The sequence below is a fragment of the Hypanus sabinus genome, chromosome 10 (genome assembly GCF_030144855.1).
Source record: "Hypanus sabinus isolate sHypSab1 chromosome 10, sHypSab1.hap1, whole genome shotgun sequence".
NCBI lineage: Eukaryota > Metazoa > Chordata > Chondrichthyes > Myliobatiformes > Dasyatidae > Hypanus > Hypanus sabinus.
This window is the reverse complement of record NC_082715.1, coordinates 54,112,860-54,257,038: the sequence shown is the minus strand read 5'-3', so window position 1 is coordinate 54,257,038 and position 144,179 is coordinate 54,112,860.

Genomic DNA, 144,179 nt, shown 5'->3' with positions numbered 1-144,179 from the left:
GAAAGAAATATATAAATATGGTAGGTATGTTTCAGACATTAAGCATTATCATTGTATAAAGAGGATTAAATGGGATAGGGTTTGTGAAATGTGTTCGGGAAAGTTTTCTTGAACGGTTCACAGATGTCCCAGCTAGAGGGTGTGTGATACTTGACCTGCTGTTAGGGAATGAGACAGGGCAGGTGAGAGAAATTTGTGTAGGGGAACACTTAGCATTTCATGATCACAATGCCATTAGTTTCAAAGTAAATATGAAAAAAAGATAGATCTGCTCCGTGGGTTGAAATTCTAGACTGAAGAAAGAAAAAGATCTGGCAAGTGTGGATAGGGACATGCTGTTTTCTGGCAAAGGTGTACTTGATAAGTGGGAGGCCTGCAGAGCTCGAATGTGCCTGCCAGGTAACGATAACAGGTGTAGAGAAGCTTGGTTTTCAAGAGTCATTGAGGCCCCAGTTAATAAAAAAGGAGGTCATTGTAGGTATAGGCAAGAGGAAGAAATGATATGGAAGTTGTTGTAAGGTATTCCAAGGGTCTGGATAAAGAAGTAATTGGATAGACATGGACTGATTAAGGATAGTCAGCATGGCTTTGTACATGGTATGCTGTGTTTAATCAAACGTAAGCTAAATGCAATGGTGTTTCCAACATCGCGGCCTCTCTCCCAGATGAGCTAAATCTTTTTTACGCTCAATTCGATGTCGCCAACACTGAGCCCCCGAGGAGAGCTGCTGATGTGACCTGCAGCTTGGTCATCTCTGAGGCTGAAGTACACAAGTGTTTCCAACAGGTGGACAGTCACAAGGCTGCGGGACCGGATGGCATCCCAGGGCGGAGTCTCAGAGCGTGCGCGGCACAACTGGCAGGTGTGTTTACAGACATTTTTAATCTCTCCCTCTCCCAGTGTAGAGTGCACTCCTGCTTCAAAACATCCATTGTTCCTGTACTTAAAAAGACCAAGGTAACATGTCTCAATGACTGGCATCCTGTCACATTCAGCTCATTAATAAGCAAATGATTTGAGAGGCTGGTCAAGGATTACATCTGCAGCTCTCATCCACATTAGACCCGTTATAATTCACCTACTGACAAAAATGATCAACAGATAACATAATAGGCACTGCTCTACATACCGTCCTTACACATCTGGAGAAGAAGGATGTTTATGTGAGAATGCTGTTCTTGGACTACAGTTCAGCATTCAACACCATAATTCTCTCCGGGCTTGACCTGAATCTCAGAGACCTCAGCCTTCACTCCGCCTTGTGTAGCTGGGTTCTGGACTTCCTGCCAGATTGCCGGCAGTTGGTAAGAGTGGGCTCCCTCACCTCTGCCTCACTGACCCTGAACACCGGTGCCCCTCAGGGCTGTGTCCTAAGCCCCCTTCTTTACTCTCTGTATAACCATGACTACGTCGACACCCACAGCTCCAATCTGCTAATTACATTTGCAGATCATACTACATTGATTGAACTTATCTCAAATAATAACGAGGCAGACTACAGAGAAGAAGTCATCACCCTGACACAGTGGTGTCAAGAAAATAACCTTTCCCTCAATGGTACAAAAACAAAGGAGCTGGTTGTGGACTACAGGAGGAATGGAGACAAGCTAGCCCCTATTGACGTCAATGGACCTGGGGTTGCGAGGGTGAACAGCTTTAAGTTCCTTGGTATACACATCACCAAGGATCTCACGTGGTCTGTACATGTCGGCTGTGTGGTGAAAAGGGTAAACAGCACGTCTTTCACTTCAGATGGTTGAAGAAGTTTGATATGGGCCCCAAAATCCTAAGAATTACTATAGAGGCACCTTTGAGAGCATCCTGATTGGCTGCATCACCGGTTAGTATAGGAACTGTACTTCCCTCAATCACAGGACTCTGCAAAGACAGCCCAGCGCATCTGTAAATATGAACGTCTGACTATTCAGGAGATTTACAAAGACAAGTATGTAAAAAGGGCCCAAAGGATCACTGGGGACCTAGTCACTCCAACCACAAATTGTTCCAGCTGCTACCATCTGGAAAATAGTATCAGAGCTTAAAAGCCAGGACCAACAGACTCCAGGACAGCTTCTTCCACCAGGTCATCAGACTGATTAATTCATGCTGATACAATTGTATTTCTATGTTATATTGACTGTCCTGTAGTACACACTATTTATTATAAGTTACTATTATTGCACATTGAACACTTAGACGGAGACGTAACATGAAGATTTTTACTCCCCATGTATATGAAGAACTTAAGTAAAAAATTCAATTCAATTCAGTTCAATATAGATAGGGAGTTAGCAAGAAAATACATAAAGACAAAGTGGATTGAACTGTCTATGAGTATTGTCACAATTGTAGAGAAATGCTGCGATTTTAGAAATGAAGCAAATAAGTGAAGAAGAACAATTAATAATGGAACATTATATGCTATACAAATAGATTATTGATTGCTTCTCAGATTTGAGTCTCATTTTAATATTCTCATGTGCAGTCACTTTGAAAACTGATCTTGGAACATGCATTCTTGTCCTTAAGTTTCAAAATGCTTATATTTGAAAGGAACTCAAAGTTGACAGTTACAAGAAGGACACATTATGCTAATTATGTTCTTCTTTTCTTCTGCTTTGTGGTTCATAGCTGCAAGCAAGAGGACCGTCCTGTGCATTATTGCCTTAGCAGAACTCTTCCTCCAATGAGCCTTTTACACATCCTTCAGCTCCTCTGTAATAACAACCAGAGCATGTTCCATTGACCACATGCTGGTGAGTGAAACCTTTCCATATTAGGACAGCATCCAGTAATCATTTCACACTACAATGTCTCTTTACATTCCAGTAAAGTGGATCATGGGTAAAAACTCAGCAAAATAAAATTCTGCAGATGAAGGAAACCTGAAACAAAAATCAAAAAATTTGGCAGCACTCAACAGATTAGGCACCATTTATGGAGGGTAAAACCAGGTTATTAGTTCAAATCAATGAATTTTGGCTGCAGTAGTGTGGATTTTCAGAGCAAAAGGACTTTCCAGAAAAAGGCCTGGCAATTCTTTTCCATTTTCAAAGAAAATTAAATTAGCTATAACCAACAGAAAATGTGATTATTTATGAGCTAATTAGCTGACACCGTACACAATCTTACTGAGACTGCTGAGCCTCTGGCAATAATCTTTGCATAATCAATGGGGATGGGAGAGGTTCCGGAGGATTGGAGGGTTGGGGATATTGTTCCCTTATTCAAGAAAGAGAGTAGAGATAGCCCAGGAAATTATAGACCAGTGAGTCTTACTTCAGTGGTTGGTAAGTTGATGGAAAAGATCCTGAGGTGTAAGATTTAAGAACTTTTAGAGAGGCATAATATAATTAGGAATAGCCAACATGACTTTGTCAAAGCCAGGTCGTGCCTTATGAGCCTGATTGAATTTTTTGAGGATGAAACTAAACACATTGATGAAGGTAGAGCAGTAGATGTAGTGTACATGGATTTCAGCAAGGCATTTGATAAGGCATCCCATGTGAGGCTTATTGAGAAATTAAGGAGGCATGGGATCCAATGGAACATTGCTTTGCGGATCCAGAACTGGCTTGCCCACAGAAGGCAAAGAGTGGTTGTAGATGGGTCATATTCTGCCTGGAGGTCAATGACCAGTGGTGAGCCTCAGGGATCTCTTCTAGGACCCCTGCTCTTTGTGATTTTTATAAATGACCTGGATGAGGAAGTGGAGGGATGGGTTAGTTAACTTGCTGATGAAACAAAGGTTGGGAGTGTTGTGGATAGTGTGGAGGGCTGTCAGAGGTTACAGCGTGACATCAATAGGATGCAAAACTGAGCTGAGAAGTGGCAGATGGAGTTCAACCCAGATAAGTGTGAGGTGGTTCATATTGGTAGGTTAAATATGATGGCAGAATATAGTATTAATGGAAAGACTCTTGGCAGTGTGGAGGATCAGAGGGATCTTCAGGTCCAAGTCCATAGGACACTCAAAGTAGCTGCGCAGGCTGTGTGGTTGGGAAGGCAAACAGTGTATTGGCCTTCATTCACCATGGGATTGAGTTTCAGAGCCAAGAGGTAATGTTACAGCTAAATAGGGCCCTGATCAGACCCCACTTGGAGTACTGAGCTCAGTTCCAGTCACCTCACTCCAGGAAGGATGTGGAAACTATAGAAAGGGCACAGAGGAGAATTACAAGGATGTTGCCTGGATGGGGAGCATGCCTTATGAGAATAGGTTTAGTGAACTTGGCCTTTTCTCCTTGGAGCGGTGGAGAATGATAGAGGTGTATAAGATGATGAGAGGCATTGATCGTGTGGATAGTCAGAGGCTTTTCCCCAGGGCTGAAATGGCTAACTTGAGAGGGCACAATTTTAAGGTGCTTGGAAGTAGGTACAGAGGAGATCTCAGGGGTAAGCTTTTTAAGCAGTGTGTGGTGAGTGTGTGGATTGGGCTGCTGGTGATGGTGCTGGAGATGGATACAATAGGAACTTTTTAGAGATATGCACATGGAGCTTAGAAAAATAGAGGGCTATGGTTGGTCCTAGGTAATTTCTAAGGTAAGTACATGTTTGGCACATGTCCAAAGGGCCTGTATTGTGCTGTAGGTTTTCTGTGTTTCTAAGTGTAAAATGTTTATTGTGACCATTTAGATATATCATCATAATTTGGGATGGGGTGTATCTTTAAACATAAAGATAGTTCCATATGTTAAATGTGCTCTGAGGTGTAAAAAAGTCATTTCATTGAGAATTATTCTAAATGTAAATGATGGGTCCATGCTCTCCATGCCATTCCCTGTTTATACTACTATCATAGGGCAGGAAGTACAGAAGCCTAGGACCAGGAACAGTCATAACCCCACACCCATCAGTTTCTTGAACCAATGTGACTGGTTAAGTCTCAGTGTTATTTTTATTTGCAGTTTAACTTCTTTTGTGCATTGGTTGTTTGCAGTCTCTGCCTGTTTATATAACATTCTTTTCGTAAAATTGTCTTGTATTTCTTTTTTCATGTAAATGCCTGCAAGCAAATTATACTCTCAAGGTAGTGTGTAGTAAGATACATACTTTGATAATAAATTTACTTTGAACGTTGACTCTGATATCATGTATTAGTCATAGTGCTTGTTGTGACTGTGATCAAAGTCACCAGAGAAACACTGAAGCTAGTGAAATTGAAGTCTTTATTAATCACAACAAGCAAGCATTCTTATGGACACACTCTCAGTAGCATCCCGCAAGCTAAAAGTACATCACATTTTTATACCCTTTAGATCAATGGTAACTGTAGGTGATTCAATGCACACATAAAATGCTGGAGGAACTCAGCAGGCCAGGCAGCAACGATGGAAAAAAAGTACAGTCAACGTTTTAAGCCGAGACCCTTCAATAGGACTGGAGGAAAAAAAGATGAGGAGTAGATTTAAAAGTTGAGGAGTGGGAACGAGAAACACCAGGTGATTCAACACAGTTTCATGGAGTTCCGGAGTTCTTTGACACTATCTTATACTTGTAAACTGTTATTATTGCCCATGTTAGTTTAGTTTAGTGTTTTATTTTTTTTAATATATATTTTTTTTCACATATTTTTAATATTTTTTTTCTTTTTTAATGGTTATTTTTGTTTTTTTCATATAATCATGTGGACTTGATTGATTAAGCTATTTTCTTTTGTTGATGTTTAGTAGGATATTATTATCTTATTATCAATGTGATTTCAAGTCTATTGTATTCATAATTTACTTATTACTATGTTATTTTTTTTTGTGTATATATGAAAATCAATAAAAAGATTGAAAAAGAAAGAAAGAAAAGACAGTTTCAGTTGTTATAATGATATATTTTACTTCAATACCTTGCGCTGATAATACTTCCTTTGAATTGCATATCTCATGTGGGAGACACCTCTGAATGTTAAAACACCTTTGTAAGCTTCCCTGAATTTATTTGCAATGGTGCAAATTGCTTTAACCTTGGATTAAAACCTTATTCCTTGGATTGATACAGGGAGGGCAATTATCAAATCCCCATTGTTTTAAGGTTTGGTTGATGTATATGCAAGCATCTTGTGGTCACCTTTCTGTAACCATATCTCTTAGGCTAGTTCCACACTAGACAGGATAACTTTGAAAACGCCAGTTTTGCATAAAAACGATAGGCATCCACACTAGGCGTTTTTAAAAATATCTCTGTCCACATTGAACTGGATATTTCAGTGAATCTCCTCCTACTGCATATGCGCAGGACACATCTACCAAAAACAAGCGACATGTTTGGTGTTGAATCTTGCTGTGAAAGACGCTGTGTTTGTTCAGTTACAGATTAGAAAAACTTAAATGACGGGCAGCTGTTGGCTCTCAAGCAGGAGGTCTTAAAAGTAAAAAAAAACAAATACTGAAGTGTATGGAGGCAACCAACAGGGAGTTCACGGACTGTATGACCCGGCTGATGACGAACATTGAAAAACTGACTGACTCTGTTGCATTAATAAAGCACCTTGTTAAGTGTATAAAACATGTCTGCATCAGTGTTATCTTGTATTTCCATACAATGTTACATTAGGCTGTTACACATCTATTGTCAGAGAAGTACTTGAAGGTAAACCACCTTCATACAAGCAAGGACAGAAAACAGGGCAAAGTGAGTATACTTATTTATTCAGTAAGTTATGGGTCAAAGTATTTGGTGAGTACATTTCTAACTCTTCTGTCTTCAGTCTCATTGCTGTCTGTTCTGAAATTGTGAGGTTGCGCTCAAGAAAACAATGAAATGGCGTGCTGCCATCTGACAGCGTTTTCAGATTTCGCCAGTTACCCTGTCCACATGGATCTGCCCAAACAGCTTTTTCAAGATTACACACTCTGGACAGCATTTCTGAAAAGCTTCGGTTTTGGGGGACGAAAACGTCGTTTTAGTGTGGACGGAGGGTAAAAATGAAAAGGAAAAGCTTCGGTTACGGATTTATCTGGTGTAGCATGGACGTAGCCTTAGGTTGTGAACCAATGCAATTTACAATCCACATTAAGAACGGAAGACTGGTTCTTGTTTGAATTAATATCTGCTATATTCACACTCCAGAATATTCCCCAGCAGTAGTCACAAGTGCTAGAATGTAGATATTGGTGCATTAATTATATTTAGAGCACATTCTACATATTCTTGTTTATTTATTTGAATGTGGCTCACAAATTAACATATTTATAGAATTTTTTTGGAAAAATCTTATTGGGGATATTTGTACTTGTTATTACATAAAGCCACAATACCATTAGTAAATGTAGCCAATAAACCATGTATCCTTCTGCAATAAATATATACAAGTAATATAACAATAAAGCTCCATTCAAACATTGCCTGACATTTAATAAAATTAAGAACAGCGACCAACTCCACTGTCATTAAACATTTAGCACGGCTTTCAGTTTTTTGTTGATTGTGTGCAGGAGGATCCTCAATGAATATTTTGAATAAGTACATTGATTCCTTTATAGTGAAATTTTATTGCTGACAGTTGATTGATAATTACTTTATTTTTATGTATATAATGTCAATGATATTTTCCTGCTTTAACTACTATCGATGAACTCAATCTTCTCCTCGAGTATGAATTACTGATACTCATGAAGTTCAAGAGATCAGTGTGTGTGTGTGTGTGTGTGTGTTCTGTTTCCTTACTTAATAATGATTTGATAATAATCATGACTAATTGTATGAAACCCCTTCCCTGGTACTGAAAAGTTACTTTTACATTCATGGAGTTTCAAAATTTCACAAGTTACAAATTTATTTAGAAAGTGTGTATTATTTGATTTTTTGTTTCTGTTTTATCATATTGTTGACATTTTATCACAATTTATTTTGATTCTTGTGCACAATTTGCATGTCCTCAGTAAGAATTTGAATATTTTGACAATGAGGTATTTATATCAAAGGCCTAACTGTTCCTTGACTTGCTTACCAGAATAAATTGCATGCGTATTGATGCAACCACATATGGACAAGTGTATACAGAAATCTATATCTCCAGAACGGAAAATGCTGATTCTTTCAGAGGGAATGCAAAAAAAAAACTCATAAAACTAATTGAGTGAATGAGGGAAACATTCCAGGAAGAGAGATTCAACTGGATTGACTTGTATTTCCTAAATTTTATAGATGTTCCAGCTTCAGAGGGAATGCAAAGTAGGCTCACTGAACTAATTACAAGAATGAGAGCATCATTTCAGGAAGAGAAATTTAACAAGAATAACTTGTATTTCCTAAAGTTTAGAAGAGTAAAACTGAAAGGAAAGAATTGGAAGTTTATAAGATTGGATTATTTCAGGTCATAGATTCTGATGAAGAGTCTGATCTGAAACATTAACTGTTTCTTTTTCCACAAGTATATAGTACCTGACCTACTGAATGCTTCTGTCATTATTATTATTATTATTTTGATTTTGTGTCACACTCCTTCCATTTGCTGGTTTATATTTGATTTTCTAGGGTAACATATTCTATTTTAAACCTCCTCAACAGGTTCTGTGACCTTTAACTGTTTGTGTGAATACATCCTCAGATCCTGTGGCTTTTGGAATCTTTTAAAATTGTATCAGTTCCCCATCCATTCTCCTCCTACCAAAATATATTAGTTCCTTTCTTTTTATGATAAATATTGTCAGCCATGCTTTTTCTCATTTTGCAAGCCCTCCTACACTTCCTAGAAGCATGTTACAATCCATCCCATTAGGTACAGAATTTCCAAGTTCTGCATTTCCATCAATTGCAATCTTTTAAATGAAACCCATGAAGTCCAAGCAATTAATTGTGCTAAAATGGACATAAGCCCAATATTCATTAATACCTTTTTTGGTTTCCAAGCACAGTTCACCACACTTGATCATTCGAGAAAGTTACTCCTTTTTGATTTGATCTGGTTTCACATTCCTCAACCTTCCAGAGTCAACATTAAGTTTAATAATATCAAGTCATTACTGTTACGAATCCCGTAACTGGAGAACTTACCAGCAAAGATAGAGAGGTCCGTTGAAGTCTGATGTCACTATTTTCAAACGTTTTATTTATAAAGGGACACAAAAGTAGGGTTAATACATACATTCAGATAGTGGACATCGTCAACACTCAATCTAAAGCGCGGGTATAGTAATAATCATCATTAAGAAGTGAGCTCTGCTGTTGTCCGTTAATAGTTAATAGATTGTCCGTTGGAAATATAAAAGTCACTCAAAAAGTCTGCAGGCCTCAGCCCTTTGAAAATCTCTGGGTTTCACGTGGGGCGACCGAGAGAGAGAGATTGGGGGAGAAGAGAAAGAACATGCCGAGTCTTGATGAAGCTTCCGTGTTTTCCTCTCCCCGATGTTAGTTAAAAGCGGTTTTCTGTGATTCCTGCCACAAATTCCAATCCCGGAATCTAACGCACGTGGCTTCCTTCAGAATGGCTTCCCGCTGCTGCGGGATCACTCACTCGTGTCTTCTTGGTGCGTCTGAGGGGGCTGTCCCCCTGAGACTCTCCTTTATACTTCCTCACGGAGTCGCAGGTGTCAATCAGGTTGGGATGATGCAATCTCTCTCTCAATCAGCCCACCTTGCCCGAGGGCTTTTCACGTGGTCTCCATGAGACAATAGTCGCTGTCGTCTTATTCTGTATCCCGGGTGGGACGTGCAATTTGGCACATTTCTCTCTCTCTCTCTTTCCCACTGGGTCTACTGACCCCCCCCCCCCTTCGACGGGTGCTCTTGTGATTCTCACAAAGGAGGGGGCTGGGATCATAACATTACCAATTCACCCAATATACCAGGCAAGGGTTGTTGGTAATAAATCTGCAGTTCTTTTAGACACTGTCTTTCTCTGCTTATAACAATATCAGTTCTTTATACTCCTATTATCAAACTATCATCCCCTATCTCAGTACTTGATTAAAACTAGTTAAATATCCTTTAAAAATCTTGAACTGAAACTCAAAACTAGATGTACTGTTGACGGTGACTTATCTGCTGAAACCTCATGGCCTGTCTATCATCTACAAGGCACAAATCAAGAGTGCGATGGAATGAGTGCAGCTTCAAAGATTTTTAAGAAGCTCAGTATCATACAGGACTGAACACCTTGCCTCAAATTCTTCATTATAAATATTCATTCCCTCCACTAATGACACAAAAGAAAAAGCATTGCAGTTACTCACACAGGCTACTGCAACAGCATCTTCCAAATATGAGATCTCTATCACCAAAGAGGACAAGAGAGGAAGGTACATGGGAACACCAACACTTCTGTCTCACGCCATCCTGCCTAGGAAATATATCACTGATTCCTCATTGTAACTGGTTTATGTCCTGGAAATCCCTCCCAAGAGCAGTATGAGAGTGTCTTTATTAGAAAGACTACAGAGGTTCAAGAAAGTTGTTTATTACCTCATTCTCCAGGGGAGTAAGAAAAGAGCAATAAATATTTTTGAATCTGAAAACTGAATTTAAAAACCATTCTTTTTCTGTCTTTCACATTAGGTCAAAGACATGATAATTTTCTCTGCACGGATATTACCTGAGCATTCCCAATATTTCTGATTGATTAGAATTTCTGTTTTGAATACAAGGATCCAAAATTATAAGTATCATGAATTGTATCAGGAATCTAGCACTTTGTCATTGAAAAAACATTGATTTTTTTTTTGTTGTTGATATGAAGATCCAGTAAACATGACTATTAATTATGTCTGTTCTTGCTGCAGTCTGAAGTATCCCAGGAAACCAATGAGTTGCACAACAGCACAGAAAAGTGTCTTAGGATAACCCTAAAAGAATTAAGCAGTACCAATATTGTGTAGGCACCAAGAATGAAATGTTAGGAGAGAGACAATGATGCAACCAACCAAAATAGAGAAGAACGCATACATCTGCTGCCAGCCACACCACATCTGAGACTTAATTATATAATCTTGATGTTTAATTATCTTCATTTTCTCCTTTAACTAGGGGAGGCTCATGTAGGTTTAATAATTTAATCTCTTTAAATTGACTCTTTTATGAGAAATTTAACTTGCTACTTGATAGACTATAGTTTGGATGCAATATCCTTCACCTACCTCAGTTGATGCAATGTTATTTGTAAATGAGAGATCATCAATCTTTCTGCTCTTACCCACCCCAGCTCACATTGTCCCCATCACCTGACTGTGCCCTTCACTATATGGCTTAGTACACGTGCTCACAACCTATTCATGCAACAGAGCCACAATTTCACTTAAAGAATAGAGAAAAGAATCCCAGGAAAAAGCCTGGGGGTATGAACTTATTAAAATAAGACAGAAATAAAATAGGTAGAGAAAGGTGAAAAGAGACAAACAGATTAAGGAAATGACTATATGTGAGTGGCTCAGTGCAGTGGAACTGCTGTACCAGGTCTCCAGCAACCCAAGGTTCATCCCCACCTGCAGTAATTTACCTGCGGTGTTTACATGTTCTTGTGACTATGTGAGCTTCCTCTGCATGCTCTAGCTCTCTGGCAAAGAACGTGTGGGCTGTTAGGTTAATTGGCCACTGTAAAATTCTTCTATGTGTAAGTGAGGTTTAGAACCTGGGAGGAGTTGAGAAGAATACTGGGAGAATAAAGTGTCTTAGGATAGAATTAGTGTAAATGGGTGGTTGATGGTTGGTGTGGACTCAATGGGCCAAAATGCTTTGGTCCATATTATAACTCTCATTGACTCTAAGACATAAAGGGAAGAGGGAGAAGTGAGAAAGAAAGCAAAAGCAGAGGTGAGTAGTAGAACTGAAAGGAAACCAAGCAATGAAAGGTGGGAGACATTGGAATACAAATGAAGCACAGAGAATCAGATTGAATAAAAAGAGAGAAGACAAAAAATGGAACAAATCAGGACAGGTGAAGGAGCAAGAGGACAGGGACACCTAAAGGCAAATGGACAAAATTAAGAGAGGATGAAGTCACAGAATCGAAAGATGATAAAACATAGATAATTGAAAATGATAGTAAGAAGCAAGCCTGAAAGAACAAGAAACTCAGTGAATAAAAAAGCTGAAAATCATACCATCTGTCAATATCAGTATCTGAACACACCAAGAATTTTTTGATAGAGTCCCTGAAACCAAAGAATGGAGGAAAAGCAATAAGTATTCTTGAATTGCCATGGTTATGTCAGAGAACAAGAGCTCGTTGTAGGACAAAGTTTTGCAGGACCACGATAGTGACGCATCATCTTCCCTGATACACCATGATAATCTTTCAGGGCTTGTATTAGCAAGGGAAAATTCTTGCTTGATAAAACTTCAACATGACTTCAGTGAATGGTTCTGTATCCTTCACTATAACATGTAACTACTTTGCTGGAGGAGAATGATAAATGCAATTATCATAATCTATTTTGCAATCTGTGACTTGATTAATGTTTCTCAAGTGTTACTTTTCCCAATGATATAAAATTTTATTTTTGTCTGCGAAATAGCAAGTATTGTATTTAATGATGGTTTCAGTGGCATAACTAAAATATGTGTTGTAGCCTGTGGTCATGAATGACTACATATCCTGTTATGTGCATCATGTTGAGGGTGCCAGTTATTCCCCAGTAAATATCTATTGCAGAACATCTTGCATGATGAAACAATTGCCAGACAGATGGGAGTATTGTGTTATGAGTGATGAACAGACCTGATGGTCAATGGGGTGCAGAGTTAACCATTCCCAACCCCCAACCTGAGAACTACGAACTATTGCTGTTGCTATGCTGCTATTGTGAGACAGAGATAAAGCCCAGGTAAGAACATCTGCTACAGATAGGAGAGGGAGAGAGACTGTTGATTTACTGTATTTTGACTCTTCCTGGATTATTCACTTTCCACTACAAGGACTTTACTTTGCTCGTTAACATTCCTCGGGAGATAGCAGGAGTGGCCTGATTTGATAAACACGGTCATTCAGAGTTGATGGACAGTTGAGACCCCGTGAGTGGGGATAAAAGACAGGTCTGGAGAGACACCCTTCAGACACACCAGTGGACACTGACTTGAGTGTTGGGAACCCACAGAAAGGTGGGGGCTTCGGAGACCGAACCAGGAGATCGGTCAGCAAAGCTCACAGTGTTACAGCAGGGCTGGTGGGGACTTGTGTGTGCGTCCACTCATGCCCAAGTGACAAGTCCACCACAGAAGAATGGTCTAGCTGAAGAACAGAGGGGTCATAACTGAATGGACACAACAATATGACGGATTAAGAAAGCAAAGGAAGGTTTGGCTGCTGTAGCTGTTACATCTCGCTCTCTCTCCAACGATTTCAACACAACAACCATAGCTACTTCAGCATTTATGAACTGAACTCTATACTTTCCTATGACAATTCATTTACCCCTAGACATCGATAGAGCTTGTTTATTATCGATTATTATTATTCCTACACTTTTAGGTTTATTACTGCTAACTTGTTTTATATGTATATTTGCATTTTTGATATTGTATTGTGTAGTTTACTAATAAACACCTTTAGTTTGGTACCACCAGACTCCAACGGATTCTTCTTTCTCTGCTGGTCAGACACCCAGTTACGGGGTACGTAACAATTGTTAAAAGATTTATTTCAGATGGCAAGATTAATCTGATATGCTTAGCAACTGACAGCTAAACTTGAAATTGGTGACTGTTCAATTAATTAGGGGAGAGTGAAACTCATATCTAAGTTGCCTTTACTTTACAGACAATGTCAGGTTGGCCTCTGACATTCAAATTCACAGAAAGTAATTACACAGAAACCTCAAACTTGTCCACCTGAAGAGCTCTAATTGCTGTTCGTATGATAAGTTTTAAACAATAATTACCAATGATTTTCTCTGGGATGAACTTTAAACACCAAATGTTTTAAATTCTAAATTTTGATCCTCAATAAAAAAAAAGTAAAGCATTTTTTTTACAACAGTAACATATATATTTAACTTAGCTTAAATCCTAATATGGTTTCTAAAGAACATTTTTCAAGTTTTAAAGTGCATGTGTCATTTACATGCTATAGAATTATACAGTCCTGTAATTGACAATAGTCTCTCAGCAATATATGGACTAAGGGACCATTTTATTAGGTGTATCTTTGTGGTCTTCTGCTGCTATAGACCATCCATTTCAAGGTTCAACATGTTATGTATTCAGAGATACTCTTCTGCATACCACTGTTGTAATGTATAGTTATTTCAGTTACTGTTCTTTATCTCTGAGCTTGAACCATTCTGGCTATTCTCTTCTGATCTCTCTCATTAATGAGGTACCTTCACCAACAGAACTGTCACTCATTCAAAGTTTTTGTTTTTCGCACAATTCTCTGTAAACTCTAGAGACCATTGAATGTTAAAAACTCAGGTGATCAACAGTTTCTGGGATCCAGAGAGACACTAAAGTTGGTGATATAGAAGTCTTTATTCGTCATAACAGCAGGCATCATTCTGGAGACCCTATTGGTAGAGCCTCACAAACCCATAGGAACATCATATTTTTATACCTTAAGATAAAAAGGTAATAGTAGGTGATTCAATACCATTTCAATAGTTACAATGACATTGTTTACTTCAATATTTCGGATTGACAAATGGTTCCTTGGAGATACATTGCGGAAACACATTGTAATTGATAGGGTACCTCTGAAGGTCCAATTGCCTTTGGAAGAAACCAATTAACGCAAATAAACAAAAAACCTCTGTTGACAGAGAACTAGTCACGAGTCACCCAAAATTAATGTTGTCAGGCTGTCTCTGAGTACACAAATATGCTAAATACACAGAAATTATTGATCGCCTGTACTTTTGACCATGTTTGATATGTTAGGTGATAATATTTGTCTGGTCTGCCAGCTTGCACTCAAGTCACAATGGTGCAAATAACTGAGCCACATAGCCTGGTTTGGTGCAAGCCAATTAACACAAACCCATTGTCTTAATGTTTATTTGTTACATATGCAATCTCTAGGTCTGTAGGCCAGTTTAACTTCAATTTACTGCTTGCAATTTACAATGAGCACTGAAGGTTAATTGCAAGCGTCCTGGATTTATTTTACATTTACAATAAGAAATGAAAATGGACTCTTTTTTGTATCAATAGCTGGTATATCTAACGAACTCCAGAATACTTAATACAACTGTTGTGTGTGAAAATCCAAGGATATCAGCAGTTTCTGAGATACTCAAACCATCCATCTAGCTCCAACCATTACTCCATGGTCTAAATCACCTAGATCACATTTCATCTTCATTCTGATTTTTGTTCTAAACAACATATAAACCTCTTAATTATGTCTGCAGGCTTTTATGCATTGAGCTGCTGCCACATATTTGGATTATTGGGTATTTACATTCAAAGGCAGGTGTACCTTATAAAACGGCCAATAACTATAGTTTTCAAGTAGAGAGAAAGGAAATTGTCAGATTTTTAGATCAGTGGATGGGTATTTTGAAGCAAATTCTCATAGAAAAGTACACCGTAGAACACAGTTGTCCTGTTTACATTTAACTAATGCCAAATATAAACATTGCTATTACATTCTTCATGCCCAAGATGGTTTTTGGCTCTAAATGGATTACCTTAAACAACAATTTTGTTAATAACCTATATTACTGAAAAGTCTTTACATATTGACAACCTGAATATCAATTCCCCAGTCATCTCTTAGTAACCTCATGAGTGTAGGTGATTGAGTTCAAATTTGTACATATAATTCAAATGTAGCTATCACCCATTCAGTGCATTTTACTGAAGAAATTACCTTTCTTTTATTTGCTAATGTAGATCCTGTTTTCTACATTTTGAATGTTCCCTTCTGAATACATGGTCTTTGTTGCACAATAGGCTGTTTGACGTAAGCCTTATACACTGCCCCAGAAGATTAAAAATCCTGGAAGCAAGTACCACCCAGCATGCTCAAGAACAGCTTCTACCCCACTGTTATCAGATGTTTGAAAGGTCCTCTAGTACAATAAGTTGGACTCTTGACTTCACGATCTACCTCATTATGGCCTTGCACGTTATTTATTGACTGCACTGCACTTTCTATGGAACTGTAACACTTTATACTGCTTTCTGATTTTGTTTTTCCTTGTACTATCTTAATGCACTATTGTAATGAAATGATTTGCGTAAACAGCATACAAAACGATTATTTTTGCTGCATGTCTACACATGTGACAATAAGAAATCATTTTACCAATTAAAGAATTGAGCATATAATTAGTCTGAGAATGTTTTATTTTATAAATGCTCAGGCAATATTTAAAGATGATTTATCATCCAAACCCTGAGCCATCTCCACCCACCGCCCAGAATTGGGTGTGCGGATCTGGTGGACTGTGAGCATGGGGGGTGCTGGTTTAAATATCCTTACTCCTGTAAGATGGGCATTGTAAATCTTCTTTCACAACTTTACAGTGAGTTTCATTGCTCTCCAAAATTGACAGCAGGCCTTATAAGATATGTAGATGGATAATCAAACAAAATGATATTGATATTACTCCTTTCACACTGTGCGAAATAAAATGAAGCTGAAACCACAAGATATCTTTGAAATGCAGACATTAGCACAGTGACAAATTAATAACCTGCTTGTACAGAATGAGATCTCATAACCAATATTCACCAACAAACTGGTAGAATTCCAAAGCTCATTTGACAATTGCTGTGGGAATATTCACATTCATCTGAAAGATAAATGATGCTCATTTTCACATATCATGCAGAAGATAATGCCTATGATACAGTAGGTCTTCTCTGGTGTTGCACTAAGAGACAAAAATATATGACTACTCTGGCCTTCAGTATGATTTGAACCCTGAACCTATTTCACCTTTATTACAGTCTGCATTTCTGAATAGCAGGAAGGTCACCTGCTTTGAGATGAGAGAGTCCAAAATGATAATGCATTTGCTTTTGTTGGAAATGTTCCTGTTCAACATGTAACTGTTAACATCTCCCCCAGCCAGTATTCAGGATTTTTAGTTTTGTATTCACAGACTCAGAAGTCATGTATTAGCTGTGGTACCTTTCTCAATTGTTTTTCTTTTCAGTGGAGCTTCTTCCAACATAACTGTTAGAAAATGTTGCTTAATGGGTTGAACTTATCTGAATGTAATTCAAAGTATTGTTTTAATGTCAATAAGGATGTTCAAGATTTTCATGATGTTTTGATTACTTTTCAAAATTTTTGGAATCCCTTTATGTATGAATGTTAAAATCATTCAAAGTTCAAAGTAAATTAAATTATCAAAGTACATATATGTCACTATTATTTTCTTAGGCCATAAGACATAGGAGCAGAATTAGGTCATTCAGCCCATCGAGTCTGTTTCATGACTGTTCCCAGATACCACTCAACCCATTGTGGGCATGCTCAACAAATCTATAGAATAGTAACTATGACAGAATCAAATAACTAGGGACAAACTAGAGCTTTCAACCAGAGTGCAGAAGAAAACAAACAGTGCAAATGCAAAAAGAAGAAACAATAATATAAATCCATAAGCAATAAATATCGAGAACATGATAGAAAGGTTACATGCTATAGATTGCAGTGAGAGTAGTTCAAAAGAGCTGCATTTTTAAAAAAATTTGAAACAATTTTCTGCAGCCTACAGAACATCGATAATGATCACCAGGGCAATCTCGATTCTCTGAGAATCTGAGCATTTTGACAAATTTGACAAACCAGGTAAGTAAGGTAAAGCAACCTAACTGTTTATCAATGTTTTCCCTAAAGTTCTGTTTAAATTGTTCTGTCTCACTATCGCAAAGTTCAAAGTACACTTCTTATCATGTCAAGTCAAATCAAATCACTTTTTATTGCCATTTTGACCATAACTGCTGGTACAGTACACAGTAAAAACGAGACAATGTTTTTCAGGACCATGGTGCTATATGAAACAATACAAAAAACTACACTGAACCACGTAAAACAACACTAAAGCTACACTAGGCTACAGATCTACCCAGGACTGCATAAAGTGCACAAAACAGTGCAGGCATTACAATAAATAATAAACATGACATTAGGCACAGTAGAAGGCAGTAAGTTGGTGTCAGTCCAGACTCGGGGTATTGAGGAGTCTGATAGCTTGTGGGAAGAAACTGTTACATAGTCTGGTCGTGAGAGCCCGAATGCTTTGGTGCCTTTTCTCAGATGGCAGGGGGGAGAAGAGTTTGTATGAGGGATGCGTGGGGTCCTTCAAAATACTGTTTGCTTTGCGGATGCAGTGTGTGGTGTAAATGTCTGTAATGGTGGGAAGTAAGACCCTGATGATCTTCTCAGCTGATCTCATTATTCGTTGCAGGGTCTTGCGATCTGAGATGGTGGAATTTCCGAACCAAGCAGTGATGCAGCTGCTCAGGACGCTCTCAATACAACTCAAAGTATGTATATGTTACCATGTATAACCCTGAGATTCATTTTCTTGTGGGCATACTCAGCAAATCCAAGTACCAAGTACATCTTTGCAATTTAGATACATTTTTACATAGTAAGGGAATTAAGGGTTATGGGGAAAAGGCAGGTAGATGGAGTTGAGCTTATGGACAGATCAGCCATGATCTTATTGAATGGTGGAGCCGGATGGCCTACTCCTGCTCTTATTTCTTATGTTCTTATAATAGAATCTATGAAAGACTACACCTAACAGGGTAAGCAAACAAAAATAACAAACTGTGCAAATACAAAAAAGAGGAAAAAATAAAATAAAAATAATACATAAGCAATAAATATCAAGAGCATGAGTTGAAGAGTCCTTCAAAGTGAGTCCATAGTTTGTGGAAACATTTCAGTGATGGGGCAAGTGAAGCTGAATTAATTTATCCCCACTAGTTCAATAGCCTGATGGTTGAGGGGCAACAAATGTTCCTTAACCAACTAATGTGTGTCCCAAAGCTTCTGTACCTTCTTCCTGATGGCAGCAATGAGAGGAGGGCATGACCTGGCTGGTGCTTTCCTGTGACAGCACTCCGTGTAGATGTACTCAGTGGAGGGGAGAGCTTTGCCCATGGTAGACCGGGGGCGTATCTGTGGCCTTTTGTAGGATTTTCCGTTCAAGGAGGTTGTTTTTTCCATAACAGGCTCTGATGCAACCTGTCAGTATACTTTCCACTGCACATCTATAGAAACGCAATAGAATTAATGAAAAACAACAAAGAAATAAAGATGGACAAACAACAAATGTGCAAAAGATGACAAATTGTGCAAATACAAGGAAAAACCAATATCATTAATGATAAATAAATAATATTATGAATATGAGTTGTACAGTTCTTGAAAGTGAATCCTCATATGATAGCAAAATTACAGATCTATGCTGTGGTCCAATTGCAGAGGGTCAGCAACATTAATTTACTTAGTGTTGTCATTTCAGAGGATCTGTCCTGGGCCCAGCAACTAATCGCAATTGCAAAGAAAGCACGGCAATGACTCCACTCTCTTAGGAGTTTACAAAGATTCAGTATGATATCTAAAACTCGGTCTAACTTCTAAAGATGTGTATTGACTGGTTGATGACAGCCTGGTATGGAAACACCAATGCCATTGAATGGAAAATCTTACAAAACCAGTAGTCGATACAGCCCAGTCCATCATGGATAAAACCCTCCCCACTATTGAGCACATCTACACAAAGCGTTGTCACAACAAAACAGCATTCAGCATCAGGGACCCCCCCCCCCCACCCCAATCCAAAGCATGTTCTCTCCTCACTACTGCCATTAGAAAGAACTCACACCTCCAGGTTCAGAAACAGTTATTACCCCTCAACCATCAAGCTCTTGAACCAAAAATGATAACATCACTTGCTCCATCATTGAAATGTTCCCACAGCCTATGGACTCATTTTTAAAGACACCTCATCTCATGTTCTTGATATTTATTGTTTATTTATTTATTTATTTGTTGTTATTATTTCTTTTGTTTCGTATTTGCACAATTTGTTGTCTTTTGCACACTGGTTGAACGCTAATGTTTGTGCAGTCTTTCATTAATTCTATTATGTTTATTGTTCTGTTATGGATTTATTGAATATGCCTGCAGGAGAATGAATCTCAGGGTTATATATTGTGACATGTATGTTCTTCGATATAAATTTACTTTCGACTTTATTGTTTATATTTTGCTCATGTTTTTCAGGTTCTCATACAGGAAGCTATTCAGTGCATCAGATTTGACTATTTCCCTCACACCAACCCATCAGCATCCAATCCACCTACACCAGGGATAATTTAAGCTAACCCGGTAAGCTACCATTCAGCATATTACTGGGATCTGAGAAGGAACTAAACACCTAGCAGAAACCGGCACAATCTTAAGATGGTTGTCGGAAGGCTGCTTTGCTCCTGGGCTTGGGGTAATGTTTCTACACTGCAAAATCCAGTCTTTTGGGATGGCATGTCACTGGAAGAATCCCCACCCTGCTTGCCATTTTCCCATTTTCTGATGGATACTGACCCTGAGCCTCAGGCTTGCATGCTCACCCCTCTGTGAATACCCCTGCCCTTTCTCTTCCATCACTCTCTCCTTTCCAAGTTCTGTGTCTAGGATAGTGAATGAGATAGAGAGAGATAAAGAGAGAATGAGAGAGAGAGAGAGAACAGCACCAGACACTTTTGACTCATGCCAAGATACTGCGGCAGAGGGTTAATATTGTAGAATCCACTATTTCTGCAAGTTTGCAATTTAGGTAAGCATTCACTGCAGGATCAGTCAAAACTGTTCTATAAAACTTCTTCATTGATCTTAAATCCAAAAATGTGACATTTCACTGCACTAGGTATGAACTATTTACTTATAGCTAATACTTGGCAGCATGTGAAATGTAATTGAAAGTATGTATCTAAAGGCAAAGAGATTAGTTATTAGATAACTGTTCTCTTAGCCTTTAGATATCAGAAAGCAGCCAATGCCATCACTGATGATAAACCTTCCCTGTCTTCAGGTTCTAATTTTCCCTGATCAGCTTAACAGTAAAGTTCGTGTGAATTCCATTCACAAGTATAACATATCCATGCTGAAGCTATTCCAGACAAGGTCACTAAAAGTAAAATGATTTTAAAACTAATTTAAATGATTATGGTCTTTATCTAAACACCCAGCAGTCATGCTGCAAGCTCCTACTACATTTCAAACCTTTCTCTCCAGACCATCTGTAAATTACAGTATTGTCATTGTTGTTGTGTCTTCAGTTGTTCCACAGCCAGTACCTAGTCAACATGACATCTCCATGTCTGATCTCCAACATCTACTATGTAAACCAGTGGTCCAGTTCTTACAGCTATCCTACCGGGGGTCCACTTGTCTGTTCAGTAATCACGCTGTAGGAATTCCTGTCCAATCTCAAAGCTCTTTGCTGATTCACTTGGAAACTGGCTGACCTGTTTTTTTTGTACTTCCCACCTTGCTCCTGTGTGCAACAGTGCCTTCAATAGAAGCAGCAGTGTAGCAATGTTTGGGAGAAACCAGCGGTAGTAGTTTACAAGGCCCAAGTATGGCCTGAGTTGTGACATATTTTCTGGGTTGGGTGCCTGTAGTACTGCTTCAGTTTTCTCTTGTGACTTAACGAAGCAATGATTGTCAATGACATGTCCACAATATGCAATTTCATTCCTGAAAAACTCACCTTGCTCTCTCTTTCCATGCAAACCATACTTACCCAGCCTTTACCAAGGCTCTGGAGGTGATCCTCATCACTCTTGCCAGTCACAATGATTTCATGAGGTAACATTGTGTTCCTGGGATATCTTGGAGCACTTGGTTCATTGCTCTTTGCCAAATTTCTGGAGTTGATGCTCCGCCAAAGACAAGAGGCTAAAAAAGGAACAGTCCCTAGTGAGTGTTGATCCTGAGGAACCTCCTGCTTGCCTCTTCAACCTCCATTTGTAGATAATCACTCAATCTTTGAAAACTTCTCCCCGCCTGCCAAAGATACAAAAATGTTTTCTATTCATGGTGGGGGATACAGCACAGTATGCAACACTGGATTGATGCTCACCTTGAAATTCCCACAGATGCAGACAAACAGCTCCAGCCTTCCGTTTCTTCATCACCAGGACAATGGGCATGGCCCAATCTCTCCACTCCAACTTGGAGAGAATTCCAGATCCTTCCAAGCTCTGAAGTTTGTCATCCACTTTAGAATGTAGCATGTAAGGCATTGGACAGACTTTATTGAATCTTGGTGTTGCTGCTTCATTTAGTTCAATTCATTCATTCACTCCTTTGAGTTTACCAATCTTCTTCTCAAACACCGTTTAATTTGCCTTAAGCAGTTGTACCTGTTGATATCATACCTAGAGCTTTGATTGAGTGCCAGTCTAGCTGGATTTTTCTGAATCATTCACATCTGAAAAGTGTTGGCCCTCCACTATTTAATACATAAAACACTAACTGCTGTGTTTGACCTCCATGCATCACATTCATCTTTAGTTTGCCTTTGGGAGACACTTTTTCGCCTGGGTAGGTCTTCTCTAATGGTATCTTAGAAAACAGTCTGTTGTGTCAGCCTCTGGAATTACAGACAAAGCTGACCCTGTATCCATCTCCATTTTCGGTTGTACCCCAGAAACATCTATTGTGATCCAGATAATTTTGTGAGCTGCTTCAGTAATACTATGCAGCTTAGATCATTAGACATAGGAGCTGAATTAGGACATTTATACCATCAAGCCCACTCAGCCATTTCATCATGGCTGATCCTGGATCCCACTCAACCCCGTACACTTGCCCTCCCACCATATCTCTTGATGCCCCGACCAATCAGGAATCTATCAGCTTCAGCTTTAAATATATCCACAACCTTGGCCTCCATCGCCATCTGAGGCAGAGCATTCGACAGGTTAGCCCCACCTTGGCAAAAACAAAAGCTTCATACCTCTGTTCTAAAAGATCACCCCTTAATTTTGAGACTGTGCCATTTAGTTCTGGATACCCCCCATCATAGGAAGCATCCTCTCGACATCCGCCTTCACATTCAATAGGTTTCAGTGAGATCCCCATATATTCTTCTAAACTCCAGTGAGTACAAGCCCAAAGCTACCAGATGCTCTTCATATGTTAACACCTTCATTCCCAGCATCATCCTCATGAAACTCCTTGGGATTCTCTACAAAGCCAATCTTCCTTTCTAAGATAAGGGGCACAAAACTGTTGACAATACTCCAAGTGCAGCCTGAGTAGGATCTTATAAAGCCTCAGCATTATCTCCTTGCTTTTATATTCTATTCCCCTTGAAATAAATGCCAACATTGCATTTGCCTTCTTTGTCAGACTCAACCTTCTGGGAGTCTTGCGCAAGGGTCCCTAAGTCCCTCAACACCTCTGATATTTGAATGTTCTCCCCATTTAGATAATAGTCTGTACTATTGCTCCTTTTACCAAAATGCATTGTCATACATTTCCCAACACTGTATTCCATCAGCCACTTTTATTTGCCCATTCTTCCAGTCATGCTGCAATTGCACTACCTACCCCTCCACCTATTTTTGTATCATCCACAAACTTTGCCACAAAGCCATTAATTCTACTATCTAAATCATTGACAAAAAATGTGAAAAGAACAGTCCCAATACTGATCCCTGAGGAACACCATTATTTGCAGCCAATGAGAAAAGACCCCATTTATTCCCACTCGCTGCCTCCTGCCCATTCCTCTATCCATGTCAGTACATTTCCTGTAACACCATAGGATTTTATCTTGTTAAGCAGCCTCATCAAATGCCTTCTAAAAATCTAAGTAAGTGACATCCAGTGCCTCTCCTTTGTCTGCCTTGCTTGTTACTTCCTCAAAGAATTCAAATTGATTTGTTAGGTAAGTTTTCCCTTGACAGAAACCATACTGACTTTGACTTAATTTATCATTAGTCTCCAAGTACCCCGAAACCTTGCCCTTAAAATTTACTCCAACACTTTCCCAACCACTGAAGTTAGGCTAACTGGCCTATAATTTCCTCTCTTTGACCTTCCACCCTTCTTAAAGAGTGAAGTGACATTTGCACTTTTCCTGTCCTCCAGGACCATGAAAGAATCAAGTGATTCTTGAAAGGTCATGACCAATGCATCCATTATCTCTTCAGCAACCTCTCTCAGGACTCTGGGATGTAGTCCATCTGGCCTAGCTGACTTATCCACCTTAAGCCCTTTGAGTTTGCCAAGTACATTTTCCTTTGTTATAGCAATAGCACTCACTCCTGCTCCCTGACACTCATGGACCTCTATCATACAGCTAGTGTCTTCCACAGTAAAGACTGAAGCAAAGTACTTATTAAGTTCATCTGACATTTCATTGTCCCCCATTACTACAGCACCAGCATCATTTTCCAGTGGTCCAATACTAACTCTCACCTCCCTTTTACACTATATTTAATTAAAAAAAACTTTTAGTATCCTGCTTTATATTATCAGCTAGTTTTCCCTCATCTTTCATTTTTTCCCTTCTTACAGTTTTTTTTAGTTGCCTTTTGTTCGATTTTAAAAATGTCCCAATCATCCAACTTCTCAATCATGTTTGCTACCTCACATGCCCTTTCCTTAGCTTTAATGTAGTCCTTAACTCCCCTTGTCAGCCATAGTTGCCTACCTCTGTCATGTAAGAACTTTTTCTATGGGACATATCTATCCTGCAAGTTATAAACTATTCTTAGAAACTTCAGCCACCTCTGTTCTGCTATCATCCTTGCTAGTATCCCCTTCCAATTCACCTGGGCAAGCTCCTCTCTTATGCCTCTGTAATTCCCTTTATTCCACCACGATATGGTACTTGTTCTTCTCCCTTTCAATTTACAGTATGAATTCAACCACATTATGATTACTGCCTCCTAAGGACCCTTTATGTTAATCTAACTAATAAAATCAGGGTTATTAGATAGCACCCAATCTCAGATAGCCTTTCCCCAAGTAGGCTCAAGCACAAGCTTCTCTAAAAAGCCATTTCACAGGCATTCAACAAACTCCCTCTCTTGTGATTCAACACCAACTTGATTTTCCCAATCCCCTTGCATATTGAAGTCCCGCATTACAATTGTGTCATTACCCTTATTACATGCCCTTTCCAACTCCCCTTGAATTCTCAGCCCCACATCTTGGCTACTATTTGGAGGCCTATATATGATTCCCATAATGATTTTTTTAACCCTTGCAGTTTCTTAACTCCACCCACAAAGATTTGACATTCTCTGACCCTATGTCACCTCTTTCTAAAGATGTAATTCTCTCTCTTACCAATAAACCCACACCACCACCTTTGCCTTCCTGTCTGTTCTTTCTATACAAAGTATATCCTTTGATGTTAAGCTCTCAACTATGACCTTCTTTCAGCCACAACTCAGTGATGTCCTCAATGTCATACCGGCCAGTCTCTAGTTGCGCCACAAGCTCGTCCACCTTATTCTGAATGCTATGTGTATTTGAATAGAACACCTTCAGTCCTGCATTCTTCCCCCCTATGAATTTGCCTTTGTGGTACAACTGATCTCTTTTCTCTGTTTGTAGTTGTACCCAATCATTGGCATCCTTTTTTACATTCATATTACATATTACATCATCTACTTGTAAACCTGCTGGTTTATCCTCAGCTCTGTCATATTGGTTCCCTTCCCTCTGCCATGTTAACTTAAACCACTTCCAACAGGTCTAGTAAATCTGCCTGCAAAAATATTGGTTCCCCTCAGATTCAGTTGCAGCCCATCCCTTTTGTACAAGTCACAACTGCTCTAGAAGAGGTCCCAATGAATCAAACATCTAAATCCCTGCTCCCTGCTCCATATCTTCAGTCATGCATTTAACCACCACCTCATTCTAATCTTACACTCACTGTCACATGGCATAGGCAGAAATCTTGAGATTACTACCCTTGAGGTCCTGCTTCTCAGCTTCCTTCCTAACTCCGTGTACTCTTTTTTTTTGTGACCTTTCTTTTACTACCTATGTCATTGGTACCAACATATACCATGACTTCTGGCTGCTCACACTCCCTTTTCAGGATATTGTGGGCATCTTCAGAAACATTGTTGTCCTTGGCACCTGTGAGGCAAGCTGCCATCCAAGTTTCTTTTTTGCTTCTGCAGAGTCACCTATCTGTCCCCCTGAGTATAGAGTCCCCTTTCATTGCTACCACCCTCTTCAGTTTCCTATCCTTTTGAGCCACAGGGACAGACTCAGTGCCAGATGCATGGCCGCTGGTGCTTCTCCCTGATAGGTTGTCGTCCCTAACAATACTCAAAATGGCTTTTGTTGAGGGAGACGGCCACAGGGGCTTCTCCACTATCTGACATTCTCCCTTCCCTCTCCTGACAATCACCCATTAATCTGTCTCCTTTAGCCTTGGGTGACTACCCCCCTGTAGCTCCTGTCTATCACATGTTTCCCTAACAAACTGAAGGTCCTCGAGCTGCAGCTCCAGTTTCCTAGCATGGTCTCTAAGGAGCTGGATCTTGATGCGCTCAGTGCAGATGTTGCCATTGGGGAGGCTGGTAGTCCGGACGTCCCACATCTGATACGCTGAACAAAACACTAGCTCTGCAAGCGTACCTCCTATTTTCTCAAGAGTTAATTCAGAAAAAAAAAGAAATAAGGAATGAACTTTCCTCCTTACCTCTTCTCACCAGGTAGGAAGCACTTCATCAGACCTGCACAGGAAAAATTCTGTTGCATCTGTGCAGTACTCCAATCAATGACCCTGGACAGTTTTGGGCATGACAGCTCACCTTTGTCAGACTCTGTGTTGTCTGATTCTGTTTCACATCTGGTCATTTTATGCATTTGGTTAGTTTTATGTTTGAAAGTTTTCATTTGATTTGGTCTTTCTCTTTGGTATCCCATTCAGGGATATTTTGTGCATTTCACATTCTAACCTCTTTTTCTCTAGTTCTGCTGCAACCTTTGCTGCAGTCTCTAATAATATTGCAATAGTCAATGCCCATTCTAAGGTTGGGTCTTTTTCTGACAGAGTGTCTTTTGAATGTTTCAACTATGCATGCCACATACAAGCCTATCCCTTAAGGCATCAGAAAGTCCATCTCCAAAGTTGCAGTATTGGGAAAGTTTGCACAGTTCTGCAATGTATTCAGAAAGGTTTTCATCCATTAGTTGGTTCCTTTTGTAAAATCTAGATCTCTTAGCTAATACCAGTGGTTTAGGGCTCAAGTGACTTTGTAAAATTGTAACAATTTTGTCAAACATCTTGCATGCTGACTTTTCAGGTTTTTCAGGGGTTACTAAGTTATGTAAGAGACTGAATGTCCTAGGACTCATTAAGCTAAGAAGTGTGGGGCTTTCTTTTGCCCCTTCACATTACTGGTGTAACAATACAGTTCTACCCTCTTGATCTACGATTCCCAGTCTTCATTAGGACTATCAAATTCATCAACTTTCTCAAATGAAACTATCACCACATTATTTTCACTTTAACTTTGCTAGTTGCATGTCTTTCACTGAGTATTATACTGTACTCAGGTGTTTCTTTGTTAGTGTCCGTGGCCTACTCCGTACAGTTTAACTCTTTCGTCTTGCTGCTTCATCCCATAAGGGTCAGTGCACTTGGTGATATTCTCTGATATTTAGCTTCACACTCACCAGAATCAGGTTTATTATCACCAGCAAGTAACATGAAATTTGTTAACTTAGCCAATTTCTTGTGTCTAGACACAGCTACATATCAATTAAATAAAAGCACGCACACAGGTGAAGGGTTTCAGCCCAATACGTCAACAGTATTCTTTCCCTAGAGGCTGCCTGTCCTGCTGAGTTCCTCCAGCATTTTGTGTGTGTTGCTTGGATTTCCAGCATCTACAGATTTTCTTCTGTTCATGCTGGAGATGGCTTTAACTGGTGATTCACATGAGAGAGAGAGAGAGATGCACATGTACAGACAACAGGTCAATGCATAGTGCTGGTGGAGTCATTGCCCTAACAGAAATAGATCCACACATTACATTACAGTTCTCACTTAGTTAAGACTTTTGTCACAAGTCATTTTTATTGAAGTGTGAATTAATAAGGATAAGACAATTGTAATAAATCAGGGATACAAGTGAAGAAATAAAATTAAAAGCAGAAGAAATTAGTAATTAAAAATGACAAAAAATGCACTGGAAGATATTTTGAAAGGTTTAGAATCTATAAGTACCAAAGTTATTTTTAGCTTGTGTCAGACTCTGCTCAAGTTACACCTGGAGTGGTATACATATTTTAGTCTCTAACTATGGAAGAACAAAAAATTAGAACAGGTAGTAAAATATTTACAAGGACAGTACCAGACATAATAGAATTATTAAAATATATTAAATGTGTTGGGATAATTTCTTTCAGAAAATTAAAGACATAAAAATAAACATAGACAGAAGGATCCAGGGTGAGGGGTGACAAATTCAAAATAGTTGATATAACAACCAATTAGGAGACATTTCTTAAATCACAGTGGAGTTCCCTACTGGGGAAAGTGATTGAAAGTAATAATATATATTGGGGAAAGGATAAGCTGAACGGATGAGATGAGTTAAATGGACTGGAAAGAGATCTGTTAAGTATAGAAGCAAGTTAAGATTTATCACATCGCACAGTGTGTTTCAATGTTCCATATTCTATGGAAGTTTAACTAATTCCATGTATCCTAGTTTTTACAACACTAGAGGATTTCTCAGCATATATTTGAATCTGTTGCTTTAGAGCAAGAGATGATCTGCAGATGCTGGAAATCAAAGTAGCACATACAAAATGCTGGAGGAACTCAGCCGGCCAGGCAGCATCTATGGAAAAGAGTAAATAGTCAGCTTTTGGGCCCGAGACCCATTATCAGTCTGGATCAATGGTCTTGCCCCGAAACATCGACTGCTTACTTTTTTCCACAGATGGTGCCTGGCCTGCTGAGTTCCTCCAGCATCTTGTGTGTGTTACTGATGCTTTAAAGGTCTGATTGTCTTGATTGGTCAATAACTCCTTTGTAGATGGTGCATGGGATTGGAGTAATGGCAAATAATAAATTACAGGGACATTTTGCCAGGAGAGAGAAAAGAGTTTCTAGAACAGGAAATAAAAAGTGTCTTATCTCTGTCAACTATGTGAAACACAGCACCTTATGAAAATGTATGTTCATATAGCATGCAATTGCTTTGTGCAGTTCTCTCATACATATCCTTGTGGTAGGCGCACTTCGCAGGAAAACAGTTGTTGACAACGCCAAGCAGCAGGCTGGTAAAATATAGGCATGTTTGTGCACTTAAAAGGAATACTTTACCTGCCAAGATGCTAAGCATTCTCCATGCATAATGTTGCAAAATGTTTACAATGAAGTTCTATTGTAAGTAGTGTAGTATGTTATAAGCCCAGTCTAGAACACCTGCTAATTCGGTTTGCAAGTGGGCTAGTGTTATTTCATCCAGCTGTCTACTTCCAGGCTGCTCTATCGGCTCTGCTGATTGGAACTAACACTCCATCCCAAAGTTTATTCAGCCTTACTGTCTAATAGCATTAGTATATTCAATGTGATGCTTCCTGGTGGAGACACTTTCCACTTCATTATAGCGTGTCCTCTGGCATTATTGCTAAATGAACGTGTTGCATGGTGTTGCATTATCTGGTTTCTGCTGTGAGAGGAAGTGTCCTATTATCTAATCATATTAGAGTTGTATTTCCCTCCATTCATGCGCAAAGGGTGACACAATTAAGTTCTAAGGTGATGTTATCACTAGATCAGCTCACTGCACTGGGGATGCTCATCCCTAAGAAATAATTGTTTCAAAATTCCTTGATATGCTTCCATTCACTTGGGGTTATTCACTCCATTAAGCTATTAATGGCATTACTGAATGACTTGCTTTGGCAGTGCTACCCACTTGCATATTGCATAGGAACAATTTTATCTTGGATACAAAGTCAAAGTCAAAATAAAATTTATTATCAGAGTGCATACATGTCACCACATACAATCCTGAGATTCTTTTTTTCTGTGGGCATACTTAGCAAATCTATAGAACAGTAAGTGTAAGCATGAACAGTGGACAACAAACTGAAAATGCAGATATAAATAAATAACAATTAATAGTGAGCACAAAATAACAAAATAAAAGAATCCTTAAATAAGATGAGTGTAAGTATCCCGTTTGGTTCAAGAGCCTGATGCTTGAAGGGTGGTAATTGTTCTTGAACCTGGTGGTGAGAGTCCCGAGGTTCTTATACCTTCTACCTGATGGGAGTAGCAAGAAAAGAGCATGGTATGGTGGTGAAGATCTTTGATATTGGGTTCTGCTTTCCTACAGCAATGTTTCATGTAGACATGCTCAGTTTTACCCGTGATATACTAGGTTGAATCTTGCCAAAGGGTCTCAGCCTGAAACCTCTACTGTACTTTGTTCCATAGATGCAGCCTGGCCTGCTGAATTCCTCCAGAATTTTGTGTGTATTGCTTGAATTTCCAGCACATGTAGATGCTCTCTTGTCTGTGATTTGACCACTACGTTTTGTAGGATTTTCTACTCAATACCAGATCAAAATACAGCCTGCCTGTCAGTACACCTTCCACCACACACCTATAGAAGTTTGCCAAGGTTTTTGATGACATGCCAAATCTCCGCAGACTTCTGAGGAAGTGGAAGCGTTGTTGTGCTTTTTTCACAATTATAGTTATATGATGGGTCCAGGACAGGTCCTCTGAGATGGTGACACCCAGGAATTTAAAGTTACTGACTCTCTCCACCTCTGATCCTCTAATAAGGACTGACTCACAGACCTCTGGTTTCCCTCTCCTAAAGTCTACAATCAGTTCCTTGGTCTTGTTGAGATTGCATGAGAGATGGTTGTTATTACACCACTCAGCCAAATTTTCAATATCCCTCCTGTATGCTGGATACTAGTATCAAACATAAGAATGAGTATGACCCATTAGCTGTCCTCCCATTTGCACCAATTAACATCAAACAAAATATATGTCAGTAGATAATTATAACTGGCATTCATTTCTTGCACAGCTTTAGCATTGGTTGTCAAAGCAGTATTTCTCCTTTAGCATGTGGCTTCCCATTTATCTAGAACAGTGGTTCCCCATGTTTTTTGGGTTACCGCCTCCTTGTCTTCCAAGCAACATTCCCACAGCTCTCCTCTCCTTTTCTGGCCATTACAAAAAAAACTATAAAGAATTTTGATATACAATGCACAGTGAAAGAAAATAAGAAAAGCAAACTCAAAGCAGTGACAAATGATTACAAAAAATACTCAAATCTATTAAAAGCTACAAATACTAATACGCCTTTATTTAATTACAGTAAAAACTATTTTCATCAACCATTTTAGAGCATACATTAGTAATCCAGCTATTCATTACTTCATTACTTTTTCCCTTTTCAGTGAAATGAATGGACTTGATGCCGTGATTTCCAGTCAGATAGTGGCGTGCTCAGATGCATTGACCATTTCAGTTCCAATCAAAGGTGTGTTTGTTCATCTTGTACATTTTTTTTATGACTGCAATTTACTGCCGGATAATAAGAACATTAAATACTGCAGGACTATCTCATCAGCAAGTTGCTCGATAGCAATTGAGCTGGACTTACTGTATATCATTATTGTGTTGTCATCTAGACGTGTCGTGCATTGTTGGACGGTACACAGTGTGAATGATTGTTTTAGATGATTTTATCATTATTGATGGGACTCCCATACTGTAAAAGGACTAGATGCAATAGAGTTCATCAAATGAGTTTGAGAAAGTTTCCTTAATCAGTACACAGAAGTCCCAACAAGAGAGTATGTGATACTTGATCTGCTATCAGAGAATGAGACAGGGCAGGTGCCTGCAAGGGACTAAATTGGTTCTCTGAAAGATCGGAAGGGTAATCTATACCTGGAGCCAAAATAGATTCAAGATGAGGCAGCAAATTTGATTAAACATTAGCTTTGTGGGAGAAGCAAGAGAGTAGTAGTAGATGGCTGTCTCTCTGACTGAAGGTTTGTGATTAATAGAGTGCAGTGGGGATTGATGCTAGGTCCATTGTTGTTTATCATCTATATCTGTGATCTGCGTGATAATATGATTAAGTGGATCAGCAAACTAGTGGGTGACAAAAAAATTGGAGGTGTAGGGTACAGTGAGGAAGACTATCAATGCTTGCAGTAGGATATGTATCAACGAGGAAAATGGCAGATGGAATTTAATCCAGTCAAGTGTGAAGTGTTGCATGTCGGTAGGAACAAACAGGGTAGGTATTATACAGTGAATGGTTGGGCACTGAGGAGGAAGGTTGAACAAAGGGAACTGGAAATATAGCTCCATAATTCATTGAAAGTGCTGACACTGGTAGAAAGGGTTGTAAAGAAAGCTTTTGGCACACTGGCCTTCATAAATCAATGTATTGAGTACAGGAGATGGGATGTTATGTTGAAATTGTATAAGATATTGTGTGCGGTTTTGGTCACTTACCTACAGGAAAGATGTAAGTAAGTTTGAAAGAGTACAGAGAAAATTTACAGGGATGTTGCCAGATCTCGAGGACCTGAATTATAAAGAAACATTAAATAGGTTGGGACCTTATTCCTTGGAACGTAGAAGTTTGAAGGGAGATTTGATAGAGGTATACAAAATTATGAAAAATATAGATAGGGTAAATGCAAGCAGACTTTTCCATTGAGTTTGGATGGGAATACAATAGAGGTCACAGTTTAAGTGTGAAAGGTAAAATGACTAAAGGAAAAATGAAGAGAATCCTCTTCACTCAGAGACGTGTGAGAGTGTGGAATGAACTGCCATTGTAAGTGGTGCATGCGAGCATGATTTCAATGTTTAAGAGAAGTTGGGAAACGTGGATAGGAGGGGTATGGAGGGCTAAGATCTGAGTGCAGGTTGATGGCAGTAGGCAGCATAAATGGTTTGGCAAGGACATGAAGGGCCAAAGAGCTTGTCTCTGTGCTGTACTCTTCTATGACTCTATGCCTATTGTTTAAGCCCAACCTCTAACAATAAAGGGAAAGTTATGATCTTATCATAATTCATGCAAAAACTGAGTCTAGCTAAATATGCATAAAGTAGAGCAGCGATATTCTGGTTGAGCCAGTGTCTCGAGAAATGCTGTCAAGGCCATTTGAAAGTGTAGATTCTGGACCCTGGAGTTGCGGGGTAATATCACCCTTTTGGGGAACCACTGCTCTGGAGCATTTAGATATCAAAATAATTCTAATTTACTGTATGTATACAGATAAGCATTAGATAGTTACACTTACCAAATAAATTCTACAATCTAAATATTTTGAAAATATACCATGAAGTTCAAATTTAATTCATTCTGTGATAACTGTAAACCAAATAAAAATGAAAGAAACTACAACAGATTCTTACTTGATTAAACTTAATGTAGGAAAAATAGAGATGAAAGTACATACTAATTTACCCTGATAACTGTAGAGATTTTCAATTCGATTAAGAAAGAGCTGTGCTGAAAAGTTTCTATGATCTCAGATTATTTTAATTAATTATGTTGCTGAATGTTCTATTTTATGATGAAGCATTAACATGGAATCATAATTGAGCTTCATCCATATACTGGTAGAGTATTGATTTCCTGTTGACCCAAACTTGTAAAGCATCGCTTTTCAAATAATATGTGAAGTCTTCATTGTTCAGGTGACTTCTTTGCGTGGGCTGTAGACTTTAAAAGTAGGGGCAGCTGCAAAAGATCATTTCTTTCTTTTTAATAGTGGAAATTAGGTAATTTATTGTAATTCAATTCTTCTGTGTATGTGTAATTATAAACCGCTCAGGCATTTGTTTAGAGTTCTATGTTGTGTATAGTCCTCATAAACGATGCGGAGAATGGTTCTAGCAAACATTTACTGATAGTACCAACATATATGTCTAGGGAAACAGAATTATTTAGACATGATGCAATTGCTGTATGAAAGACAACACATAGTCCTATATTAAATCTATTGAATTTTTTCAATTTAATGTAAATAGACATGAAAATTGGAGGGACAGGATGACAGCTTTTATTTCACCACCATCTTAAACTACCATTTATGAATTTATTCTTAACAAAGGAATTCTCTTTGCTGCACAGTTTACCACAATCCGAAACAGTTTATAACTCAGTTTTTCAGGTCTGATGAAGGGATGCTCATCTGAAATGCTAACTCCAGCTCTTTTTGCAGCTTTTGCCTAATCTGCTTAGTTTTCTCTGTGTTTTTCATTTTCACTTTCAGTTCAGTTAATCTTATCCTATTGTATAAATCTAGAATGCTAAAACACCCTCTAATCATTACTAATTTATTACACAGACCTAGAAGCTTAATCTGCTGATAATGACTTCCATTTTAATTCATTCTATCACAGGCATTCCCTTTGTCCTGCTCATCTGTCCCCGCATCTTCTCTGCTTCTGAAAGCTACATTCATTTATCTCTTTCCCAGTTCTGTCAAAGGGTTGCAAACCTGAAATGTTGACAGTATTTTTCCCACAGATGCTGCCTGACCTGCTGGGATTTTCCAGATTTTTGGAGGATTTTTATGCATTATAAGCGATATCTAGTCACCCCTCCTTCATTTTACTGAGAACTGGCTTGCAACTCCTCTGCAAGGAATTGATAAACCTCCAAAGTCCTTAATGTATATTTTCATTTGACCAGAAAATGTATGCACAAACTTGAAATTACCCACATAACTGTGGCATTTTAATCTGCAAAATTGCCCCATGATGAATTATACCATCTCCTTGAATTTACATTGAGTTACCCCATGGAATTTTACTTCTCTCTATTCTACATCTATCAATTTCTATAACTAATCATGCCTGAAGATAATACTCTGTCAAAACATATACATACGCATATATTTTTGTTACTGCAATTTATTGAACAATCTTTTCTTCATAATGGTTGCTATATTTAGTATCATTCAATTCTACATGTGCAATGATGCAGTCAATTTGAGTTAGTGTAGTTCAGGGATATAAACAATAAGCCAGTTAAAAAAAATTAATATAATTCTACAGGGACAATCAGTTACCCATAATGAATGCAATATTCAGGCAGCAGAAATGAAGAAGATATACTTGGACAGAAGTCAATGACAGTACAACTGACTAAGCAGATTATATGCTAGCAGAAATCATTGTCGAGCAGTGTCAACAGTAAGCATACGCTATATATCTGGTAGTAGGACGTGTTGTAATCGCAACATTGTAATGTGTATCTCAAAGATAAAACTCCATTTAGCAAGCCTGTCAATTTCATTATGGGTAAGTTTCACAGTATAAATAGTCTCAGGTGATGATTTTCTAAATCAAATAATAAATACAACAAAACATGAGTCCCACCAGAAAATATTTTTTACTTACAAATATGAAATTTGAAGGTAATAAGATTGAAAGCAAATTGGCAATACTCAGAAAGGCACAAAACAATCAGACTTTTGATTTCCCTATAATATTACAATACATAATACTGAATATAGCAAAGAAAATGAGACATTAAAATTAGTCATTACTTTTTGAAATAAATTTGAAATTTAAGAATTGAGAAGCAATTGAAAAGCCATGGAAATGTCATATTTCTGACCTTTATAAAAGCTAATTATTAAGTTGCTACTTTTCTTCTTGGTTTCATTTTAAACGGAGACATTAATCTCCAAAGATTTTTCAATCTTTCAATAATTTAATTTATTCATATCAGTATAGTTATTCTCTGCTGAACATAGCAGCTGCAATCTTTATTACTCACATTGGCTTTGTACTCAGACATCTTCGCCACCACTTTGCAGGTGTTAGTTCAGAGTAATGTAACCCGGGTTAATTAAACCCAAAGGATGTGGTGTTAGAAAGCTCCACCTGTGCTAGATGGAGGCATAGCTGAGCTCGTCCATGGGGACTGTGCTTGGGGGTCTGTCTGTCTGCTCATGTCTTGGTTCTTGGGCATGGAGGCTTGACAGCTGGGTGAAACTGCACTGTCCATCAGCGGGTAATTCTAACTGCTGTACATGGGCTTTTCAACAGAACATGAATTCCAAATGACAGCTGAAATCACTCCTCAGTAAGATCAGGTAAGGTTTTTTTTTGGTGTAAGTTTGTGAATCAATTTTCCATGGATAGTCAACTATTTCATTCAACAAAACAAGAAACAAGACAGGGAGCCACTGAAGATCAAAGAACCAGTGCTGGAACAAAATATTTAATGAGATAGAGGATTTAGTATAGCTGGATGTATAAGTTATTTTCATTCAAAGGATCTGAATTTGATTTTCTGCAAGAACTGATTATTTTTGCAAAGTCTTTGTTAAGTTACTGAATGAGATTTTTTTTTGTTTAAAAGTTGTGATGTTGAAGAACTGCTGCGAAAGGAGTTAAACTGTATAGATATACTGTATCACACAAACATGAGGAAATCTGCAGATGCTGAAAATTCAAGCAACACACACAAAATGCTGGTGGAACACAGCAGGCCAGGCAGCATCTACAAGAAGAAGCACTGTCGATATTTCGGGCCGAGACCCTTCGTCAGGACTAACTGAAAGAAAAGGTAGTAAGGGATTTGAAAGTGGGAGGGGGAGGGGGAGATCCAAAATGATAGGAGAAGACGGGGGGGGAGGGGAAGGATGAAACTCGGAGCTGGAAAGTTGATTAGCAAAAGGAACACAGAAATGAAGAAGGGAGAGGATCATGGGACAGGAGGCCTAGGGAGAAAGAAAGGGGGAGGGGAGCACCAGAGGGAGATGGAGAACAGGCAAGGAGTGATTGTGAGAGGGACAGAGAGAGAAAAAAGAGAGCAGAGGAAAAGGGGGGGGGGGAGAGAGAGAGAGAGAGTGAGAGATAGATAGATAGATAAATAATAAATAAATAAATAAATAAATAGATAGATAGATAGATAGATAGATAGATAGATAGATAGAGAGATAAATGAATGAATTAATATATCAGGGATGGGGTAAGAAGGGGAGGAAGGGCATTAATGGAAGTTAGAGAAGTCAATGTTCATGCCATCAGGTTGAAGGCTACCCAAACAGAATATAAGGTGTTGTTTCTCCAACCTGAGTGTGGCTTCATCTTGACAGTAGAGGAGGCCATGGATAGACATATCAGAATGGGAATGGGATGTGGAATTAAAATGTGTGGCCACTGGGAGATCCTCCTTTCTCTGGCGGACCGAGCGTAGGTGTTCAGCAAAACGGTCTCCCAGTCTGCATCGGGTCTCACCAATACATAAAAGACCACACCAGCAGCACCGGACGCAGTATACCACACCGATAGACAGGTGAAGGATAAGTGCCAGGAGGGAGATTGGTGGGAAGGGATGGGGGGGTGGGGTGCAATGAATGGACAAGGGAGTTGCATAGAGAGCAATCCCTGCAGAAAGCAGAAAGCGGGGTAGGGAAAGATGTGCTTGGTAGTGGGATCCCATTGGAGGTGGTGGAAGTTATGGACAATTATACGCTGAACCCAGAGGCTAGTGGGGTGGTAGGTGAGGACAAGGGGAACCCTATCCCGAATGGGGTGGCGGCGGATGGGGTGAGGTCAGATGTGCGGGAAATGGGAAAGATGCATTTGACAGCAGAGTTGATGGTGGAGGAAGGGAAGCCCCTTTCTTTAATAAAGAAGGACATCCCCTTCATCCTGAAATGAAAAGCCTCATCCTGAGAGCAGATGCGGCGGAGACAGAGGGATTGTGAGAAGGGGATGGCATTTTTGCAATAGGCAGTGTGGGAAGAGGAATAGTCCAGGTAGCTGTGAGAGTCTGTAGGCTTATAGCAGATGTCAGTAGATAAGCCGTCTCCAGAGATGGAGACAGAAAGATCAAGAAAGATGAGGGAGGTGTCAGAAATGGACCAGGTAAATTTTAAGGCAGGGTGAAAGTTGGAGGCAAAGTTAATGAAGTCAACGAGCTCAGCATGCGTGCAGGAGGCAGCGCCAATGCTGTTGTCAATGTAACAAAGGAAAATTGGGGGACCGATACCCGTATGGGCTTGGAACATGGACTGTTACACAAAGCCAACAAAAAGGCAGGCATAGCTGGGACCCATATGGGTGCCCATGGCTAAACCTTTGGTTTGGAGGAAGTGGGAGGAGCCAATAGAGAAATTATTAAGTGTGAGGACTAATTCCGCTAAACGGAGGAGAGTGGTGGTAAAGGGGAACTGGTTAGGTCTGGAATCCAAAAAGAAGCAGAGAGCTTTGAGACCTTTCTGGTGGGGGATGGAGGTATATAGGGACTGGACATCCATGGTGAAAATAAGGCAATGGGGGCCAGGGAACAGTGTTGAGGTATGCAGAAATGAGTTCAGTGGGGCAAGACCAAGCTGAGACAATGGGTCTAACTGGACAGACAGGTTTGTGGATCTTGGGTAGGAGGTAGAAACAGGAAGTACGGGGTATGGAAACTATGATCGTTGGTGGCAGTGGATGGGAGATCCCCAGAGCTAATAAGGTTTGTGATGGTGTGTACAGTATACAGATATACTGTATACTGTAATTTTTGAATTTAAATTTCAATTTGTAGATATACTGAATTGAATCTGAAGTTAACGATATACTTAAGAATAGGAACTCAATTAGTTTTCTAACTAGGGATAAATAAAAAGAAAGGTTTAGTCTGTAAACCTTTAAATAGGGAATAACAGTAGATCTAATTAGTTAGAGAAATTGAAGTAATGAAGATTGTTATAACGAATTTCACTGATTCTAACTAAGCAAGAATTCTTTTGTTGATATGAAAGATTTGGAACTTAACAGAATGTTGGAATTTTGAATTGTTGTTACTCTTGTAAATATTTTGTATATCTTGTTTTTTTAATAAACAACACTTGTCTCCAGAAGTGTGTGCTTTCCATTCATTGCCTCCTTCTGATATCTCGAGCTTCTGATAACCTATTCGCATCTAGTGCTGTACTACGCAATTTGATTTTCTCATAAATTGTGCAGCTGCCAGACACACAAGATAAGACAAGCACTGCACTTGTGTTAAAATAATCAGCATTGATGGTGAGATCTCTAATTAGTATTTCAAATTCAAAATTTGAAATATGAAATTCAAAGAGTTAATTTTGAATAGTATATCTGAATAGAGGAAGAAATGGATTACCATTAACTGTGTGTCGCAATGGTCACAACATGCAGAATAAGACTGGAGATAAATGTATAAAGGGCTTACATTAATTGGGTCAAATATCAACCAATCATTGTGAGGCATTGCAAATTCTTGCATATTCCCCATATTAGTTACAATAAGAAAATATTAATATTCATATTAATTTTGAATAATAATTGTTTCTTAATTAAGGAATGAAGAAATATTTTGAAGCAATTTGATTCAAACCCATTTGTCCGAACAGAGCTATAAGCAGCAACTCGATTTGAAATTATATGTTTGAAATTTAATACATTATAAATTGGGAAAGACACCAAATATCTCATCAAAGAGATGGGTTTTAAGGAGAACATTAAAAGAAACATTAGAGAGAAGAGGCAGAGAGATGTTGAAAAAGAATTTAATGATTTGGGTCCTTGAGAGCTGAAGGCATGTATCAGTAATGAAATTCAGATGATCAAGAAGCCAGAAGGACTCATCGCACTCCACAATCAAAGATGTGTAGCAACAAAATTAGAATGGAGTTTTGTTAGGATGGATGAGTTTCCAGAGATAGAGCTGATACGCCATCAAAAGATATGAAATAGATTAGGTGACCTCAGAATAAACTCAGAATGCTGGTCTCCCAAATATTTAGTGGAGGAAATCTGTTCAGAATCAGAATCAGAATCAGGTTTATTATCACTGGCATGTGACGTGAAATTTATTAACTTAGCAGCAGCAGTTCAATGCAACACATAATCCAACACAGAGAGAGAGAAAAAATAAAACATAATAATAAATAAACAAGAAATCAATTACATATATTGAAAAGATTTTTAAAAAGTGCAAGAACAGAAAGACTGTATTAAAAAAAGTGAGGTAGTATCCAAAGCTTCAATGTCCATTTAGGAATTGGATGGCAGAGGGGAAGAATCTGTTCCTGAATCACTGAGTGTGTGCCTTCAGGCTTCTGTACCTCCTACCTGATGGTAACAGGGAGAAAAAGGCATGCCCTGGGTGCTGGAGATCTTTAGTAATGGATGCTGACTTTCTAAGACACTGCTCCCTAAAGATGTCTTGTCTACTTTGTAGGCTAGTGCCCAAGATGGAGCTGACTAGACTTACAACCTTCTGCAGCTTCGTTCAGTCCTGTGCAATAGCTCTTCCATACCAGACAGTGATGCAGTCTCTGAGAATGCTCTCCACAGTATGGCTTTTGATTGTATTTGTTGACATGCCAAATCTCTTCAAACCCCTAATAAAGTATAGCCATTGTTGTGCCTTCTTTATGACTACATTGGTAGTTGGAACCAGGTTCAATCCTCAGAGATCTTCACACCCAGGAACTTGAAACTGCTCACTCTGTCCACCTCTGATCCCTCTATGAGGATTGGTATAGAAACATAGATAATAGGTGCAGGAGTAGGCCATTCGGCCCTTCGAGCCTGCACAGCCTCCTTCGTGCTCCTTCGTCTTGCCCTTCCTGAAGTCCACAATCAGCTCTTTCGTCTTATTGATGTTGAGTGCCAGGTTGTTGCTGCAACACCACCCCACTAGTTAGCATACCTCAGTCCTGTACACCCTCTTGTCACCACCTGAGATTCTACCAACAATGGCTGTATCATCAGCAAGTTTGTAAATGGCATTTGAGCTATACCTAGTCACACAGTCATGCGTATACATAGAGCAGAGCAGTGGACTAAGCACACACCCCTGAGGTGCACCAGTGTTGATCGTCAGTGAGGAAGTTATGTTTTCACCATTCCGCACAGACTGTGGTCTTTCAGTTAGGAAGTTGAGGATCCAATTGTAGAGGGAGTACAGAGGTCCAGGTTCTGCAACTTCTTCAACTTCTTCCTACTTCTGGGGCACCTAGGCGCAACTCAAGTAGCAGCAGTACTCTCAATGGATACGATTAAATATTAAATCTATTCAACAATTCTACTTGAGGAAAAAGCAAATTCAGGCATATTACAAAAAATAAACCATATAACCATATAACTATATAACATTTACAGCACGGAAACAGGCCATCTCGGCCCTTCTAGTCCGTGCCGAACACCTACTCTCACCTAGTCCCACTGGCCCACATTCAGCCTATAACCCTCCATTCCTTTCCAGTCCATATACCTATCTAATTTTACTTTAAATGACAATACCGAACCTGCCTCTACCACTTCTACTGGAAGCTCGTTCCACACAGCTACCACTCTCTGAGTAAAGAAATTCCCTCTTGTGTTATCCTTAAACTTTTGTCCTCTTACTCTCAACTTATGTCCTCTTGTTTGAATCTCCCCTACTCTCAATGGAAAAAGCCTATCCATGTCAACTCTATCTATCCCCCTCATAATTTTAAATACCTCTATCAAGTCCCCCCTCAACCTTCTACACTCCAAAGAATAAAGACCTAACCTGTTCAGCCTTTCCCTGTAACTTAGGTGCTGAAACCCAGGTAACATTCTAGTAAATCTTCTCTGCACTCTCTCTATTTTGTTGACATCTTTCCTATAATTTGGTGACCAGAACTGTACACAATACTCCAAATTTGGTCTTACCAATGCCTTGTACAATTTTAACATTCCATCCCAACACCTATACTCAATGCTCTGATTTATAAAGGCCAGCATACCAAAAGCTTTCTTCACCACCCTATCCACAAGAGATTCTACCTTCAGGGAACTATGCACCATTATTCTTAGATGACTCTGTTCTACTGCATTCTTCAATGCCCTACCATTTACCATGTATGTCCTATTTGGATTATTCCTACCAAAATGTAGCATCTCATACTTATCAGCATTAAACTCCATCTGCCATCATTCAGCCCACTCTTCTAACTGGCCTAAGTCTCTCTGCAAGCTTTGAAAACCTACTTCATTATCCACAACATCACCTACCTTAGTATCATCTGCATACTTACTAATCCAATCAATCACCCCATCATCCAGATCATTAATGTGTATGACAAACAACATTGGACCCAGTACAGATCCCTAAGGCATACCACTAGTCACCGGCCTCCAAGTTATCCACCACTACTCTCTGGCATCTCCCATCCAGCCACTGTTGAATCCATTTTACTACTTCAATATTAATACCTAACAATTGAACCTTCCTAACTAACCTTCTGTGCGGAACCGTGTCAAAGGCCTTACTTTAAAGAGGATTAATTGGAGGTCGAGCAAAGTAGAGTCGATTATTATCAGCAATTGCATTGTGATGACACCATATTATGTTTTCCAAAGCTGTTGCTGAGAGATCAAGGAGAGATCAACAGAAGTATTGATTTGGATATGTGAAAAGAAGTTTCTCTGCCAGTGACTGAAGAGAATCTGGAAAATGCAATTCGATAGTGGAACAGCATTGAAGAGGTTAGGAAACTATGTCAAAGTATGCAGCAGGTAAAGAAGCAAAAGTGGATAGATTATCTTGACACAATCACATAATGCCTTTTTACTATGATTAAAACCATTTCAAAACAGGGACAGTGTTGACAAAGCAACTGATAGGATTCAAACAAGGAATCCTGGGAAAGATGAGCAACAATTTGGATGGCTACAACTTACTGGACACAGCACATAATGAACCAACAAATAACATATTCAGGTACATTAGTCAGAAAAGAAATAGATCTGAAAAGGGTTAACGTTTGCAAGCAAAATTAAATGTTCAAGAGGTTAAGTTCTTGGGCTTTAAATTTGTATCAGTTCCTGCAACGCTGCATAGGAAATGTTTCATTGTAACTCAGAAGAACTTTCTGATCAGAAATAAATCCTTCTCACAGCAAACTAATTCCTTTCAGCACATGTGGTAATTATCCTATCACAGACCTTTCCAGGCCCAGTCTACATGCTGAAGCAGGAGAATGACCACAAGTTCCGCTTTCTTTAAAGATGAAGCTGTAAGAAATCCCTTCTTGATCCCTAAAAGTAATCACACCAAACTCTAGGGTATTAATGCAACCTTATAATCCATAAATCCTCAACAAGTTAATAATGCAGCATTTGATCCTTCTGTGATTGCTTTTGGAAGATAAGAGGAATGTCTACAACATGATTATAAACGGTCTACAACACAATATTAATAGGCACTGAGATAAGCATAATACTGACTGGAAAGTGCAAAACAACAAAAAACAATCTCCCACTACAAACATCTTCATTTTCATCTTCTATTTTATTTTTCCCCCACAGTGCAATGATTTTTTTTCTTTGTGGTGTTTCTTTGGCAAGTTTTCTTTTTTCTTGCCTGGTAATGTGGGAACGTTCATCTTAGGGTAGGTTAAATATTCAGTACAACCCCCTTGAGGGCTGACGGGCCTTTGCTGTGTTGTAATGCTCTATATTCCATGTTCTAAATTTTCTCTGCACTCTTTCAAGTTTATTGATAACTTTTCTGTCGGTAGTTGATCAGAGCTGCACACAGTATTCTAAATTCACATTCACCAACATCTTGTATAACTTCAACATAACGTTCCAAATCCTGCACTCAAAGCACTTTCTGAGCTATTGGAGGATGAGTTGAAGCTGCACACTAGAGATCTGAAGTTATAATCTAAGTTATCATTTCAGTGTAGCAGAGAATAGTACCACACCTTTCATGAAATAAATGGACATTTGTTTGTTTAAGTTGTATAAAATGGATAAATTCTGCCTTCTTCTCCTTTCCTTTCCAGTCCTGATGAAGGGTATCGGCCCAAAATGTGAACTGTTTATTTTGCTCTGTAGATGCTACTTGATCTATTGAGTTCTTCCAGCATTTTGTGTGTGCTACTCTGCATCTGCAAAAACTCTCATAGTAATGAAGTATACAGATTCTTTTCTATGAGTTTATACAAACTGTGCATAAACACTGGAACAGGCCTGCTGAGGCCTGCTGAGGCTTTGCGGGCTGCTCTTTGTCTCTTGCTTAGTTTGGTAGTAACTTCAAGGGTTACAGATGATTGTGTAATGTACTGTACTGAACATTGATGAAGGTAGAGCAGTGGATGTAGTGTATATGGATTTCAGTAAGGCATTTGATAAAGCTCCCCATGCAAGGCTCATTCAGAAAGTAATAAGACATGGGATCCAAGGAGATCTTGTTTTGTGGATCCAGAACTGGCTTGACCACAGAAGGCAAAGGGTATTTGTAGGTGGTTCATATTCTGTATGGAGGATGGTGACCAGTGGTGCTCTACAGGGATCTGTTCTGGGACCCCTCTGTTTTGTAATTTTTATAAGTGACCTGGATGAGGAAGTGGAGGGATGCGTTAGTAAGTTTGCTGATAACACAAAGGTTGGGGGTGTTGTGGATAGTCTGGAGGATTGTCAAAGGTTACAGTGTAACATCAATAGGATGCCGAAATGCGCTGAGAAGTGGCAGATGGAGTTCAACCCAGGTGAGTGTGAAGTGGTTCTTTTCAGTAGGTAAAATTTGAAGACAGAACATAATATTAATGGTAAGATTCTTTGCAGTGTGGAGGATCAGCAAGATCTTGGGGTCTGTGCCTAAAGGATATTCAAAGCTGCTGCGCAGGTTGACAGTGTCGTTAAGAAGGCGTGTGGTGTGTTAGCCTTCATCAATTGTGGGACTGAATTCAAGAGCCATGAGGTAATGTTACAGCTATATAAGACCTTAGTTAGACCCCACTTAGAGTATTGTGTTCAGTTCTGGTCACTTCAGTACAGAAAGGATGTGGATACCATAGAGAGAGTGCACAGATTTTTCTAGGATGTTGCCTGGAATGAAGAGCATGCCTTACGAGAATAGGTTGAGTGAACTTGGCCTTTTCTCCTTGGAGTGACAGAGTATGAGAGGTGACCTGATAGAGGTGTATAAATCAATGAGAGGCATTGATTGCATGGATAGTCAGAGGCTTTTCCCCAGGGCTGAAATGGCTAACACAAGGGGGCATAGTTTTATGGTGCTTGGAAGTACGTACAAGAGAGATGTCAGAGGTAAGTTTTTCACACAGAGAGAGGTGGGTGCATGGAATCCACTGCCAGTGAAGGTGATAGAGGCAGATAGAGAATCTTAGATAGGTACGTGGAGCTTAGAAAAATAGAGGGCTGCGCGGTAGGGAAATTCTAGCAGTTTCTAGAGTAGGTTTCATGGTCTGCACAACATCGTGGGCTGAAGGGTCTGTAATGTGCTGTAGATTTTTTTGTTTCTATGTTTTGAACTCTTCACTAGCTTTCCATTAGCAAAACTGGCCTTCCTTTAGTGTAAGTGCTGGTTGGTACAGCACATGACTGGGATCCTAGTGCTCTGAAGATAGCCTCCTCATCTTTTCTTGATCTGCTCAGACACTGAAATCAGTGCTTCATTGGTCTTTATGTCCTCTAACACAAGTTTCTGTGCTGAGTAGTGCATTATTCATTATATTCTATGCACTAGTATGACTCTGTGCGAACTGCAATTTTAGGAAATATATTTTGCTTCCAAAGATGTTCTGCAGATGAGGGACACAAGGCCATGGAAGTTTAGAATGAAAACATTATGGTGGCTGCCAATTTCTTTGCATTTATATATTGTTTCATGCAACTGGAATTACAGATGACCACTGCTTTCCTTAAGTAACTGACAGCCTTTCTTAGTAATCAATGCAGTCAATCTTGGCATCTTCTATAGGTCACGAACTCCACCGAAACTTATGCACTGGATAATGAATCGATGTGATATAACTGCTTTCTCCATTTTCCTGCTGCTTCAGCAGCAATGTCTATAGCTACACTGAATGATAACTGTCCTGATTGTCCCCAATCCCATGCTGCCTCAATCAACTGTGGCATCTTCATCACACATTTTGCATTGTTGGGTAATCTTTTCTGCCACACAGTCACATTCACCTCAGATTTATATGCTATCTCTTCTTGTTCTCCGTAATGGTGGCATGGAAATTGATACAAAAGGTAAGCTGGATATCTGATTCAAAGTCCGGTTGAGATTAAGATTTGGTGGTCTGAAAACAATAATGAGGGGAGAAAGTAATTTCATGCATAGCTATAGGGCATAGCTGAGAATTGAATCATCCTCCAGATATAAAGTGTTCAGTATATAGTGTATTTATAACACAAGGAATGTTAGATTATAAGATCCATAGGTATATTCTACAGATGCTATAGCTTGTCTCACTGCTTTAGGGCAGGTGACTCAGTCAGCTGTGTAATAAAGCTGAGATAAAGAAAAGTTCAATAAATCTGTTTATGAACAGTTTCCGAGGACAAGGAAATAATTTATACACAAGAACATTTACAGTCTTTTTGTGGACTCCTTTTATTCTGACCTAAGCAAATGCATGGGTCATTTAACACTGTGATTAGATTCAGTGATTTCCTGTTATTGGACAAGTCAACTATGACAGCACTCATTTCTGGAGCTGGTCTTTTGGAAATGTCAAACTGCTTTTTGCTCTTCTCTGTTGCTGATGGATCATCTTTGTACTTTGTACCTTTGCTTAAGATTGGCTGCACGTTCAATTGAATCTTCTTTTTAACCTTCAGAATTCTCAACTTTGGCTTATTTTCCTTCGAAACATTGAGAGAATTGTTCTGGAAAACTAACCACGGTTACTAAGAATATAATTACTACAGAATGTACATTGTGGAAACATCACGAATTTCTTAACAATCAAATCAAACTATTACAATTCATAAATTAACATTTCCTATGTTGTTAAATTGTTCAGCTTCATAGGTGACAGGGATTTCCTATATAGTCTGTATAATGAGCATCCTGACTGGTTGCATTGCAGCTTGGTATGGAGACCCAAATGTATGGGAATTGAGACTCAACCAGCTCTATCATGGGCATAACCCTCCCATCATTGATGAAATCTTCATGAGGAGGTGCCTCAAGAAGATGACATTCCACACCCTCATCATCTGGGAACACCCTCCTCTTGTTACTACCATTGGGGAGGAGGTACATGATCTTGAGAACCCACACTCAGGCTCAGCTTCTTCTTCACCACCAGATTTCTGAATGGTCCATAAACATTACCTCAATATTTTGTTTTTGTACTGTGTTTTCTGTAATTTACAGTATTTTTATGTCTTTGCTGCCAATAAGTAATAAACTCCCTGTCATATAAGTCAATGATAATAAATCTAATTCTGATAAATTTGACTTTGGAATCAGGTTCAGTCACAGACTTCTCTAAATTGGTTAATGTTAAACTCACAGTCTCTTCAGAAAGGAGAGGGAAAAAATCAGCACCTAAATTTACTGGTTACTTGAATGAGTACAAGAGCACACACGATTATGGTGGTCCTTGCAAATGAATATTGTCAGGCAATCATTGCATATGATTAGATATAAAGAGGGATTACTTGGACAGTGTTAAAGGATTGATGGCACCTAAGAAATCTCATAAACCACTGTGTGTTGCAATTCTTCAAAGCAGAAAAGAAAAAAACTAGGGAAGAAATTCATGGCTGCTTAAGGTGGCTGTCTAGTTTCAACTTTCTCACTATTTCCTAAGTTAATATCTGGAATAAACACAGAAAACTTAATTCAAACCATGTCACAAAAGTAAATCTAACAAGCTGCTTTGCTGTATTGACTGTTCTGTCCTTTGTCATCTCGTCAATACAGTATTACAAACTGATGCATTCACTTATGAAGCAAAGTCTCTTGATATTACAGTTTAGTATGCTGGTAGTGCTTTACTTAGAGTATCAAGTCAGCTCCCTAGAAGGTGTACAATTCTTTCTGCCTGTTTTCCCCTTATAAGCTGCTGTCAGATAAACCAATACAGAGATGCAGGACTATATTCATTGTAAACTCATATTCAAGAAATGGCTCTTTAAGCCACTTTTCAAAAAGATAGAATTTTATGCAAAATATTGAAGATAACAAATACCACATTTTTTTTAAAGTAAAACGTGACAAAAACCACTCCACAGAACATGTTGACCAATGCCATTAAAACGTAAATCAGTCTGGTAGCATCTACAGAAGGCAATCATCAGTCTTAAGTCCTGCAAAAGATGTCAATTGCACTGCAACACAAAAGGCCAAAGCCAACCACCCAGCTGAAAAGGGATAACCATGGAAACAAATTTCAAGGGCAAAAAAAATGATTATGCATATAATCCAACTCCGTCAACAACAAGTTTGTCCTCTGAGGTTGGTCTGGATCTGAATAATAGCCATGTCATTTTCTGTCTAGGAACATTTTATAATTTAGTTCTAATTTGAAAATTATGTAAGATGCAAATCAGATGCACTAACCTACGTCGTTGACCTTCTGAGCTCCTGTTGTTCAAAGATCTGTAAATTACAATTCTTTTCTAGCACAGTTCAACACTAACAGCCCACTTGCTCAATAACCAGCTGGATGCCACAAGTTCACCAAGTTGATTCCAGAGATGAGGGGGTTAGACCATGAGAAGAGATCGAGTCGCCTGGGGCTGTATTCGCTGGGATTCAGAAAAATGAGAGGCGATCTTATAGAAACATATAAAATTATGAATAGGATAGATAATATAGAGGCAAGAAAATTGCTTCCATTGATAGGTGAGACTAGAACTAAGGGACATAGCTTCAGGATTTAGGGAAGTAGATTTAGGATGGAGATGAGGAGAAACTGCTTTTCCAGAGAGTGGTGAATCTGTGGAATTCTCTGCCCAATGAAGCAGAGGAGGCTACCTCAGTAAATATACTTAAAACAAGATTGGATAGATTTTTTACATAGTAGGGGAATTAAGTGTTTATGGGGAAAGGGCTGGTAGGTGGAGATGAGTCCATGGCCAGATCAGCAATGATCTTATTGAATGGCAAAGCAGGTTCAACTGGCCAGCTGGCCTACTCCTGCTCCTATTTTTTATGTTCTTATGTAAGTCCAATAAGCAATGAAGACATCAGGGCCTCAGATATTATAGTTACCCACCAGTTGAAAGACTGCAATAAACTATCAGACAATCTGCAGTAACAAAGACAAAGTGCTGGAGGAACTCAGCCGGTCAGGCAGCATTTATGAAGAGGAATAGAGTCAACATTTTGGGCTGTGATGTTTTATCAGGACAGGAAAGGAAGGGGGAAGAAGGCAGAATCGGAAGGACTGGAATGGAGTAGGAGTACAAGCTAGAAGGTGATTGATAAATCCAGATGAAGGGGAAGGTAGGTAGATGGGCAGGGGAGGGGAGTGATAAAGTGAGAAGCTGGGAGGTGACATGTGGAAAAGGTAGAAGAAGGTATCTGTTAGGACAGAAGAGTGGACCACGGGAAAAGACGAAAGAGAGGACACCAAAGGGGATGATAGGCAGGTGAGGAGAAGGGAAGGAGTAATCTGCATTAGCAGTGAACCAATGGATTCACAGACAGAAGGAGGTTCGCACAGGTCGGGGAAAAGAGTTTTAAAAAAGGAGCGATTTGCAGGGCTTGGAGCATTACCGGCAGACCAATTGACTTGTGATTCATTAGCAAGCGCAAATAAACGTAAATAAAGGTAAGGCAGGGTCAGAGCAGAGTGTCCATTGTGTGAGTGGACCAGTGTAGGAGTGGGAACTTGAGACTTTGGCGGGGAGGCACAGGTAAGTAGCAGGCAAGGCTTTTGTAATATTTAAATAAAAAGTCACTAAATTACAACTAATTAAATAATGTAGTGTTGTTGCAGGATCAGGTGACGTGCTGTAACTGCACGATGTGGGAGCTGGTGGATCCCATTATGGTTCCTAGTGACCATACCTGCAGCAAGTGTTGGCTGCTCGAGGAACTCAGGCTCCAAGTTGATCACCTGAAATCTGAGCTTCAAACGCTGCGGCTCATCAGGGAAGGGGAGGGTTACCTGGAATCTCCATTCCAGGAGGTAGTCATACCCATTAGATTAGCTGCCTAAAATTCGGTCTGTGGTCAAGGACAAGACCGTGTGACTATGAGTAAAGCGGGTTGTGGGATCCAAGAGACAGTGCTGGAGGAGCCTCAGCCCTTGAGCTTGTCCAACAGGTTGAGAATTCTTGCTCCCTGTGTGGATGAGAGTGGGAGCCGTAGGAAGGATGAGCAACCTAACGGTGGCATCTTAGTTCAGGGAGTCATTTAAGAGTGGGAGAGAAGAGAAATGTAGTGGTGATTGGGGATAGTATAATCAGGGGAATAGACAGAGTTCTCTGTTGTGAGGATAGAGTGTCCTGAAGGCTGTTGCCTGCCTGGTGCCCGGGTTTGGAACATCTTATCTGACCTGCAGAGGAATTTGCAGTAGGAGGGGAAAGATCCAGTGGTCCATATGGGTACCAACAACATAGATAGAATGAGGAAGGAGGTTCTGATGAGGGAATTTAGGCAGCTAGGGACTAAATTAAAAAGCAGAACTAAAAAGGTGGCAATCTCTGGATTACTACCTGAGCCATGTGCAAATTGGCAAAGAGTTAAATGTGTGGCTCAAAGATTAGTTTGGGAGAAGTGAGTTTGAATTTATGGGAAATTGGCACCAGTATTGGGGAAGGAAGGAGCTATACCAATGGGACTGGCTCCACCTGAACCATAATGGGACCTGGATCCTAATAAATTGCATAACTAGGGCTGTGGATAGGGCTTTAAGCTAAATAGTTGGGGGGAGGGTTCAAGAGATTGGAGACGTAGGAATAAAGTAAAAAAGAAAAGTGTGGATAAAGATAAAGTAAAAGCAAAAGTTAAAAAACAGGAAAGTAAGAGTGGAGGAAAGAAAAGTCAAGTGCAAAAGAGAAAAAGATTACAAGATTTTAAAACCACAATGAGTGTAAAGGCACTTTATCTGAAGGCCCATAGTATTCGAAATAAGGTCAGTGAACTTATGCCACAAATCAGTACAAAGGGGTATGATTTAGTGACCATTACAGAAACATGGTTGCAAGGTGGAGAGGATTGGGAATTAAATATCTAAGAATATCAGGTAAAACAGAGGGACAGGCAAGAAGGTAATGAGGTGTGGTAGTGCTCTTAATTAAGGATGAGATCAGGGTGATATTGAGAGATGATATAAGATCTAAGGAGCAGAATGTTGAATGCATCTGGGAAGAGGTTAGGAATAGATAAGGGGAAAAAAATCACTGGTGGGAGTTGTCTATTGGCCACCGAATAATAACATTACAGTAGCATAGGCAATAAACAGAGAAATATCTGAGGCATGTAAGAATGGAACAGCAGTTATCATGGGGGACTTTAACTTGAACATCGGTTGGGTAAATCAAGTTGTTCAAGGGAGTCATGAGGAGGACTTCATAGAATGCATCCTTGATGGCTTTCTTGAACAGCAGGTTACTGAACCTACAAGGTAATGTGCTATCTTAGATCTGGTCCTGTGCAATGAGTCAGGTAAAATTAACGATCTTGTAGTTAGGGATCCTTGTAGAAAGAGTGACCACAGTGTAACTGAGTTTCTCATACAAATGGATGGTGCAAAAGTTCAATCGAAAACCATTGTATAAAGCCTGAACAATGGAGACTACAATGAGATGAGGGAGCATTTGGCTAGTGTAGACTAGGAACACAGGCTACATGGTGGGACGATTGAAGTATAGTTGAAGACTTCCAAAGAAATTTTTCATAGTGTTCACCAAAAGTATATTCCAGTTAAAAGCACTGGCAGTAAGGCTGAGGAGTGCCAGCCTTCGATAACTAAGGAAATAAAAGAAGGCATTGAACTAAAAGCTCATGCATACAAAGTCACCAAGAGTAACGGGAAACTGGAAGATTGGGAAAACCTTAAAAAGCAACAAAGAACAACTAAGTGAGCAATAAAGAAAGAGAAGATAGATTATGAAAACAGACAAACTCAAAATATAAAAACAGATAGTATATTTTAAAATAATTATATAAAGCAGAAAAGGGAGGCTAACTTGAACGTAGGTCCCTTGGAGAACGAGAAGGGGGAATTGATACTGGATAATAAGGAAATGGCAGAGGCTTTGAATTACTATTTTGTGTCGGTCTTAACGGTGGAGGACACATCTGACATACCAAAGAGATATGTTATTGATGTGATGGGAGGTGAGGACCTCGATACAATAGCTATCACTAAAGAGGTAGTGCTGAGCACTCTTGTGGGCCTGAAGACAGATAAGTCCCCTGGTCCTGATGGAATGCATGTCAGGGTATTGAAAGAAATGGCAGAAGTTATAGTAGAGGCTTTGGTGATAATTTACAAAAATTCTCTGGACCCTGGGCAGGTCCCTGTGGAATAGAAAACAGTGAATGTCATGCCACTGTCCAAAAAAGGATGTAGGCAAAAGGCAAATATCTATAGGCCAGTTAATTTAACATCTGTAGTTGGGAAAGTGCTTGAAGCTATCATTAAAGAAGAAATAGGGAGGCATCTGGAAAGAAATGGATCCATCAGGTAGATGCAGCATGGATTCAGCAAAGGCAGGTCCTGTTTGACAAACTTATTGGAGTTCTTTGAGGATATAATGAGTGCAGTGGGTAGAGGGGAACAGATGGATGACATTTACCTGGATTTCCAGAAGGGGTTCCAGAAGGTGTCACATAAAAGAATTATCCAGAAGATAATGATGAATAACTTTGGGGCTGATGCATGAACATGGATAGACAATTGGTTAACTAATAGAAAGCAGAGAGTTGGGATACATGGGCATTACTCTGGTTGGCAATCACTGATTAGTGGTGTGCCACAGGGGTCGGTGCTGGGCTTGCAGCTATTCACAATAGACGTTTACAATATGGAAGAGGGGACTGAGTGTAGTGTATCTAAGTTTTCAAATGATACAGATAGGTTAAGTGAGTGGGCAAGGGGTCCAGAAGATGGAATACAATATTGGTAAATGTGAGGTCATCTACTTTGGCAGGAAAACTGGAAGAGCAGATTATTATTTAAATGGTAAAAATTTGCAGCCTGCTGCTGTGCAGAGGAATTTGGGAGTGCTTGAGCATGAATCACAGAAGGTTAGTTTACAGGTGCAGCAGGCTGTCAAGAAGGCAAATGGGATGTTGACCTTCATTACTAAAGGGATTGTATGTAAGAGCAGGGAGGTAATGCTGCAAATGTACAGGGTACTGCATACAGTTCTGGTCTCCTTACTTGAGGAAGGATATATTTCCTTTGGAGGCAGTGCAGAGGTAGTTGACCAGGTTGATTTCAGAGATGAGGGGGTTAGACTATGAGGAGAGATTGAGTCACCTGGGACTGTACTCGCTGGAATTCAGAAGAATGAGAGGAAATCTTATAGAAACATATAAAATTGTGAAAGGGATATATAAGATATAGGCAAGAAAGTTGTTTCCACCAATAGGTGAGACTAGAACTAAGGAACATAGCCTCAAGATTCAGGGAAGTAGATTTAAGATGGGGATGAGGAGGAACTGCTTTTCCCAGAGGGTGTAAACCTGTTGAATTATCTGCCCAATGAAGCAGTGGAGGGCACCTCAGTAAATATATTTAAAGAGAAGATTGCATAGTAGGGGAATTAAAGGTTATGGGGAAAGGGCAGGTGGTTGGAGATTAGTCCATGGCCAGATCATCCAGGATTTTATTGAATGGCAGAGCAGGTTCAACAAGCCAGATAGCCTATTCCTGCTCATATTCTTATGTTCTTATGTAAGGGGGAGACAGAAATGGGAAGGGAAAAGGATAGTAGCGGAAGGAGGGAGAGATTTCAGAAGTTGGAGAAATCGATATTCATGCTGTCAGTTTGGAGGCTAACTAAACGGAATATGAGTTGTTGCTCTTCCAACCTGACAGCAGTTTCATCAGCAGATGTGGCCATGGGCCGACAAATCAGAATGAGAATGAGGATTGGAGGTCAAGTGATTGGACACTGGGAAATCCTCCCTGTTTTGGACAGAGCTAAGGTGCTTGACAAAATGATGACAGTCTCTGATGCATTGGAGGCTGCGTTGGGAACACCATTTCCAGTAGATGACCCTGATAGACTTTCAGGTGAAGTTGCCTCAGCTGGAAGAACTGTTGGGCGTGAATGGTGGTAAAGGAGTAGGTGAATGGGCAGGTGTAACTCTTATGCTGCTTGCAGGTTAAATGTCAGGAAGGAGCTCAGTGGAGAGAGAAAATTGGTCAAGGGAATAATGGAGAGAGGCAGAGAGTTGAGGGTGGGTTTAAAGATGTATAGTATTTGATAGTGGGATCCCATTGAAGATGGAGGAAATTGTGGAGAATGATGTGCTGGATACAAAGGCTCATGAGGTGGTATGTAAGGACAAGAAAGCTTCAGAAAATATGTTGCCATTGGTTATTGCTTCCTAAAAAAAATTGTCATTCATATATATAAAACAGAATAATTAATCATCACTTTGCTACACCAAAGGGTAGGGTGGAATTTCTCTTGAAGGAGTACAATTAAAGATTTGCTTTTGCATCCTTATGTTGTACAAGGCTAGTGAATCAGTAAGAGTGCTCTAATTGGCTCAGGAATCTTTGCAATTGCTTATGCTGTTTGTTCCTGATGTGAATATAGAGTAGGAAAAAAACAGAAAACAGCATTTCTTTCTTTTTTTTACTTTAAGGGGTATTTAAACTAGAGCCAGAACAGATAGTGGTGTGGTTGTGGAGAAAGATATGGTTACGTCTACATTCAAGGTCAGCAATCAAAATGTTGAGCACGGTGGGACTAATGTTCTGAGCTGCATATATTTAAATACTAGGAGTACTGTAGGAAAGGCAGATAAGCTTAAGGCATGGATCAGCACAAGTATTATTATACCATTGTAGCCATTAGTGAGAGTTGCAGGAGGGGCAGGATTATGAATTGCCCTACTACGTTTTGTTTAGCCTGTTATTGGCGTTATTGGCGTTAAACATTTTCAATTGCAGGCATAAAATAAATTTACTTTTTTCTTTAATTTAGAAGATTGTAGGATATTCTAACTGAGGTGCTCAAAATGTTAAGAACATTTTCTCAGACGGATCCAGAGAATCTATTGCTTCTGTTGGAAGGATACAAAACAACGTTCGGCACAATCTTCAATTTGCAGCCAGGTAATTCAGTGGTGAAATTAGGCACACTTTTCCTTTATAAGTAACTATTTCCTCTTTACACCTGTTGAATCATTTCAATAGATAATGTCTGCATTGTATGAAGGGTAAGTCCTCAACTTTGTGCAGTTTTATACTACATTATTTCAATATCTTCCAGATAACTGTCTCCAATCTAACATCCTGGTAGAGCCTTCTGTCACTAACAGATTTAATTAGATATTCTCCTGGGACAGATAATTCACATACGTGATTAATTTCTGCTGGTTTTGATGATCTTTTAGTCTGCAGTGAGTGCGAACTCCATTGTTGATTGGCTGGCAATATTATCAGGTGGCCTATATCATGAGTGGCTAAATTCAGCCAGTATTGTTAAAGCCAGTTTGCACCTATTAAAGGAGAGATTCTTTGTGGCAGATGGTGGTACATGTGAAATCTTTTGGGGAAAGTGTGAAAACAAAGTAGGAGGGATTGACTTCCAAGGGAGTTGCATGTGGTAGAGGAGGAAAGATGTATTTATGTGCAAGGAGTTAAGAGCTGTGTCAGAAATAAATGCTTGGAGTTAAGCAATGACAGCTTGGGAGGAGTGCAGGAGGAAATTAAATGACAGTCAAGGCATCTTCATCTACTATACCCCATCAGTTAGCTTCAGATGTGCTCAGTTCTTTATTGTTTTACCCCATACCTACCAATGGCAGGTTTCAGTGCCCCCACATACTGTACTTGTTTCATAAACACCCTCCAGTTCTCTACACACTTCTAACTGTTTAACCATTCCAGCCACATCACACTCTGACAACTATCTTCTTTCACCTGCAGAAGTAGCAGCAACTGACCAGAAGGGGGCAAGTAATGCTATTGACACAGATGTTCAAGGGATCTCCCCACTAAGAACTAACTCATACTCACAGTAACTTGTGAGTCTTAACTTGTCTGATTGCTTCCTTGTAACACCCCCTATCCCAACCTTTCTCTACAACAGAAAATGAGCAGAAGAAGGAAGTTAGTAAATGTTATAGATTTCGTGTTTGCTCTATGGTGGACAAATGGTTGGTCTTCTTAAAAAGTGGAATTGTGTAGCACAGGGCTGCAATAGTATATGTGCACCCTCCATACAAAATTATTTCAGCACTTCTTCCGCAACATGGCAGAGTTTGTGGACAACATTTTTAATCTCATAATGTAACCCAAGATTAAGAGCCTTTGGATTCTAATTTAATTGGTAGTGTCACAGCCATGTTATAAGAAAGTGAACAAGTTGACAAAATCTCTCTACTATTGATCCCTGTTTTCAAATTGATTTGTTTTAATTGAAGCAAACAAAATAGATAATTAATTGTTCATTGAAATATCTTCATTAGACAAAGATAGAGAAACAAAAATTTCCTCATGCAAGTCCAGACAGAATGGGGTTGGGCTGATGAAAATCAGGGTTAACTGAGAGTACAGAAATTTTGCATAGTTCTGGATGTCTTGTGTAAATGCCCTATATTACAACAATAGCGTGCAGTAAATAGTTAAATCTATCAGGTAATGCTCGGAGGTCCAGTAGCATTCTGTTGATATAGAAGCAGAGTTTCAAGCAATAATCTTTCATCACATCAATTAGTTGAATATTTTCAACACCTTATGTTATTTTTATTATTTCAAAATTCCACCTTCTGGTGCTTTTTAATTTTAATTTCTCATTAATCAAGAACAAATATCCCTTTCCTTTTAAAGTATGTTGTTGAGATGGTCAATCCTCAATGAGATTTGATTACAACAAATTCAGCCTCACACTAGTAATTGGACCTATTTATTTTGATAGCATCCATACAAAGAGCTTCCGGCAAATTCTAAGATTAAATAAGATCCATTCCAAAATTGTGCAGCTTATCCAGAGCTTCTATGCTAACTTCACCTGCACAGTTCGGGCAGTAACTTGAATTCTGAAGTCAAGACAAGAGTGAGGCTAAGCTGTGTGATGTCAGTGATATTGTCTAACCTAGTGATTGACTGGGTTATGAGGCAAACAACAAAGGATAAGTAGAGAAATATTAAGTAGACCCTCTATTCTACTTTGGAAGAACTTGACTTTGTAGATGACCTTGCATTATTATCACATATACACAGCACATGCAAGGGAAAACAACACCTGTGTACCTTTGGTAGACACTCAATGTCAATGCCCTCTCCTCCTCCCATCAAGGCATATGCTGTCAGATTTACCTACCTGGGTAGCATCATTCAGCAGAATGATGGGACCAAGGATGACATCAGCAAAGCTGGAAATGCCTTTGGAATAATTTCCAACACATGGGGACAAACCAAGTGTAGTGTCCACACCAAGGTGAAGCTGTATCAGAGTTTTGTTCTGTTCACACTCTTGTACGGGTCAGAATACTGGAGAGACCTTGCAAAGCTATCGTGATTTCACACCATGAGCCTCCAGATGTTCCTTTGTATCTCCTGGTCAAGAAAGATCTTCAACCATGCCTCACTCCTTCAGTGTCATCAAGGGGACATGGCTACAATCAGCATGAGGAAATGCTGGAGATAGATTGGGTGCATGATGAGAAGAGAAGCCAACTCCATCATCAAGACAGCACTTCACTGGATCCCTGAAGACTGGAGAAAAATGCAGGAGACCAAAGGTAACTTGGCACTGTACTGAGGCAGAAATGAGGACCCAGAGCATAGCTGGGACACAATAGAGAAGATGGTCAAGAACTGACTGAGATGATGGACCCAGATTGCTAACTTAAACAGTTGATGTAATGGGTTGTAAGTAAGTAACACATAGTTTTATGCACAAATATGTATAAAAACCTTGCTGCACATGTTTTAACAGGATAAAAATAATTTTCTTGAAAGAAAGATTCTTATTAATGGAAACCTGAAATAGAAGAGAAAAACAAAATATCTGTGGGGAGCAAGAAAGAGTTAATATTTCAGATCAAATTCCTTTTGTCAAAACACTGATTTCCTGTTGGAAACCTGTCCATTGCGATAATTGGACCAGGTACTTCCTGATGCAATTCATCATAGTGCTACTGGTTTTTCTCAGGCTTCCTTTGCTCACGTAATGATATCATAAATGTTCATCACACTCAACTCTGTTTTATTGACAAAAATTGGAATAATAATGTGAAGTTTACAATTCTTAGCAAAACAAATGGGAAATCTCCTCAGTGAGTGAATTAAGAGGTCTCACCAGAACATCTATTTGTACGTGTATGAATTTTCATACCTGACCTATTAACACTCAGGGCATTTAACGTATATTACTGATCCCACCGTGCTTAGCACGGCAGTGCACAACAGAGATACAGGCAGCAATCTCTGCAGAGAGATTATCTTATATCTTGGTGCCACTCTTGGCATAAGTTTCCACTAAATATAGTAAGAACTGGGAAAATCAGGAAGAGAAAGAAAGAAAAGGTATGAGGGGAAGCAGTTAGCTGGAAGTTTGAGAATGGAATGTTTACATCATTGGGTTGTAAACTCCAACTTTTGGTAAATTGTTCTCCTCTGATCCTTTTTCTTTTATCCTCTTGAGATACTCAGTTCTTCTGACACTCACCCCAGCTCCCATTACTCTGCTTTCACCCATTACATCTGTTCATGTCTTTGTCTACCCTTACCAACTTTAATCAATGCACCATCGAAAACATCTACCTCGATCCTTCCTCTGATTGGTTTTTAACCTGGCACCCACCAGCCTTCTCCTTCCCACCCTCCTCCCACCTTCTTTAGAGGGCCCCTGCCCCCTCCCTCTTCAGCCCTGACGAAGGGTATCGGCCTGAAACGTTGACTGTTTGTTTCCACCGATGCTGCCCGACCTGCTGAGTTCCTCCAGCGTGTTTGTACGTGTTGATTTGATCACAGCATCTGCAATGTGCTCTGTGTTAACTGATATGGCAACTGCTCTGTCTGTGTCTGCACATCACACAAGCCATATTCCCCTCCATGGACACGTTCACTGTAAAGCAGCCAGCATAATCAATGATCCCACCCGTCCTGGATGTTCTTTCTTCTCCTCTCTTGCATCAGGCAGAACGTACAGCAGTCTGAAAGCATGTACCGCCATGCTCAAGGACAGCTTCTACCCCACTATTATTAAATTGCCCTCTGGTATGTTAAGGATGGACTCTTGATCTCATAATCTGCCTCGTTATGATAATTTGCCTTATTGTCTACTTTCACTGCACTTTATCTGTAACTGTTATACTTCATTCTGCATTCTGTAATCGCTTTATCTTGTACTACCTCAGTGCGCTGTGTATTGAATTTATTTTTATGAACAGTATACAAGTCTTGCTTTTCATTGTACCTTGGTACTGGAGAAAATAATGAAGCAGTTCCAATTCCAATTCATCCCACTGATTTCCCTCCTCCACTTCTTGATTCCATGCTCCACGTTCCTCTCCTATCAGATTTAATTAAAAAGCATATTACTAAAATGGTGAGGAACTGCAGTACTTTGAGATACAGAGGGTACAGGGTGTCTTAAAGCATGATTTGCATTAGATTAGTTACAGGTACAGCAAGTAATTAGAAAGCTTGCAAAATGTTTTTGTGAAGGGCATTTAAATTAAAATTAGGAAGGTTATATTTAAGTTGCAAAGTGCATTGGTGAGACCACATCTGAAATACTTTGCACAGTATTGGTTTTGTTATTTACATTGGTATGCAAATTTGTTGGAACGTTCTGAGAGTGTTTACTTTAAATTGGCGGCTCGTTCTTTGAGGATAAATTGGACTAGTTAGACTTATATTCCCAAGTTTAGAAAAGGGAGAAATGGCTTGATTGAAATGCATAAGATCCTGAGGAGTCTTGACAAGACAGTTAGGGAGAGAATGCTTCCTCTTGTAGGTGAACCTAGAATTAGGTGTTGTTGAAAGATTAGGGTCAGTCCATCTGAACAGATATGAAGTGATATTCTTTTCTTTTAGCTGGTTGTAAGTCTCTGGAACTCTTTATCTCAAATAGTGGATGCTGTTCAGTTAGGGTAGATAGATACTTGATAAAGATGTGGGTGAAAGGTTATTGTAGGTAGAAAAGAATGCATAGTTGAAGTTAAAGGTCAGGTCAGCTATGATCCTGTTGAATGGACAGCCTGGTTTGAGGAGCTGAGACCTAATTCTTATGTACGTATGTATGTCAGAACAAGGTGCTCAGCAACAAAAAAAATCCTCTCATCTTCACCCACTCCATCTACATGCACCATTATAAAGGATTACCAACTGCTTTTCCAACTGATATACAGGTTGGGGGCAGTCGTTGTGAGAGAGGCCATTGTGTAGGTGAGACAGAGTTAGTGTGGAGAGCTGAGGCTTTGGCTGAAGACACTTTGGCAAGAAGAAACAGGAGAGAAAAGGTAAGATTTGTTAAACTGTATATAATACTATAACTATATATTATATAGTTTTAGTTTATCTAACTAAAAGATATCAAGTTTCAACTATTTGAATTAAATAGGGTTGCAGGATCAGATGATGTGTTGTAGCTGCATGATGTAGGAGCTAATGTGGTTTCTGCAGCAAGTCCTGGCAGCTCAAGAAACTCAAGCTCAAAGCATTACAGCTACTTTGATCCCAGCCATTCTGCAGATGCGACACCTGTAACATCCTACCCTGTTCCACAAGGGCAAGTGCCTCAGTACTTCTCTGTGCAAATGGCTTCTTGATTTCCTCACTTGCACTCCAGAGTCAGTACAGGTTGACAACAGCATCTTCTCCACAATCACCATCAGCACAGGTGCACTACAGGGCTGTGTGCTTAGTGCTTAGCCTACTCTACTCACTTATACTCACTTTATACTGTGAGACTAAGTTCAGCTCCAGTGCCATATTGAGGATTGCTGACAAGCACTGTTGTTGGTCAAATCAAATGTGGTAATGAATTAGCATATAGGAGGTAGTTTGAAAATCTGGTTGAAGAGTTTCAACCTCTCACTCAACATCCACAAAACCAAAGAGCTGATTATTGGTCACAGGACAAAGTACTCGAAGGTCCATGAGCCATTCCTCATTAGGGATCAGAAGTGGAGAGAGTCAGTAACTTTAATTTCCTTGGCATTATCAAATCAGAGGATCTGCCCTGGGACAACCATGCATGTATCAATACAAAGGCGGCACATCAGCACTTCTGCTTTCTGAGAAGTTTGCATAGATTCAGCATGTTATCTTAAACTGATGGACTCCTATAGGTACATCATGTAGAGTATCCTATGTGATTGTATCACATTGGAATCACCAAAGCTCAGGAACAGAAAAGACTTCTGAGAGTGGTGGATACAGTCCAATTCAAAACAGACATCACCCTTCCCACTACTGAATATATTTACAAGGAGTGTTGTCACAAGAAAGCCACATTCATCATCAAGAACAACAACCATCGAAGCCATACTCGTTTCTTGTTACTACCCTCAGGTATGAGGTACAGGGGCCTTACGTCCCACACAACTAGCTTCAGGACCAGTTATTATCCTAAAACAATCAGGCTTCTTAACTAACATGGATGACTTTACTCACCTCAACTCTGAACTGATTCCACATTTTCATTTGCACAATTTGTCTTCTTTTGCATGTTGATTGTCCGTTAGTTTTTATTTATGTATAGTTTTTCACAAATTCTATTGTATTTCTTTACTTTCCTGTGAATGACTGAAAGAAAATGGATCTTGAGGTAGTATATGGTGACATAAATTTAATTTAAGTTTACTTTGACTTTTAACTCACCAACTTAAGCTTATCACTCCACTGTGAAGAATGACTACAGTGTGTACCAAGTACATTCAATCCAGTTAGTCACCCAGCTACACCTCCCAAAGCCATGATCTCAACCATCAAGGTTAGCAAGTACTGATGACCACCACCCCTACATTTCCCATTCCAAATCTCATACCATCATGATTTGGAAATAAGTTAGTATTTCCTTCAATATGACTGCACCAAATTCCTGAAAATCCTTCCTCAAGCTCATAGGGAGTACATTTACCAGAAGGACTAGAGTAAGCAGAAGGCTGCTCACAGTTACCAAATAGAGATGGTCAAAAGCTGCTAGCCTTGTTACTGATGCCTGAATTCCAAGAAACAATATGCTAAATAAAACTCTCCTGAGTCAAGTTGCTGGTCGCAATTCCTGCCGGTCCACTTCAGCAACACCAGTATTGTCTGGAAATCTTTCAGATTCATCTACACACAATAAACATGAAAGATACTGCACATACTGGAAATCCAGAGCAATATACATAAAATGCTGGAGGAACTCAGCATGTCAGGCAGCACCTGTGATAAGAGAGGTGAGTATACCATGGGAGAAAGGAAAGGTAAATGGGCATCAAGGGCAGGCGAAAGGCAAGTAAGGATTTCAGCAAGGCATTCGATTGATTTCAGTGAAGCATTTGATAAGGTACCCCTTGCAAGGCTTATTGAGAAAGTAAGGAGGCATGGGATCCAAGGGGACATTGCTTTGTGGATCCAAAACTGGCTTGCCCACGGAAGGCAAAGAATGGTTTGGTAGGTCAAATATGATGGCAGAATATAGCATTAATAGTAAGTCTCTTCGCAGTGTGGAGGATCAGAGGGATCTTGGGGTCCGAGTCCATAGGACACTCAGAGCTGCTGTGCAGGTTGTCTCTGCAGTTAAGAAGGCATACGGTGTACTGGCCTTCATCAATCATGGGTTTGAGTTTAAGAACCAAGAGATAATCTTGCAGCTCTAGGACCCTGGTCACACCCCACTTGGAGTACTGTGCTCAGTTCTGGTTGCCTCACTACAGGAAGGATGTGGAAACCACAGAAAGAGTACAGAGGATATTTACAAGGATGTTGCCTGGATTGGGGAGCATGCCTTATGAGAATAAGTTGTGTTATGTACCCCGTAACTGGGTGTCTTACCAGCAAAGATAGAAGTGTCCGTTGGGAGTCTGGTACTATTTTCCAAACTGTGTTTATTAGTAAAATATACAAATCAATATCAACAATGCAAATATACAGATAATACACATTAGCAATACTAAATCTAAAAGTGTGGGTATAATAATAATCAATAATAAACAAGCTCTATCAATGTCTAGGGGATAATGAATATATGTGAATATAAAGTTCAGTTCATTTCATACAGGCTGAGGTAGTTGTTGGTTCTTGTGGTCAATGTGTTGTTATAACCATTAGAGGGAAAGAGAGAGAGAGAGAGAGAGAGAGAGAGAGAGAGAGAGAGAGAGAGAGAGAGAGAGAGAGGGCGAGCAAACAGTGACAGCTACAGTCAGTCAAACCTTCCTTTACGTTCTTGATCCGTCGATGTGTTGTTGTGGCCATTAAGGTATGACCCCTCTGTCCTTTAGCTAGACCGTTCTTCCATGGTGGACTCGTCACCCAGGCAAGGGTGGACACACACACAAGCCCCCACTGACCTCACTATAAACACTGTGAGTTAAAATTGACCAATCATTCGTTCGGTCTCCGATGCCCCGCACTTTTCTCGTGGGTTCCAACACTTAAGCAGTGCTCACTAGTGTGTCTCTTGGTGCGTCTGAGGGGTGTCTCCCCAGACCTCACTTTTATCCCTACTCACGGGGTCTCAGGTGTCAATCAGTTTTGAATGGCTTAGTCCATCAAACCAGCCCACTCCGGCTGTCCACTGAGGAATTTTAATGAACAGAATGGTACCAAGTAAACAATCCTTCTCTGAAGCCATAAGTCTTTCAGGAGTCATAGTATGGTGGAACAACAATTCTCTCTTTCCCGGTGTTACCTCTCCCTTGTCTGAAGCAAATGTTCCAGTCCCAGTATGTTTTTGTTCCATCCCTTTCTCTCTCATTAGCAGCCTGGCAACAGTAACGGTTTATAATTCTCCCAGGGGAGGGGGACATGGGCAACCCTGCACCCTTCTGCCCATCAGAGTTGTTCATCCTTCATAACAGTTGAGTGAACTTGGTCTTTTCTTCTTGGAGCAACAGAGGATGAGAGGTGACCTGATAGAGGTGTATAAGATGATGAGAGGCATTGATCATGTGGATAATCAGAGGCTTTTTCCCAAGCCTGAAGTGACTAGCACACGAGGGCACAGTTTTAAGGTACTTGGAAGTAGGTACAGAGGAGATGTCAGGGTTAAGTTTTTTTTTATGCAGAGTGGTGAGTGTGTGGAATGGGCTGCTGGCGATGGTGGTGGAGGCAGAAACAATAGGGTCTTTTAAGAGACTCCCGGATAGGTACATGGAGCTTAGCAAAATAGAGGGCTATGGGTAACCTTAGGTAATTTCCAAGGTAAGGACATGTTCAGCACAGTTTTGTGGGCCGAAGGGCCTGTATTGTGCTGTAGGTTTTCTATGTTTCTAAGGAGAAGTGATATGAAGGGATAAGAATGGGGAAATGAAGAAGAGGGAAGGGGGAGGGGGCTCAGAAACTTACCAGAAGTTGGAGAAATTGATATTCATATGATCAGATTGAAGGTTACCTGGACAAAGCATATGATGTTCCTCCATCCTGAGAGTGGCCTCATCATGGCAGAAGAGGAGGCCGTGAACTGACATGTTGGAATGGGAACGAGGATTGGAATTGAAATGATTGGTCACCAGCAACCTGCCGAAGGGTCTCGGCCCGAAACGTCAAACTGTACTTATTTCTTCGCAGGCGCTGCCTGGCTTGCTAAGTTTTTCCAGCATTTTGTGTGTGTTTCTTGGCCACCAGCAAATCCTGCTTTTTACAGATGGAGTGAAGGTGCTCAAAGAAGTGGTCCCCCAATCTACATTAGGTCTCAACAATGTAGAGGAGGCTACATTGGGAGCACAGGATACAGTAGAGGACCCCAGCAGATTCATAGGTGAAGAGTGGCCTCTCCTGAAGAGATTGTTTGGGGCCCTGAATGGAGATGAATGGGGTGTAGCACTTCTTCCACTTGTCAGGATAGGTACCAGACGGATATTACCGGGAGAGACAAATGGACAGGGAGTATCACAAAGGAATCAATCTCTACAGAAAACAGAGTCAGTGGGGGGGGGGGGGGGGCAGTAAATACAAGTTTGGTGGTACAGTCCTGTAGAAGATGGCAAAGTTGCAACGAATGATGGTTTAGATGTGGAGGCTCATGGGTTGGTGGGTAGGGACAAGAGGAAATTATTCCTGTTAAGGCGGCTGGAAGATGGGGGTGAGAATGGATGTCCAGGAAATGGTGGAGATGCGGGTGACAGCAAAGTCAAAAGTGCCGGAATGGAGACCTCAGTATCTGAAGGAGGAGGACGTTCCTGATATCCTGTAAAGGAAAGCTTCAGCTGGGTAACAGAGTGAAGACAAAGGAACTGAGAAATGGGAGTGGCATTTTTACAGGAGATAGTGTGGGAAGAGGTGTAGTCAAACTAGCCATGAGAATTGGTAGATTTATAAAAGATATCAGCAGACAGTTGTCCATATATCTTGACTCCATTTCATCCCCTTGGTTCAGTAACTTCCTATCTACATCCACAACACTGCACATGACTTTGATCTCCTCTACAACTTCCAGTTCCCTTGCCTTGATCACCTATTTTCAACAGGATGTCTAGTCCCTATACACTTCAATCCCCTATCACGAAGCCCTTCAAGCTCTCTGCTTCTTTCTCGACAAGAAACTTAACTAGTTCCACTCCACCACCAAACTCCTCCATGAGTTAATAACTCATCTCCTTCTACCTTAGGCCATGAAATAATCAATCACCCCTTATGAATTATTAACTTCAAACTTACTGCATAATCACTCAGAGTTGAACTACATGTGCATGTAATGAGAGCTGGATAACTCTTCTCGTTCTACATTAGGCCACAAAATTATCAATCACCCCTGCTGTGGACACTTTCTGGAGGTCCAAGATTCGCATGATCCACGAACACTGGATTAAGTGTGTAAATGTAGGAGGGGACTATGTTGAAAAATAAATGTGCCAGGTTTTCTAAAATTGAATCCTACTACCCTAGGCCATGAACTTATCAATCACCCTCGTAATGTTAATTCCAGGCCCGGGCCACATGTTATTGCAGATCACTACTGTAGTGTAATACTAGTTAGTAAAATTCCCATACTCTAATTCCTGTGACTTAGAGTATGGCATTCAATGGGGTAAAGTTCAGAATTTGACTATTCAAGTGGTCTTGACCACATTTCTCGAGTTTATGTCCCAATTGAGATACTGCTGCCCCACTTTATGGACCTTCAGGCAGTGAGTTGTGTTATGCCTGAGCTATGATGATATCATAACTATCCCCTTTATTGATTGCAGAACTTGAGATTGAGCTCAAAGAATAAGTGAATGACTATGGTCATGAATCTATAACAAAAATAGCAGAACCAAGCTAAATGAAAAAGAAATGTAGACAGTATAGTGTGGTGTATCTGAAATATGGGTTTATACAAGCACCAAGCAACAAACAGCACCCAACGTGTCTGCTGTGTGAAAAAAAAAGTTTCTACAAATGACGCAATGAAACTTTCCAGGCTTCATGGACAATTGAAAGAAATACAATCTGATAAAGCAAAAAAAAATATTCAAAGCACTTCAAAACATATTTGCCAGCACTTCACAACAAAATAGTGATGGATTGCTTTGCTAAAACTGAAAATTTCCATGCAATTGGAAAGGAAATGATTCTGCCAACAGTAAGGGAGGTGCTGAGTATGATTTTGCATTTGTTACAAGACCAAATAACTAAAGCGACAATTCTGTTCAATGACAAATAGATGAAATGTCTGAAAACGTGGAAGACACATTACGTAGCATACCTAGGAGAACAGAATTTACTCTGCAGTTAGATGAGTTAACTTTGCCTGGTAACAAATCTTCGCGTCATGGACATGTTCGCTTCACAGACAATGAAAGCAAGGTTCAAGTGCTGTAAGTATTCAAGTATTTGTAAGGGGCCTAGAAACATATACAAAGGGGGAGTCAGTATTTTGGGCTTTTGAGCAAATTTTCAAAGAGTAGGACATTACTCTTACTAACATTCTTGCTTGTGCAACAATATGACACCATCAATGACAGATGCCACCATGGGGTTATTATTCTCTTGAAAATAGCTGTACCTAACGTATTTACCATTCACTGTGCAAGTCACAGGTAATACCTTGTTGCAAAACAACCAAATTAATTGGCTGCACAAATTATTAAATACTGTTATTGCAGCAGTAAATGAAATTAAGTCCCATGCTCATTCTGGACTATTTTGAAAGCTTTGTGTTCAGAATGATCAGTCTGACCACTTTCTGTTGTACACAGAGGTCAGATAGCTTTGAAAAGGCAACTGCCTGAGATACTTTTATGTACTTTTTGAAATTGCGATAAAATTCTTTGAAAATTCGAATACTTCCTTCAATAGTCAACTCAACTCATGACATTGCTTATTTGTAAGAATTATTTATAAAGTTTAATGAAATCAATATTCAATTGCAAAGAAATGATATGTATCTTATCAAAGTTTAATCAGTCATCTCCCCATTTCCGTCCAAGTTAACCCAATTTAAGTGCAACATTGGTCATGGTTACCTTTTCCAGTTTCTGAGCATCTCTGAGTTGCCAGAAAAAGAAATACCAGATGATCATCTTCAAGTATACTGTGCCCACCTGGGTAAGCTGCATAAAGGTTTCTCAGGGAAATCTCAGGATCTGCTCTCAATCCAAATTCCAGATTGGGTAATAAATCCATCCCTAAACATTTGTATTGAGGAGTAAGCAGGAAGGATGGAAGAACTTAATTCACTACAAAATGACTTTCAGCTGAACCCAAGGGGCAAAGAACCTTATCAAGACTTTTGGTTGCAGAAAAAAATCTCTGAACGCTATCCTGCACTGTGGAAAAATGTCAAGATATTCTTTATTGCCTTTCCAACACCATATTTAGTGGAGCACGGTTTCAGTGCAGTCACACACTTTCTTTCCTGGCAACAAAATAGAATGCAAATTACTGAACATAGGGATCAGGGACTCCTGAGTTCCATTCAGAAGATGTGATATCAGTTGAGAAGCTGATATCACTGCACCAAGTCCATCCATCCATCTCATTGAAAGGTGAAAAAGCAATGATGTAGTGAATAGTTGGACAACCAACTATGCTCTAAAATTGTTGATGAAAACTGTTTTTACTGTAATCAATCAATCAATTAATTAATTAATTAGATTTATTTATTTATATCTTTAAATAGCTTTGAATAACTTTTGCTATTATCTGTGAATGCTACGAACTTGCAGTTCCTATTGTATTTCACTGTGTATCAAAAATCAAAATTCTTTATAGTTTTTATGTAATGGCTGGGTTGTAGTCTGAGAGCATAAGGGTAGTAAACCAAAGAAGTTTGGGATCACTGATCTGAACACTTCACAAATGTAGTCCTATTGTAATTTTTAAAACAATACACATTAGCAATGAGTGGAAGGAGTGACAGATGGAACTGGAAGTAGGACAAGGAAGATCTATCTGGATGCTAGAAGGGAGGTAGTATTAGTCTTTAGAAGAATGACTGTAGTCTAGAATTTCAGAATTATGACAAGCAACTCCAAAAGAATAATTACATCTATTCAGCTGACAGCAGGTTGACACAGGGAGAACTTACAAGCCATGCTTGTGAACAGAGAGGTGCCTAATTCTGAGTAGGTGGTGGAGAGCCTGGGCACAAAGGAGAATGTTGGCCACCACTGCACAATACTCAACAAAACAAAACTAGGGCTGCTCAGTATGGGCAACAGAGCACCTTTAAGCATGTGTGGGACAAGAGAGTTCCCAGCATTTTTGGGAAGTGCATGAGAAAATGAAGCTCAAGTGTATTAATAATCATTCAACAAAACAAAATGGTAGAGAAAAACTTCACCTGTGCTGAGTAGCACCTGTGTAGCGCTTGTCATATCTTGTGTGACTGGTCACTGCACTCTTTATGAGTGCAATCAAATTACAAAGTGCTAGTTGGCCATTAGAGCTCTAGATATCAGAAGAAGGCAGTGAATAGGAAACACACACTTCTGAAGGCAAGTTTTCTTTATTAAAAAAAAGAAATAGACGATACATTTACATGAGTAAAAATGATTCAAAATTCCAACATTCTGTTTAGGTTCCAAATCTCAGCTATCAAACAAGAATCAAATTCCTATTTAGTTAGAATCAGTGATATTCATTAGAATAACCTTTGTTACTCCAGTTTCTCTAACTAATTAGATCCAGTGTTATTCCTATTTAAAGGTTTACAGACTAACTTTGCCTTTTTTTTTGTTAGTTAGAAAACTAATTAAATTCCTGTTCTTAAGTACTATGGTAACTTCAGTTCCAGTTCAAGTCAGTATGTCTACAAATTGAAATTGAAATTCAAAAATTATATATCTATACAGCTTAGCAATTCTCCAACATCACAACTTTTAAACAAAGTAAATCTCATTCAGTAACCTATCAAAGTCTTTGCAAAAATAATCAGGTCTTGCAGAAAATCAAATTCAGATCCTTCATATGAAAATACATCCAACCATATTAATTCCTTTACATCATGAAACATTTTGTTCCCATGCTGGTTCTTCGATCTTGGGTGGCTCGCCATTTTGTTTCTTGTTTCGTTGAATGAAATAGTTGCTCATCCATGGAGTGTTGATTCACAACACTTACACACAAGAAAATTGACCAAATCCCTTAGTGTGATTTAACAGAACTAATTCCCGGTTACACTGTAGAGATCTGTCGATATTGTCTCATTACAGCTGTTGCATGTTATAACTGTAGCTTTAATAGACCTTTTATCACTATCATCTCTCCTCCAGGGGTTTCACCCTGAGGTTTTCAAGTAAGGCAGAGATACTCACTGCTAACTCCACTTTAACAGTTTATATCTTTAGTTTCTAATCGTTTGCTGCGTTTCTTTCACTTTCCCATGCTGCATCAGCCATTGCTCGTTCTTGCATAGATTTTTTTCTCCCAAGTTCTTTTTTTAAATTCAGTAAGCCTCATTTTCATCCCTGTACAGGTGGAGCTTCCTAACATTACATCTTTGGGTTTAATTAGCCTGGATTATAATATCCTCTCCTCGGCTGACCACAATTCAAAGAAGAAAGTCAGCTGGCCACTTCATCTTCTTCAGATAGAAGCTTAGGAGTGCTCAACAAGTATTTAGAGTTCCTTGACTAATACACTGAGCAAAAGAAGATACATTTTAGGGCTTAAAATCATCACAGAATTATATGTAGCTTCCAAGAATATAGTAATACCCAATAAGACTGATCAAGAGAAAATAAAGCATATCCTTTTAGCTGAAGTTGGAGAGTAGACAATCAGTGTTCTGTCCATCACCTACTTACATCTAAAAAATATATGGACATAAAGTAACGGAACACTTTAATCTTGTATCTTTAGAGATTACTGAAAGCTGAAGGAGCAGAATATGAAGTCAAAAAGACAGTGAATCCACTGGTACATAAGGCATTAAAGCAGCTTTTATTACATTACAACTTTAAAGAGTTTCTTAAAAGAGCTCTAAGAAATAAACTTGTTTGTGTATTTATTGATAAGATTCAATCTCCATTACTTGAACTGTCTGAGCTTATCTTTGGGAAACAGCTTCATCTATCCAAAATAGTATGTGCAAATATGCTCACAGAGACAGTTATATGGAGGAAAAAAGAAAAGAATTTGCTTATATGGCTTACTTTTGGGAAATACAATGGCAATTAGTCAAAACAACAGTGTAAATTCCAAACCATTTAGTGTTACATGTTATACTGTCAATGGCCACATTTTTAGGTACCTCCTGTATCTTTTTTGTGGCCACCGAGTATATGTTTGTGGTTTCTGCTGCTGTAACTCATGCACTTGAACGTTCAACAGATTGTGTATTCAGAGTTGTTCTTCTGCTCACCACTGTTGGTAATTTGAGTTGCCTTGAAGGAAATCTGGAGGTTGAACCTGACCAGAGGGCTCAAAAAGAGGATCTTCATAGAGTCCATTCTCACCAAGACCATGCGAAAGTCACTAGATGGTTGCTATACATGAATGCTCCGGATGACTCTTGACGTGAATCGGTAACAGCACATGACGAACGTCGAGCTCTATGACGACCTACTGATGCTCATTACTAAAATCGAGGCGAGAAGACTGCAACTAGCAGGGCACTGTCTACGCCACCCTGAGCTACCTGCCAGCCTAGTCATCACATGGGAGCCCAAGCGTGGGAGGATGAACTCTGGGCACCCTCCCAAGACTATGGTCAACACGCTCCTAGAAGATAGCGGCATGGCTAATGTAGATGAACAGAACACACTGATGAGGGAAAGGAAGGAGAGGAGAGTCCGTCATCGTGCCCGACGCCGGCCCTCTAGGCCTGAGTCGACATTGTAGTAGTAGTCATAGTAGTAGTTATGTGAGTTATTGTTGCCTTTCTGTCAGCTTGAACCAGCCTGGGCATTCTCCTCTGATTCTCCTCATTAATAAAATGTTTTTGCCCACAGAACTGCTGTTCTGGATGTTTGTTTTGTTTTTCACACCATTCTCTATAAACTCTAGAGACTGCTGTGCATCAAACTCCTAGGAAATCAGCAGTTTCGGAGATACTAAAACTATCCCATCTGGCACCAATAATCACTCTATGGTCAAAGTCATTTAGATTACAATTCTTCCCTGTTCTGATGTTCAGTCTGAACAGAAGCTAAAGCTCTTGATCATGTCTGCATGCTTTTACGCCTTGAGTTTCTGCATAATCAGCTGATTAGATATTTGCATTAATGAGCAGGTCTATGGGTGCACATAATAAACAGGACAATGGGTCTATATTATGTGCTACATTCCGACTTGTATACCATTGGTGATGATGATGATGACTGCTGGTTCTTCGCTTGCAAAGATCAGGAGGAAAGAAGAGTCCTCAGGAGGAAACACACGGTTTTGGTGACTGTAGTGGCTAATTCTGGCTTGTAGCCTCTGTGTGGCTCCATTTTAGTCAGTCACATCAAGCAGCACTATCCAGAAACAAGAAATTTTAGAAACATAGAAAACCTACAGCTTAGTACAAACCCTTCAGCCCACAAAGCTGTGCCATACATGTCTTTACCTTAGAAATTACCTAGGGTTAACCATAGCCCTCTATTTTCCTAAGCTCCATCTACCTATCCAGGAGTCTCTTAAAAGGCCCTATTATATCTGCCTCCACCACTGTCGCTGGCAGCCAATTCCACGCACTCCCCACTCTCTGTATAAAAAATGTAATCAGGGCTCTGATGTAATATTAGTTTAAGGAAAAGAAAATAGTCCATTGGAAGAGATTTTCAGGAGAAATCAAACCACTTGGACAAGTGGAAGTTTAGTGAAGTAGTAAAGTTGGTATTAGACCCCTCTAGGTGAGATTGAATTGAAGAAACGTGTTTATCTCAGAAAGCATATTCGTTTTAGAACAAGTATGAAACTAACTTTTCCAAGTCATTACCAATCCCCTTGGTATTGAAAGCCAAAGTTGAAATAAAAAACAGCAAATTTCACAACATATGCTTGTGATATTAAATCTGATTTGGATTCTCATTTGATTCTGACTTTGATCATTTTGAATGGAATGCTTTGATGAGGACAGATGAAGCTGTCTATTAAGGTTATAGTAATTGAGTTATGGGCAAGGTGCTAATTCGTACACCCCGTGTATAGCACCACATACCCCAGACAGCAGCAGCTGTACCACCCCATAAGGAGCCACAGGTAGGCCTGGGAGCTGCATATCCAGTAAGTGCCATTCAGTGTGCAGGGACTTTACAGCACCATTCACCATAGACATAATTGTCCCAGGATACCACTCCTGCTCACTCTCGCTGTGTTCCACAGAATAGTTGGATCACTGTTTATCGAACTGCCTACACCAACATTCCTTTCCCTGTCCTGTCAGCTGGGAAACACTTTCAGAGTCAGGACCTTTGGCTCATGCAAGTCATAAGCAGGGAAACACCAGCCCTTAAAAGATTCATTCCACCAGGATTCACTAGGCTCAAGTTCTTTAAGGCCATTACCATATGATTGGTCCAGGTTGATTGGACTGGACTACCCTTTCCCTGGTTCCCCCAAAGTAGAAGTGCAAAGTCAGTGGAACTGGAAAATTTCCCCCAGCAGTCTTTTTCCTTGTCATCGAAGGGGATCAGTATTAATGGTATCCCTTCTGCAGAATGGTTTGGAGTCTGCATACAAATCCAATGACCCGACATGTTGGGCCTGCTTGCATATTCATACACTACTCACATGAATGTGTTATAGGACCTTCTTTTGCAAGTCAGCATCATCACCACTGCCATCTTTGCCCACCATTTTCTTTTTCTGTGATGTGACACAAACTCCCTCCCTCCCTCCTGGTTAATCATTGTACTTTTAGACATGTTATTCCTGGTTTCCCTGGTAACACTAACCTACCATGTAGTCTCTGGTCCAAGCACCACAATCTCATTTTGCCCTGGCAAATCCTATGGTTGCTGCACCCAAACCTTCCCCGATTCCTCGCCCAACTCCACCCCTAGCTTCAGAGGGTCCGACATTGCTGAGCGCCCGGACATCAGGGTTCCATCCACACTCACAGGCCAGAAGCTCAGGTGCTTTACCACTTGCTGCAGCATACCCGGCCACTCCTGGAGGGAGGGGGTGGGGACCAATAACTTAATCTTTTGCCTTATCAGCCCATTCATGCATTTGATCAGCCCAGCTGCCTGTGGTAATGTGGGACATGAAACACCAATGAAATACCGGATTGCACACCCCACTCCTGGATGTTATCTGATTGAATCTCCCAGGGCATCCCAGACATGGATGACAAGTGCTGTAACCCTTTTATTGTGTGTTTTCTTGGTCAGTGTGCGCAGATAGCAACACCACTGGGACTCCAGAATACGTGTCGACCATGGCCGGCACATGCTGCTTTTTATTTCGTCACAGCAGAGGCCCAAAGTAATCTATCTGCCAGGTCTGACCAGCCCCCGTACCCTCCAGGTGTGTCTCATCGCATCTCCTGGGCTTAACATGTTGGCAGGTTGGGCAGCTTATGGCCACTATTTTGACCTCATATATTAGCGCTACGCCTTGAGCCTCTGCATATTTCCTTGTCCCGTCCACCCCTAAGTGTCCACTCTTCTGGTGTGCTCAGATTGCCAGGCAAGCATGGTCCTCCTCCTCAGAACAGTTTGTGGCCTTCTTCCATCCTCTACGGCATTGTGTGTGACCTCCGCAGTGTCCCAGGAGGTGTGGGTATCTACATGGTGGACCGTAATCTGTTGCTGGTGTGCATCCCTCCAGATACGTTCCCAATAGTGGAGCCCCTCCAGAGAGGTTTGCTAGCACCACTGAGGCATTCATACTGCCACGTCATTGACCACTGCCCGGGAGTCATGATAGATCCTAATAGGCCCAGTCGGCACTCGGGGGGGAAAGGTCACAGCCACCAACTCAGCCACGCGGCTGGGTATTCCATCTCCCTTCGACACGATGGCTTTGCCCTGCTCAAGGTGGAGGCCACGGCCTTTCACCATTGCTTGCTGCCCTTTCAACAACTGGAGCCATTATTGAACCAGACTTGTTGCTTCTACACAGATCGTCATACGGCTTACCCCACTGTATAGGTGAGGGGTCAATCGTAGGGACTTCGTCGTGGGTGGGGTGGTCATTATTGGGCAGGGACATAACCCGTTCATGGAAAAGGATCACCCCACCAGGACTTTCTCTGTTCTGTCCACAATAGCAGGCCCAGTAGCAGGTCAACAAGTGCCTCTCAAAGGGGTTGTATTAGGTCACCGCCTCAGGGAAAGTCTTGTTTTTACCTCATCTAAATCTCTAAGGGGACATGACACCCTTTCAACACCTGCCTCAGGCTCCACTCAGACATTCTAGTAGTAGCTGAAAGCCTCAGCTCAAAGGGTCCCCCTCTCCCCTGTTCCCTCGAAGCTGCTTTGGTGTGGTTAACTGAAATGCTTTTGTGCACATAGCCTTTGTTGCTGAACCAACAGAATTCTCTTTTACATAATGTTTTATTGAAGTGCCGCACAGTTTTCAAGCCTTGTAAAAATTTCCTGCTTAGGGTAACGATTGCTCCGTGAAGCTGTAAAAAAAAGAGGGAACGTTGCTCCACTCTGTCTAGTTTCTAATGGAGGAGCCTGTTCCACTGCTTGCTTGGCAGCTTTGAAGGCTACTTGCTGTTCAGAACACCATTAGAAAGTGGTCTTTCTGCAGAGGCCTGGTGTAGGGGGTGTAATATCATGGTCAGGTGGGTGCTAATCCCCAAGGAGCCCAACAAAGCACTGCATCTCTTCCCTGGAGATACCTCCTGCTGACCAGAATGCCGCTGTATGCACAGGAATAGAACACTCTGTCTGGGGCTATTCAGATACTGCCAACCCTCCCACATGAAGGCCGGCTGGTCTTGCGACTGAACTCGGGAATAGAGACAAAGGCACTGGTTGGGTCCAATACTGCAACTTATGCATCCCCTGCCTACCCTGTATGTCCTCAATAATGGTCACTACATGTGGGACAGCTGCTGTGAGGGGTGGTGCATGTTTGTTCGACTGACAATACTCAACCGTCATCTGTCATGTACCATACCTCTTCTGCACCAGCCATATTGGGCTGCTATAGGGGGAGACTGCAGGGTGAATAACTCCCTCCCACAGCAGGGCACCTGCAGTCTCCCCATTTTCTTTGCTGCCTCCTAGGATCCCCTTCTTAGTTGACCACCCTCGTGGGGAGCAGAATCATCAAAGACTCTCACTTGGCCAAATCCAGCAGTACCTTCACCTGGGCCACCGCAAAGGTAAAATGACCCTTACTTGTTTGCAGGGATCTACACTCAGCACCAGACAGTCATGGGTCCTGGCTGTTCTGGTCCAATGGCCACTTACAGGATATTCTCTGGGCAGGAAGAAGGGAACCCCCTAAACCCTCTATTGTAACTAGGGACTCTGCCAACTGCCGAGGTTACCTGGAATGATGGTGTGTCTACCAGTGGCATCATTGCTGTATATTCCCTTTCCCCCAATGCGTAAGGCCTCAGGTCCCCCAGTTGGGAAAGGGTCACGGAACATATCCACCTGGAGCCCTGGCCCAATCCCTATGGGAGTGCGGCAGAAGGGCACGACCTACCACTTGACCCCTGCTGGAGGTCCGCCAGTGGCCTTTGGAGAGCCTCCAGTGAGGGATATAGGGAACCCTGGTCGTGAGATGAGGAATCTGGCCAGAGGTCAAATGAACGCTTAACCAAAAAGGGTTAGAAGATAAGCCCCCTCGCTTGACAGTTCCCTAGCCTGATGTCCCCTCATAATGTTTCCTCCATTGTATCGAGGGTGGGAGTGTAACCCCATCGAACTCTTCCTTTGGTACCCCTCCCTAAGCAGCCCTAAAAACATCTCCTTACAGTCACTCCGCATCATGTTCCACCTCCCATCTGCTCATCCAAATTTTAGACATGCTCTGTGTACCTTCTGCCACATACCTCTAACCCCTCCAGCAACCGAAAGGCTACATTTACAGGAAGCCCTGTCAGTCCCATTAAAGGCAGCACCACCCTTTTTAAGTGGGGAGCTGCTGTTGTAACCAAGTACTCTACCATGGCAGAGGCTAGTTCAGAATCCTCCAACAGGCCTTGTAAACATGTAATTAGAGCCATTGGCAAAGGGTTCTGGTCCCTTCCTCTACTGTGCTCCACTTTGCCCAGGTATTTAAATCCCACTCAGGGATTAAATCCCGACTCTGACCACTGCTGCCACCCGATCCTTTAAGGATTTATTATCCACTGGAAGTGAGAAGCATCCTCAGGGTGTTATTGACTGCATGTTGGGATGACAGCCCCCTAGCATGCCCATCTCTCTATTAGGGAGACTCACTCTGGTCTCTCCCTCATCCCATATCCTCAACAGCCATGTGGTCAGAGGCTTCTGCCTGTATCTATCCCCCAAACCTGCCAGTTCCTTGGTGGAGAAATCCTTAGTATCTGTTGTCTCAGGAGGGCCCGTTGTACTACTCTCCGCATGTTCCTCTTCATCCTCCCCCTGCCCGGAGAACATCAAAGCACCTGATACCAGGTGTTGGAGCACGTGCTCACCCGTCTGTCCAATATTGTCATGGGTGCAAAGGGAGAATCATAGGACTCTGCTCTACTGTCTCTTCCCCATCCTTACCATCCAGCCAGATATGCCCAACCCACATTTACATTTGAAATCTTCTCCCCACAGCATCAAGGCTCAGACCTTAATGGGGCCTTTTTGCCAATTGGCCCCTCAGGCGACCAGTAATTGCTGCACCTTCACTAGCAGACAGGTCATCTCTGTACCTTTGTCTTTTAGCTCTTTGGCCTCGGTACTTTCCAATTAGGCAGTTTCACCCATGGCAGTACAGTGATGATGCAGCATTTCCACTTCATTCTTTAGACTGAGGACAGTGTCTTCTGTTCTCTCTGTATGATCATATCGTGCTGTTGTTTTACAATGGTTGCCAGCAGCCAAAAGGCACCCCCTTTGGCTCCCCTTCTTGTCTGGGAACCCTACCTTATTTAACATGGAAACAATGTGATGTCCGATCATTTCCCTGTGGGAAATTGACTGACCAGTCCGCTGGTGTGTTGTGGCCTGCCAGTAGAGTGGCAAGATTGATGCAGCCAGCACAGTTGTCAATCCACCCCAGGCTTGGTTCTCCTTCCATGAGGGGTTCTCTCATATGCTATTACCGCTGAACATTTTAAATTCCTGTTACGCTCACCAAATACTGCCAACTACACCAAATTGTTCACGGAAGCAGATTTGCAAATTTGGTAAGTGTGACAGAAGACACTGATTGTAAGTAAGCTCATAAACTTCTTAATTACAAACAAACAATGAAATATTCAACCAAACATTTGAGTCAAACAAGTACTTATTCACACCCCCTAAGTTACAGAACTATAGCACTAAGCATTCAATAATGCTTTTAACTCAAACAGTTATCTTGTTAGGTCCTAGGTTATGCAATTGTTGTATTGCACAGAAGTCTCTGGCACCCTAACTACCGAATATATATCAAATGTGCCTCAGACTTTTGTACAGTGTTGTCTAATATTAGACAGTCAAAAAGCATGTGTGCACGCGAGCTGTCCTATCTGCAGTACACCTTTCCAATGCTTCTGAAGCCCTGGTTGTGACCCAGCCTGAAGCAAGCCCCTAGATAAGAGATGGAGCATCTTGCATCCACTATTATACCCCTGGAGTATCGGAAACCGGAAGCCAGTGCCATGGCACGAAAGCCAGCCAATGGGAGACAGCTGCCATATCTTTTGAATGGGTCAATCAGCAACCAGCAGGGTGGGAGTGGCTTTTGGCCGGCAGGTAAATTAATACTTCACGTACAGATGTGCACAATCAGGTTACTGTAAGTTATATTGAAAAGATGCCTTGGATTGTGGTTCAAGACACAAAATAGTTTTTATGACAGCACCACAACAATCAGAATCCAACTAATTGTGATCCAGAAGACACAGTGTCTGAAGAGGAATTGCTGAACACAGTTGGCCAAATCAGTTTGGATGTGAGATTATTTGTTCCAAAATGCCAGTGGAGTCCTGTGATAAGATCATCCAGATTTTAAAACTGTGGTGAGTCTAAACTTATTACCCACTACTTAAATTGAAAATATATATTTTTTTGTAGAGAGGGTAGTGCAATATGTCTCTCTATATAAGTACCCAGCATGCAACTGAATGATACACATGCAATGGACACACTGTACCTAGAAGTAAATAGATGAACTTGTCTGTCCCAGAGTCTAAGTGTACAACATTGGTAAATACACCATTACTCCTCAAAACTTATTACTGAATTCTAATGCAATTTTAAGAGACCAATAATTCCCTTTTTGTAGGGGTGTGCGATGGGGTCGCACTATTGAATGTGAGTAAAAGTACACTAGAAAGTAGTATACCAAGTAATGGTGAAATTAGATTTCTATAGATTGCTGGCTTCAGGAACTGATTTTATAGATGGTAGGTTTCAGAAACATTTTTTACATTATTTATTGTAATGTCTGCCCTGTTTTGTGCACTTTATGCAGTCCTGGGTAGGTCTGTAGTCTAGTGTAGTTTTTTTTGGTGTTGTTTTACGTAGTTCAGTGTAATTTTTGTATTTTTTCATGTAGCACCATGGTTCGGAAAAAAGTGTCTCATTTTTACCGTGTACTGTACCAACAGTTATGGTCGAAATGACAGTAAAAAGTGGCTTGACTTGACTTTAAGTAATTAAGTGAATGTTGGTATTTAAAAGTAAACCTGGTAATAATCATAACAAATAGTAACATCACACAAAGGCTATCTGGTTTACTAATGGTATTTTTATCTGGTCTGTCCCATGTGTCACTGGACCTTCCTGTGTGGTTCACTTTACTGCCTCCTCAGGAGATATGAATGCAATGACATACAATTCCTATGAATGAATACCTTCATTAATAGATATGTTAAAACAAACTACCATCAAAAGCACGTGATACGTGCAGTACAAATACACATTTTAATAAATATTACAGGATTTATAATGATGATAAAACTGGAGAAAATCAGTTTCTCCCTGAAAGTAGTTGCACAGGTTTGCATGGTAGAGGTAAATAGTTGAACTTTTCGTTATGTTTTTTTAGTTGAGGCACTGAGTTCAGGTGTCAGGGAGTTGTATGGGAGCTTTATAAAGTTCTTCATGTGCTTCAACTGTGGTATTGCATTCATTTCTTCTGGCCCCATTATTGGAAGGACTTGGGGGCTTTGGAGAGGGTGCTGAAGGTGTTTATCATGTTGTTGTCTGGATTAAAGGGCACTTGCTGTAAGGAGTGGTTGGACAATCTTGTGCTGTTTGTTCTGGAGCAGTGGGGACTGAGGGGACGTCTGGTAGAGTTCGTAAGATTATCAGAGGCAGAGTAGACAGCTGTTATCTTTTTCCCAGGACCAAAATGTCTAATTTAAGAGGGTATGCTTTTAAGGTGAGGGGGGGCAATATCAATGGAGCATGAGGGGCAATGTTTTTAACACAGAGTGATCGTTGCTTGGATTGTGCTTCCATAGTGGTGGAGCAAATACGAGAAGGGCAATTAAAGATCCCTTAGATAGGCACATGAACATGCAGAAAATGAAGGGATATGGGCATTGTGTTGACAGAAGGAATTATACAGCCAAGCATTTAATTACTAGTTTAATTAAATAGGGGCGAACTGATAGTTCTTGCTGACTGTGCTATGTTCTGCATTTTATCTGAATTGATCTAAACATCTGCCAGTTGCAAGTAAAACTGTTGCTCACCAGAAAATGCTACAACACTTGCATGTTATATAAGTGAGAGAACATATCACAGATAGTGGCAAATTTCAGCCTCCTGGAAGAAGCAGTTGAAACGGTTTGCTGTAAAATGGACAATGAACTCTAGTAATATAACAATCATTAATCTGCCTGATTATTTCACTGAGAAGCATGTCAAAGGCCTTGTTATTTCAAGCAAAAAGGAAAGCTTTAAATTGCATTTGCACTTAATTCTAGTAATAACACACTAATTTCAGAGCCAAATGAAAATGAACTTTTACCAACCCAGAATCAATGGTGCTGATGGCATTATCACAAAACAGAATAATTACTTTTAAAGTTGAACTAATCCTTTGGGCCTTCTATTAGGAAAAAGAAGCATTTGTTAATATCATATGATATTAATAAATTAATTTCACTAAATTGTTCACAGATAAAGCAAAATGCAATCATATCTGTATGTAATCTGTTGTATTTGTGAACACTGTGAAGGTTAAAATATTACTGGAAATGTGTGCTGAGATTACAATGTATGATTAATTTATACTAGCAATTCACAAACTTTTTTGGGTTACCACCCCTTGGCTCCCAGACCTCATCCCCAGTGACAACCTCTTTCCCTTTCCAGTCATTGCATAAAATCTATAAAGAATTTTGATTCACAATGCACAGTGAAAGAAAATAGTAACTGAAAATTCAAAGCATTGACAAATCATTTCAAAAAAATTTCAAATCTATTTAAAGCTGCAAGTAAAATTATTTATTTAATTACACTAAAATCAATTTAAGAGCAGTCCAACGATTCACTACTTTATTGCTTTTTCAGCTTTAGATGAGATGGATAGGCTTGGTGTAGTCATATTAGCTTCTCAACCTCAGTCTGAATGTCACTCAGAAGATGAGCCCAATCCCCAAGTTTAGTATCTTTCAGTCTGTTTCACTGCTTTGAAAGAAGTTGGGTGATTGCACTGAAGCCGTGCTCCACTAAATATAACACTGGAAAGGAAATAAAGAATATCTTGACTTTTTTTCTCAGTGCAGGTTAACAGTTGGAGAATTTTTTCTGCAGCAAGAAGTTTAGATACGGTTTTTTGAACCTGGGCTTCAGTTCAAAGTTAGTTTGTAGTGAAAACAGTTCTTCCTCCATCTTTCCTGTTAATTCCTCAATTCAAGTGTTCAGGAATGGATTTCTTACTCAATCTGGAATTATTATCAAGAGAAGATCCTGAAATTTCTCTGACAGTTCACTCAGAGGCTCAGAAGTTGGAAAATGGTGTGATGATGAAGGTTGTACTTAAATTGGGTTAACTTGTACAGAAATGTGGAAACAACTGATGCGACTTTGATAAGATTCCATCATTTCCTTGCAATTGAATAACGATTTCATTAAACTTTACACATAATTTGTACAAACAGACAATGCCTTGCTTAATCTTCAAAGCATTTTATCACAGTTTCAAAAAACATATAAAATCTTCTCAGGTAGATTCCTTTTGAGAATAATCTGACTTCTGTGAGCAACAACAAGTATTCAAACTGTTCATCATTCTCAATACAAAGTTCTCAAAATAGTCGAGGATTGAGAACACGGGACTTCATGTGTTTAATAATTTGTGCAACCAATCACTTAGGTTTTTTTTTGTGACAAGATATTGTCTGTGAATTACACAGTTGAAGGTAAATACGTTAGGTACAACTTTTTTCAAGAAAGTGATAACCCCATGATGCATTACATCATTGATGATGTCTCATCTGTTACACAAGCAAGAATGTTGGTGAGTGTAATGTCCTCCTCTTTGAAAAAATTGCTCAAGATACCAAAATATTGACTCCCTCTTTGCATCTATTTCTAATATCCTTGCAAAAAACAATTTGTGAACCATGCTTTCATCTTTTATGAAGAGAACATAACCATGAGGCCAAGGTTTGTTGCCTAAGAAAGTTGACTTGTCCAACTGCAGAGCAAATTCCGTTGTTCTAAGTAGTTTGCACAATGTGTCTTCCACATTCTCAGACATTTCATCTATTTGTCTTTTTATAAAGTTGTCACTGAGCAGAATCACCTTAATAAATTAGTCTGGTGGCTTATGTAGAACTGTATTCAGAACCTCCCTTACTGTTGGCAGAATGAGTTCTTCTCCATTTGTATGGGGCTTTCCAGTTTCAGCAAGGAGCAATGAAATGTACGTATGAAGCACACAAACCATTACTGTTTTGTTGTTAAGTCCTGGCAAACATGTTTTGAAGTATATTCTGTTTCTAAAAGCTTTTACCAAGTAATTGAAAGTAAGCCAGGTTTTTATTTGCTTTATCAGAGTGTATTCTTCAAATGTTCAAGGAGCCTGTATGATTTAATTGCCTCAATTGGGGAAAAAAAAGCTTTTTTCACAGATAGACCCATTAGCTGCAGTGGTTGCTTGGTGCTGGTATAAATCCATATTTCAGATACTCCACACTATACTCTCTACACTTCTTTTTTGTTTAATCTACTTCTGCAAGTTCATTATGGGCTAACAACCACAGTCAGTTGTCTATACTTTAACATCAATCTCAAGTGCTGCAATCAGTAAAGGGGAAAGTTATGATGTCATCATAGCTCAGGCATAACCTGACTTTTTGCCTGGAAGTACAAACGTTTGTACATAAAGTGGGGCAGTGATATCTCAGTTCTCTGTGGTCAAGACCTTTCAAAAGGGCAGATTCTGAACTTTACCCTATTGAACACCATACTCCAAGCCACAGGAATTGTGCAATTAGAGTGTGAGAATCATACTAGCTAACACTGTACCACAGTAGAGAACTGCAATAATGCATGGGCCGGGCCCAGAAATAACACAATTTCTTCAGTCGACATTTCTCATAATATGTCAAGTGTAGAGGTATCACATTGCTTTCAACAACTATAATGCTTCAAACAAGTTCTCAGAGAAATGTCAGCAAGAGATGAGGTGATTACATGATCATTGTAATTAATTATGAGGCACTGAGGATCTAATGCTTATAATAAGTAATTAATTTCTTAAGTTAAGCCTATAATCCCTCAGCTTCCCCCTTGCTACTGGCTACTTTATCTTAATCGCCCCCTTAAAAGCTCCTACTGCAATATTGCCTATTTTGGGATCGCTGGTCTCTCGTATCATAAAGGCATAAAAGGCATTAGGCTAAGTGCTGTAAAATAGAATTAATACGGATGGATAGCTGCTGGTTAGTATTGACGCAGTGTGTTGAATGGCCTGTTTCCATGTTGTGTGATTCTATGACTGATTAAGAAATATTAGAAAAATTGGAGGTTTAGATAAATAGCAATAACTTCAGCTGTATACCTACTGGTCGTCCAGTTCCTATGAGTGTCCAGGTACAGTATAGGAACACCATATACAGTAACTGTAATTCAATCAAATCCAGATATGGAAATGAACAAAATTTCTAGAACATTCTATGATGAACTATATCGAATAATAAAGCTATACTGTATAGAAATAGTACCTTCAGCCCAGATGCTCCGTGCTGACCCAGATTCTCATCTAAGCTTGATTCATTTGCCCACATTTCGCATATATCGCTCTAACCCTTTCCTATCCATGTATCTGTCTATTTACCTTCTAAATGTGGTTAAGGGTACCTGCCTCAACCACTTCCCCTGGCAGGTCATTCCTTATAGTGACAACTCTCTTGCTGAAAATGTTGACCTTTGGGTTCCTAAAAAATCTCTTCCTCTCACCCTAAATCTCTGCCCTCTGGATCTTGTTTCCCCTGTCCTGGTAAACGTGCTGTGCATGTTGATTTTATTTACGCTTCTAACTTTTTCATTTCTTTTAGATCACTCCAAATCCTCCAATGCTCCAGTGGAGAAAGTCCCAAACTACTCAATCTCCTTCCATTACTTTGTACTGAGTTCTGATGACATCCTCAACTCTTCTATAGCAGAATACCAAAAACTGAACATAATATTCTCAAATCTAGCCTCACCAATATATTGAACAACTACAACATAAGTTCTAAATATTCTCTGACAGTGTGGTATTATTTGTCGCAACAACAAGTAAGCCATCTATTAGTGTATCAGTGGTATGATCCTTAAATAATTTAATGCTCATAATACCAAATCAATTGATGAACATAAATATTTGAATGTCTGTAAGTCTTGCTATGGGGTTTACTTTTGATTTATAGTAGGCATATACAGATCGGCTAATGAAAGTGAGTTGAGCTGAGCAAGGAACTTCCTATAACTTCCTCATTATGGTCATGATGATTTGAAAACATTTAGAATTTCTTTTATGATGAAGAGAGGCAGGTGTAATCCTATGGCTCATACAGCTCTGGACCTCTTCACAGTCACATCCTTCCTCAACTTCCCTCTGATAAAGCACTTTCTCATCATTTTTGCATTCCCATTCTGGAGGGAAATGCGTCAGAGGAAAGATAACAAGTCCTGGCAGTTGAGATTAACATGGCATTGTAGAGGCAGTTTGGGAAATGTCACTATCTCGCTTCCAAAGCACAGCCTTTCCAGAATTAAAACAAGAGAAAATCTGTCGATGCTGGAAATCCAAGAAACACATACAAAATGCTAGATGAACTCAACAGGCCAGGCGGCATCTATAGAAAAGTGTACAGTCGGCCCTCCTTATCTGCAGGGGATTGGTTCCGGGACCCCCCGTGGATACCAAAAAACGCAGATGCTCAAGTCCCTTATGTAACCTGTCTCAGTACAGGTGAACTTTAGGACCCAAGGGAACTCAGGTCAGAATCTGCTGCCCGTGGCTACTGCTGAATCCGCAGTGTTTCTGTTCTATTGATGAAAAACGATCACAATTGAAAATAAAGTAGAAATAATAAAGCGATCGGAAAGAGGTGAAATGCCATCAGTCATTGGAAAAACATTAGGCTACAATTGGTCAATGATTGGAAAAATCTTAAAGGATAAAGTCAGAATAATGGAGCATGTGAAAGGCCCTGTCCCAATGAAAGCTACAATTATTACTAAGCAACATAGTGGTTTAATTATTGAAATACATATGTTTCAAGTGTTTTATATGCATAGAAATGTAAAATATATACTATATATTAACACAAACATTTGACGAACTGACGCTAAATAATACCAGATGTCCCTGTTCCGACTTACGTACAAATCTGACTTAAAGACTGCCTGTACTTTAAATCATTTCTAGATTACTTATAGTACCTAATATAATGTAAATACAATGTAAATAGTTGTTATACTGTATTATTTAGGGAATAATGACAAGAAAAAAAGTCTGCACATGTTCGAACAACGAATGCTGGAGAGAGAACTTCTGGGTTTTCCCATCTGCAGTTGGTTGAATCCGCACAAGCAGAACCCATGGATAAGGAGGGCTGACTGTACAGTCAACGTTTCAAGCTGATAAACTTTGGCAGGACTGGAGAAAAAATGCTGAGGAGTAGATTTAAAAGATGGGGAATGGGAGAGAGAAACACAAAGTGATAGGTAATATACTGAGTCTGGTGCTCCCAGTGTGGCCTCCTGTATATCGATGAGACCCAATGTAGATTGGGAGACAGCTTCGCTGAGCACCTATGCTCGTCCACCAGATAAAGCGGAATCTCCCAGTGGCCACCAATTTGAATTCCACTTTCGATTCCCATTCCGATATTTCTATACATGGCCTCCTCCACTATCATGATGAGGCCACACTTAGGTTGAAGGAACAACACCTTATATTCTGTTTAGGTAGCCTCCAACCTGATGGTATGAACATTGATTTCTTGAACTTCCGGTAATGTACCCTACTCTCCTCCACCACTCCCCATCCCCTTTTCCCTCTCTCACCTTATCTCCTTGCCCACCCATCACCTTCCTCTGGTGCTCCTCCCCCTTTCCTTTCTTCCATGGCCTTCTGTCCTCTCCTATCAGACTCCCCCGTCTCCTGCCTGTATCTCTTTCACAAATCAACTGCCCAGCTATTTACTTCATCCCTCCCCCTTCAGGTTTCACCTATCACCTTGTATTTCTCTCTCTCCTCCCTCTACCTCTTAAATCTACTCCTCAACCTTTTTCCCTCCAGTCCTGCCAAAGGGTCCTGGCTCAAAATGTGGACTATACTCTTTTCCATGGAGGCTGAGTTCCTGCAGCATTTTGTGTGTGTGTTTCCAGGAATTAACATTTGTCAGTCAAAAGGGCTCTGAAAGATCCAGGAACTTGCAACCAATTATTATATATTCAGTCCTGGTGAAAGGAAAGACAGAAGGAGATAGAAGAAGTGCTTCATTATCACCAAAAGAATACCTCAACAGCTGCTTTTAAAGGCAAGGGTTGAGTATTATTGTGAACGAGGAAAGGGATATATCAGGACATGAAAGAAGACATGAGCAAATCAGCTACACTAATGATGTTATAAAGTGAACCAAAGCCATTACAAGGGGGACAAGTAGATTTACGAACATTGCATTAAACATTCCATGAAATTTAAATCTTTTTTCCGATTGCCTGAAGGTATGTTATAATATTACATGGAACATTATTGTTAGATATTTCTCACATTTAAGGAAAAGTGTGTGGTCATGTATATCAAAATTGTCCCCATCTCATGCACATCCTGCTTATTGAAGTCTGTGAAGCTGAATAGACTGAGGTGTTTTATGACCAGTGACAAATATTCTTTTGTGCATTTGGTAATGACACCCAGAGGCAATCTTTTCTTCTATAGAATACAATAATTCTATATAGTTAAGTTCTGCTTATTTTAAAATGTCCATGATGCTTTGTTTGGAATACACTGGGCATCATTCTTAAGGAAGGACATTAGAGAAGGCTGCAGAGTCATATTCAGGGTTAATTTGACAGAGCTTTTTAAGAAGTAACCAAGAATATCAATTAAAGCAGGATGGTTGATATAGTCTAAGTAGACTTAAATAGGGCCTTTAATAAGCTTCTGCATGGTTGGCTTGATTGCACGGGATCCTGAGAGAGCTAGCTAATATGATACACAACTGGCTTGAGAGTGGGAAGCAGAGGGTGGTGTTAAATGGACATTTATTTCAGACTGGAGGCTTGTAGCTAGAGGTGTTTGTTGTGATTGTGATCTGAGTAACTGCAGAGACAGCGAAACTGGTGATATAGAAAACTTTATTTACCATCCAGCATGCATTCTCCTAGAGACCATCTTGGTGGAGTCTCCCAACTCAAAGTAACATCACATTTTTATACATTTAAGATCAAAGTACAGCAGGTGATTCAGTACAATTTTAATAGTTATAATGATGTTTACTTCAATATTTTGTGTCTGGCTTCCTTTGAGTTACATATATACAGTAGGAGACACCTCTGAATGTTCAATCCCATTTGTTGCAACAAAGTAAATCACAACTTCTGCAGACAGAGATCCAAGGCACCCAATGTTAATACTGTGAGGGCTGACTCTCTGAGCACACAAATATCCCAATTCTTGATGGGTTAACTATGCCCATGACTATGTTTGATGTGAAAAAGTTAGTTTGGTCAGCAAACTTCATTGGATCCAGTTACAATGGAGCAAAATAACTAAATCCTGCGTTACCTGGATTAATGTAGGCCAGCTCACATAACCTCATTGTCTAACATTTGGCTGATGCATACGAGAACATCTGATGGTCACTTCACTTTGCAATCCATATCTCTTGGCAGCCAACCGCCCCTGCTATGGGCCAACAACATGTGCTCTACACACATTGTCATTTGTTTTCAAAGCTCTCTTCTTAACTCCAAGCTAATTACTGCTTGCAATTTACATTGAGAATCGATGACTGGCCTTTGTTTGAACAAATATCTGATATATTCACATAATTTCATAACTGCAGAATAATACCCTAGGGTTGTTAATAGTTCCATTGCGCATTGTCATTGGTATATCAAAGATTTGGATGAGAAAGTACAGAGCATGGTTAATATATTTGCAGAAAACACTAAAATAGGTGGTATTGTAGAGAGTAAGGATGATTATCAGGATTTACAGGGTAATCTTAATCAGCTAGGAAACAGGGCTGAGGAATAGTAAATGGAGTTTAATTTGGATAAGTATGAGGTGCTGCATTTTGGGAAGACAAATAAGAACAGGACTTTCACAGTCAATGGTAGGGCCTTGGGGATTTTTGTAGAACCAAGGGACCTGGAAGTACGTGTACATAGTTCCTGAAAAGTGGCATGACAGATAGACAGAATGGAGAAGGCAGCTTTTGGCACGCTGCCATTCAGAAGTCAAGTCATTGATTCTAGAAGTTCATATGCCCAGATGCAGCTGTTCAAGACTTTGGTAAGGTCACATTTGGAACATTGGTCACCCCACTGTACGAAAGATGTTATTTAGCTGGAAAGAGTGCAAAGGAGATTGAAGAAGATATTGCCAGGACTCGAGGCTCTGAGCTATGAAAAGAAGTTGCAAAGGTTGGAACTGAAGTGTATTCAATACTTCAATAATATTTGAGTCAGGCTGTAAATATATTGCTTGAATAAGCATTCTTTGTTTAGTTTCATAATTCAATATGGGTTCCATGTAAGAATGTTCTCTTCAGGTTGTTATAGCCAGTGGTGGTAATGGGAATAAGCTCCCACTACTTATTAAATGCTTCTAATGGCTTACGCTTCAAAAAGCTTCTGACAACCAAGTCCAGCTTCTGGCCGTCATGTGTGGCTTAGCTACCAAGCCCTTGGAACTATTTCTACTGATAGCAGAAAGGTCAAAAGTGGGTTACTGGTGCCTTAAACGCAGTCACTTTGGGCAGATGGCTCTCATCAGCCATGGTTGGCAGCTCATATAGAAGAAGGAAAATACTGATCTCAAACTTCCACTGCATTGCGGCTAAACCCTCTCATTGGAAAAGTTTTGGGAGTAAATGCTGAGGGAAAAATCCAGGTCTAGAGTCCTAAGGCAGTCCTAAATTGAGCTCAACGCTGACAGGCAACTCCTTCGATGCTGCTGGTGCCAAACTGTATCGATCTCTCCTTTGGGTTCATCAGATGCATGGAGAGGGGCGGCTTTCTCTCCATACCATACTCTCCTGACTTGCTAGGACACATTATCCATGGACAACTTTGACCGATAGAGGCCCTCACCTCACCTCATATGGAAGATGTATGTGAATGTCATACATAATTACGCCACCATGTCATATGTCAGCGACTCACTAAAGAAAAAGTAAGTGGACTCATTTTCCTGACTCCTGTGTTTTTCTTTCAATTAGTTTCTATGAGTTACAAAGCAGAACAGTGGCAACAAGGAAGTTTTAAAACAAACCTGAGACGACCACATAACTCTAGAAGTGCAGCACATTTTTTTTCTTTGTAAGGGGAGAGAGATGTTTGAGATTTTTTAAAAAAATTTGCAGGGTTATAAACAGCAGATAATAATGATAGTTTTTTTAAAAAAACACAAATGGCTGGCTACTTTGGAAAGATTGACATGTTCGATTGCACAATAGATAACTGGATGATGTACAGTATACTAAATAAATTGAGCGGTATTTTGAAGCAAATGAAATAACCAATGCAAAACAAGTGCCAGTGTTGCTAAAAACAATGAGTGTGAAGCAAGCTGTCTGCTTAGAAGTTTAACTGTTCCAACCAAACCAGATGAAATTAGCTTTGCTGTTGTTATGAACATAATGCAGCAACATTTAGAACCAAAACCATTATTCATTGAAGATGGTTTGAGGTTTCATAAGTAGAATCAAAAGGAAAGGGAGTTCACTTCAGCATAAATGATTGAGCATTGTCAGCAAACTTAATTAGCTGAGGCCTAACTACAGATAGAGAAAGAAGAGTCCATAGTCTTTTGTATCATAAACACTCACAAAGGGTTTTATTGCTGTAATAGGCTTACTTTTGGAATGACATCTGCATCTACACTCTGGCAAAAGCTATGAAGCAGATGTTGCAAGGCAGTCCAGGCACTCAGTGTTACCCGGATGACACCATTGTTACTCAAAAGGATGACAAGGAACATCTCCAGAATCTCAAGACAGTTTTAAAAAGATAATGGGCTCAGAGCATGATACAACAAGCATCACTTAATGTGGGCATACCATTTACATACAAGATTTGCTCAAGTTGCTGAGAAAATTTGAACAGTGGTGGATGCCCCAAGGCCAAAGGACATATCACAGTTGTGGTCCTTATTAGGATTTGTCAATTACTATAAATCTCTCCCTCTAAGCTGGCCCCTTCCAAATGCACTGCCATCCACTCTCTCTGCAAAATTCCCATACTTACCAACAAACCCACAGAAAAAGGAGGTGCTGCTGTAGTGGGGCACAATAATTTCTACCTTGCTGAGGCCAGGCAGCAACTCTCAGACTCCTCCTCATACCCACTCCTCAAGGAGGACCCACTCCACAGCATCAAAAAACTGTCTCTGACATCATCACTGACCTCATCCACTCTGGAGAACACCCAACCACTGCCACCAAACTTATAGTTCTCTTGCCCTGCACTCTTTGCCTCTACCTCCTACCCAAGATCTACAAACCAGACTGCCTGGGTAAGCTTATTGCATCTGCCTTCTTCTGCCCCCTGACCTCGTGTCCTCATACCTGGATTCCATTCTATCCCCCTTGGTTCAGTCCCTTCCCACACACATCTATTACACTTCCCATGCCAATGACCTCCTCAGAAACTTGCAACTTTCTGGCCCTGACCACCTCATCTTCACCATGGATGTTTAGTCCGTATACATCTCTATGTCCCATCAGAAAGGCCTCAGAGCTCTCTGCTTCTTTCTTGACACAATAACCCACCAATCCCCCTCCACCACACTCCTTCATCCGGCAGAACTGGTCCATAACCTGAACAATTTTTCCTTCAGTTCCTCCCACTTTCTCCAAACCCAAGGAGTAGCCATATGTTGTTGCCTGAGTCCAAGCTATGCTTGCCCCTTTGTCAGCAAGGTAGAACAGTCTACGTTCAAAGTCTTCCCCAGGGCTGTGTCCTCAGTCCACTGCTGTTCACTCTGCTGACCCACGACTGTGCAGCAACACACAGCTCAAACCACATCACCAAGTTCACCGATGACACCACCGTGGTGGGTCTCATCAGCAAGAACGATGAGCCAGCATACAGAGAGGGGGTGCAGTGGCTAATGAACTGGTGCAGAGCCAACAACCTGTCTCTGAATGTGAACAAAACAAAACAGATGGTTGTTGACCTCAGGAGAGCACGGAGCGACCACTCTCTGCTGAACGTCAACGGTTCCTAGGTAGAAATCGTTAAGTGAACCAAATTTCTTGGTGTTCACCTGGCAGAGAATCTCACCTGCTCCCTCAACAGCAACTCCATAGTCAAGAAAGCCCAGCAGTGTCTCTACTTTCTGCGAAGGCTGAGAAAAGTCTATCTCCCACCCCCCATCCTCATCACATTCTACAGAGGATGTATCGAAAGTATTCTGAGCAGCTGCATCACTGCCTGGTTTGGGAATTGTACCATCTCGGATCATATGACCCTGCAGCGGATAGTGAGGTCAGCTGAAGGGATCATTGGGGTCTCTCTTCTAAGGGTCACAAGGTTATCTCAACTTTCCCTCTTCTCACCCTATCTCCTGTATGCTATTCCTTTTCCTCAGTTCTCTCGCTTCCACTGCATCCGTTCTCAGAGATGTCCTCTGTCTTTAGAGAACAGAGTGTCTCTCCATCTATTATTGACGCTCTCCTCCATTTCCTGTACATCCACGCACACCCCACCTTCCCATCACAGTAATACTGATAGAATCCCTCTTGCGCTTACCTACCACCCCATCAGCTTCCGTATCTAATACATTATTCACCGCAACTTCTGCCATCTCAAAAGGGATCCTACCACTAAACATACCCCTTCCTACCCCCCTTGTGTTTTCCACAGGTATCGCTCCTTCCACAATAAAACTTTTCCATTTGTCCTTCCCCACTAATCTCCCTCCCTGCACTTACCTTGGCAAGCAGCCTAAGTGCTACACCTGCCCATGTAAATCTATGGCCTCTTGCCAAGATGAGGCCACCCTCAGGGTGGAGGAGCAAAAAGTTGTATTCAGAATCAGAATCATGTTTATTATCACCAGCATGTGTTGTGAAATTTGTTAACTTAGCAGCAGCAGTTCAATGCAATACTTAATATAGAAGAAGCAAAAATTTAAAATGAAATAATAATAATAATAATAATAATAAATAAGTAATCAATTATAGTATACTTATATTGAATAGATTAAAAATCGTGCAAAAAACAGAAATTATATACATTAAAAAGTGAGGTAGTGTTCAAGGGTTCAATGTTCATTTAGAAATCAGATAGCAGAGGGAAAGAAGCTGTTCCTGAATCGCTGAGTGTGTGCCTTCAGGCTTCTGTACCTCCTACTTGATGGTAACAGTGAGTAAAGGGCATGCCCTGTGTGCTGGGGGTCCTTAATAATGGATGCTGCCTTTCTGAGACACTGGTCCTTGAAGATATCCTGGGTACTTTGTAAGCTAGTACTCAAGATGAAGCTGACTAAATTTACAACCCTCTGCAGCTTCTTTTGACCTGTGCAGTAGTCCTTCCATACCAGACAGTGATGCAGCCTGTCAGAATGCTTTCCACCGTACATCTATTGAAGTTTTTGAGTATATTTGTTGACATGCCAAATCACTTTAAAGAATAGTCACTGCCTTGCCTTCTTTATAACTGCATCGATATCTTGGGACCAGGTTAGATCCTCAGAGATCTTGACAACCAAGAACTTGAAACTGCTCACTCTCTCCACTTATGATCCCTCTATGAGGATTTGGTATGTGTTCTTTTATCTTACCCTTTCTGAAGTCCAGAATAAGCTCTTTTGTCTTACTGACACTGATTGCCAGGTTGTTGCTCCACTGGTCGGCATACTTGGCTCCTGTACGTGCTCTTTTCACCATCTGAGATTCTACCAACAATGGATGTATCATCAGCAGATTTATAGATGGTGTTTAAGCTATGCCTAGCCATACAGTCATTTGTATATAGAGAGTAGAACAGTGGGCTAAACACATACCCCTTAAGTGCACCAGTGCAGATCGTCAGTCAGAAGATGTTATCACCAATCTACACAGATTGTGTCCTTCCAGTTAGGAAGTCAAGGACCCTATTGCAGATGGAGTACAGATGCTCAGGTTCTGTAACTTCTCAATCAGGATTGTGGGAATGATGGTATTAAATGCTGAGCTATAGTGGATGAACAGCATCCTGACATAGGTGTTTGTGTTGTCCAGGTGGTCTAAAGCCATGTGAAGAGCCATTGAGATTCCATTTGCCATTCACTTATTGTGGCAATAGGCAAATTGCAATGGGTCCAGGTCCTTGCTGAGGCAGGAGTTCAGCCTAGTGATGACCAACCTCTCAAAGCATTTCATCATTGTAGATACGAGTGCTACTGGATGATAGTCATTAAGGCAGCTCATGTTATTCTTCATAAGCACTGGTATAATTGTTGCCTTTTTGAAGCAAGTGGGAACTTCTGCCCATAGCAGAGAGAGGTTGAAAATGTCCTTGAATACTCCCGCCAGTTGACTGGCACAGGTTTTCAGAGCCTTACCAGGTACTCCATCAAGACCTTCCACCTTGCGAGTGTTCACTCTCTTTAAAGACAGCCTAACATTGGCCTCCGAGTCAGAGATCTCAGGGTCATCAGATGCAGCACAGATCTTCACAGCTGTCCTTGTGTTCTCCCTTTCAAAGCGTGCACAGAAGACGTTGAGTTCATCTGGTGGTGAAGCATCGCTGCCATTCATGCTACTGTCTTGCAAACACTGCCAGAGTTGTCGTAGATCCGATCTTGCCTCCAACCTCATTCAAAATTGTCTTTTCACCCTTGAAATAGCCCTCTACAAATCATACCTGGTTTATTTGGTATAAGTCTGGGTCGCCAGACTTGAATGCCACGGATCCAGCCTTCAGCAGACGATCTACCTCCTGATACATAGATTTTGGTTTGGAAATGGACAGTAAGTCTTTGTAGGCACACACTCATCCACACAATGAAGTTTGTAACAACTGCAGCATACTCATCTTGACTCAAAGTTAAATCCCTGAATACAGTCTCATCCACCGATTCAACCAGTCCTGTAGGCGCTCCTGTGCTTCCCTTGTCCAAGCTTTCTTGGTCCTCACTGTGGTGCTGCAGTCTTCAGTCTCTGCCTATACTCAGGGAGTAGAAGTACAGCGAGGTGATCAGACTTCCCGAAGTGAGGGTGTGGAATAGCACGGTAGGCATTCTTGATGGTGGTGTAGCACTGGTCCAGTGTATTGTTTCCTCTGCTATTGCAAGTGGTAATTTGATGGTAATTGCTTAGTGATTTTTTTTTTCACACTGGCCTTGTTAAAATCCCCTGAAAGATGGTGAAGCTTTAGGATATGCTGTTTCATACATGTTGATCCCATTGCTCAGGTCATCTAAAGCCTGACTGACATTGGCCTGAGGTGGAATGTATACCGCTACCAAAATGATCCTGAAAATCTCCCACGGCAGGTAAAAAGGATGGCACAACTGTGAGATATTCCAGGTCTGGTGAGCAGAATTGGGACAGTACTGATATATTTCTGTACCAAGAAGATTTGATCATGAGGCATACTCCTCCACTTCTGCTTTTGAGAGACTCTGTAGATCTATCCTGACGGTGTATAGTAAACCCATTGATCTGAATCGCTGTATCCAGTACAGAAGGGGTTAACCAGGATTCCATAAAATAAAGGACATACACAGTCCTAATGTCCCTCTGATTCAGTGCCCTAGCTCTGAGATCATCGATTTTATTCATGTTTGCCAGCAAGACAGTCGTTATTGGAAGGCTACCCAATCAGTATTCGATCTAGGTAGCCTCCACCTTGATGGCACGAATATTGATTTCTCCTTCCTCTGAGCAAAGTCCATTCCCCTCCTCCTCTATTCCCCACTCTGACTTTCCACTTCTTCTCACCTGCCTGTTACTTTCCCTTGGGTCCCTTCCTCCTTCCCTTTCTCCACTCTCTTTCTCCCACACAATGGAGCACTCACACAATCATGGGAAGGACATACGAACTTCATACAGATGGCTTCGGAATTGATCACTGAACTCTGACGCTCTGAGCTGTAATAGCATTGCTCTAACCACTATGCCACAGTGGCGCCCATATCTATGATTCTACACAACACAGAAACAGGGCCTACAGCCCAGTACATTTGCACTGACAATCAAGGCTGCTGAATATGAGATTATCTGTCCCCTAAGAAAAGATTTCAAAGTGTCCCATATAACCAGATTTGACATTCCTTCAGTTGTATTAAATTCAAAAAATATAGAAATTTGCTCCTTAATAAAATTAACAAAAGCTGGATCCTGTAACAATACGGGGTTCAATCTCCACTGTGAGATTTTCAAAAACCTATCTGAAAGCTTAAGGGTTAACTTTAAAGGTGCGTGATCTGAAAGCGCAATGATGTCATACGCACATTCAACAATGGAATTTAACAGACATGTATCTAAAAAAAAGTAGTCAATTCGAGAATATTTGTGATGGATGTGTGAGAAAAAAGAGAAATCTTTATCATTGGGGTGTTTATATCTCCAAATATTGACAAGGCCATATTCTAATAAAAAAGAGTTAATACAAGCTGCCGCTTTATTAGGAAGCGACAGATTGGTTGATGACCTGTCAATCGCCGGATTTAAGCAACAATTAAAGTCACCACCCATGATCAGCTTATATTCATTGAGATTCGGTAACTCTGAAAAAAGTTTCTTAAAAAAATCGGAATTATCTACATTAGGTGCGTATACACACACCAGAGCTACCTTTTGCTCGCATAATAAACCAGTAACAATTAAATATCTTCCAATCGAATCAGTAGTGGTATTAAAGTGTACAAAAGGGATTTTGGGACTAAGAAATACAGAAACGCCACTTATTTTACTATCCGACAGCGAGTGAAATAAAGGTCCTTTCCAGAAGCGGAAAAACCTGTCCTCATCCTGTTTTCGTGTATGATTTTCTTGCGCAAAAATAATATCAGCATTACGTGTTTTTAATTTCTTAAAAATCTTTTTACGCTTAATGGTGTGATTGACACCATTCCAATTCCACGATATTATATTGATTTTATTAACATCCATGTTTAAAATTGAGTTTAATATTATATAAAGGAAATGTTACGCAAGTACAGATTAAACCAAAAGGCGCGGGTACAACCAGAAGGAATGACGCATTTATGAAAGAGAAATCCATCAAAAGAACTGCCCAATCAAGAAAAGATCCTACTCTAATAGACCCCTCCCCCCTCCCTCCACCCAATAGATAGAAATGAAGGAACCGATAGGCTGGTCCCATGCTAACTAATAACCTTTGACCCTGTTCTCCATCTTGCAGCTCTGTATAATAAAAAAAGCAAAAATCCCAGGGAAAATAGCCATAATAAAAGGCACAAACAGAACTCAACTACTATAATGTTATGTCTAACATTAATAAAAACATAATCAACAATGGCCATCTTAATATCAGCTAAAGTAGCTTAAACACATATTCAAAAGGAATAAATCCGAGCAAATAATGTTACAAACAATATTCTTTCTCTCGAAAAAGAAAAGTAAATGAGTATGTATATAACAGACCTAAAACTATAAGTATTGAAACAAATAAAAGAAATAAAAAGATTAACACACAACAGGTCCTACATGGACCACTAAAGTATAATACTATAAAGGTTCCCTACAAAACAGTTATATATGTACTAATTATTACTAAGGTAAAAAAAAATTAAATCTCATATTCAGCAGCCTTGAGAAAGAAAACTAAAGCGGAATTGTCAGTGCTTATTAATAAAATTCAACAGATAGATAAAGCATATTCAGTTAAACCTACTGAAGACCTATATGAAGAAAGGGTCGAACTTCAATCACAGTATGATTTGCTTCTGACCTTTCCCATTGAACAGCAAATTTTTAAATCAAAAAGTTTATTTTATATACATGGGGAAAAATCTGCTAAACTTTTAGCGGGTCAGTTAAAGGCTGGGATGGTCACAAGACAGATTTTTGAAATTCGCCGACCAGATAGAACAGAAACTTTAGATCCTTATGAAATTAATAAGATATTTATGGACTTTTATTCTAATCTTTATAAATCTGAATTCTCTGATAGTAACATTACTATGAATAGATTTTTGCAAAGGTTAAACATACCTCAAATTTCGATTCAAGATGCTGATATGTTAGATGCACCTATTAAACAAGAGGAGATAGCCAAGACTATATCCTCTATTCAATTAGGTAAAGCTCCGGGACCTGATGGCTATACGGTACAATTTTACAAAACCTTTCATGAAATGCTTATACCACATCTTCATCAAACATTCACTGATTCTACATCCTCTGGGAATCTTCCTAAAACTTTTTATGAAGCACTAATTTCATTGATTACAAAGAAAGGAAAAGGCCCACTGGAATGTGTATCCTATAGACCTATTTCTTTACTGAATGTAGATTTTAAAATCCTCTCTAAGATTCTAGCAAATAGGCTTGAGAGTATCTTGCCTAATGTTACCTCAAACGATCAAACAGGATTTATTAGTACAGGAGCAGGGAGGTTCTACTGCAGTTGTACAAGGCCTTGGTGAGACCGCACCTAGAATATTGCGTGCAGTTTTGGTCCCCTAATCTGAGGAAAGACATTCTTGCCATTGAGGGAGTACAGAGAAGGTTCATCAGATTGATTCCTGGGATGGCAAGACTTTCATATGAAGAAGGACTGGATCGACTAGGCTTATACTCACTGGAATTTAGAAGATTGAGGGGGGATCTTATTGAAACGTATAAAATTCTAAAGGGATTGGACAGGCTAGATGCAGGAAGATTGTTTCTGACGTTGGGGAAGTCCAGAACGAGGGGTCACAGTTTAAGGATAAAGGGGAAGCCTTTTAGGACCGAGATGAGGAAAATTTTTTCACACAGAGAGTGGTGAATCTGTGGAATTCTCTGCCACAGGAAACAGTTGAGGCTGGTTCATTGGCTATATTTAAGAGTAAGTTAGATATAGCCCTTGTGGCTAAAGGGATCAGGGGGTATGGAGAGAAAGCAGGTACAGGGTTCTGAGTTGGATGACCAGCCATGATCATACTGAATGGCGGTGCAGGCTCGAATGGCCGAACGGCCTACTCCTGCACCTATTTTCTATGTTTCTATGTTTCTATTAAAAATAGGTACTCACATTTTAATATTTGAAGATTATTAAATATCATTTATTCCCCTTCAGCCAAAGAATCTGAATGTATTGTATCTTTGGATACAGAGAAAGCCTTTGATAGGGTGGAGTGACTTTATCTATTTCAGGTTTTGAAGAGGTTCAATTTTGGTCCAGGATTTATTTCCTGGATTAAATTGATTTATCATGCCCCAGTAGCTGCAGTTCTAACTAATAATCAAAAGTCTCCTTACTTTAGATTATATAGAGGGTTGTCCCCTTAGTCCTTTATTATTTAATTTGGCTTTAGAACCACTTGCTATTGCTCTTAGGGATTCTAATTCTGTGCAGGGTATTAGGAGAGGGGATAACTTACATAAAGTTTCATTATATGCGGATGATTTATTAGTTTACATTTCAAATCCAAAGAAATCGATTCCTGTGTTATCTATATTTATGGAATTTGGTACTTTTTCTGGATATAAACTTAATTTACATAAAAGTGAATTATTTCCTATTAATAATTGTTTTGATTATTATGATAAGATACCTTTTAATATTGCCAAAAACCATTTTACTTACCTTGGTATCAAAATTACAAAAAATTTTAAAGATCTATATAGGTATAATTTCTTCCCTTTAGTTGAATATACTCAACAGGTGCTTTCTAAATGGTCACCTATGTTGATGTCATTGATAGGTCGAATAAATGCTATAAAAATGGCTATTCTACTGAAATTTTTATATCTATTTCAAGCAGTTCCCTCTTTTGTTCCAAAAATATTTTTTGATAAAATAGATTCTCTAATTTTGTCTTATGTTTGGAATAATAAAAGCTCTGGAGTAAATAAACTTTTATTGCAAAAAACAAAAGAAAAATGGAGGACTGGCTTTACCAAACTTTAGATTTTATTATTGGGCAATTAATATTCATTATATTACTTTTTGGATTTATGATATAGACGAGAAAGATAGCCCTTCGTGGTTACAACTGGAGGAAAATTCAGTAATGGGGTTTTTGTTAGCTTCTTTATTAGGAGCACCTCTTCCGTTTTCGCTCTCCAGAATAGATAGACAAGCTCTTAACCCTATTGCTAAACATACCTTAAAAATTTGGTTTCAATTTCGTAGATTTTTTGAATTAAATGATTTTTTACTTTCTAGTAATATTTATTCTAATTTCTTTTTTAAACCATCAACTTTGGATAAGGCTTTTCTAACATGGAAAATTAAGAGAATAAAAACTTTTTTAGATTTGTTTTTACAAGACTGTTTAATGTCTTTTTCACAGTTAATGGATAAATGTGATATCTGTAATACACATTTTTTCGGGTATTTACAGGTTAGAAACTTTTTACGTGATTTTTTACCAAATTACCCCTTGGCCGGCTCTTTAAATTTGGCTTATGTTATTTTTCAGTTTAACCCTTTTCAAAAACGATTAATAGCTATCATTTATAAACAGTTAATGAATGCTCGCATGTCACCTAATGATAGGGTTCAACATACCTGGGAAGTAGAACTTCAACATTTACTCTCAGATAATCAATGGAGTAAAATTTATTATTTTGTCAATAATTCATCTATCTGTGCATGCCATATCTTAATTCAGTTTAAGACAGTACACAGGTCCCATATGTCCAAAAATAAACTGGCGCATATTTTTCCTAATATAAATCCCTATTTGTGACAGATGTAACGAAGAAGTGACTACTCTAACTCACATGTTTTGGTCATGTGTAAGTTTAAATAATTTTTGGAGGGATGTGTTTGGACTATTATCTAAAGTTATAGATATGGATGTTCAACCTAATCCACTTACAGCAATTTTTGGGATTATTCCAGAGGAAGCAAGTAAAGTGTCTGCTTCCACCCAATATGTGATAGCTTTTTCAGCTTTACTGGCTAGGAGAGCTACTTTGCTACACAGTAAAGAATCTAACCCGCCTAATGTTTTCTATTGGCTCTCCTCCATTATGTCATGTCTAAGCTTAGAGAAAATTAGAAGCCAGACATTTGATACATCCTTTAATTTTGAACAAGTCTGGTGACTCTTTATTCAATATTTTCACATGATTTAATTTATATTTATTTATTTATTTTTCTTTATTCTCTTTGGGGAAAATCCTTATCCATGAAGGTTCAGAGATGACTGGAAGGATGTGTTCTTTTTTCTCTCTTTTTTTTCTAATTTTATCCTCAATTGAACTGCCCAATCTTTCTTTTTCTTTCCTTTTTTTTCTTTCTGTTTTTTTTTCCAGTTTAATTAGTGTTTTTTTTTCCTTTATCAATAAAATTTCCAATCTTTTTTTTAATGATTGCTATGAGAAGTTGCAGTTTTTTTCTTGACTATTGTATATATAACAGCATAATATTTTACCTATTTGATTTTGACATTATATACTTGCTGTTTTTACTATTGCTGTTTATATGACTTTTATATTATCTATTTGTTAAACTGCTCTTCTGATTTGTATATTCTTTATTTGAAAATCAATAAAAAAAGATTGAAAAAGAAAATGCACTGACAATCAAGCATCCATTACAAGAATGGTATGAATGAAAACCTCTACTTTAATTATTTTATTCAGAGTTACAACAGGCCCTTTTAGCCCAATAAGTCCACACCATCCACGTGACCAATTAGCCTGTTAAGCCGTACGTCTTTGGAATATGAAAGGAAAGCAGAACACCTGGAGGAACCTCACACAGTAATGGTTAAAATGGACAAACTCCGAACAGTCAGTGGCAGAACTGAACATGGGTCACTGGTGCTGTAATATCTTAATGCTAACCATCCCTAATTATATAGTTAGATTCCAGTTATATAAATAGACTAGAGAATTTTAAAATGGTACCTTTTGGGAAGAAATAAAGTGGAGTTTTGATTCAAGAAGCGTTTACAATGAGGTGATTTTGTGTCCTTGTGTCCACTCCTTGTGTCTTATCGGGTGGCATTTTTGTCATTTCTGTAGCGCTTGGACTTTTTTTTATGAGGTCAAGTTGCTAGCTCGATGCTCAACCCAGCACAGATAGAAAGCGGCACGGTCAGAATCGAACTCAGAACCATTCACCTCAAAGTCTGGTGCCGGTGCCACTACGTCACTGGCCAGCATTTTGCAATGAGTAACTGAGGAGAAACTGTGGCAAAAACACCAGCGACAGGAGGATACAAAGATAATGTAGTTTCCAAAAAGTAAAGTTGACAGGAAGAAAAAACAAATTTATGATAGTTACCATGATTCAGGACATTTATATAGGCAAGTGTGTGGGGACCCGAGTCACCCCAACCACAATCTATTCCAGCTGCAACCATCCAGGAAATGATATACCACAGCATAAAAGCCAGGACCAACAGGGTCCAGGATAGCGTCTTCCACCAGGCCGTCAGACTGTTAACTCGTGTTGTTTTGAGTGTATTCTAGTTTACATTCACTGTTTTATTTATTATAAATTATTAAAAATTACTATGATTGCACCTTGCACATTTAGACGGAGACATAACGTAAAGATTTTTACTCCTCATCTATGTGAAGGATGTAAAAAATAAAGTTAATTCATTCATACAACAACTTGGAATGTTCCACTTAACAGGAATTCAATATTGACTTTCAAGAGAGAGTTAGATAGGTACCAGCAAAGTGAAAGTAAAGTGACTGTGGGCACGGAACAGGGAACTGAGATTGATTGGATGGCCATTTTGAAAACTAGTGTGGCAGCAAGAGAGAAAATGGCCTCCATCTGTGTTGCACTTGTTTAAAAATAAGCAAACAGACCAGGAAAAAAATGAAGTAGCAGTTCAATGAAACTAATTATAATGATTTGGAAAGAAATAAATTGAAATGATTACTTTTCCATCTGTGTGGCTTTAGATCCCACTATTTCCATCCTGTTAATAATAGGCTGCAGCCTGACCAGAAACCATCAAAACATCACTTCAAAACCTTTTTCCTCGAGATTAAGGCTAACGCAGGACTATCACTGGTCACCGCATTTCCACTTTATGCTCTTTAATACCTTTTTCTGTCATTACTTCTGTGTTTTCCAACCTTATCCTCCTTTTATTTCACCTTTCACCTGCAGCATCTCTAAACTGACAATATTCTCGGGTACAGATTTCAAACTGTCATACAAATTCAATTTGTAAGGAGTGAACCACAGATTGCATTCAAGACACTCTACTATTATTTCTTGTGAGAGTCTTTTTCTGATTGAGGTTGAAGAGCCAAATACTGAAATATACTATTTCAAACAATATGAGATATGGATCTTGCAACTGAGCTGAAAGATCTTGGACTTTTCAATACCAATGGATTTCTCCAGCTATAAGATTTCAATGGCTAAATTTAAATTGTAAGCCATCTTGTTTCAACAACCAATGGTCATAATTCTGCTGATGTGACCACAGACTTCATTTGGGGCAGGTCCTTATTTGCTATGTCTTGAATGCAGTCCTCCAGCTGTCAAAGAAGATTCTGGGGAATACAAGAATCTGGTTCTTGGCTCCTTGGCAGAAACCTAGGCAAGACATGAAGAGCAAAGCAATATGAACTACCTGGAAATCAGAACTCTGGCATCCTAGACAAAGGTACAATTGAAAAACCCAGGACAACCCTACAGTTTAGCACTGAACAAGAAGGCACAGCAGTGCCTCCATATCCTAAGAAGATTAAGGCAAGCAATGTTCCCCGCCCCACCATTTTAGCAGCGTTTTACAGGAACATCACTGAGTGCATACTGACAAGTTGAATCTCTATCTGCTATGGGAGCAGTCGAGTATCGGAAGTCCCTACAAAGGACTGTGAGAACAGCTGAGAGAATCATAGGGGTCTCCCTACCATCCATCAGGGACTTTTTTCAGGAGTGCTGCGAATGCGGGCTTTTAGTATGATTAAGGATAGCACCCTTCCTTCCAGCATCCTCTTTGACTTTCTACTATGATGCATAAACACAAGAACGGTCAGATGAGAAACAGCTGCTTCCTCCACGCCATTAGGCTTCTGAACTCCTGGCTGCATTATACTCAAAGTGTCACTGGTTAACCTGTTCCGTACCCTACAATATTTAATACTAATGCACTTTAATTTGTTATTTATGTGTGATTCATCTGTAAATTTTATCCTTACCTTCATAAGTGTGTTACGTGTGCTACTGTGCCTTACACCCTGGTTCTTGTTTCTATATACATTGTATGGTTATATACGTTCTATACATATGTATAGTTAAATAACAATAAACTTGACCTGACTTGACTCAACTAGTACTGTGGTTGAAGGAGCACCAATGAATTCACGATACTTTGACTTCATCAGACGTTTAATAAGGTGCTTCATCAAAGATTATGTGGAAAGCAAAAGTTCATGGTTTCAAGGTAACATATTGGTTTGGAAAGAAAATTGACTTTAAAGAGGAAGAAACAAGTTATAAATAAGTCTTTTTCTTCTTGGCAAGATGTAATGAAAGACAGGGGATTAAAGCTGAAGTCTCAACTTTTTACAATTATATCATGATTTGGATGAGGACGCTAAAATTACACTGGCTGATTGTGCTGATGACACAAGCAAAAGTTGACAAGTAAGCTGTGAGATGATAACATCAGAGAAGAAAGCAAAAAGTCATTGAGGAAAGAACCTTTTAAGCAGAATCATCCTCTAGCACATTAACAGTTGCACCATTTGTCCAACACTTCCATAACTGTTATTCCTTTCACATGTCACAATATCCCTTCAGACCCGACCATCTGATACTCAAACTTCTTATTAGATGTATTACCAATCGACACCAATAATAGTACAATTATTGCTAAATAATAGTACAATTCCGTCAGCCATCTGAGCCCACGTAAGTTGGTGTGCATTAGCAAAGCAGTGATAATTCTTAGTCCTTGCAAATTTTGAACATGATCAAATCTTGTGAAAAATAGTCCTGTTAAATTATCTATGTAACCTAAGTGGATATGAACATAATATTAACCAAAGTACATTACTGATATGTTTGCGTGAAACATAGATCAGTTTGTTCTCGAATAGGGTATCAGACATTCTGAATATCAATTGCAGATGCATCCCAAGTAAATACTGCTATGCTTTTCTGATATAGCATAATAGCATAATGGTGCTGGCACTATACGGTGGTGTTTTGCAGGCAGCTCACACAACTACTAAACATTCTACTAGACACGCTTTTTCTGAACTACGATGACTGCAATTCACAACCCGTAATCTCCCTAAAGAAATGTACTTTTGAACTGTCTAAACAAGCTAGTGATCTTGCTGCTCCTTGACGTTTGCTCGGCTCTCCACTGAACTAAGGATCTGTGGTCGGACTCTCTTTGATGGACTTCCGTTCTGAATGCTATTTGCTTGCTTTTATTTTTTGCATGTTGTTTTTCTTTCTGCTCATTGGGTGTTTGACTATCTTTTTTGGGGAGCTTTGTGGCTGCCTGTAAGGAGACAAACCTCAAGGTTGTATAATGTATGCATACTTTGATAATAAATGCACTTTGAACTTTGATCTTTGATTTGCTGAACTTGACTCTAGAAAATGCAGGTACAGCCATTGTCAGGGTGGCCATTGCTGGGAGTGGATGCTACGTTAAAGTCCAAAAGCAGAAAATGAACCCATGCTCAGTTACATCACTTTGTGACGATTAAGATGATAACCAGATTAAAGAACAGAGAGCAGCAGAAGATGAGCCAATATTCAGCAACATCTATTTGCATTTGATCAGTTACCATCCCTTCTCACTACTATCATCGGGCAAGAGGAATAGGAAAGAAAAATGCAGTCATTCATCTTCTCCTTAAAAAAGCCCTGGAGTTTTAAAGCTCATAGTGTAATATCCCTACTATACAGAGCACATGGAAAATTTTAACAGAACTGATGTACCTCAGGTTTAAACAATGAATAACTAATTTCCCAGTTAAACTGAAATGTCCAGGAGCAATATCGAAACATTAAATTATCACAATTACTTATTTAAAATTTACTTATAATGCTGACACATCTGGGAGATTTCAGCCAGGTTTTATATGTCTAAAACATTTTGTTAAAAATGTATACACACTAGATGATAAATAACACCACTTTAAATCAGCATTTCAGTTTTGTACATTTTGATGTTCATTAACCTTCTCTAATGTTGGTTTCTGCTCAGCTGAATTACTGCATCTTCATAGCATACTGATAGCCATTTGTTGTTTTGTACACACAATAAATACTGCACTAATCCATATACTTCATTAATGAATGCTCTATAATTGATGAGTTCAACATCTTGAACAGTCATTTAGCTTCCTGCACCAAAGCTATTTAATAATTCCTCTTGCAGTGCCAAGAAACAACTGCCTAATCTATAAAATTTAAAAGGAGTGACAACAGTAAGCAAAGATGAGAACAAAATCTGTCTGTCTTTCTCTCTCTTTAATAGACATCTCACTTTCCTCCGCCTGTTCCATTCTTTCACTGATTAGGTCAGCAAGGAAATGAAGCACTGCAATGATTCATCTGTTAAACTGATAAAGTTAGCAGATGACACCATTGTCATTGGACAATTCACCAGAGACAACAAATCCAAGTACCACCAGGAAGTAAACAAGCTGAAGTCCTGGTGCAACTTGGAGGTAAACACCCTCAAAACTGTGGAGATCCAAATCAACTTCAGGAGAAGTGTATCTCTTCTCCACCCATTCAACATCTCAACTCTACAACTCTACACCCATCAACAACTCTACAGTTAACAAGCACTATTTCAACATTCAGGGTCCTGGGCATCATTATTTTGCAGGACCCTATGTGAGAGAACCTTATCTCCTTCATTAACAAAAGGTCCTGTAGAGGATGAACTTCTTTCGACAGTTGGTAAAATTCCAGCTTTCCCAGAACATACTGGTATAATTCTACACTGCCCTCATAGATAGCATCCTCACACATCAGTCATAAATGTCTAGTTTGGTGTAACATTCTCTCACAATATATGAAAACTACATCAAACTGTCAGGTCAGCAGGAAAGGTCATTTGCTGCATTCTGCCATCACTGTAGGATGTCCAGGACAAGTTGATGCAAGAGAAACCATTGTAGACACTACCCACACTACAAACCGCCTTTTCCAAAAGCTCCTTTCTGCAAAATGCTATAGGGCTATTAAAATAAAAACTTCATGCCTGTTTAAAAGTTTCTTCCTGCAGGCAGTTAACCTGATCAACCATTCCAGTTAACTGCACCCACCACCCTCTATCTATTACCTCAGTCACTGCTCTGCACTGTAAATACTTCAAAACATTTTTATAATCCTGCTTACAATGTAAATATATGCTGTTATTTACATATTTACGCACATTGTATTCCATACCCCTATCCTAACCTCTGTTTTTAATGTAATTCTTTATTGTCATAATTTGCTGAATGTTATGTTTAGTTACATGTGACATCAACACACCACATCAAATTCCTAATACATGTGAATCTGTTTGAGAAATAGAGTCGACCCCCAATCCTTGAAACAGTCTGTAAAGGTCACAGTGCCTCTGAGTCAACAATACAGCTGCACCTGCACTTCCGAAATTCAGTTTCCTTGGTGGCAATGCAGAGAAAAATGCTGAGTGGCCACATTATTATACACCTGGTATTGGCAAATGAGGACGACATTACTCATGATCCAACTCGGTATGACTTCTGCTTAGAGGAATTTCGTCAGTGTTAGTCAGCACCAACAGAAAACTGACATAAATGAAATAAAGGAGAGGTTTCAGTGATGAAACAATCATTATACTGCACCATTATCAGAGCAAGTCAACCTTTCAAAATTAAGCAGGATTTGAAGAGCAGCCATCATATATTGACACTGAACTGCACAAGTATATAAGAGGGGAGCTGACCAAAGGCTTGAATAAACTAGTTTCAAGGATCATCTTAAACCTAAAAGGAGTTAGAGCAACAGAGAAATTTATGAAGAGAATTAGAAGTCCTGGAGTTATGCCAGCTGGAAGCCAAATCTGGAGGAGAGCAGAGATTTTAAAGGCTCTTGAGGGTGGAAGAAATTACAAGAGTTAAGATGACATGGGAACATTAAAGGAATTTAAATGCATATAATTTTGAGCTATCAGTCTCAAACACAAGTACCTCATTTTATTTCCGTCTACCGCATTCTGAGAAAACAGGTGGAGATGAAATTGATCATCCTAATAATCACTCTGGTGTACTTTCAACTCTCTGATCCTGGGGGAGCAGAATATGTTAATTTATTTACAATAAAAAATCAAAGCATTGCTGAACCCAAGTGTCATCAAATGTAACATAAATAAATTTGACATGGATTGCAGGAGTGCTAAAAATATTGTACCATGTTGAATCTGCTTTCAGAACCGAAAAGCTGGGGACCCTTGATGAATGGTGTTGATCCAAAACATCCACTGTCCATTTCCCTCCATAGATGCTTCCTAATCTGTTGCGTTCCTCCGATGTTTTTTGTACTTCTCCAGGTTCCGGCATCCGTAGTCTCTTGTGTGTCCAGTGAATGGTAAACTCCTGCTCATAAGCAGTCTCAAAAGAGCAGAGAGGTGAGACTGCCCGCTGTGTTGATTGGATATCCCTTAGTCAGAGGAACAAAGACAAGGTTCTGAGGGTGCAATAGACACATCTGGATGGTATGTTGCTTCCCTATGCCAGGATCAGGGATGTCTTGGATCAGGTCCACAGCATTCTCAAGGGCAAGGGTGAGCAGCCAGAATTCCTGGTGCATATTGGCACCAATGACATAGGTAGACAAGCTGAGGAGGTCCTGAAGAGACAGTTTAGGGAGCTAGGTAGAAAGCTGAAAAACAGGATGTCCAGGGTAGTAATCTCTACCTGTGCTATGTACCAGTGAGGGTAGGAATAGAATGATTAGGCACGCGAATGCATAGTTGAGGTACTGGTGCAGGGGGCAGGGGTTGAGATTTCTGGATCATTGGCATCTGGGTCTAATCTGATGTGACAGGGGATGGGAACCAAAGTGACAGTACTGAAGATTAAGCAGTTGATTTCCAAACAGAAGCAATGTTTAGAGTGACTCCTAGAAAGGAGAGGCTGATGATAAGGCAAAATTGCAGTCAACATAATGAGTTGCAAAGTAAAAGGTGGACAAAATCAAAAAGGGTGAACACAGCACTGAAAGTGTTAGATTTGAATGTACACAGTATATGGAATAAGGCTGATGAACTTGTAGCATATTTACAGATTGGCATGTATGATCTTGTAGGCATCACTGAATCATGGCTGGAAGAAGATTATAGCTGGGAGCTTAATGTCCAAGGATACACATTGAATTGAAATGTCAGGCAGGAAGGCAGAGGTTGGTATTGTTGCTAAAAAGTGAAATCAAATCATTAGAAAGAGGAGACATGGAGTCAGAAGATGTTGAATCATTGTGGTTAGAGATAAGGAACTGCATGGGTATAAAGACCCCGATTTGGGTGGGTGTTGTATACAGCTACCCAAATAGTAGTAAGGATGTGGTCCACAAAGTACAATGGAAATTAGAAAATGCAGGCCAACAGGACAATGTTATAATAGTCATGGGGGATTTCAATATGCAGGTAGATTGAAAAAATCAGGTCAGTGCTAGAATCCAAAAGGGGGAATTTCTAGAATGCCTACATGATGAATTTTTTTAGAACAGTTCATGGCTGAACCCACTATTCTGGATTGGATGTTGTGCAGTGAACTGGAATTGATTGGAGAGCTTAGGATAAAAGAACCATTTGGGGTAAGTGATCAAAATTTAATCAAATTCACTGTCAAATTTGAGCAGGAGAAGCTAAAGTCAGATGGATGTGTATTATAGTGGAGTAAAGGGAATTATAGAGGCATGAGAGAGGAGATGGCCAGAACTGATTGGAAAAGAACACTGGCAGGGATGACAGTAGTTAAGCAATGGCTGGAATTTCTGGAAACAATTCAGAAGGCACAGGGGGTATGCATCCCAAAGAGGAAGAAGTATTCAAAAGGCAAAATGACACAACCATGGCTAACAAGAGAAGTCAAAGCCAAAGAGAGGACATATAATCAAGCAAAACATAGTGAGAAGTTGGATAATTGGGAAGTTTTTAAATACCAACTGAAGGCAACTATAAAAGTCGTTAAGAAAGTAAAGATGGAATATGAAAGTAATCTAGCCAAAGATATCAAAGAGGATACAAAAAGTTTCTTCAGGTACATGAAGTTTAAAAAAGAGATGAGTGTACATATTGATCCAATGGAAAACAATGCTGGAGAGGTAGTAATGGGGGACAAGAAAATAAGAAAATGGCAGAAGAACAGAATAAGTATTTTGCATCAGTCTTCACTGTGGAAGACTCTAGCAGCATGGTGGACATTCAGAGGTCATGAAGTACGTGAAATTATCATTAGTAGGGAGAGGCTTCATGAGAAACTGAAAGATCTGAAGGTACAAATGCCACCTGGAGCAGATGGTGTATAACTCAGAGTTCTGAAAGAGGTGGCTGATGAGATTGTGGAGGCATTAGTAATGACCTTTCAGGAATCACTAGATTCTGGAAAGGTTCCGGTAGATTGAAAAATTGTAAATGTCACTCCACTCTTCAAGAAGGGAGAGAGGCAGAAGGAAGGAAATTATAGGCCAGTTAGTCTGACCTCAGGGGTTGGGAAGATTGGAGTCGATTATTGAGGATGTGGTTTCAGGGTACCTGGAGGCACATGATAAAATAGGCCATAGTGAGCATGGAGAAAAACTTAACTAACAAATATTTTGGATTTCTTTGAAAAAATAATGAGCAGGATGGACAAAGGAGAATTGGTTGATGTATTATGTATTTGGATTTTCAGAAGACTTTTGACAAAGTGCCATGAATGAGGCTGCTTAATAAGCTATGAGCCCATTGTATCCCAGGAAAGATTCTAGCATGGATAAACCAGTGACTGACTGGCAGGAGGCAATGGGTATTTGGTAGAAGAACTAAAAGGGTTGACTATTTTATAAATGTAGAGAAAATACAAAAAACTGAGGCACAAAGGTGCTTGTGAGTTCTTGTGCAGGATTCCCTAAAGGTTAATTTGCAGGTTGAGTCAGCGTTGAGGAAGGCAAATGCAATGTTAGCATTCATTTCAGGAGGACTAGAATATAAAACAAGGATGTAATGTTGAAATTTTATAAAGCACCAGTAAGGCCTCATTTGGAGTATTGTGAGCAGTTTTGGGCCTCTAATCTTAGAAAGGATGTGCTGAAACTAGAGAGGGTTCAAAGGAGGTTCACAAAAATGATTCCAGGATGGAATGGCTTGTCATATGAAGACAATTTGATGGCTCTGGGCATATATTCACTGGAATTCAGAAGAATGAGGGGTAAATGAAACGTATAAAATGTTGAAATGCCTTGATAGAGTGGCTGTGGAGAGCATGTTTCCCATGGCGGAAGAGTCAAGGACCAGAGGACACAGCCTCATAAAAGAGGGGCATCCTTTTAAAACAGAGATGAGGAGGAATTTTTTTAGCCAGAGAGTAGTGAATCTATGGAATTCTTTGTCACAGGCATCTGTGGAGGCCAAGTTTATATATACAAATATTTCAGGCAGTGGTTGATAGAGTCTAGATCAGGGGTCAGCAACCTTTACCACTGAAAGAGCCACTTGGACCCGTTTCCCACAGAAAAGAAAACACTGGGAGCCGCAAAACCCGTTTGACATTTAAAATGAAATAACACTGCATACAACGTTTTTTTTGCCTTTATGCTATGTATAAACAAACTATAATGTGTTGCATTTATGAAATTGATGAACTCCTGCAGAGAAAACGAAATTACATTTCTGCATGCAACAAAAACATTTTGAACTCTGAAAAAAAGACGTTGGGTTGAAAGTTACTTTTAAGTAAAATATTCAATGTCTATTTGAGTCCTTCTTGTATTTATGAAAAACGCCGAACTTAAATTTTCCGCCAGCAGCAAACCAAAAATAACGTCAGCCAGCTGTCATCCTGAAAAATGAAAGGACTATTTCACTGAACAATGAAAAAATATGAATATAAGTAAAATAATAGGCAATTAAAATATTTATCATACTTGGTTAATGGGATTTCTGCTCCTGGACCTCAGTGCACAGCGTCTGCACATCAGGGCTGTATGACGTCACCTTCATCTTTACACAGGATCGCAAGCTGTCATCTGTGAGGTTTTCAATATCACTCCATTTGTGTTTCTGAGCAAGAACGGCCTTCTGACGGGCAACATCTTCAAGGTCTGCTGTCAAGCGTCTAAACTGGGACACCCATATGTCTTTGTCGGCTATGTCGGCCAGTTCCATCTCAAGATCAGGTTGACTCACGCCTGCCAATGCAGTCGTATTCAGTAGGGAAGGATCGATGCTTAAGGGAGTGACCGGGAAGGATAATGTGTTTTTTTCCTCTCTGAACTCACAGAAGCGTTTCCCAAACGATGTTTGCATTGCGATGATTGCAGAATGTAAATACTCCGAAATTATCATGTCGTGACCTTGTTTGAACTCTCTCAAATTGGGGAAGTGAGACAAAGTGCCTTTCTGTAAATCTCTGGCAAGCACTGTCAACTTGCGCTCGAATGCCAAGACATCCTCCGACATGTCAAGAGCTGTGTTCAGCGTGTTCAGGTGCGCTGTCATGTCTACCATGAAGTGTAGCTTTTCCAGCCACTCTGGCTGTTCCAGCTCAGGAAAGGTGAGCCCTTTGCTGCCCAGGAAAGTTTTCACTTCTTCCAGACACGCGACAAAGCGTTTCAGCACCTCCCCTCTGGACAGCCAGCGATAAAAACACGTTGTAGCGGTGTCAGTAAACTGCAGTCAAAGATAGCTTTATTCGAACTAAACAGCCTTGCTTTTAAGCCTCCCTCAACCCGCCCCCCATGGACGCAGATGCTGCAAAAGACGCGTACTCACAAACCCCCGTAGGCTATCTCCCTTAGCCGGAATGCTGGCTAATTGTGAGCAGTTTCGGATGTGGCAGGAAATGTGTCGCTACACTTAGGTTGTACAAGATCACCATAATTACATTTCAAAAGCTAACAAACTAACATAAAATACATTTTAATTAAATACTGACCAATTATTTCCCAAAGCCACAGGGAGCCGCAGCACAGAGGTGAAAGAGCCACAAATGGCTCGGGAGCCGCAGGTTGCCGACCCCCGGTCTAGATTGTTCTGGGCATGAAGGAATATGGGGAGAAGTCAGGAGATAGGAGCTGAGAGGAAAATTGGATCAGCCATGGTGAAATGACGGAACAGACTTGATAGTCTATATGGCCCATTCTACTCCCATGTCTTCCAGTCTTTTGGTCTAAGCACTCAATTTATTCTAGCAGAATACCTGGTATCACCCAAAAGCAGGCAGTGGGAACCTTGTACGTGATAATGAAAGTTCTGCACTGGTTTGAAAAGCTCCTTTTGAAATTAGATTGTGCTGCACAGGGAAGGCACTGAGCATTTTGAGAAAGTGTTGGAATCATGGAGTGTTACAGAATGGAAGTAAGTACTTTGACTAATCAAAACCATGCTGATCGTCAACTTTTATACTAATCTTACCCTAACGCATTATATTTTCATCATATTCCAAACAATTTGGTGGCACGGTAGTGTAGTGCCTAGCACAATGCTTTACAGTGCAGGTAGCCCAGATTCAATACCCGCCTCTGTAAGGAGTTTGTACATTCTCCTGTTGACCTTGTGACCTTCATCCAGATGCTTCAGTTTTCTCCCACATTCAGAAAACGTACTGCCTGATAAGTTAATTGGTCAATATAAATTGTCCTGTGATTAGGCTAGGATTAAATCTGGGGACTGCTGGGCGGTGCAGCTCGAACAGCCAGAAGGGCTTACTCCATGCTGTATGTCAATAAATAAATAAATTCAAACCCCTCTTCTCACAAGCTTCCAATACTCATCTATACACTTAGGGAAATTTATGGTGGTAAATTAACCTACTAAGTTCACATTTTGAGGAAATGGGATGAAACTAGAGAACCTGCAGATATGGGCTCAGCACTAAAATAAATGGAGATACAGCAGACAACATTAAAAGATAGTGCTTTCTTTTAGGTAATTCCTTTGGACCACTGCTGAACTGAAAACCAGTTAATACAACCACCCACCCTGAATATCCTCCCTCTTATTGTCTTACATCTTACTGATTATATCCTACCCCTCAGGAAGTCTTCCACTTTGTTACAGTGCTCTGCGGCATCATATGGTAAACAGTGGCCAACACGGAAACAAGACCCAAGCACCAACGTTAATTAGGCTTATTTTTTCTTGGCATTGTGACTACATCATTGCAGTAATTCACTTCAATCTGAATGCATTTTTGATTTTAATCTATATGAATGTTAATTTTTTCCCAGGTCATTACTAGCAAATTACATTTAGTTCTAACAATTAGTTCTACTGTCATTTTCATATTTGATACAGAAATGAGAAAAAAATTACTTCAGCTGATTTGACATACAAAAATCATTGTTATAAAATGCATTTCTAAATATAATCCTTAATACATTATGGGATGGGATCAATTTTCATGATCTATAATTTACCAACTAGCGTATTGACATTGTTCTGAATAATTTCTTTGTTCTAATACTTATTCTTTCCAGTCTGTACAACTTTTCCAGTGCAGTATAACAAACAATGATGATATTGGTTATCTTATTTTATGTTGCACTGGAGAAGACATATTTTATCATTTCACTACTGTCAAAAGCATTTGCATTTTGTCAATCCGGTCCCTGGATTTTTTTTAATGCTCTGAGTGTTCGTATCATTCATATATTCATGTCGAAAGTGTCATAATTTATATCAGTTCAAAGATAAATACATCCTTCTCAAGAATTTCAATTGGAATTTTTTTTTATCTAAATGAAGCACTTTGATATTATTACAGTCCCTTTATATTGTGCCCAGATTTGTTACGCAATATTAGATTGTAAAGGCATAAGGAAATATAATTCAATTGTATTATAATTGTTCATCAGCGTATACAAAACATAAGATTGATAAGACGACACAGTACTTCAAAGATCATGTGAGCCAAAACTGACAATGAGGCCTATTTGTTAACCGCTGATGGTGCTACAAATGAAAGTTAAAATCTATTGCATGAGTTAAGAGGCAATATACCAATCCAGTGAAAAAGCCAACTATTCCCTTTAAAGATGGAACAGGATGTCACTAACAACCCAGAGCCATGGTGAAAATTGAACAAGAAGTGGAGATAAAATACATAGAGGACAGTTCTGCTTGTTGATCGTCTGTGTCTTCAGAGCACAGTATTGTAGAATGGTTCATATGCCTATCATCTGCCTATTAGTGGTCTTAAGCATGAACATATAGTATAAAGACATGAAATAGTAACTGAAGTAGACCACTCAACTTCTTATCCCTGTTGGGTTATTAAATAAATGCTGATTGTAACCTTGACCTTTAATTCCTACAAAATGGCAATAACCTTTTATCAATCTCTGTTTTGGAAATATTCAAAGATACCTTTCCCACTGTCTTCTGAGAAAGAACAGATCTGAGAGGCAAACAAGCATCTGCTATCTTAAATAGATGACTCCTTATTTTTAAACTGTGAATGTAGTTCTGGATTCTCCAACAAACAGCCTCTTTACATCCAAGCTGTCAAGATCATTCAGTTATGTGTGTATCAATCCAATACCCATTCAGTTCTCTAAATTCCAATGCGCCCATTCTAGGTATCAATCAGTAGCCCTCTGAACTGGAATTAATGCATTTGCATCCTTCCTTAAATAAGGAGGTATGTCTTTTATATCCTTCCTTAACCATCTCTACTATCTTAAGAAACAGCATGCATAAATAATTGTGTACATGTTGTAGTAATGAATGTAGAGGCCACTTACTTATTGGAGTCAGGCCCTGAGATTATTGCAACAAGATAAATGTTAAGGTTAGATCAGAGACATATAATGAGCAACACAAGCCATCAGCTCCTTGAAATGTTCAGTACTGAGCCATTACTACAATTACAGTGTCTCAGAGATAACATGACATGTCCTGATTCGCTCCTCTCTGCAATCGCCTGTTGATGCCATTCAAAAAGTCATGCTTAAAATTGTGACTCATGGGTGAGTTACTTTCCAGTTAATAACATATTTAAAAATGAATTGTCCAACCATGTTGCAAGGTACCAGTGTGATCCTTCTCCAGTGAAAGATGTATGCGAGCAAGTCATCAAGCATATGACTTCAAACGCATCTAACAGTTCATCAGTATAAGTCAGTGCGCACCTAACAGACTCGATTATTGATTAAGAGATGAGTCATGAAGAAGATGATCACTAGAAGAATCAGAATAATTTCTCATGCATTTACAGTGACACAGTGTTTAATATTCAGTCTCATTAAGAATTTTTGAAAATTAAAAACAGAACAGTGAACAAGCACATTTTAAAATAATCAATATACCAAAGCAAAAATCAGGGGTTACTGAGAGTGAATTTTCTCTCAAGGGAGGGATATTGCAATAAATTGAAATCATGTGAAAAAATATGGAAGAATGATATGATGGAAAATTAAGCCATAATTGCATAATAATTGCCAAAGTTTAGCATCTTTGTATTGCCGTGTTCGGAGTAAAGTAAGAATGAATGTAAATGATAAACATGATCTTATGTAAGAGACATCCTTCAGGATACTGGTCACAGATGTTAATCACTGAAACCCATCATAAAGAAGTGACAAATGAAAGTAATTAAAGATATTCAAGCAAACAGCTCTCTGAGGGAAAGATGACAAAAGGAAGCATCCATAAAAAATGATGTAATCTAAAACCCTCAGGTAATAACCAGCACAGGAAACTAATTGCAACACTAACTAAGGAGAGGAAACAGGAGGTTTATTTAATATGTTAAAAGCAGTTTCACATAAGAAATGCAAAAAACAATAGGACAATTATTTTGGACTCTTGCTACTGCATAAACATTGACAGAATTAGCTACCATTGGCTTCACTCACTTTTCTCAGAACAAGAGGGCAAACTCAAATGCCTCAGCTCATCCCACAAGAACGCAGTGAAATGGAGCGGGTTCCAAGCAGTGGGTATCACATCTTGAACCCAACCCCTGGAAACCCTGACCATCTTTGGAAGTCTATCAGAGGTTAATGGATGTAAATGACTTTTTAACCGTTTTAAATGCATTTGACAGCCAGAGGCATTTAAAAAATATTAAAAGATATAAATAATACAAAAAAATTACAAACTTGAAAAGAAATAACATTTCTAATTAAAAATGCATTAATACATCACAACTAATTAAAACAATCAAATTGTGGTAAATTAAGGAAAGCTCTTACCTTTCTCCAGACAAGGTCAATGAGTTCCCATCCATGTGCCAGGCCACCTGGAGTTAGCTAAACATCAGATCTAATGTGCATCCTTCCACTGGACTCCAGAGTGAGAACACCGGCAAATCAGGCTGTTAAGTGCCTGGCATCTGTACTTCAGGAAATCCCAAACCTCCATGTTTGGCTGTGTCTCATAGGGATCATACAATCATAGAATATTAATGGATGCATTTCAGTGCATTAATTCTGCACTGGTTGACAAAGAGCCACCCATTCCATTCACACTGACTCATACTTGGTCTACAGTTGTCAAGGTCACAGCTCTTCAAGTGCACATTCATTAAATGTGATGAGAGTTCTCTTTCTACCACCCACTAAGGCAGTGTGTTCCAAAGCACTACCACCATCTGAATTACTTTTCCCCCTTATTTCTCTTCTAATCATGCTCCAAGTTACTTTAGACCGATACTCCCTTTTTATTGACCCTTCAGCTGAGAGAAGTAGGGCCTCCTTGTTTATTCTGTCTAGGCCATTCCTAATGTTATATTGCTCATTTGAAGGAGTGGGAACGTGGGGCAGGTATGAAGCAGGAACCAGAGGTTCAGGTGGGCGGCTGGAGCCGAGGAATGTGCCTCATGCCTCATCTTGTTGGACTTGGGAGCTATAGAGCGGGACACAGCCAGATAATCAGGAGTGTTAGTTGGAGGGTGAGTGAGGATGTTGAGAAGTGAGAAGGGCAAGAGCTACCATGTGGATGTGCATGCTTGTATGTGCAGGTGTGTGTGTGTGTGTGTATGTGTGTGTGTGTGTGTGTGTGTGTGTGTGTGTGTGTGTGTGTGTGTGTGTGTGTGTGTGTGCAAGTGCATGCCTAGTGGTAAGCATGTTTGTTTGTGTGCACATGAGAAAATGAGCAATTGTGTGCATGCCAGATGTCCTTTGTATATTTGCCTACCTATCTATCTCAACCCCCTTTGCCACTGAATCAAGAATTTTCTCTCTGAAGGCCATGTAATAGCTGCTGTGCTGCACCTACCCAACATTAAAATGAACAATGCACAAGCAACTTGCATTCCAATGGGCAGGCCCCACAGCGACATAGCTAACCTTTACTCTGGAACCCAGGCATATTAACACTGACATCAACAGCATTGATGAAAAAAAGGGCAAGATTTGGTCATTTTAAAGAATATGGGCATCTTCTTATGGTGAGGCAAACAGAAGGGAAATGCTATCTTCACTGAGTGGACTTTGTCATAAGAATAAATTAGGCTGGCACCTCAGTAACTTTCGCAATGATTTAACGAATACAGAATGTCTCTATGATTTTCTCACACAGAACGAACACGCTACGATCATCATTGAGAATACCTCCAGCCCGGAAGCTTGAAATGAGGCCAATAATATTTCCACAGTGATCTTGAAAATATCCAGGCCCACAGGCTAACAGGACAAACCACCAAAAGGCCAAATAAGACGGGACCCTCTGACACGACATGAAAAGAGAAGGAAGGCTAAATGTAACAGGATCCTTGCCATAGTGAAGACCCTGCATCACCACAGGGACAAGCGCAAGATCTCTTAGCAACCACCATGGGCTAAACAAAGCAGAAAAATGAAGCATTTGTAATTCAGCTAGAAGTACCGAGAAGGTTATCCCTCTCAGCTTTGTTCAGTGGTAAATGATAAATGCCAGTCTTTAGCCAATTCCATTCCACATAAAAATCATGAAACAGCTAAAGATACTGGATATAGCAATGGCAATGGTTCCCAACAGCATTCAAGCAATAGTAGTGAAGAGATGTGCTCCATAACTTGCTGTTTCCTTGGCCAAGTTGTTCCAGTACAGCTACAACACTCATATCTATCTGATAATGTGGAAGTATGTCCAAGAAGCAGGACAAATCTAACCCAGCCGATTGCTGCCTCATTAGTCTACTCTTTATCATCAGCAAATTGATAAAGAGTATCATTGATAGTGCTATCAAGAGGCTCTTGCTTTGCAATAATCTACTCAGACATTCAGTTTCTGCCAGTCACTCATTGTCTGATCTCATTACAACTCTATGGGTTGTACAACCCTCTGTCCAAAACATGGACAAAAGAACTGAATTCCATAGCTGAAGTGAGAGGAACTTGTCTTGACATCAAGGCAATATTTAAACAAGTGAATCAAATGAATCACACCCAGCAGAAAGGATGATTATTGTGATGGTTGGTGCTCTGTAATCTCACCATTTACCAGAAACTGCATTGGTGTAGCATCTACACAATATGGCTGCAGAATGCCATCAGAGGCTAGGAATCCTGAAACACCCAGGATGCGCTCTCTTCTCATTGCTGTCATTGTGAAGAAGTTGCAAGAACCTTAGGAATCGCACCACCAGGTTTAACAAGAGTTACTACCCCTCAACCATCAGGTTCTTGAACAAAGGGGATAACTTCATTCAACTTCACTTACCCCATTATTGAAATGGTCCTATAATCAACAGACTCACTTCCAAGAACTCTTCACCTCATGTTCTTGAAATTTATTGTTTATTTATTGTATTATTGTTTCTTCTTTTTGCATTTGCACAGCTTGTTGTCTTTTGCACTCTGCTTGTACCCCCTAGTTGGCCGGTTGTTCATTGATTCTGTTATAGTTAGTATTCTATAGATTTGTTGAGTATGTCCACATACTCTTTTAGAGTCTCTTAAGAGAGGTATTTTAAGAGACTCTTAGATAGATACGTGGAGCTTAGAAAAATAAAGGCCGATGTGATAGTGAAATTCTAAGCAGTTTCTAGAGTAGGTTACATGGTCGACACAACATTGTGAGCCAAAGGTCCTGTAATGTGCTGTAGATTTTCTATTTGCTATTTCTATTTTCTAAGAAAATGAACCTCTTGGTTATATATGTACTTTGATGATAAAATTTCCTTTGAACTTTGATCTTCTATCTCCAGAAATCTTATCCACCATTCATGAGACTCATGTCAGGTGTTTAATGGATTTCTCTCCACTTGCTTGGATTAATGAAGTTTCAAAAAGACTCAAGAAGCCCACTTGATAGGTACCCAATCAACAACCATTTACCTACTGGACCATCAAAAGCAGCAGCAGTTTGTACCATCTACAGGATGTACTGCAGCAACCCACTGAGACTCCTAAGGCAGCATCTTCTAAACCCACTATGTTTAACAGCTAGAAGGACAAAGGTAACAAAGACAAGGGAACACCATTATTGTTATTGGAAGTTTTCCTCCAAGCCACATCAGATCCTGAGTTGGATGTATATAGCCTCATGGAAGGAGAAACAGCTCTACAAGCTCCGTCCACTGTGATGATGTGAACAAAGGTGTACAAGGAGACAACAAATGCATGCTAAAAGAAACAATTTGAAGACCTTTATGTGAGCATCTTGACTCCAATCACAGTTACTCATTCAGGGCCACTCTTGTTGCTCCTCCTGGCTGACGAGAAGTTCAAATGACCATATGCCATCAACTAAAAAAAAAGCAATGCCTCAAGATCAGATCATCTCCCCAACTAAATTCCTACAACTGCATGATGCAGAACTGTAATCACAAATTTGCCACCTCATCACCTGGGATGAGGAAGATACGTACTATATTGGGGAGCCTTAGGGGTGTCATAGTCAAGAAAGACAACAGCCAATCAAAGTAATTACAGGGGTGCTTTCTCTGATGTCTGCCACAGAGAAAGCTTTTGCCAGGGTCCCTTCACTCGCATCCTCCCTCTGATTGAAGAACTGTTCGCAAATTGCAAAGTCGATTATATCCTACTAAACCAGGGGTTCCCAGCCTTTTTAGGCTATAAAATCCTACCATTAACCAAGGGGTCCATGGACCTCAAGTTGGAAACACCTGAGCTGGAGGCATACAGGACATGAAATCCACTGTGCAACAACACACACACAAAAAAAAAACAGTATCAATGATTAGCACCTAGCCATTATGTGTGTCTATTTTTAACTTAGATAAACCATTGACTTAATGACTTCCGAGAAGCTGTGGAACTTCCCCTCAAATTCAACTGTAATATCAGAAGATTATTCTGTAAACAGGGGCAAATCTCAACAAAACTGTGGTTCAAATGGTCATAGGTTGTCTACAGCATTGCTGCTAAAAGCAGGAGTTTCTCACCTGTATCTGGACCAATGTTCTATCGCAAATAATACTTCAAACAAGCATAGAATACTGATCATACCATCTGTGGCAATCACAATTAACTTCACAACAACAAAGTTGGTATACTTTGAAAGTGGCTCATTCTTAAAGAGAATCTGATGTGTTAAGTGTCACTTAATTATAAATATTATAAGGAAATTTTGAATAATGTTAATCATAACTTCATTACCACCAGTGGCAATTTACAAATGTGCAGCATCATTAGCTAACACAGGGGGACCCAAGCAAAACATGCAGCTGTCACAATAGGAATTATTTTTCACAAACTCACAGCTGTATTGATGAATTCACAGCCGAACTTTTGAAAAAAAGTCCAGGATTCAATCCTATTAACAGTTTTTTTATACTAATGAAATGGGATTGAATAATAAATAGAGATTATTCCTGTTTCAGGGAATTGAAATTCAACACTAGCTAAACACAATTATAGAATGATTTATAACTTTCCAGTACTGTAAAACTGATTGTCCATCGTAATTTAAATGTTAGCTAACATCACAATGAACATCACCTTGGAATTTCTCTCTTTTATTTTCCGAGTCCTGTATGAAGTAAAACAGGTACCTAAAATAAGAGTTATAAAAACCTTGATATGATAAATGGTGCAAAAAATTAGGCACCAATGCAAGGAGAAGTGCATGAATAATAATATCTTAAAATAATACTGCATAAACAGCATGTTATTGTAAATTGTGTACAAAAAATAGATTTTATCTATTCTATTGCACTGAGTGAATCAGCTTAACATACTGTATATACCTGCATTACTTGCCGCAGGTAATGTTTAATGTCTGCTACCATTATCAGCAAATATCCCATTTCTGACATTATGAAAGACAGAAGTTCATTAATGAAGTAGCTGAACATTTATGGACCTTCAACAGGGCCCTAGCGAAATGGCATTTGGCCAAATGCTATTTTGATATTAAGGACATTTCTGGAACAAGTGATGTAAGAAGTCACGTTCCATCTTGCCTGTGCCACATAATTAGAACGAACATTACATTATAGAAACAGGCCTTTTGGCCCTTCTTGGCTGTGCCGAACCATTTTTCTGCTAGTCCCACTGACCTGCACCTGGCCCATATCCCTCCATACACCTCTCATCCATGTACATGTCCAAGTTTTTCTTAAATGTTAAAAGTAAGCCCACATTTACCACTTTATCTGGCAGCTCATTCCACACTTCCACCACTCTCTGTGTGAAGAACCTTCCCCCCCCCACCCATGTTCCATTTAAACTTTTCCCCCTTCACCCTTAACCCAGGTCCTCTGGTTATTTTCTCCCCTAACCTCAGTGGAAAAAGCCTGCTTGCATTCACTCTATCTATACCCATCATAATTTTATACACCTCTATCAAATCTCCCCTCATTCTCCTCTGCTCCAGGGAATAAAGTCCTAACCTATTCAAGCTTTCTCTGTAACTCAGTTTTTCAAGTTCCGGCAACATCCTTGTAAACCTTCTCTGCACTCTTTCAACCTTATTAATATCCTTCCTGTAATTCGGTGACCAAAACTGCACACAATACTCTAAATTCGGCCTCACCAATGCCTTATACAACCTCACCATAACATTCCAACTCTTATACTCAATACTTTGATTTATAAAGGCCAATGTACCAAAAGCTCTCTTTACTACCCTATTTACCTGTGACACCACTTTTAGGGAATTTTGTATCTGTATTCCTAGATCCCTCTGTTCTACTGCACTCCTCAGTGCCCTACCATTTACCTTGTATGTTCTACCTTGGTTTTTCCTTCCAAAGTGCAATACCTCACACTTGTCTGTATTAAACTCCATCTGCCATTTTTCAGCCTATTTTTCCAGCAGGTCCAGATCCCTCTGCAAGCTTTGAAAACTTTCCTCACTGTCCACTACACCTGCAATCTTTGTATCATCAGCAAATTTGCTGACCCAGTTTACCACATTACCATCTAGATCATTGATACAGATGACAAATAACAATGGACCCAGCACTGATCCCTGTGGCACACCATTAGTCACAGGCCTCCACTCAGAGAAGCAATCCTCCACGACCACTCTCTGACTTCTCCCATTGAGCCAATGTCTAATCCAATTTACTACCTCTCCATGTATACCCAGCGACTGAATCTTCCTAACTAGCCTCCCATGCGGGACCTTGTCAAAGGCCTTACTGAAGTCCACGTAGACAACATCCACTGCCTTCCCTTCATCCACTTGCCTGGTAACCTCCTCGAAAAACTCTAATAGATTTGTTAAACTTGACTTACCATGCACAAAGCCGTGTTGACTCTCCCTAATAAGTCCCTGTCTATCGAAATACTTGTAGATCCGATCTTTTAGTACTCCTTCCAATAATATACCTACTACTGATGTCAAATTTACTGGTTTATAATTTCCTGGATTAATTTTAGAGCCTTTTTCAAACAATGGAATAACATGAGCTATCCTCCAATCCTCCGTCACCTCACCCATAGACACCGACATTTTAAATATATATGCCAGGGCCCCTGCAATTACAACAATAGTATCCTTTAAAGTCCGAGGGAATAACCTGTCAGGTCCTTCGGATTTATCTATTCTGATTTGTCTCAAGATAGCAAGCACCTCCTCCTCTTCAATCTGTATAGGTTCCATGACCTCTCTACTTGTTTGCCTTATTTCTATTGACTCCATGCCAGTTTCCTACAGACTCAAAAAAACCATTTAAGATCTCCCCCGTTTCTTTTGGTTCCATATATAGCCGACCACTCTGATCTTCAAGAGAACCAATTTTATCCCTTACTATACTTTTATTTTATCCTTTTGCTCTTAATATACCTGTAAAAGCTCTTTGGATTATCCTTCACCTTGACAGCCAAAGCTACCTCATGTCTTCTTTTAGCCCTCCTGATTTCTTTCTTAAGTACTTTTTTGCACTTTTTATACTCCTCAAGGACCTTATTTTCTCCCTGTTTCCTCTACATGTCATGCATCTTCTTTATCAGAGTTCCAATATCCCTAGAGAACCAAGGTTCCTTATTCTTACTTAAATTGCCTTTAATCTCGACAGGAACATTCAAAAATTTCTTCAAATTTAGCCTTTTTCCAATTTAGAACCTTAACCTGAGGACCAGATCTATCTTTATCCATGATCAAGTTGAAACTAATGGTGTTATGATCACTGGAACCAAAGTGTTCCCCTGTTTCCTACTGGTTTCCTAATGGGAGATCTAATATTGCATCCTCTCTAGTCGGTACCTCTATATATTGATTTAGAAAACTTTCCTGAATACATTTTACAAACTCTAACCCGTATAGACCTTTAACAGTATGGGAGTCCCAATCAATACGTGGAAAATTAAAATCCCCTACTATCACAACTTTATGTTTCCTGCAGTTGGCTGCTATTTCTCTGCAGATTTGCTCCTCCAATTCTCGCTGACTATTGGGTGGTCTATAATACAACCCCATTAATGTGGTCACACCTTTCCTGTTTCTCAGCTCCACCCATATGGCCTCAGTAGACAAGCCCTCTAATCTGTCCTACCTGAGAACTGCTGTAACATTTTCCCTGACCAGCAATACCACCTCCCCACTCTTCATCCCTCTGCCTCTATCACATCTGAAACATCAGAACCCTGGAACATTGAGCTGCCAGTCCTGAACCTCCTGTAGCCAAATTTCACTAATAGCTACAATGTTATAATTCCACGTGTCATTCCACATGTCAATCCATGCCCTTAGCTCATCAGCCTTCCCCACAATACTCCTCGCATTGAAATAGAAACATCTCAGAAGATTATTACCACCACACACAATCCTTCTGTTTGTGACTTTGCATGGATTTTTAACATCATTTATTTTCACCCCCGCTCCACTATCTGCTCTGTCACTCTGGTTTCCAACCCCCTGCAAATCTAGTTTAAACACCCCCCACAGCACTAACAAATCTCCCTGCAAGGATATTGGTCCCCCTGTAGTTCAGGTATAACCTGTCTCTCTTATACAGGTCCCACCTGCCCCAGAAGAGGTCCCAATGATCCTGAAGTCTGAAACCCTGCCCCCTACACCAGTTCCTCAGCCACGTGTTCATCCTCCAGAGCATCCTACTCTTACCCTCACTGGCATGTGGCACAGTAGCAATCCTGAGATTACCACCCTCGAGGTCCTGCTTTTTAACTTCCTACCAAGTTCTTCAGGTCCTCTGTACCTCTAACTATCATGTCCCCTATCACTACCACTCTCCTCTTCTTCCCCCCTCCCTTCTGCACTGCAGAACCAGACTCAGTGCCAGAGATCCGGCTCGTCCCAGGTAAGTCATTCCCCAGCAGTATCCAAATCGGTATACGTGTTGTTGACGGGAATGGCCACAGGGGAGCCCGACTCTGCCTGCCCTTTCCCATTCCCTTGCCTGACAGTAACCCAAATACCTGTGCACTGCTCCTTTGGCGTACTTACCTCCCTGAACTACTATCTATAAGCTTCTCATTCTCCTGAATGATCCGGAGGTCATCCAGCTCCTGCTCCAGTTCCTTAGCGCGGTTTGTTAGGAGCTGCAGCTGGATGCACTCCTTGCAGGTGTCGTTGTCAGGGAAACCGGAGGTCTCCCTGACTTCTCACATCCTGCAAGAGGAGCATTCCAACATCCTGCCTGGCATTCTCTCTACTCTAAACAAACAAAACAAACCTTACCAGAACCTACCCTCGCCTCTGCCTGTTCACGCCGAAGCCTGTTGAGCCAAAGGTGTCCCACTCTGACGATGGCTGCTACAACGATGGCCACTGTCTTTTTTTTAAACCTTTGGCATGCTACGGCACACGCCTGCGCAGTCTAGCCTCTTTTCCTCAAACAGTAAAAAAATGGCTTCTCTCCGAGGTGTCTTCAGTCCTTCACTCTCAGCCTCTTGCTTTGATTTAAAAGACCGTTGAAAAATTCCTCTCCTTTTTAAACCTTTGGCGCTTAACGTCAAAAGCTTGTGATAAGCTTTGTCTTAAATGATTACGAGAGATGGTTGATAAGTTCATGGCCTAAGGTAGAAGGAGACGAGTTATACAGCTCTTGTTACATGCACGTGCAGTTCAACTCTTTGAGTGATGATGCAGAAAGTTTAAAGCTAATAATTCATCTCCTTCTACCTTAGGCCACAAATTTATCAATCACCCCTGCTGTGGACACTTTCTGGAGGTCCAAGATCCATATGCTCCATGACTGCTGGACTAAGCGTGTAAATGTAGGAGGGGATTATGTTAAAAAATAAATGTGCTAGGCTTTCTAAAATTGACTCCTACTACTTTAGGCCATGAACTTATAAATCACCCCTTGTTATATCCTTTCAACCAAGCTTTGTTCCACTCCTGCCTCCACCTTCCCATTCCAAGCGATCTTCAGGGGAAGGGAACAAATGTGTAAGAAGTTGAAGGCTATTAAAAATATCATAACCAAAAGAAGAGTTAACAATGTGAAAGGTTTCATGAAATAGATGGCACAATTTTATCTGGTTCACCTAGCACTATTCAGCCACCTTACAGATATTTCCACTGTCTTTGTCACATACTAACAGAAGAACTCTAAGCTTTGACCACATGCCATCTAACAGCACGGACAACTTCTTCTCTGCCTTTAGGGATGCTGTTCCGCCTACTCCATTTAGGATGATGAGATCCGTGTTGACATTTGGATTCAACAGACTGATTGACATCAAAACAACTATTTTCTCCATTCCCATGAGCAAGAGCCTACCTGAGCAGTAAATCCTACTTCAAGGGGAAGATTATGCACATCAATACTGTGAAGAATGGACAAAAGTTGTTTTGTAGTTTTTATACTTAGCCAACAATAATCCCTGAACTAGCCATCTTAAAAATCAAAATTTATTACAGTACACTCTAGCAACTCAAAAGTGATACCATGCTTTAATTATTAATGCTTCATAAATGGGAAGCTTACATAGCTGTGGACCCTCAAAATTGCAGCTCTGCTCTCCATTTGCCATAACCATAATGCTGCACATCTAAGCTATAAGCTGTGCTCCCACTTCAATTGAATGATAATGCAGCATTGCTGCTAAAATCTCTACGAGCTGCTCCAGCAGTAAGGTGCAAGATGAATTTAACACAGGATCTGCTGGCTATTTCCTTGTTTGCCTCAGCAGGCTGCTTTTTTGGCCTTTTTTGCAAGGTCTTCTGTGTCTCAGAAATCTCTTCACTTTCTTACTAGCTTCAGTGCATGCTGATTGAAGTTTCACCTTAATTCATGTTGACTTTGCATCTAACATTTTCTTTTTAATTTTTCATCTTCCTTCTAAGGCTGTCCATGTTTCCTATTGTATCCATTTTTTGTTCTTCCTTCCAGCTTTGTACCCTCTACAAGCCTTGCTGCTCTCCTTAAAATCTGAAGCAATCCGTTTCCACATTATGTCAAGCCTCTCTACTGATACATCCTCATCAAGGTCCTGAAAAACCTGGATCTGTTCTTAAGCTGAATGCTGAAGGCAGACCTCACTCTGGTGTCCTTGAGTTTTTCAACATCAAAACCTCTTTGTGCATGTGATGCACCATCAATAACTCTCGGAGACTGGAAGAGAATGATAGGCTTTTATTAGCAGCAAAAGGGAGCACGGCATCTCGGAGACTGAGGGAGGAGCAGTGCCCCAATCGCCTTTATACAGGGGTCTGTGGGAGGAGCCACAGGAGCAGTCAACAGAGGGGCGTGTCCAGCCAGGTATACATAGTTTACCACAGCATGTGTCCTGTTCCTGGTGCTTTTCAGCTTGAGTTCATCACTGGTGCAACAAGGTGGTAATCACTTCCTGTAACTACTCCTCTCTTCAACTTCCCATCCTGCAAGGTTTGTCACCACATACCATTGACCATTGTCTCGTCCTTTGAGTTAGCACCATTTCAGTTTGTGAATTTCCCGGTGCACAGGACGCCGGAAGAGCAGCCAGCTGAGGTGATCAGGAAAATATTTACAAGATTCCAAAATTGGTATGTGGAAAGTTCCAGGCCAATTCCAGTGGCTCCATGAGAGATAAGAATGGTCTGTTTTTGACAACTGAGGAAGAGCAGAAGCAAGATGGACAGTCTCTTTCTGAGCATTACTGAATAGAGCACCACCAAATGAAGATCCTGACACTAGTGACTGAGGAGGATCTCAACATCAACACAGATCCAATCAAGAAAGAAAAGATTGTTGCTGTGATTAAATCATTAAAGAACAGCAAAGCTCAAGGACAGGACAATTTGAATGCCCAAATTGTTCAAAGCTGAATCAAAAGTTGCTGCAGCCACCCTGAATCCGCTGTTTAATATATTCTTGGAAAGGGGACTAGTACCCCAAAACTGGACAAAGAGAGTTATTGTTAGAATCCCCAAGAAAGGAGCGCTAGGTGATTGCAACAACTGGTGTGGCATCACAGGTTTGTCAGTGCCCAGCAAGATTCACATCAAAGTCATTGTCCAACGGAATACAAATGCTTTTGACGTGTATCCAGGAAAGAGCAAGCTGGCTTCAGGAGAAACACAGGTTGTGTCAACCAGACCTTTACGCTGAGTAATATCATCAAACAGCACACTGCATGGCAGAGACAACTGTTGGTGAATTTCATGGACTTTGAATAGGCTTTTGATAGCATCCACAGGGAGAATCTCTGGTAAGTTCTCAGATCATAAGGGATCCCTTCCAAAATTGTCAGGCTTATCCAGAGTTTAATTGCTAACTTCTCCTGCATAGTTGGGGACCGAAATGAGAGCTTTGAAGTCAAAACAGGAGTCAGGCAAGGCTGTGTGATGTCATTTATTATTTTATTATTTAACCTGGTGATTGATTGAGCTATGAGACAAACAATGAAATATAAGCAGAGAGGCATTACGGTGGACTTTATTCTCTACCTTGGAAGATCGTGACTTTATGGATGACTTCACATTACTATCCCATACACACCATCACTCAGTGCCTATGTACCTTTGGTGGACAGGTTGGACTCAGAGTCAGCCAGAGAAAGACTGAGACTGTAGTCTCCTCTTCCCATCAAGGAGTATGGCATTGACTTACCTAGCCGATTCATCAACCAGGAAAGCATCATACAGCAGGATGATGGGACCAAGGACAAACTCAGCAAAGCTATAAATGTCTTCAGATCAGTGAGCAACATATGAGAATTAACCAAGTACAGTGTCCACACCAAGTTGAAGCTGTACCAGAGCTGTGTTCTGTTCACACTTTTGTATAGGTCAGAATGCAGACACATGACAGAGAATGATCTCGCCAAGCTGCTGTCACTTCACACCATGAGCCTTTAGAAGATCCTCTGAATTTTCAGGCCAAGAAAGATCTTCAGCCACACCCTACTCCTGCAGTTTCATCAAGAGGGAACATTGGAGATGGATTGGGCACATGATGAGAAGACAGGCCAACTCCATCATTAAGACAGCACTTCATTGGACCCCTACAAAGTGGAGTAAACGTGGGAGTCTAAAGCAACTTGGTGCAGTACCACAGAGGCAGAAATGAGGACTCTGAACAACACTTGGGGCACAATAGAGAAGCTGGCCAATGACAGAGATGGAGGACCTTCATTACAGCCCTAAGCACCATCACTTTTACAGGCAGTGACTATCTGCTGGTTAATATTCCATTTGACACTCCAGTTGAGACGAATGAGAAGCCAATAGAACATGGAACAATTTGGAGCCTGCATCATGATAGCGGTTAGAGTTTGGCCTTTGAAGACTTGGGATGTATGTAGAAGGGAATCTTAATTTACAAGTGCTTTTTCAATGAGTTCCCCTATCCCTTGCCATCATTACAGAGTGACAGTGATTATGTGCATAATGTACTTCAATCATAGTTAACTAGCAGTTTAATTGTCAGTCTGCGTGTGATCCCACAAGCTCCCTGGGGTTTAATCAAATGAGTGTTGAAGACAAGTTTCATCTTGTGCTAACATTTGAAAGCCCTCTTTTTGTGAATCATTTCTTGTGCTAATTTCCTCATTAAATTCTATCACCACTTATAAAATGTGTTTCCAGTCAAAAGTGGGGGGGCGTGGAGGGGTGAGGGTCAGATAAGCATGTTGAGGTCAAAAAACCTGCAAGTTCATCAAATGTTGAACACAGATTTCCTGCTCATTGCCAACTTGACTGACAACCTAAAATCCTACAGCAAAACCAAGTTAGCCTGAAAACCGTAGTCCAAGACTGGTAGTGGGAAAGTTTGTGGGGGCTTGATAGCAGGGAAGGGTCCAAGTGCACAGTGATCTACAGCAGTAAAACTGTCTGTCTGGTCTTACTCATCTTACAGTTTCTGAGAGCTTCACATTTTGTATTTTCTAACATGGAATACAATTCAGGAATACATCAGGGGCTATAAAAGAACGTTGGGACATGAAAGCCATTTTACAACGCAGGATTTTCCTTTATCTTAACTTCACAATACCTGCTGAATGCAATATATCTTCAATTTCACACCAAAAATATTGCCATCTCATCATCATCCATTCCAGTAATTTTATGATGAGATCAGCAAAGTTCTAACTACAGAGAAATGTTCAAAAAATGCTTAACTTGGCTTATTATAAGTGGACTTGGCTTCAACACCGTACTGTTCCATGCTGTCCGATCTGCTTATTCTAATACTTAACTGTAGTGTGGGCACTATTTAATAGGTGCCCAGGATTGATTATCTTGGTATCAGTTCAGGCTGGATGCAACACACTTGTCACTGGAATAAGAAATGGGAAATATGAAGTTGTTCATGTTGAAAGGAAAAATGAGCAAGATTATTTGAGTGAAGAAACCTACAGAAATCTGCAGCTCTGGGAGATCCGGGAGACCTTGTGCAAAAATAAACCAGAAAGCTAACACACAACTTCAGAATCAGATTCATTTATTAGTGCATTTGAAATTTATTGCAGATAAGATGGAAGGCTAATGGAATCTTGAGTCATATTTCCAGGGGATTGGAGTATAAGAAAGACTTACTGCATTTCTGCAAAGCACTAGTGAGATGATAAACAGAAAGCTGCAAACAGTTTTGTTTCTGCTATTTAAGGAAATATATTGTTTCATTTTGTAGTCCAAAGAAAATTCACAAGAATGAAGCTCAAATATAAGCATTTTCCTACAAGGATGGGTTAAACAAGTAGGGACTCTACTCATTGGACCCTGGAAGAGCATGAGGCATTAAAAGTAAAAAGTTCCTTATGCAACCAGGAAGGATAAGTGCTGAGAGTATATTTTCTAACATGGGAGAGTCTAGGACTAGAATGTATGGTCTCAGAGGAAATTAAACCCATTTAGAATGAAGATGTGGAAGAATTTCTTATTTCAGAGGTTTCAGAGTCTTTGGAACTCTTTATCACAGGGAGAGTGGAGGCAATCTATGGTTAAGAAGGCATATCTGTTATGAAGAAGCCATAAAGTGTATTGGCCTTCATCAGTCGTGGAATTGAATTTAGGAGCCAAGAAGTAATGTTGCAGCTATATAGGACCCTGGTCAGACCCCACTTGGAGTACTGTGCTCAGTTCTGGTCACCTCTCTACAGGAAGGATGTGGACACCATAGAAAGGGTACAGAGGAGATTTACAAGGATGTTGCCCGGATTGGGGAGTATGCCTTATGAAAGCAGGTTGAGTGAACTTGGCCTTTTCTCCTTGGAGCGATGAAGGATGAGAGGTGACCTGATAGAGGTGTATAAGATGATGAGAGGTATTGATCGTGTGGATAGTCAGAGGCTTTTTCCCAGGGCTGAAATGGTTGCCACAAGAGGACACAGGTTTAAGGTGCTGGGGAGTAGGTACAGAGGAGATGTCGGGGTAAGTATTTTTACTCAGAGAGTGGTAAGTGCATGGAATGGGCTGCCGGCAACGGTGGTGGAGGCGGACACGATAGGTCTTTTAAGAGACTTTTGGATAGGTACATGGACCTTAGAAAAATAGAGGGCTATGGGTAAGCCTAGTAATTTCTAAGGTAGGGACATGTTGGGCACAACTTTGTGGGCCAAAGGGCCTGTATTGTGCTGTAGGTTTTCTACGTTTCGATGTATACTTAAGGATGAGTTGGTTAGGTTTCTAATCAGTAAGAGGATCCTGGGTTTTGAGAAAAAGACAAGAAGGTGGAATATTTCATCAGCCATGATCCTACTGAATAATGGATGAGCCTTGAGGGCTGAGTGGCCTACTCATGTTCCTACTTATGCTTTTATATGACTCATCACAGTTACACTGTACTCCTGCTTTTTAGTTTTTCTTAATCATCTACTTGTTGACAGATTCTAATTCATCCTTGGCTTCTTAATTGTCAACTTGTCCTACGTCAGATCTAATTTCCTTGTCTTCTGGCAGATTAACCTGCCTGCATTATCTCTTTATTGTTTCATTTGCTGCCCTTTAGTCAGGACATCCGAACCTGTTGTAACACTTTTACTAGTGTCAGTTGGCAGTTTTGAAATAAGTTCTTAGGACTGTGTAGTTTTCAATACCCTTTTGTCAGGTTTGGATTGTTTATTTCACTTCTATTTTTGGTCCATGACAGTCAGAGTAAATGTAAACTATTATCCTACATGGCTGGGAGATACGTTTTAAGCATTTGAAAGCTGCAAGAATTTACAACTTGGATGACATGCAAAAGAATTAATTTCTTGCACTTTATTGGCACCAAAAGAGAAGTGTAGGAAACACAGTGTAAGTGTAATGCTTTGGATCTCTTCCAGCACTTTTGCTGCTGAGAAACTTGATCCTGCCTTAGACATATTGCCATGCAAAAATTGCAAATAGAAACATTAATTGCCAGCAATATCCAATAGGTCAGGCAGCATCATTGGATCTTTGGGGAGAGAAACCGTTAATGATTCAAGTTGATGATCTTTCACCAGAATTGGGAAGAAATATAAAATGTGCTGAGGAATGCATGGAAAGGAAGAAGGGATTAATTGACAAAGGAGTTGATGGTGCAAGATGCAAATGCTATAGAAATAGAACGCCGGACAATATAGCTTTGTACAGGCTCTTCAGCCCACAATGTTGTGCCACCCGTTTAACCAACTCTGAGATCAATCTAGAACTTCCCTCACACATAGCCCTCATTTTATCTTTAATTCACACATCGTAAATCCCCCTAAAGTATCCAACTCTACCACCATCCCAAGAGTGTGTACCAGGCACTTATCCATCTCTGAGTAATGGACCTCTCTCCATAGACTTTCATCCAATATTACCTTAAAATTATGCCTTCTCATATTAGCCATTACCTAAATGAGAAAATGTCTCTGACTATCCACTCTAAATGTGCCTCCTATCATCTTATGTAACTCTATCGTTGCCTGTCACCTTCCTTCATTCCAAAGGGCACAGCTGTACTTTGCTCGACCTTTCCCAAAAGATGCTTCCAAATCCTAGCAGCATTCTGGTAAATCTCCATTACATCCTCTCTAAAGCTTCCATTTCCTTCTTAAACTGAGGCAACCAGAACTAAGCACAATACTCTAAATGTCGTCTAACCAGAGCTTTATAGAGTTGCAATGTTACATTGCAGCTTTTGAACTAATGAGGTCCATCACACCATACACCTTCTTAACAACCCAATCAGTTTGCACAGCAACTTTAAGGGATCTATGGACATGGACTCCAAGATCCCTCTGTTCCTCCACATTGCTTAGAATCCTGAAATTAATCTTGTATTCTACCTTCAAGTTCACCTTCCAAAGTGCATCACTTCACATGTTTCCAGATTGAACTCCATTTGCCACTTTTTGGCCCAACTCTGCATTCTGTCAATATCCCATTGCAACCTATGACAAACTTCTACGCTACCCACTGTGGTGAACTACATATACCTGTCTGGACACGTCCCCCCGCCCCCCCCCCCCGCTGACTGCTCCTGTGGCTCCTCCCACAGACCCCAGTATAGAGGTGATTGGAGGCACTGCTCCTGCCTCAGTCTCCAGGATGTTGTGTGATGGTCTCTTGCTGCTGACGGTGCTTTCTTCCAGCCAATAAAAGCCTACCTTGACTTACGTCTCCAAGAGTTATTGATGGTGCATCAATTTTATTGGCTGGAAATTTTAAAACATGGAAATTATTTTACGTCTGGAAAAATTGGACATTGATCCTCAAGCCCCAGAAGCAGCTATTGCCTTTGAACTCTGGCTTGAATGCTCCCAATCATACTTGGAAGAGATTCCCGTGACTGAGCCTGCTATCATGCACAAAATCCTCCTCTCCAGAGTCAGTCCGAAGGGATACTCCCTTATCACGGACCTGCCGACCTACCAAGGGACACTGGACATCCTCAAAAGACAGTACCTGCGGCCGGTGAACACTGTCTACGCAAGACATCGCTTAGCGACGCAGCGGCAGCGGGCTGGAGAGTCGAGCGCTGAGTTTGTCCGAGCCCTTCAGACACTCATGCGGGCCTGCGACTGCAGGGGACTGACGGCGGAACAGCATGCGGAGCTCCTGGTACGAGACGCCTCCATTATGGGGATCAGGTCAGTGTACGTGTGCCAGCAGCTGCTGGAAAATGCCGATCTTACCTTACGCTCAGCGATTGAGCTGGCCGACACACTGGAGGCTGCTCTGCACAACGCTGACGCTGTCCAGCCGCGCAATCTCCCGCCAGTCCCATGGACGCTGCAGACACCACCACCCACCGGCGAATCAACCACAGCTGCTGCCACTCACGAGTCCACAAACTCCCCGAAACCCTCCAGCAAAGTGACCACAGCTGCTGCCGGTTGCAAGTCCACACAGTGTTACTTCTGTGGACCCCCGAAATCCCCGAAATCGCTGCCCGGCCCAAAAAGCTACCTGCTCCAGCTGCGGAAAGAAGGACCATTTTGCCAATGTCTGTGAGTCTAAACCACGAACGGGGTCAAGCAGCACCGCGTGCGAGGCTTGGGGGCGGCCATCTTGGTCACCACCATCTTGCCTGCCCGCCTCGTGCGAGGTATGGGGTGGCCATCTTTGTCAGCGCCACCTCGCCCCGCCTCCAACCCATGAGTGCTTACTGGGCACCAAGACGATGATTCAACTCTGGCCTCCGTAACCCTCGACCAAAGCGCCCCACACCAGCTTGCAAGGTCAATGATGGACATCCTGGTGGAGGGGCACAGGACTAGCTGCCTGTTTGACACGGACAGCACTGAGAGTTTTATTGACCCGGACACGGTGCAACGCTGCGGACTCGTGACACAGCTGGTAAGCCAGAGGGTCACCTTGGCTTCTGGGTCGCATTCCACAGACATCCAGGGGGGTTGTGTAGCGACATTGGTGGTGTAAGGCACAGAATATCGGGATTTTGCGCTACTGATCATGCCTCAACTGTGCGTGCCTGTGCTATTGGGGCTGGACTTCCAGAACCACCTAAAAAGTGTAACTATGGCATATGACGGGCCCCTCCCACCACTCACTGTCAGGAATCCTCAGTTTTGTGGGACTTCATCATATACCCCGCTACTGACCACACACACACACACAGACCCACACATCCCACTCAGCACCATGCGAACAACTGCGCTACTGACCCCACTTGCAGCCTCTCCACCCTCAAGATCCCTCCCCCACCGCTATTCACCAACCTGACCCCCGACTGTAAACCTGTGGCAACTAAAAGCAGGAGGTACAGTGCGGGGGACAGGGCCTTCATTCAGTCGGAGGTGCAGCAGTTGCTCGGAGGGGATCATTGAGCCAAGCACAAGTCCTTAGAGGGCCCAGGTGGTTGTTGTTCGGACCGGGCAGAAAAATGGGATGGTCGTGGACTATAGCCAGACCATCAATAGGTTCACACAGCTTGACGCGTACCCCCTACCCTGCATTGCAGACATGGTCAATCAGATTGCTCAGTACAAGGTGTACTCGACCATAGATCTGAAATCCTCTTACCACTAGCTCCCCATCCGCCCGGAGGACCGCCCCTACACTGCCTTCGAGGTGGGTGGCAGGCTCTATCACTTCCTGCGCATCCCATTCAGTGTCACAAATGGTGTCTTTATCTTCCAGAGGGAAATGGACCGGATGGTGGACCAGTGCCAACTGAAGGCCACATTTCCCTATCTAGATAACATCACCATCTGCGGTCACGACTGGCCGGATCACAACACCAACCTCCAACAATTTTTCCAAGTGGCCAAAGCCCTGAACCTTACTTATAACAGGGACAAGTGTGTGTTCGGAACCACCCGACTCGCTATCCTTGGGTATGTCGTGGAGAACAGGGTCATTGGCCCTGATCCCGACCGTATGCACCCACTTGTTAGAACTCCCTCTTCCCACCAGCCTCAGAGCCCTCAGACGATGCCTGGGCTTCTTTTCCTATTATGTCCAATGGGTCCCTCATTAGGCAGACAAGGCCCGCCCCCTGGTCAAGTCCACCACATTTCCCCTCTCTGCCGAAGCCTGCGCGGCCTTCAGCCGCATTAAAGGGGATATTGCCAGAGCAACGATGCATGCGGTGGACGAGGCCATTCCCTTCCAAGTAGGGAGTGACGCCTCCAATTTCGCGCTTGCTACTACCCTCAATCAGGCAGGTAGGCCAGTAGCATTCTTCTCTCGTACCCTTCAAGGCTCTGAAATTCGGCACTCCGCGGTGGAGAAAGAAGCCCAGGCCATAGTGGAAGCTATTAGGCACTGGAGGCACTATCTCGCCGGCAAAAGGTTCACCTTGCTGACCGACCAGCGCTCCGTTGAATTCATGTTCAGCAACCAACAGCGGGGCAAAATCAAAAATGATAAAATTTTGCGGTGGAGAATAGAACTCTCCACCTACAACTATGATATCCTGTACCGGCCTGGAAGGCTCAATGAGCCGCTGATGCCCTATCCCGGGGAGCATGTGCCAGCGCACAGCTCGACCAGCTATACGCCCTCCATGCACATCTTTGCCACCTGGGGGTCACCCGATTTTACCATATTGTGAAAGCCCAGAACCTGCCTTACCCCCTTTAGGACATCAGGACGATGACCAGGGACAGCCAAGTCTGCTCTGAGTGCAAACCGCACTTCTACCATCCTGAAAAGGCGCAACTTATGAAGGCCACCCGCCCCTTTGAGCGACTGAGCGTTGACTTTAAGGGCCCCCTTCCCTCCACCGACCACAATGTCTACTTTCGCAACATTATCGACAAGTACTCGCGGTTCCCCTTTGCCATCCCCTGCCCTGACACCACTGCCACATCCGTCATAAAAGCCCTGCACCAGCTCTTCACTCTGTTCGGATATCCCTGCTATATCCACAGTGATAGAGGGTCCTCCTTTATGAGTGACGAGCTGTGCCAGTACCTGCTGGCTAGGGGCATGGCTACTAGTCAGACCACGAGTTATAATCCCCGGGGAAATGGACAGGTGGAGAGGGAGAATGCCACAGTGTGGAAGGCCACACTTTTAGCCCTTAAGTCAAAGGGGTTGCCAGTATCTCAATGGTAGGAGGTCCTCCCCGAGGCACTCCACTCTGTCCGCTCTCTGTTATGTACATCCACCAAAGCCACCCCTCATGAGCGCCTCCTTTCTTTTCCCAGGAAGTCTGCCACTGGGACCACCCTACCGGCTTGGCTGACGTCCCCAGGGCCAGTGCTGCTCCGGAAACATGCGTCGAGCAATAAATATTCCTCGATGGGCGAGAGGGTTCACCTTCTACATGCGAACCCCCAGTATGCCTACATGGTCTTACCTGATGGGCGGAAGGACACGGTCTCTGTCCGCAACCTGGCGCCCGCAGGAGCAGCAGACCACTACCCCGAACACTCCATGGTAACTATGAACCCTGTACCCACTGAGGTGTATACCCACCTGACACCGCGCACACCAAGCCCTACACAGACTCCTCACGACACTCCTATACCGGGCATCTCATAAGCGCATATACCGGGCGCCTCGCACACGCATGAGGGATCACTGACGCCTAATGAGCTGACACCTCCAGTTAGGCTGGAACCAGCACAACCACTGTCACCACCAGCACCTGTGCAATCACAGCCAGTGCTACGTAGTTCGACCACCTGATAGACTTAACCTGTACATATACTTGTAAGAAACTTCACCCCATGGGGACTCTCTTTTAAAACAAAGGGGGGGGGGGTAAATGTGGTAATGTGGTGAACTACATATACCTGTCTGGTATATGTATATACCTATCTATACGCCCCCCCCCCCCCCCGCTGACTGCTCCTGTGGCTCCTCCCACAGACCCCAGTATAAAGACGATTGGAGACACTGCTCCTCCCAGTCTCCAGGATGTTGTGTGGTGGTCGCTTGCTGCTGACGGTGCTTTCTTCCAGCCAATAAAAGCCTACCTTAACTCACGTCTCCGAGAGTTATTGATGGTGCATCACCCACAACACCACCAACTTTCATTTCATCTGTCAATTTACTAACCCATCCTTTCACTTGCTCACCAAAGTCATTTATAAAATTTTAAAAGAGCAATGTCCCAAAATATGTATCTGCAGAATACACAGAAAATGTTTCATCTACTACTGCCTTCTGCCTTTCTGTGGCCAAGCCAATTCTGAATCCACGCAGCTAAGTTCCCTGGATCCCATGCCTCCTGACTTTCTGAATGGGCCTACTTTGGAGAACCTTGTCAAGTGTCTTACTAAAACCCATATACACCACATCCACTGCTCTGCATTCATCAATTTTCTTTATCACTTCCTCAAAGATTTCGGTCATACTCACGAGGCATGAACAACCCCTCACAAAGCTATACTGACTGTAATGTTTTGTATCTCTAAAATCCAATTGAAAGAAAAACACAGGAGACCAGGAGATATGTCAACTTCAGTTTCATTTTATTGAGGAACACACATATCATGGAGTGGCAGAATGATGTATGCCATTCGCATACATTTACATGTAACCCATAATGAATCATGTAAACAAGAAAGAATGCTTAATCAAATAATATATTTACAATACTACTCGAATATTAAATACACAACACTCCTTCCTGCTCAGTTATAAACTCCAACTCAATATAGTTTGCAGCTCAACATATATATTTTTTGTATATATAGACATCCACAGAAAAGCCAATTTTAAATTGTCCCATTCAGACTTGACAATTTAATCACTGTGGAAGATTTCTTATTCTTGTACGACAGCATCTTTTCTGCTTGGCAGGTGAGACTTGTGGCTGCAAAGCAATCTCAGCCTCCAGGGCTTCCTCTGTGGTAGTTGTAGGAGTTGACTTTGGGATTGCAGGAAGTTTGTCTGACAGTTCAGGAAACATTTCTTCTCTAATAATTGACTCTGGTGTCCTCAACTGATAGATGTATTGTCGCCAAATGATCTCCACTGCATAGGAGAGAGGTCCAGTTCTGTCTTTAATCTTTCCAAGCACATAATCCTGATCATCTAAGTAGTCCCTTGCCAGAACTGCTTGTCCAGGAGTGAAACATTGAACCTCCTTATTTGAGGGACCCTACTTAGCTGTTTGTCCTAAATACTATTTCTGAGATTGGGCTTGAGGAGATTCAAGCATGAACACAAAGGATGACCCGTCAACAGCATAGCTGGTGAGTTATTGTTTAGGGAGCATGCTGCATTAGGTTATGCAAAGGGGAAATTGGTGAACTTCTGATTCAGTGTCAGTGTAGTGTTGAAAATTATTCGCAGTGCATTCCTTGGACTCTGGACAAACTTTTCTGCCAAGCCATTTAGAGCTGGGTGGTGTGGTCAGATGTAATATGACTTATTCCATTAATTTACTGGAATGACTGTAGCTGTTCCATAACAAATTGTTTTTCATTGTCACTGACTGGAATACCAGTTCTTGAGAAGAGGCTTCTTAACACATCAACAGTGTGCAAGGCTGTAGTGGAGGCAATTGGGAACATATTTGGCAACTTTGTGGCTGCATCCACTACCACCAAGAAATTTGTGCCCATGAATGGTCAGGTAAAATCGACATGAATCCTCAGCCAGGGCAATGCAGGAGTGGAGAGGCACTGACCTTGACATCTTCTGTACCTGCTGGCATCTCAAACAGTGTATGGCAAGCTGCTTGATCTGCTGATCTATCTCAGGCCACCAGACAAAGCTTCAAGCAAGTGCTTTCATTTTGACTGTGCCTAGATGACCAGCATGTAATTCCTCCAGCACTTTAACTCTTTGCTTGGAGAATACAACAGCTCTCAATCCCCACATAAGGCAAGCCCCATCAATGGTAAGTATATGCCAGCACTAGTAAAAATGGGAAACTGGAATTTCTGCTGCACATTCCAGCCATTTTGGGTTACCATAGAAACATAGAAACCCTACAGCACAATACAGGCCCTTTGGCCCACAAAGCTATGCTGAATATGTACTTATCTGAGAAATTACCTGGGGTTACCCATAGCCCTCAATTTTTCAGAGCTCCATATACCTGTCCAGGAGTCTCTTAAAAGACCCTATCGTATCTGTCTCCACCACCGTCACCAGCAGCCCATTCCACGCACTCACCGCTCTCTGCCTAAAAAATTTACCCCTGATAACTCCTCTGTACCTACTTCCAAGCACCTTAAAACTCTGCCCTCTCATGCTAGCCTTTTCAGCCCTGGGAAAAAGCCTTTGATTATCCACACGATCAATGCCTCTCATCATCTTATACACCTCTAATCCTCCATCTCACCAAGGAAAAAAGGCTGAGGTCACTCAACCTATTCTCATAAGGCATGCTCCCCAATCCAGGCAACATCCCTGTAAATCTCCTGTGCACCCTTTCTATGGTTTCCACATCCTTCCTATAGTGAGGTGACCAGAACTGAACACAGTACTCCAAGTGGGGTCTGACGAGGGTCCTATATAGCTGTAACATTACCTCTCAGCTCCTAAACTCAATCCCATGATTGATGAAGGCCAATGCACCATATGCTTTCTGAACCACAGAGTCAGCTTGCGCAGCAGCTTTGAGCGTCCTATGGACTTGGACCCCAAGATCCCTCTGATCCTTCACACTGCCAAGAGTCTTAACATTACTATTATAATCTGACATCATATTTGACCTACCAAAATAAACCACTTCACAGTTACATGGGTTGTACTCCATCTGCCACTTCTCAGCCCAGTTTTGCATCCTATCAATGTCCTACTGTAACCTCTGACAGCCCTCCACACTATCCACAACACCTCCAACCTTTGAGTCATCAGCAAACTTACTATCCCAGCCCTCCACTTCCTCTTGAAGGACATTTATAAAAATCACGAATAGAGGTCCCAGAACAGATCCCTCTAAAGCCAATCTTTGCCTTCTGTAGGCAAGCCAGTTTTGGATCCACAAAGCAGTGTCCCTTTGGATCCCATGCCTCCTTACTTTCTCAATAAGCCTTGCAGGGGGTATCTTGTCAAATGCTTTGCAAGACCTGCCTTTTACAAAGCCATTTTATGCCTCTCCAAATGTTCATAAATCTGCCTCTCAGGATCTTCTCCATCAACTTACCAACCATTGAAGTAAGACTCATTGGTCTATATTTTCCTGAGCTATCTCCACTCCCTTTCTTGAATAATAGAAAAACATCTGCAACCCTCCAATTTTCCGGAACCTCTCCCATCCCCATTGATGATGCAAAGATCATTGCCAGAGGCTCAGCAATCTCCTCTCTCATTTCCCACAGCAGCCTGGGGTACATCCTGTCTGGTCCTACTAGCTTATCCAACGTGATGCTTTCCAAAAGCTCTTGCACATCTTCTTTCTTAATATCTACATGCTCAAGCTTTTCAGTCCACTAGTAGCATGGACACCAGTTGTTAATGGTTAATAATAATAAGGCTGAACTCTCTCCCAAACAAGTACTGGTTCAATCTGTGTGGACTTTTCTCTGCAGAGGGAAAGGAATATGATGCAGAACCTATGGAGTGTTCACCTCCATCATTCATAGCACATGACATGACTGCACCTGCACTATAGGGCAAGGCATCACAGAATCAGAATCAGGATTATTATCACTGGCATGTGTCAAGAAATTTATTAACTTAGCAGCAGCAGTTCAATGCTTATACATAATATAAAATAAATAAAAATCAATCAATCAATTGCATTATATGTAAATTGAATAGATTAAAAATCACACAAAAACAGAAATAATATATATTTCACAAGTGTGATAGTGTTCATGAGTTCAATATCCATTTAGGAATCAGATGGCAGAGGGGAAGAAGCTGTTCCTGAATCGTTGAGTGTGTGCCTTCAGGCTTCTGTACCTCCTACCTGATGGTGACAATGAGAAAAGGGCATGCCCTGGGTGCTAGGGGTTCTTAATAATTGACTTTGCCTTTCTGAGACACCACTCATTGAAGATGTCCTGGGTACTTTGTAGGCTAGTACCCAAGATGGAGCTGCCCAAATTTACAGCTTTTTAAGGTCCTGAGCAGTACCAACCCCCCCATACCAGACAGTGATAAAGCCAGTCAGAATTCTTTCTACTGTAGATCTATAGAAGTTATTGCCAATATACCAAATTTCTTTAAAGTATTGTTCCTGTCTTGACTTCTTTATAGCTGAATCAATATGTTGGGACCAGTTTAGCTCCTCAAAGATCTTGACACCCAGGAACATGAAACTGCTTATTCTGTCCACTTCTGATCCCTCTATGAGGATTGGTATGTGTTCCTTTGTCTTACCCTTCAAGAAATACACAGTCAGCTCTTTCGTCTTACTGATGTTGAATGCAAGGTTGTTGCTGTGACACCACTCCACTAGTTGGCATATCTCACTTCTGTATGCCCTCTCGATTCCATCTGAGATTCTACCAATAATGGAGTGTATCAGTAGCAAATTTATAAATGGTATTTGAGGTATACCTAGCCACACAGTCATGGGTATAGAGGGAGTAGAGCAGTGAGCTAAGCACACACCTCTGACGTGTACCAGTGTTGATCATCAGTGAGGAGAAGTTATCACCAATCTACACAAATTATGGTCTTCTGGTTAGGAAGTGGAGGATTCAATTGCAGAGGGAGGTACAGAAGCCCAGGTTCAGTAACATATAAATCAGGAATTTGGGAATGATGGTGTTAAGTGCTTAGCTATAATCGATGAACGGCATCCTGACATAGGTGTTTGTATTGTCCAGGTGGTCTAAGGCTGTGTGTAGAACATTGAGATTACATCTGCTGTTGGCCTATTATGGCACTGTGGATTATAATGTGTGAACTAAGTGTCTGACATCATTTCACACTGCTTTGTCCTGTACAGCAATAGTGTGACCATATTTAGTGATGCTTGGTTGAAAGAATTCACACATTTTGTCATGCTCTGAGCCCATATTCCTCTAATCTTTTTAATGTTGCCTTGAGATTTTGGAGATGTTCCTTGTCATCCTGACTTGTTACAATGATGTCATTGAGGTAGCGCTGAACACCTGGGCAGCCTTGCATCACCTGATCCATAGTTTTCTGCACAGGTGCTACTCCATTAATAAGCTTATCATTGTGATTAAGCCCTTTGCAAGTACTTACGGTGAGAAACATATTTGACTCTTCTTCCATTTCCATCTGCAGGTAGGAAAACATTTTGCTGAGGTGTTTTCCTGTAGACAGACGTGTAAAGACATTCTCTGTCCTGGGCAGGTGGTATTGATCTACTTTCATTACTGGGTTGATGGTGACCCATTCTCCTTGGCTAAAGGTACAACTGGCATTGCCCATGGCCTGCACTCATCCTTGGAAAGAATTCCTTCAGCCTCCATGTGATCTAGCTCTCCGGCTAATTGATTACAGATGGTATAAGGAACCTGTCGGGCTTTGTAAAATGTGGTGTGGCATTTTCATTTAACACTGTTGTACTCTTGATTTTGAGTTTTCTAATGCCATCCTTGAACACTCCTCTGGTATCATCCAATACCTTTCTTAATTCACTTTCAGTTGACTCTTCTGCAGGGGATGTGGCATGCAAATGGTGGATGTAGTTGTCTCAGCCAATCACGGCCCACACTACTGGCCCTCCTGTTTTACCACATACAAGTCCAATGTATCTTGTTGGTTATTGGATTTCGCAGGCACAAAGATCTTGCCCACAGCTTCTCTCCACTATAAGTTCTTTAATTGGATAGCTGCAGACTTCAGTTCAGTGCATTTGAAATGCTGTTCAAAGTCACTTTGTAGAATGACTGACACAGCATAGCCAGTGTCCAATTCCATTTTAATTAATTTGTTGTTCACTTCTGGTGTCTGCTCTATTGCTTAACTGTTACTTTTCATGTTGTAAATCTGAAGGCTACTCAGTTCTGTGTTGCTGTCATCGTTGACTTTCTATTTTTATCTCTTTCCTGTGAAGTCCATTTATTTTTGTTGATCTAAAATTATCTTTGTATCGTATGGGTTCTACTTTTTTTGCATTTTCTGCAATTTCCGCCTTTAAATCTGTACTGGTTTGGTGTATGTGATCCCCTGCCACAACGGTAGCACAATTTGTTTGTTGCTGTTTTG